The sequence below is a fragment of the Lotus japonicus genome, chromosome 4 (genome assembly GCF_012489685.1).
Source record: "Lotus japonicus ecotype B-129 chromosome 4, LjGifu_v1.2".
Taxonomy (NCBI): Eukaryota; Viridiplantae; Streptophyta; class Magnoliopsida; order Fabales; family Fabaceae; genus Lotus; species Lotus japonicus.
Genome location: NC_080044.1, coordinates 2,188,823 through 2,329,661, shown reverse-complemented (window position 1 = coordinate 2,329,661; position 140,839 = coordinate 2,188,823). Strand labels below are relative to the sequence as shown.

General features: G+C 36.8%; 15 protein-coding genes and 1 long non-coding RNA gene across 22 annotated transcripts in view; 10 read left to right on the top strand and 6 right to left on the bottom strand.

The window, feature by feature from the left end:
- The window catches only part of LOC130710730 (uncharacterized), a 14,183-nt gene extending 13,286 nt beyond the window's left edge, over positions 1-897 (top strand). The window contains exons 13-15 of the mRNA XM_057560080.1: positions 1-86; positions 230-432; positions 645-897. The exon at positions 1-86 is cut by the window's left edge and continues 2,547 nt beyond it. Coding sequence (XP_057416063.1) covers positions 1-86; positions 230-432; positions 645-897 — 542 coding nt within the window. The remainder of the gene's footprint in view (positions 87-229; positions 433-644) is intronic.
- A 28,126-nt stretch (positions 898-29,023) lies between these two features.
- LOC130714313 (uncharacterized) lies at positions 29,024-43,599 on the top strand. The gene is made up of 14 exons (XM_057564217.1): positions 29,024-29,269; positions 29,505-30,056; positions 30,278-31,510; positions 31,637-31,964; positions 32,516-32,771; positions 32,863-33,079; positions 33,224-33,576; positions 33,655-34,185; positions 35,785-36,982; positions 37,069-37,425; positions 37,693-37,930; positions 39,687-42,304; positions 42,445-42,620; positions 43,100-43,599. Exons 1-14 carry the CDS (start codon positions 29,195-29,197, stop codon positions 43,410-43,412), a joined length of 8,445 nt encoding a protein of 2,814 aa, XP_057420200.1. The 5' UTR covers positions 29,024-29,194; the 3' UTR covers positions 43,413-43,599.
- Positions 43,600-45,319: 1,720 nt separating this feature from the next.
- Positions 45,320-46,816, bottom strand: LOC130714435 (protein SLOW GREEN 1, chloroplastic). Its single transcript, XM_057564332.1, has one exon. The coding sequence runs from the start codon at positions 46,695-46,697 to the stop codon at positions 45,762-45,764; it is 936 nt and encodes a 311-aa protein (XP_057420315.1). The 5' UTR covers positions 46,698-46,816; the 3' UTR covers positions 45,320-45,761.
- A 1,495-nt stretch (positions 46,817-48,311) lies between these two features.
- On the top strand, positions 48,312-49,349 carry LOC130710725 (glutathione S-transferase T3-like). The gene has a single exon (XM_057560077.1). It carries the CDS (start codon positions 48,312-48,314, stop codon positions 49,347-49,349), a length of 1,038 nt encoding a protein of 345 aa, XP_057416060.1.
- A 426-nt stretch (positions 49,350-49,775) lies between these two features.
- On the top strand, positions 49,776-50,994 carry LOC130710722 (uncharacterized). Its single transcript, XM_057560074.1, has 3 exons — positions 49,776-50,214; positions 50,505-50,578; positions 50,962-50,994. The coding sequence occupies exons 1-3, from the start codon at positions 49,776-49,778 to the stop codon at positions 50,992-50,994; spliced, it is 546 nt and encodes a 181-aa protein (XP_057416057.1).
- A 3,491-nt stretch (positions 50,995-54,485) lies between these two features.
- LOC130710977 (long chain base biosynthesis protein 2a) lies at positions 54,486-63,565 on the top strand. 2 transcript variants are annotated; one of them, XM_057560389.1, is made up of 12 exons: positions 54,486-54,818; positions 54,926-54,991; positions 55,315-55,403; positions 56,291-56,436; positions 56,537-56,661; positions 56,742-56,835; positions 57,047-57,210; positions 58,230-58,391; positions 61,889-62,015; positions 62,206-62,372; positions 62,488-62,595; positions 62,903-63,565. In XM_057560389.1, exons 1-12 carry the CDS (start codon positions 54,693-54,695, stop codon positions 62,996-62,998), a joined length of 1,470 nt encoding a protein of 489 aa, XP_057416372.1. In that variant the 5' UTR covers positions 54,486-54,692; the 3' UTR covers positions 62,999-63,565. The 2 variants fall into 2 exon arrangements, with proteins under 2 accessions (XP_057416372.1, XP_057416371.1); XM_057560388.1 differs by lacking the exon at positions 54,486-54,818 and having other exon boundaries at positions 54,887-54,991.
- A 3,493-nt stretch (positions 63,566-67,058) lies between these two features.
- Positions 67,059-67,661, bottom strand: LOC130710721 (uncharacterized). Its single transcript, XM_057560073.1, has one exon. It carries the CDS (start codon positions 67,659-67,661, stop codon positions 67,059-67,061), a length of 603 nt encoding a protein of 200 aa, XP_057416056.1.
- A 5,325-nt stretch (positions 67,662-72,986) lies between these two features.
- On the top strand, positions 72,987-81,064 carry LOC130710128 (V-type proton ATPase subunit F). Its single transcript, XM_057559279.1, has 5 exons — positions 72,987-73,268; positions 73,766-73,835; positions 73,994-74,075; positions 80,047-80,129; positions 80,671-81,064. The coding sequence occupies exons 2-5, from the start codon at positions 73,773-73,775 to the stop codon at positions 80,833-80,835; spliced, it is 393 nt and encodes a 130-aa protein (XP_057415262.1). The 5' UTR covers positions 72,987-73,268; positions 73,766-73,772; the 3' UTR covers positions 80,836-81,064.
- A 1,258-nt stretch (positions 81,065-82,322) lies between these two features.
- Positions 82,323-88,096, top strand: LOC130710127 (uncharacterized protein At2g02148). 2 transcript variants are annotated; one of them, XM_057559278.1, is made up of 8 exons: positions 82,325-82,638; positions 82,720-82,834; positions 83,333-83,677; positions 84,134-84,296; positions 85,672-85,801; positions 86,289-86,345; positions 86,737-86,982; positions 87,390-88,096. In XM_057559278.1, exons 1-8 carry the CDS (start codon positions 82,492-82,494, stop codon positions 87,489-87,491), a joined length of 1,305 nt encoding a protein of 434 aa, XP_057415261.1. In that variant the 5' UTR covers positions 82,325-82,491; the 3' UTR covers positions 87,492-88,096. The 2 variants fall into 2 exon arrangements, with proteins under 2 accessions (XP_057415260.1, XP_057415261.1); XM_057559277.1 differs by having other exon boundaries at positions 82,323-82,834.
- Positions 88,097-89,716: 1,620 nt separating this feature from the next.
- On the bottom strand, positions 89,717-95,179 carry LOC130711811 (putative pentatricopeptide repeat-containing protein At2g02150). Of its 2 annotated transcripts, XM_057561563.1 has the most exons (4): positions 92,381-95,179; positions 92,131-92,282; positions 91,133-91,230; positions 89,717-90,894 (listed from the first exon to the last, which is right to left on the bottom strand). In XM_057561563.1, the coding sequence occupies exon 1, from the start codon at positions 94,941-94,943 to the stop codon at positions 92,697-92,699; it is 2,247 nt and encodes a 748-aa protein (XP_057417546.1). In that variant the 5' UTR covers positions 94,944-95,179; the 3' UTR covers positions 89,717-90,894; positions 91,133-91,230; positions 92,131-92,282; positions 92,381-92,696. The 2 variants fall into 2 exon arrangements, with proteins under 2 accessions (XP_057417546.1, XP_057417545.1); XM_057561562.1 differs by having other exon boundaries at positions 89,717-91,230.
- A 1,759-nt stretch (positions 95,180-96,938) lies between these two features.
- Positions 96,939-102,447, top strand: LOC130714221 (uncharacterized). Of its 3 annotated transcripts, none has more exons than XM_057564117.1 (6): positions 96,939-97,260; positions 97,513-97,642; positions 98,149-98,724; positions 99,998-100,493; positions 100,581-100,670; positions 102,045-102,184. In XM_057564117.1, exons 1-6 carry the CDS (start codon positions 97,231-97,233, stop codon positions 102,046-102,048), a joined length of 1,326 nt encoding a protein of 441 aa, XP_057420100.1. In that variant the 5' UTR covers positions 96,939-97,230; the 3' UTR covers positions 102,049-102,184. The 3 variants fall into 3 exon arrangements, with proteins under 3 accessions (XP_057420100.1, XP_057420098.1, XP_057420099.1); XM_057564115.1 differs by having other exon boundaries at positions 96,941-97,260; positions 100,581-100,662; positions 102,045-102,447; XM_057564116.1 differs by lacking the exon at positions 96,939-97,260 and adding an exon at positions 97,280-97,401 and having other exon boundaries at positions 100,581-100,662; positions 102,045-102,447.
- Positions 102,448-104,200: 1,753 nt separating this feature from the next.
- LOC130711065 (zinc finger CCCH domain-containing protein 17) lies at positions 104,201-107,770 on the top strand. The gene is made up of 3 exons (XM_057560519.1): positions 104,201-104,575; positions 105,368-105,478; positions 105,607-107,770. The coding sequence occupies exons 1-3, from the start codon at positions 104,447-104,449 to the stop codon at positions 107,464-107,466; spliced, it is 2,100 nt and encodes a 699-aa protein (XP_057416502.1). The 5' UTR covers positions 104,201-104,446; the 3' UTR covers positions 107,467-107,770.
- A 7,757-nt stretch (positions 107,771-115,527) lies between these two features.
- LOC130710633 (uncharacterized) lies at positions 115,528-122,920 on the top strand. The gene is made up of 4 exons (XR_009010400.1): positions 115,528-115,542; positions 115,865-115,961; positions 117,823-117,958; positions 121,414-122,920. It is a non-coding gene; the product is annotated as an uncharacterized LOC130710633 (long non-coding RNA).
- On the bottom strand, positions 118,312-123,746 carry LOC130710632 (tobamovirus multiplication protein 3). The gene is made up of 11 exons (XM_057559961.1): positions 123,326-123,746; positions 123,144-123,234; positions 122,989-123,041; positions 122,796-122,888; positions 122,634-122,705; positions 120,515-120,587; positions 120,357-120,402; positions 119,777-119,840; positions 119,632-119,685; positions 119,472-119,549; positions 118,312-118,807 (listed from the first exon to the last, which is right to left on the bottom strand). The coding sequence occupies exons 1-11, from the start codon at positions 123,500-123,502 to the stop codon at positions 118,715-118,717; spliced, it is 894 nt and encodes a 297-aa protein (XP_057415944.1). The 5' UTR covers positions 123,503-123,746; the 3' UTR covers positions 118,312-118,714.
- A 2,632-nt stretch (positions 123,747-126,378) lies between these two features.
- LOC130711982 (SWR1 complex subunit 2) lies at positions 126,379-132,085 on the bottom strand. 2 transcript variants are annotated; one of them, XM_057561793.1, is made up of 8 exons: positions 131,513-132,085; positions 131,340-131,415; positions 131,135-131,254; positions 130,958-131,026; positions 129,495-129,537; positions 128,155-128,220; positions 127,051-127,251; positions 126,379-126,983 (listed from the first exon to the last, which is right to left on the bottom strand). In XM_057561793.1, the coding sequence occupies exons 1-7, from the start codon at positions 132,050-132,052 to the stop codon at positions 127,062-127,064; spliced, it is 1,104 nt and encodes a 367-aa protein (XP_057417776.1). In that variant the 5' UTR covers positions 132,053-132,085; the 3' UTR covers positions 126,379-126,983; positions 127,051-127,061. The 2 variants fall into 2 exon arrangements, with proteins under 2 accessions (XP_057417776.1, XP_057417777.1); XM_057561794.1 differs by having other exon boundaries at positions 126,379-126,964.
- A 666-nt stretch (positions 132,086-132,751) lies between these two features.
- On the bottom strand, positions 132,752-135,686 carry LOC130713481 (glutamate decarboxylase 1-like). Its single transcript, XM_057563246.1, has 7 exons — positions 135,601-135,686; positions 135,242-135,446; positions 134,902-135,102; positions 134,518-134,732; positions 134,063-134,316; positions 133,900-133,952; positions 132,752-133,367 (listed from the first exon to the last, which is right to left on the bottom strand). The coding sequence occupies exons 1-7, from the start codon at positions 135,684-135,686 to the stop codon at positions 132,894-132,896; spliced, it is 1,488 nt and encodes a 495-aa protein (XP_057419229.1). The 3' UTR covers positions 132,752-132,893.
- Positions 135,687-140,839: the final 5,153 nt, after the last annotated feature.

Below are 140,839 nucleotides of genomic sequence, written 5' to 3'. Positions count from 1 at the left end.
TGGAAGACTTACTTTTATCAATTGATAAAACCTTTTTTTATAGCAAGTCTCCTGATTCCATAAAGATACAGGCCCTATTGATAAAGGTATGCCAAATGCTTTCTTCATATTAAATACAAAGTTAAATTAGTCTTCTATCAAGGTTTTGTTCAGATTCCAATATTTATTTATTATTTATCAAAATTGTTCTTTATTTTGCGTCCTTATTTTTTTTTCATTTTTTCTTCAGAAATGGTTGGATTCATTCCCTCTTCAGGATTTGTTGGATACATGTATTCAAATTTTGAGTTCAATATGTGGAGTAGCAGAGGAGGTGCCCTTGCTTGAAGGTATCCTTGTTACCCTTGAAGACAAAAAAGAAATGCCGGAGGTGATGAACTTACTTGAAGCAATGAAACTACTTTCTACTGCATTGGATGCGAGAAATATCAGGTAAGTTTTATAGTCATATGTTTTCTTATCAATAGAGCAAGTATAATAGTTAGAATAGTTTTTCCATTCCTGTTATATGTAACAGTTTGTAATTAACGTTAATAGTTAGTTTAGCTAATATCTAAATCCAGTTACTTTCTGTCCAAGCCGCAATTTCTTATTTATGTAGTCACATAATTATTTTCTTTTTGTTTCTTCTCCGGTGATTCAAGTGTTGAGAACCAGATCTTAGTTGCAGTAGTCTCTCGGACTATTGTTATTAAACGACAAAATGTCGGGCACATTTTGAAGAAGTTGTTGTGGAAGAATGCCAATGTTGAGGATGAGCCATCACAAGCCAACACTGCAGCAGGGAATGATAACCAAGGCGCTACCAGCTCAGGACATGGAAACAACAGGGAAAACACCAAAGTGAACAAAAACAAATCCAAGAAAAACAAGGGAAGGAAAAAGGGAAAGAAGTGAATGTGTACATTGTACTTATTAAATTCTTTCCTGTCAGTGTTTTTTGTATGTGCAAATGTTGTTGTAATTTTGTGTTTACACTTCATGCTGTCTGGTTCGGTCTGCCTGCCTGATTTTGAATGATGATTCCTTTTGGATATTCAGGGGAGTTTGTACTTCTATTGAGGGTCAAGGTGTTTTTAATTGAATACATGCTTACAGTTTTGTTTTCTTATGTTGCAATTAGAATAAATTTCATGCTAAGCAAATGTCATTTGACACTTATAGTTCATCTATTTTTGCTTTTGCAGCATGATTTACTAGTTATTATTTAACACATACCAAAATGTTGGACGAGTTTCCTAGTATACATAATCGTGTCGTTGAATGATTTTTATTTATTATAAGAGAAAATCATCGGGAAAAAGTTACAATTCAATTTCCAGGGCTCTTTTGGTGGTATGATCGGGTATGGTTATGATATATAGGATATTATGAGAGTCTTATAAGTATAAGATAAAGAGCAAGATATGTAGACTAAGTACAACAAATGTGTTTGAGGTGGAATGTATTAATAATAATATTAGGGACAAAGTTAGGATTTTCACCCCGGGATCAAAGATCAAATAGAGCATTTATATGTGCATGTTTAAAAATACTATGGAAAATTATTGTGAAGTCAAATTATAGTGGACAAAAGTAAGTCCACCACGCTTTTGACTCTTTGTGATTTTTATGTGCACCGAAACATTTAATATGACTTAAAAGAAAAATTATATATTTTTTCACACAAATACAAGAGTATGTTTGGTTACCAATCACATTTTTCATTAAGAAAGTTTTTTTTTGAGAGCAAAATGAGATTATTCATTAATAATCAAAGGAAGGTACAACCAAATGGGAATGGAAAAAGCAAAAACACAAAGCCACCCAAAGACCAAAAACAAACACCCAATAGAGGAAGCGCAAAGACCTAATAAATAGAAGAAAAAATTTCTTTAAGTTCCCCTGCCAACCCTTGAATGACATCTTCATCACTCCCCGGAAAAGTCACGCTTGCGAACTTTGCCAAAATGTGTATGTTTGAAATGTACCTTTATAATTTTTATCTTGTTTGACAAAACAAATGCGCACGTAGTTAAGTATGTTATGAGTGTAAAACGAAATTAAAGAAAAAGTTAAGAACATGATAGTTTTTCTCCAAATGCATTCATCCGCAACAATGAGGCTTATAAGCTAATTTCAACAGCTTCTCTAAGGATTGCATTTGCATTCTCAGCGAGACCTCATGATTAATCATGCAAACAGTTTGTCATTGCCCTAAGACCAGTACCTTTGGTGAGGAGGAGGCAGTGTTGTCTGTGTTATATACTTTCGGCCTATATGACAACACTAATATTTACAATTTAGCATCGGTTATGGCCACCAGTAAGTTGCATCGGTTTAAATTAATAATTTTTTGAATCATATAAATTTACTTTTTAATATTGTAAATTATTATGTAACTAAAATGTTACATATGTAAACTAGAGATATGTGTAAGATCAAGATTTGATCAGTGGTTGCATCTCTATATTTTGATGATTACACTTAAGGTTTTTGAGGATGAACAATTGTGGTACTCTAATGTTTGTCTTTTATAGTTGTGACAAACAGGTTCTGATTCTGACCCAAGTCAATTCAATCAGAAGACGAAGACCCAAGAGTAACCAAAAGAGAGTTATAAAGCTTACCATGTTCGTTCTGAACAGTGGCAAATCCTTCAGAAGTTCTGAAGATAGAAGCTCTCAAGAGGTACTGAAGAACCGGAGTCAGAAGTTCTGAAGACCAGACGTTCAGAAGGAACGGTTCTGAAGCAGAAGACTCAAGTTCTGAAGACCTGCAAGAAGTTGGCTATGAAGACCAAGCTATTCTAGCTCTGACGTTCAGAAGTTCTGAGGAACTTGTTCAGAAGCAGAAGTTGCAAGGTCAGAGGATCCAAGCTTCCGTCTGACTCTGATCAGAAGCTTCACCAACGTTCATCTGAAGCACTCCAGATCATAAGTCAGCTAGTGAAAGGACAAGTCGCTGTCACAGTACACATCGTACTGTCATAGCCTGTCCGCCACCTACCTCGTTCAGCCTAGCAGTCTGATATTACAAGATTGCCACTCCAACGGACAAAACCCTAGCAACGGCTACATCATATGCCTTGGAGTATATAAAGGCTGAAGTTAGAAGAAAGAAGCTAAGAAACTTTGCTGATATTTTTGAATCCATTCTAACCGATCTCTTAGCAATATTTCTTCATTGTTCTTAAACCAATGAGTTTACCATTAGCTTTTCAGAAACACTTCTTGTAAACCCAAAAACCTTTTACAAACACTTTGTAAAGTTCCTTAAGAGACCAAGGTTGGTCGAATCTTAAGTAGACTGAATCAAGGTTGATTCAGTGTTTAGCTAGTCTTGAGAGGATCAGTAGATCAACTTCTTGAGAGTATACTAGTGAGAAAATCAGTGTATTGTTAGTCACTTAGCAGGTTGCAAGTGCAGTTGTAACACTCATTGATTTTAGTGGATTGCCTTCATCAGAAGAAGGAAGAAATCACCTTCACGGGTGAACTGGATTAACTTGAGCTTTTATCTCAAGTGAACCAGGATAAAATACTTGTGTGGTTTACTTCATATTCTTTAGCACCTAGTTCTTATCCTTGAGTTGATAAAAAGTTCAAAAAGGGATCATTTGTTTAAAAACTCTATTCAAACCCCCCCTTTATAGTGTTTTTCGCACCTTCAATATGTTTGTCACTCTAATTTTTTTAATAGTTTGTCATATTTTGATCTCTTTAGTTCTATTCTTTTCGATAGAATCAATGTATATTGTTCTCACAACCTTATATCTCATTACGTTCCATTTTAAAGACATAACAAACATTAAAAAAAAACTCTTTGTGGTCATCCAATATGTGTACCAAGAGTTTAATTTTTATACATGGACACTGTAAATAATTTTTACATTGTTAGTCAATCAGATTATAAATTATAAAGATATGCTACATTATTATTAAATTTTTAATTAAATCAAATGACTACTTTTGCCACTTTTCACAATGAGTCAACCTTTTTCTCGTGTACCAAATGGCCCAAACGCAACCAATGATTCAAAATATTACACATGAAACCCCACAGGGTAATAAGCAATATACTGGTATAGGCATGTTTGGTGGACAGGATAAGCAGACAAGATATGATAAGAGTAATCATATCCTGCTGTAATATGTTGTTTGTTGCGCCAACATGATAAGATAACACTATTATGTCTCTTATCATATAATGTTTATCATGTGTAAAAGTTATTATGAGGGTGGAGCTATGATAGAAATTATCCTGACAGGATAGGATATCAGCATTGTATTTGTTTGTTACCATCTCCCAAAATTAATTTCAATAATTATATTTTATATAATTTATAAAAAATTAAGTAATAAATATAAATTTTTGAGTTTAATAAAATATTAATTTTATTGCTTATCAATTCCTAGTCATAATTGTTATGTTAAAATTATTTAGTTACTAATAAATTTAATTAATAATAAATTGATTTATAAATGGTGAAAATATTGGATTTAATCATATAAAATAATTAAATTTTCATTATGAGTTTATCACCTACTACTACTTAGTTAACATCATTTTTTTGTTATTTATATTATAATAATAATACACAAAAAAATTCTTCACTAGAAATAAAATAAGCTACTAACACATATATAAATATTAATTTTTTAATAGTAAATATAGACTAATTTATATTATCATATGATATTATTTAATATTATTTCTCTACTTATATAATTATAATTAATAATTTTAAATATAAATTATTTTTGAAAGAATGATGTCTTTTAATAACTTTTTAAAAAATTTGATTAATTTTTATCATTGATGACTAAGTTAAAAGTTAAAATTCATTGCTTACATATACAATAATCTTAATTAAAATAGACTCTCTTTGAAAAATTAAAATAGCCAAATTAATAAAAGTTAATTTAATTTTAGTTAATATTAAAACATAAGCTCATTTATAAAAATATAAAAAAATTAAGTTTAATAAAATTATTACTTTAAAAAATTATTTAGAAAATTAAACTTTAAAAAATATTATGTAATTTTTATTTCAAAGGAAAAAAATTGATACACTTTTCATTGTTTCTATCATATCCTATCAATATCATGTCCACGTCAAACACATGATAGGATAAAAGTCTATCATGTTCTTATCATATCATATCGTTATCCAATCATTTATCATATCCTGCTCTAATCATATCATGACCATCAACGGGCAAACGGGCCCATCAGTTAAAAAGGCCCAAAATACAATCTAGAAACATCTATCCACTTGATATTCTGAGTAAAAGATAAGAACACTCGATCTATATAAGGACCTTTAAGAGTACTACAGGGTCAATATAACACAACACGTGAAGAAATTCTCCATTCCCCAAATACTAAACCCTAACTCCCATCACTCTCAACCAAATACCAGCTAGGTTGAAACTTGAGCACACTGAAACTCATTCTGCTACAACATACTCAAATCTTTGTCAAGATCTTTTGATCTCCCTCATTCTCATGGTTCCATTAGCGAAGGCCGAACTCTAAAGGTGATTCAGCTAAAAGCTGGATAACAACCTTTGCCTCCGGGAAAATAAGGAGGCTCATGCTCAAATCCAGTCTTCCAATAGGGGGTTCCGCCCAAATCACGCGATGAATGGAGTTACAAAGCTCTGTAATTTTCTCTTATCTTAAATTGATTTCCTCCTTTACTCACTCTCACATACATCAATTTATGCTAGGATTTTCGATAAAACTCAAAAATCCAATCCTTGACTCGAGGCGCCGCTTTAAAGATACTAATTTCACTCACTCCATCTATTTTTTCAGATCTGATATCGACCTGCTAAGCTTCACTCGGATTAGGTATTTACCATTTGTTTCTTCTTAATTAAACCAATTTCAATTCTTCGTTACATCTAGTTCCCCAATTTCATTTTTTCATTCATTAATTGCATTATTTTTTCTTTGCTTAGGTTTTTCCCAAGTTTGTTGTGATGTCTTCTCCATTTGGATTAATAAGCCATGGTACAACTCAACATAGCTATGCAATCGTTCTTGTTTAATCACTTTCTAGGTGGCTGTTCTATCTTTCAACAACTGTGATTTTCATTATTAATACACACTTAAAGTACCATTTATATTGAAAGATAGACATTATGATAGTTTGAATATTTTATTAATAATTGTGACATCAAAGGAATAAATCACTTATGTATGATGTTAGCACATATTATATCCATGAGTTCATTGCAGGCCTTCTTTCATGCTTAATTTATAATCTATATAGTACCACAAATTGGTTCGGGAAGTGAAAGTTGGATGTCACGAATGACTTACCATCGTTGACAAAGGTATGCCAAATCCTTACCATGCGGTTCTATGGTATAATGTGAAAACTAACACTTGGAAGCTATGTTCTATTGATTTATATGTTGTGGGACTGGGAAGACTTGTTCCATTGGTTTACAATTTTACTTTCTTGCTGGTTTTATGTTCTTTTGCTAATGAGTACTTCTTATCTTCTTTTCCATTTGAATTAATAAATTCATTTTATGTTAATAAATGACCACAGTATGACACTTCTAGGCCTATAATTTTTAAACTCGTTTTATGCAATAATAAACTTATTTACGGAATCATGTAATTGTTCTTTTGCCTAATAGACATGTCTTAATGCATATTTTTAACTCATGTCGGATGCATCTTAATTCCAAATGCATTGTTCTCATATGCTTGATACATTTTACTTAATTAGTTAGCGAGTGATAGAAGAGAGATGAATTCTAAATTTTTAGCGTATGAGAACAATGCCTCAACAGAGTTGTAGAGGTCGGAAACTCTTGAAAGAATTCTCTTGTTCTCTTTGTTAGTATTTTAGCCATCAATAACATATTTTAATTCATTCTTACTCTATTTTCTAATCTCTACAAGTATCACTCTTTCTTACTTGTGGGTTCCTCAAGCCACCCAAGCTGAGACATTTTGGATGTACTATTTTATTTATGCCATGTAGGATTAATCTCTTTTATGCTTTTAGGGAAGCATTATTTTCAAAAATGTGAAAAGCCTAATTTGAATAGAGCAGGAGATTACTTCTATTTAGCGGGATGTTAAGAAATGGAAGCTCAAGTGTATGATGGAGGCCGTCTCTTCTAAGATTGTTTGACTGTTTGTGCAAAAGGAAGATTGTTTGACATTGACTTCTCTTACATTCAACAATGGAAACAAATTGAAAATGCTGACCATAGTATGGTTAAAACTCACGATCTGTACATAATAGAACAAAATTTCTTGGAAATGAGCTCGTAATTATTTTGATCATAAAGATGTCAGATCCATGATGAAATTTGTTAGAGCATTTCATTCGATGGATTTGAAGCGTGACTTCTTACGATCATAGAATTTAAGGGATCAGCTTCTTGTGTTACAAGAGGAATCAGGAAAGTTTCCGGAGGCAGTAAACATTGCTTTGATCATGGGTGATGTTCAATGTAAGGCTGATCTTCTTGGAAACGCAGGTAGGTTCAAGGAAGTTTTTTATCGTTTGCTTTACTGCGTACTTGTGAATTCTATTTGTTCTTTAGGAAGCCAAGGGGGCCCTTAAAGCAGTTTGCACATAAGTTTGAGCTTTTGCGAAGAGCATTGTCACTTGCCAAGTAAGTTTCATGAAGCTTTTATGAGCTTGCATATGTGGAAACTGAAATATTATTAAATGATCATAGTTACATTTTTGAATTAGTTATTCATTTGAAATCATCTCGCAGACATAGGAGTATCATGGGTGAAATATTATGTTTATGACAACTTTTCGATTCTCATTTTTCATTTGAACTCCTCTAAATATGTCTGGAAAGACAGTGTGATAAATGATATTGTTGAACAAATGATTTTGGAGTATCAACTTTCGGTAGAGACATTGTTTTATTTTTGGACATGTTGGAAGGATAACATTTATCATGTATTAGAATGTCTTCCAAGTTTCAAATTGCAGGACATTGACCAGCTTAGCAGTTGTGGAAAATTTGCATTGAATTATATGGGTGTTCGGAAGTGTAACACCTCAATTTCTCAAGTGAGGAGTAACATTAGTAACCTAACAAAGTCTATGGACTATTTCGTAATCCTAAGAAAACACAATAATTTTTTTCTTTTCAAAACAACTAAACACAGTTTAATACATAACATAGTCTTAATTAAACAACTCGTTCCCGACATATAATAATAGTGTCTTACAATAGCATAAGCAAGTTTTCAAAATAAATACGCACACTTAAACAGTGGCGAAAACATGGTTTTAGTAACAGAGTTTTTAGATAACAAAGAAGACTCAGGCATAAACTACTAAGAGGAAAACTATACAGCTTCTTCCATCCTTACTCCGCCGGTTACTATCCCTCCTCCATCACAGCATGGCTAAGCATCGCCAGAAGGCTCTTCATTGCCTAATAGCGTTAAGCGCCCAAATAACAAGTCGCAAATAGAAAGGGTTAACTCCATGCAACTACCACATATAAAGGAGAAAATCATGCTATTCAAATTTAATTACCTAACATGGTAAATAAACTAGCAACTTAAGTCAATCCAGATATCAACAAAACCAGCAATATAACTAAACTCATATATCAACAACTTAACATAATAATAACCCCAACAATATAACATCAAATAAGATATCAATAAACCAATAACTAAAATCCAACAACATAGGGTCAGGTGTTAGTTCCCTATAATGCAACTATATGCTGCTACCAAAATAGATCGATCAATAACGTCTCACAAGACGGGACAATCACGCGGGACCACACCCACCTCATCGCCACTTAGCGCCACTACGGACGGGACAATCGCGTGGGACCACACCCACCTCATCGCCACTTTAGAACATCTCGAAAGATGGGACAATCCCACGGGACCACACCCACCTCATTGCCACTTTATAACGCCTCGAAAGACGGGACAATCACGCGGGACCACACCCACCTCATTGTCACTTAAGGACCAAAGCCTATATGCCAAGTCAGTCAACAACAATGCTTAGCAAATGATCAATTCAGAGTAACCACATGTTATTCCTATTATCAACGAACATAAATCAACTCAATTGCATACCAACTCAGTTCAATGACAGAAACCAGTAAACGGCCGAAGCCTCTCAGAAAACGGAGACACACGTCTTAATAAGTTCACTCAGCCGAAGCCTCCAGAAAAACATTTGGCACAAGCCTCAGAAACAGTCAACATAAGCAAGCATACAATATTTCAATCAACGCCAATCAAATTAAACATCTTCATCTCAAGCGCATGCAGTGCAATAAAAGCATGCAAGACTCAAGGACACTTCTATACTGAGTTACCCTTACCTTAGCCACTTTCTTTCCTAAGTTGCGACAATTCGATCCAATCACATCATCGCTTCTCGTACCGGCTAGCTTTCCTTCCATTCTTTAGCTCCGACACGAACGCGTTATCGTATTACGTATCCTTAGAAAATTACTCGCTTTAAAAAATGCTAAGCTCTAAGATTCCAGCTTCCGCTCCAAAGCTCAAGAATTTTTTTACTAAACACTACTCGCTCAAATAGCTAATGCTATTGTCAAATTTTTGTGTGAGAATCAATTGCTTCTAAGTTTCTTTTTTTTTTTCTACTATTCATGTTGTTGCTATTTATAGAAGTCCGAACACAATGCTTAAGGGTGAAGAATCAGGCAATAGCTTGAGGTGGACATGCAAGAGGTTGAACGTGGAGCACAAATAGAAGTTGAACACATGCAAGAAAGGAGGAGCTGTAAAGCTATGCTAGCAAAGTTTTACTTCAATCAACACGTACGTTTGCCTCATCCTTGTCATGCTTGCCACCTTTACACCTCCAGCTTGAATTCATTCTTCAATTTTTTATTTCATTTGTTTCATAACTCACCACTTCTCTTTTCTACTACCAAGTCTTTTCGCTGCAACAATTTGGTGAAATTATACATCTGATATATTTTATTTAAAGTACACTAAAATTAGACGAAGAGAACTTAGTGATTAAGACATATTGAATTCTCTAAGTCTAGATTGATTTTGGTAGTGTAGGATTTAACTCGTAGAGTTAAGAGAAAATATTAGAAAGATAAATCATTATCCTAAAAATTATTAGGGACTCTATGATATAAATTAAAATCACTTTGAGCAAGTTTAAGTGATCAAGTGTAGAAGTGTTAACATTTAAATATACATTTATATATTCGCCAAATCACAAACTTCCCTTTCTTCAATTTTGTTACTTTCTTCTTCTTCTTTTTAAGTCTCTCACGTGTGACTCTTCACTTTTTTATTTTTCTATTAACTTTCCATTTTCTTTTATTTATTTATTTAGGAAAATAGATAATAATAACAGAGTCATAATTATATAGACACACAAAGCATAATAACTCAATCAACTTAAGTTTAACAGCGCTTATTGCTATTAAACCGATAAATAACTAGTTAATTAAACGCTTAATTATCCGGGTCTTATATTACTACCCCCCAAAAAGAAAGTTTCGCCCTCGAAACTTAAGCCTCAACGAAGAGTTCCGGATACAACTCATTGATTATCTCTTCTAGCTCCCAAGTAACATCGTTCATGACTTGATTCCAAATTACATTTCACCAAATTGGACTTGCTTGTTCCTTAGTTTTTTTGATCCTACGTTCATCGATCCTTATTGGTGTCACTTCGAAAGACAGGTTGTCTCTAAGCTGTATATCGTCTTTCTTGATAATATGAGAGGGATCAGGGATGTACTTCCTCAATTGTGACACATGTAGCACGTCATGAATCTTGGATAGAAAAGGTGACAATGCGATACGATAAGCCACATTACCGTCTCGCTCGATGATCTGGTATGGCCCAATGAACTTTGGTGTCAACTTCCTCGACTTTATCGCTCTTCCCACTCCGGCACATCAAGTGACTGTAACATGCCCACAGGTGTTTGGTGTTCCATTTTTCCCTTCTGACACGTCAGACATGCCGCCACAAACTTTGTTATATTCTTTCTCATGCCTGACCATCATAAATTCAGCTTTAGATCTTGGTACATCTTCGTCGATCCGGGATGGATACTCAATTTGCTTTTGTGACCTTCATCTAGGATCATCCTTCTCAGCTCCATGTCACATGACACACAAATACGTCCTTTGCAACGCAGAATGTCATCGGTTCCTACCTCGAAATCCGGCGCTCTTCCCAAACGGATCATGCTTCGTTTCTCGATCAAATCCTCATCCAACAGTTGTTTCTCCTTGATCTCGTTCAACAAATCACTGGTTATTGTCAACATACCAAAACTTAGTCTTCCAGGCGTCACCTTTACGCCGAGACTGAAATCGCGAAAAGTCTCAATCATTTCCAACTCCTTAATCATTAGGGATGACACATGAATCGTCTGGCGTCTTAAGGCATCCGCCACCACGAAATGATCTAAAAATGAATGGAAGATCCTATCTATGTAATCTATGAATGCAACAGGTGCATTCGTAACACCAAGAAGCATCACCAAGTACTCGTAGTGTCTATAGAGCGTCCTAAAAGCGGTATTTTGGATGTCCTCGTCCTTGACTCTAATCTGGTGGTATCCCGATCTCAAGTCAATCTTCGAGAAAACAACAACACCTCTTAATTGATCCATTAAGTCGTGAATCCTTAGCAAGGGATATCGATTCTTTATCGTGACCCTGTTCAACTGTCGATAATCCGCGCAGAGTCGCGATCGTCCGTCTTTCTTCTTTACCAACAGTACGGGCGCTCCCCAAGGGATATCGATTCTTTATCGTGACCCTGTTCAACTGTCGATAATCCGCGCAGAGTCGCGATCGTCCGTCTTTCTTCTTTACCAACAGTACGGGCGCTCCCCATGGAGATACACTAGGTCGAATAAACCCCTTCCTGGTTAAATCCTCGAGTTGACTCTTCAGCTCAGTCAATTCAGTCGATGCCATACGATAAGGTGTAATCGATATAGGTCCAGTGCCTGGGACCACATCGATGGTGAATTCTACGTCTCTGACTGGGGGTATTCCAGGTACATCATCGGGAAATACATCTTGGAAGTCTCGCACGGCCTCTATTGCTTGCACTCCATTTGCCTTAATATCGACCACAGTGGTAGTCAAAAGGGATCTCAAAGCTCATTTTTTCAAAGAAAGCTTTGAAAAGTACGAGTTCAAGAACTCGACGAGTCCAGTATCGGGGAAGATAACTACCTTATTGGTGCAATCAAGAAGAACATGGTGGTGGGACAGCCAATCCATGCTTATGATTACATCCAATCCCTTTAGTGGTAAGCAGATCAAGTTTTCTACAAACTTCTTATCTAGGTATGTCCAAGGACACTCTAAACATGCATTCTTAGCTACTAGACACTTAGAAGCAGGGATATATACTATCAGGTCAAACGGTAACTTTGACACATCTAGCTTTAACCTTGTCGCACAAGCTAAGTCTATGAAAGAATGTGTAGCACCAGAATCAAATAGCACGATAAAAGAATCACCCGCAATCTCGCAGGTACTGCGGATCAGACCACCGTCTTTATCAGCTTCAGTTCCACTGATCGAGCAGACCCTTCCACAATCAATAGGCCTCCCTGCCCCGGCAACATTCGCAGCCATCTCAACCGTAGGAACCCTGCATTCTACAGCAGTGTGACCTGGCTTGTTGCAGTTCCAACAAACCCTAAGACTCTCAGAACAGTGGTTGGCATAATGCCTCTTTTTGTTGCACCTGAAGCAAGTCACATTCTCCAAATTCGTTGATATAGTTCCTGGTGCAATTGCATTCCCGCCTGAGGGATAAAAGGACCCAGAAGCTACATATATATATATATATATATATATATATACCTTTATACATACATAAACTATATAAAGGTATATAGTTCCACTGATCGAGCAGACCCTTCCACAATCAATAGGCCTCCCTGCTCCGGCAACATTCGTAGCCATCTCAACCGTAGGAACCCTGCATTCTACAGCAGTGTGACCTGGCTTGTTGCAGTTCCAACAAACCCTAAGACTCTCAGAACAGTGGTTGGCATAATGCCTCTTTTTGTTGCACCTGAAGCAAGTCACATTCTCCAAATTCGTTGATATAGTTCCTGGTGCAATTGCATTCCCGCCTGAGGGATAAAAGGACCCAGAAGCTACATATATATATATATATATATATATATATATATACCTTTATACATACATAAACTATATAACCAATACTAACTAGCCTAAGGTTATTCACTCACGAACAACCTTCAAACACAATCAATATTAGAGCTATCAAGCTCACCCTTCCTCCAATTGACACCCCATCAATCAGTCTCAGAGTTCAAACATCTTAAGCAAACAAGTCTACCCAAAAGCTCTGGTTTTCTCAACCAAGGCTCTGATACCACAATTGTAACGCCCCAATTTCTCAAGTGAGGAGTCACATTAGTAACCTAACAAAGTCTAGGGACTATTTCGTAATTGTAAGACCCAAGTTTTTAAGCTTATGCCAAGTGAATAAAATTCTTATTGCGATTAGGGTTGATGTATCGTGAAGGGAAACCTAAACAAGAGTTTACTAAATGAAATAAATTTGTGAAGGAGAAAGTTCAGGAAAAGTATAAGGATTTCATCAAAATCGATAAAAGGTATAGCACGATCGATATACGCTTAAACCTAGGGCAGAAACCCTAGTAAATAGCTAGTTTACACTTAAAGTCACGATGGAAATTAATTCCAAAAATCTTCAGAGAAATGTTAGAACTTCTCTTATTCCTTATACGACAATCGTTTCGAGGCGAAACCCTAGGATCTACGAACGTTCGATTCCAATCCTCGGAAGTTTGCCGAAACTAGAACCCTGATAGTTCAAGAACCCTAGAATCAACCGACGATGAAGACTTTTTCTATTCGGAGCTTCAAATGAAGATTCCACACGCGTGCATCCATTTCTCTTGATGATTTCAATCTTTCTTCAGAAGGAAGTTTTCTCTTCCGACATTCACTACAAAAAGTAACTTATCGGGTAAAACAGTTTTACACCGACTTTGCATTAGTCACCTAAAATATAAGGAAACCTCTTTTGAGTTTTGGAATTATGTCGCCAAAACCTAACTTAGAATTCACGGAGAATGAAGCCGGAAAAATCAGAATCGCGAAACTTTCATTTTCCCGCGTTTTTCCAACCTCTATATATAGCCAAGAAATGAGAAAAAATCACAAAACTTACCCATTTCTTCCCACCAAGGCCGTGAGCTTCACAAGAGGAGGAGGACAAGAGATTTTCTTCATTTCTTGCTTGATCGTTGATTCAACAGTTGCTACTTCAAGGTATCGAGGTATAGTCGCTAATCCTTACCTCTGATCGTCTTTTCCATAGTTTTTCTCTATGTCTTTCTGTGCTCCTAGTTTTGAGGTTTTTGCAAAACTATCCAGATAACCTCATTTTTCTATCTAAAAATCTTCCCTACGTGCCCAAGAGCATGTTTAGCTAATAATACTGCGCCGATTCTCGAAAAACTACCGTTGAGTTTCAATTCTGCTTAAAATACCCATTGTGGGGCAAAGCTTCGTCCTTTGGGCTGAAAACTATCGCCTTAGCTTAGTGCTAGTAGGATTAGTTGTCATAAACGTCGTTGGTGACGTCTCCATCCAATTTGCTTTTCGAAATTTCAGTTTTGAAATTCTGAGCTAAAAATATTGACCAAAATACCCCTGCGACAGTTTTCGATCCGATAATTTTTCCGAGTTTAGAATACCCTTAGTTACGACTAATAATAACCTAGGAACCAAGTTTGAGCGAAGAAAAATCGACATACACAATTACCATGTGTGGCCGTGAGCTACCCTAGGGGAGGGGGAAAATTCCTTTTTCGAAAACTTGTCCTTTCGCGCTAGATTATCGTAACTCGGAGTATATACTACTTCGTGTAACCTTAGTGAGTATTGATTACTGAGTTCTGATAGTTTTTGATGGAATTCTGTGGTTTTACTCTAAAGGTTCTTTTGAAGAATTTCCTGAAGATCAAGGAGCTCATTGTGAAGGAACTTTCGAGGAGAATCCTGGAGAATCTACAGGTGAGGGCTACTCACTGAATCCTTAGTTAATGCTTAGGGTCGACGCATTCAACATTGATTTACTGTTTATGCACTTGTTTGTGTTTGACTGGAAAAATGTTTTCTGAGGCTTCGGCTGACAATGTAGATGATTCATCTACTGACTGTTTTTGAGATTGAATTACATGGTACGTGCTAAGTGGGGTAATCTAGGATGTGTGATGTATGCTTTATATGCTGAGTGCTACGTGGTAATTCTAGGATGTGTTGATATATGACATGTTTGTTGACTGTGCTGATGTAACTATGTCTTTTCACTTATATCTGTGGTACTGAGGAGTGAGAATAGCGGGCAGGTCATACCGATTTTATTTTGAGATTTTGGGGAAAGTTTGATAGGACGAACGAAGATTCGGGCCTTGTTATGGTTTTAGTGGATCGAGACATTCTCTGGGATTTAAATGGGATTATGGGATCTTTGAAAACTCGTAGGAAATACGATAAGACTAAAAGGAAGCTATTTTTACAAGGAAAACTCATAAGATATTAAACAACCTCTAAACCTTTAAATAATGATAACACTCTCGGATGCAAGCTTTGGAATTGAATATCAGTTTTGGAAAAAGAGAATTGTCGTCGAGTCCAAGTTTTAGGAAAACTGTAAGTTCTGAGTATGTTGATACTCCTTCGCTCTTTGAGCAGTTTGTTTAGCCATCCAAGGGATGAGCCGAGAAGCTTCACTGAGGCGTGAGACCTTGTGAATGCGTGATACTTCATTGAGGCGTGAGACCTTGTGAAAAGCTTGGATCTTCACTGAGGCGTGAGACCTCGTGAACAGCATGAAACTTCACTGAAGCGTGAGACTTCGTGCAAGTGTGTAAATTCACTGAGGCGTGAGACCTCGTGAAAGCATAAAACTTCACTGGAGCATGAGACTTCGTGATTGTATAAGACTTCACTGAAGCGTGAGACTTCATGAAGCATTGATGACTCGAAGAGTTATCGTGAGTGATTGCACTCATTTTACGATTAATTGTATTTTGTCGCAGAATCGACTTTTACCTTAGGGTATGCTTTTAGAGACAATAAGTTAGCAAGAACACGTGGTGACGTGTCGAGTGAGGTCGGAGACGTTGTTTGGCTAATCACTTTGCATTCATGCACACATTTTGAGGTATTAACACGAGACGGACTTCGGACCTCGGTGGATTCCAAAATGGTCATAAGACCCGGATTTCCGCGTAAGAGCGCTATTAGGCGACTCTTAGTAGCAGACCGAAATGGCAGGCCTTCGGGTTTTATGCTGATCTGGCTACCTTTGTGTGGTGTAAGAGGCACGCGGGCCGAAATGGTCCCACCGTGGCTGGTGCTAGGGATGATCCGTTGATGTCCATCCGTTTCCGGAATGCATATTGGTTAACTGGGTTAACCGGCATCTGCGTTTCATGCAACATGCATATTGACTTAGTTGCTGAGTGTGGTTGATAATTGTTAATCCTTTTTGATGCATGCTAATTTTTATTATCGTCTTTTACATTTATTATGGAATATACAACCCTAGGATGCTATCCCTAGCTATAAGCCTAAGTGGTTATTCTCTTATATGTATCTATCGGTGCTATTACTTACATAATTCTTTGGAGTTGACCCTCGCGTCTTCTGTGTGTGCTTTGGCGGACTACGCCTATTGTCAGATGTCTTTAGCGGATTGGTTCACGATGGTCCACCCTTCGGGGAGGGCTAGATATGAGATGATAGATCAGGATGACCCCGGCGTCTGGGTGGTTGACCCCGCTAGCCATCGTGCGACGTACTCGGGGAGGATCATGGAGGATCGTGTGGACAGTGGAGGACACTTGTGGAGGGAGTGCTGAGGAGGTGCACTATCAGTTTCAACTTGCCGCCCGGAGTGCATTGCGGACCAGGAGTAGGAGCACCACCACCACCGTCGTCTTCGGATGATGAGGACCCCTCAGAGGAGGAGCCTGTGGGAGTGACTTCTTCAGAGTCCAGTTCACCCACCGTTGCTATCATTGATGATCATGGTTCGGGCCCTAAGCCCGAGAGGCCAGCACCGGAGCGCATTGCGGTTGCGAGAGGAGGACGGGTAGTGTACGTAGACTTGGTCGTTCTGGATTCAGATTCAGACGACGATCATGCTAGCATGTAGGTTTTAGTGCTGGTGTGAGCTCCTCGAGATATGATTAGTGTAGGAGTAGAGTCTTAGCTCTGACCATTATTTGTTTCTTTGGGGACAGGGTAGTTTCCCACCTATAGCTTTTTGTGTGGTTTCTCTACGGGGATCACAGAGAGTTGGTTGGGCTAGGAGGTCTTGTTTTAGGCCGATTGGACTAACTCATTCTCGTTTTTTGAGGTTTGTGTTGCGGACACTTCACCTTTACTTTGGTCTGTACATATTGCCTACGAGCGTTACACTTTTCTACTTTCCGTCACTGGAGGTTACTCGTGACGAAGTTGCTACTTACAGCGGGGGCTGTAATTTATATTGTATATTAGTTCTGTTGTCTTTCGCATTTGAGTTTTATTTATTTCAGTCTTGTTTATATTATCGACGGAAAAAAAATATTCACGTTTTCCGCATTAAGTTTATTTTTGGTTACTAAAGTGACGCCACCGAAATCGGGGTGTTACAGTAATCCTAAGAAAACACAATAATTTTTTTCTTTTCAAAACAACTAAACACAGTTTAATACATAACATAGTCTTAATTAAACAACCCGTTCCCGACATATAATAATAGTGTCTTACAATAGCATAAGCAAGTTTCCAAAATAAATACGCACACTTAAACAGTGGCGAAAACAGGGTTTTAGTAACAGAGTTTTCAGATAACAAAGAAGACTCAAGCATAAACTACTAAGAGGAAAACTATACAACTTCTTCCATCCTTGCTCCGCCGGTTACTATCCCTCCTCCATCTCAGCATGGCTAAGCATCGCCAGAAGGCTCTTCATCGCCAATAGCGTTAAGCGCCCAAATAACAAGTAGCAAATAGAAAGGGTTAACTCCATGCAACTACCACATATAAAGGAGAAAATCATGCTATTCAAATTTAATTACCTAGCATGGTAAATAAACTAGCAACTTAAGTTAATCCAGATATCAACAAAACCAGCAATATAACTAAACTCATATATCAACAACTTAACATAGATTAGCTCAGATAATAATAACCTCAACAATATAACATCAAATCAGATATCAATAAACCAATAACTAAAATCCAACAACATAGGGTCAGGTGTTAGTTCCCTATAATGCAACTATATGCTGCTACCAAAATGGATCGATCAATAACGTCTCACAAGACGGGACAATCACGCGGGACCACACCCACCTCATCGCCACTTAGCGCCACTACGGACGGGACAATCGCGTGGGACCACACATGTAACACCCCGATTTCGGTGGCGTCACTTTAGTAACCAAAAAGAAAATAAAGGCGGAAAAACGTGAATATTTTTTTTTCGATATTTGTTTTAAATAAACAAAAGACTTGTCGAATTTAAAGACGTATCGACGAAAGATAAACAAGACTATATACAGATATATATATACATCCCCACAGTAAACAGCATGCCACGTCACGAGTAACCTCCAGTGACGGAAAGTAGTGCCTGTCGGCAATATGTACAGAAAAAGCTAAAGGTCGGGGACCTACCCTGCCCCAAAATGAGAAAAACTGAAGATCAGAGTCACGACGCTACTCCTACCCTAATCCTGACTAGAGGAGTACAACACACAACTCCCAACTACGCATCACCATGGTCATCGTCTGAATCTGAATCCAAGACGATCAGGCTAATGACTGCATCGGTCCTCACAGCGGGTCCTACGGGTACTGTACCTGATCCCAAAACAACAGCAGCCGCGACGGTGGGTGAGCTAGAATCAGATGAAGCCCCTCCTACAGGCAACTCCTCCGAAGGGTCCTCCTCGTCCTCAGGCGACGATGGTGGTGGTACTACAACTCCAGGACCACAGTGCACGCCCGGTGGTAGGTTGAAACTAACGGTGTGACGTCTCAAGACTCCATGCGTCAGGTTTCCCATTCGGTCGACGTGGTCCTCCATTATTCGCCTCGTATAAATAGCTCGGTGACCGGCGGGGTCGACCACCCAAGAGCCCGGGGTGTCCGTATCCAACAACTCAAACCTGGTCCCCCCCGAAGGGACGACCATCTCGAACCAATCGGCCATGGACATCTGACAAAAAGGGCATACATAGCCCCCCCATACACAGGTAGCACGCGCAAGGGTCAACTCAAAGAATTACATAATAGTACATCCAATAGGCAAAGTTTAAGTAGTAGCCACATAGGCTTAGTTATGAATGACAACATTATAAATTGCATATCCTGCCAAATAAGAATAAATAACATTTGCTGGCAATTAACATACCTCAAACAGCGTTAACAGGTAACAAATACAATCAGCAACTAAATCAGCATGAATGGTGCATGAAATGCAAATGCAAAGGAACAAGATGCAATCCGGAGGGATGGGCACCAACGAGTCAGCCCTAACACCAGCCACGGTGGGACCATTTCTGCTCGGGCGTCTCTTATACCAAACAAAATGTAGTTAGATCAGCAGTAAACCCGCAGGCCTTCCATTTCCGTCTGCTACTAAGAATCACCGCAGTGTTCTTATGTGGAAATCCGGGTCTTATGACCATTTTAGAATCCACCGAGGTCCGGCATCCCACCGTGTATTAACCTCAAAATGAGTGCATGAATGCAACGTGATTAGCCAAACAACGTCTCCGACCTCACTCGTCACGTCTGTAAGATCAAGGTTTGATCAGTGGTTGCATCTCTATATTTTGATGATTACAATTAAGGTTTGTGATGATGAACAATTGTGGTACCCTAACGTTTGTCTCTTTGAGTTGTGACAAACAGGTTCTGAATCTGACCCAAGCCTATTCATTCAGAAGAAGAAGAACCAAAGAGAGCTCTAAAGATTATCATGTTCGTTCAGAACAGTGGCAAATCCTTCATAAGTTCTGAAGATAGAAGCTCTCAAGAGGTACTGAAGAACCGGAGTCAGAAGTTCTGAAGACCAGATGTTCCAGCGGAACGGCCCAGAAGTAGAAGACTCAAGTTCTGAAGACCTGAAAGAAGTTGGCATCTGAAGACCAAAGCTATTCTAGCCCTGATGTTCAGAAGTTCTGAGGAACTGATTCAGAAGCAGAAGTTGCAAGGTCAGAGGATCCAAGCTTCCGTCTGACTATGATCAGAAGCTTCACCAACGTTCATCTGAAGCACTCCGGATCTCAAGTCAGCTGGTGAAAGGACAGGTCGCTGTCATAGTACAAAATCGTACAAGCCTCAGTCTATCCGCCACCTACCTCGTGCAGCCTAGCAGTCTGATATTACAAGATTGCCACTCCGACGGACAAAACCCTAGCAACGGCTACATCATATGCCTTGGAGTATTTAAAGGCTGAAGATAGAAGAAAGAAGCTAAGAAACTTTGCTGAAATCATTCAACTTATACGAACCAATCTCTTAGCATTATTTCTTCACTGTTCTTAAACATCTGAGTTTACTATTAGCTTTTTAGAAGCATTTCTTGTAAACCCGAAACCTTTTACATTACTTTGTAAAGTGCCTTAAGAGACCAAGGCTGGTCGGATCTTGAGAGGACTGAATCAAGGTTGATTCAGTGTTTAGCTAGTCTTAAGAGGATCGGTAGATCAGCTTCTTAAGAGGATACTAGTGAGAAAATCAGTGTATTGTTAGTCACTTAGCAGGTAGCAAAGTGCAGTTGTAACACTCATTGATTTTAGTGAATTGCCTTCATCAGAAGAAGGAGGAAATCACCTTCACGGGTGGACTGGATTAGCTTGAGCTTTTATCTCAAGTGAACCAGGATAAAATACTTGCGTGCTTCACTTCTTATCCCTCAGCACCCAGTTTTTATCTTTGAGTTTTGAAAAAGTGCAAAAAGTATATCCTTTATTGAAAAACTCTATTCAACCCCCCCCCCCCTTTCTAGTGTTTTTCGCACCTTCAACGTCGTCATGTGTTCTAGCTAACTTATTGTCTCTAAAAAGAATACCCTAAGGTAAAGTCGATTCTGCGACAAAAGACAATTAATTATAAAAAGTATCTCATGATGATTTCTCGAATCATCCGACTCATCTCCATCCGATGGTCAAAACTGCTCAGCGAGCAAAAAGTACCAATGTACTTGGAAACTACCCGTTTCCCGGCTTATCTTTCAGATAGCCCAACAACAAATCAGCTCATCGAGCGAAAGAGTATCAACATACTCGGAAACTTATTAATTTTCCCGGCTTATCTTTTAGATAGCCCAAACAACAAAACTGCTCATCTAGCAAAAGAGTATCAACGTACTCGGAAACTCATTAGTTTCCCCAAAACTTGGATTCGACGACACTTCTCTTTTTTTCCAAAACTAATGTTCAAACCCTAAGCTTTTATCTGAGATTTTTATCATTATTTAAAGGTTCAGAGGTTGTTTAGTGTCTTATGAATTTTCCTTGTAAAATAGTTTCCATTTAGTTTTGTCTCTAATCTTATGAGTTTAAAAGATCCCATAATCCCAAGTAATTCCCAGAGAAGGTCTCGATCCATCAAAACAACAACAAGGCCCGAATCTCAGTTCGTCCCGTCAAACTTTCTCAAAACCTCACGATAAATTCTGGCATAACTGCCCGTTATCCTCACTCTGACGAACAACAGATATATGTGTATTTGCATAATCAAAGCAACACAATCCAACAGTCATGACACATATATCAACACATTGAAGGATAACCACGTAGCACTTAGCATATAAGGCAAATATCACACATCCTAGATTAACCATTTAGCACATAGCATGTGAATCAATATCAACACATTCTAGATTAACCACTTAGCACATAGCATGTGATTCAATCTCAAAAACAATTCAAGCAATAAATGATTATCAATTGTCAGTCGTAGCCTCAGAAAACGTTTTTCCCAGTCAAACACAATCAAGTGCATAAACAGTAAATCAAGTCGAATTCGTCGACACCTAAATCATTATCTAGTATTCAGTGAGTAGCCCTCACCTGTAGGTTTTCCAGCTTGTTCCTCGAACTTTCCTTCACAATCTTCCCTCCAACTCCACAAAATTCCTCAAACGAACCTTAGAGCAAATTCACAGAAATCAATCACAATGAGTCTGAAAATCAGCAAACAATACGTACTAGGGTTGCACGAAGCATTATAAACTCCGAAGTACGACAATCTAACGCGTTAAGACAAGTTTTCAAAAACGAAATTTTCCTCCCCCTAATGAGGAGCTCTCGGCCACACATCATAATTGTGTGCGCCGATTTTTCTTCGATCAAACTTGGTTCCTAGGTTATCATTAGTCGTAACTAAGACGGATCTAAGCTCAGAAAAATTTTCGGATCGAAAACTGTCGCAGGGGTATTTTGGTCATTATTTTCAGCTCAGAATTTCAAAACTGGATTTTCGAAAAACAAATTGGATGGGGACGTCACCAACGATGTTTATGACGACTAATCCTACTAGCACTAAGCTAAGTCGTGAATTTTCAGCTTAAAGGATGAGACTTTGTCCAGAAATGGGTTTTTCCAACAGAAATGAATTCCGGCGGCATTTCGGCGACATTCGGCAAAATGTAATCCGCTAGAAGTACTCTTGGGCACGTAGGGAATATGTTTAGACACTAAAATCAAGTTATTTTGACAGTTTTACCAAAAGCTCAAAACTTTGAGCACAGAAAGACATAGAGAAAGACGACAGAATTGACGATCAGAAGTGAGGGATAGTATCTATACCTCGAAGTCTTCGATTAGCAACGAACGGTGCAGAAATCGGGCAAGAAACGGCAAAAATCACTTCCTCCCTCCTTCTCCTTCAAGCTCGCGGGTTTGGGGTTCAAATGGGGTGAGTTTTTGAAAAATTTTCATTTTCTAGCTATTTATAGGTTTTGGAAAATGCGGAAAAATGAAAATTTCGCGATTCCGATTTTTCCGGCGTATTCCTCGGAGAATTCTAAGATAAGTTCTGGCGACAGAATTCCAGAACTCAAAACACGTTTCTTGGAATTAAATCAAACGATCCAAAGTCGATGTAAATCGATTTTACCCGAAAAGTTACTTTTTGCAGTTGATGTCGGATGAGAAAACTTCGTTCTGAAGAAAGATTAGAAATATCGAGAGAAATAGGCGTACGCGTGTGGAATCTTCATTTGAAGCTCCGAATAGAAAAAGTCTTCATCGTCCGTTGATTTTAGGTTTCTCGAACTATCAGTGATTCGATTTCGGCAAACTTCCAAGTATTGGAATTTGACGTTCGTACATTCCAGGGTTTCGTATCGAAACGCTTGTTTATAGACGAATAAGAGAAGTTCTAACATTTCTCTGAAGATTTTTTTTGGAATTAGTTTCCATCGTGTCTTAAAGAGTAAATTAGCTATTTACTAGCGTTCTTGACCTAGGTTTAAGCGAATATTAATCGTGTTATAACTTTTATCGACTTTGATACACTCCTTAGCTTTTTCCTGAACTTTCTCCTTCACAGATTTATTCCATTCGATAAACACTTGTTCAGGTTTTCCTTCACGTTACATCAAATTAATCGTGAAAAGGAATTTTATTCGGTTTATTCTAAACTTAAAAACTTGGGTCTCACAACACCCACCTCATCGCCACTTTAGAACATCTCGAAAGATGGGACAATCCCGCGGGACCACACCCACCTCATTGCCACTTTATAACGCCTCGAAAGACGGGACAATCACGCGGGACCACACCCACCTCATTGCCACTTAAGGACCAAAGCCTATATGCCAAGTCAGTCAACAACAATGCCTAGCAAATGATCAATTCAGAGTAACCACATGTTATTCCTATTATCAACGAACATAAATCAACTCAATTGCATACCAACTCAGTTCAATGACAGAAACCAGTAAACGGTCGAAGCCTCTCAGAAAACGGAGACACACGTCTCAATAAGTTCACTCAGCCGAAGCCTCCAGAAAAACATTTGGCACAAGCCTCAGAAACACTCAACATAAGCAAGCATACAATATTTCAATCAACGCCAATCAAATTAAACATCTTCATCTCAAGCGCATGCAGTGCAATAAAAGCATGCAAGACTCAAGGACACTTCTATATTGAGTTACCCTTACCTTAGCCACTTTCTTTCCTAAGTTGCGACAATTCGATCCAATCACATCATCGCTTCTCGTACCGGCTAGCTTTCCTTCCATTCTTTAGCTCCGACACGAACGCGTTATCGTATTACGTATCCTTAGAAAATTACTCGCTTTAAAAAATGCTAAGCTCTAAGATTCCAGCTTCCGCTCCAAAGCTCAAGAATTTTTTTACTAAACACTACTCGCTCAAATAGCTAATGCTATTGTCAAATTTTTGTGTGAGAATCAATTGCTTCTAAGTTTCTTTTTTTTTTTCTACTATTCATGTTGTTGCTATTTATAGAAGTCCGAACACAATGCTTAAGGGTGAAGAATCAGGCAATAGCTTGAGGTGGACATGCAAGAGGTTGAACGTGGAGCACAAATAGAAGTTGAACACATGCAAGAAAGGAGGAGCTGTAAAGCTATGCTAGCAAAGTTTTACTTCAATCAACACGTACGTTTGCCTCATCCTTGTCATGCTTGCCACCTTTACACCTCCAGCTTGAATTCATTCTTCAATTTTTTATTTCATTTGTTTCATAACTCACCACTTCTCTTTTCTACTACCTAGTCTTTTCGCTGCAACAATTTGGTGAAATTATACATCTGATATATTTTATTTAAAGTCCACTAAAATTAGACGAAGAGAACTTAGTGATTAAGACATATTGAATTCACTAAGTCTAGATTGATTTTGGTAGTGTAGGATTTAACTCGTAGAGTTAAGAGAAAAATATTAGAAAGATGAATCATTATCCTAAAAATTATTAGGGACTCTATGATATAAATTAAAATCACTTTGAGCAAGTTTAAGTGATCAAGTGTAGAAGTGTTAACACTTAAGTACACATTTATATATTCGCCAAATCACAAACTTCCCTTTCTTCAATTTTGTTACTTTCTTCTTCTTCTTTTTAAGTCTCTCACGTGTGACTCTTCACTTTTTTATTTTTCTATTAACTTTCCATTTTCTTTTATTTATTTATTTAGGAAAATAGATAATAATAACAGAGTCATAATTATATAGACACACAAAGCATAATAACCCAATCAATTTAAGTTTAACAGCGCTTATTGCTATTAAACTGATAAATAACTAATTAATTAAACGCTTAATTATTCGGGTCTTATAGGAAGCTAACATGTAATCCAAATGAGATTTATTCTTTGCTTGTTCATGGTGCTAACGGTGTGATAAAATTGGGTGATAGGTATCCGAAGAAGAATGGAAGGTTAGTTTATGTTGATATATATTCTTTAGTTTCTTCTCTTCATAGCTATTGGAGTTCACCATTGCTTTCTGCTGGCATCGCAGTTTAGTGCAACTTTGATACACTTTACAAGTTTTTAGTTAATAAAGATCTTTCTTATTTTTGTCAGTTTCAGTCTTTATTGCATATCTATAAAGTCTCGCAATTTCTTCTTGGACCCAAATGTTTTAGCCATAACCATGGTAACTTGAAGACATCAGAGAAATTTCGCAGGCTTCCAATTGACTGTTTACATGACCTTTCTAAGGACAACTTAGATTTGTAAGGGAACAATGTAGTGAAGTAAACAGTCAATTGGAAGCCTGCGAAATTTCTCTAATGTCTTCAAGTTACCATGGGTATGGCTAAAACATTTGGATCCAAGAAGAAATTTCGAGACTTCATAGATATGCAATAAAGACTGAAACTGACAAAAATCAGAAAGGCCTTTTATAACTGAATACTTGTATAGCGCATCATGGTTGCGCAAAACTGCGATGCCAACAGAAAGCAGTTGTGAACTCCAATAGCTCTGAAGATAAGAAACTAAAGAATGTATATCAATAGTAACCAACCTTCCATTCTTCTTCAGAAACCTTTCACCCAATTTTATCACCCAGTTAGCATCAGGAACGAGCAAAGAATAAATCTCATTTCGATTACATGTTATCTTTCGAACACCCATGTAATTCAATGCAAATTTTCCATAACTGCTAAGCTGATGAATGTCCTGGGATTTGAAACTTGGAAGACATTCCAATATATGAACAATGTTATCCTTCCAACATGTCCAACAATAAAACAATGTCTCCACGGAAAGTTGATTCTTTAAAACCATTCCTTTAACAGCATCCTTAGTCACACTGTCTTTCCAAATATATTTAGAGGAGTTCAAATGAAAATGAGCATCCAAAAGTTGCCACAAACATAATATTTCACCTCTGACACACTTATGTCTGCGAGATGATTTCAAATGAATGGCTATTTCAAAAATGTTACCATGCTCATTTAATAATATTTCTGCTTCCTCGGATGCATGCTCATAAAAGCTGCATGACTCTTCCTTTGCAAATGACAATGCTCTTCTCAAAAGCTCAACCTTATGTGCAAACGTCTTTAAGGGCCACCCTTGGCGTCCTGAAGACCAAAGAGACTTCACAAGTACGTAATAAAGCAGAAGATCAAAAGCTTCTTTGAATCTACCAGCTTTTCCAAGAAGATCAGCCTCACATATAATATCACTCATCATTATAGCAATGTTTACTGCCTCCGAAAAGTTTCATGATTCCTCTTCTAACACAAGAAGCTGATCCAGTAAATTCAATGATCGTAAGAAGTCACGCTTTAAATCCATCGAATGAAAAGCTCAAATAAATTTCATCATGAATCTGACATCTATATGATCAAAATAATTACGAGCATAACTTTCCAGGAAATTTTGTTCTATTATGTACAGATCATGTGTCTTAACCAAACTATGGTCAACATTTTCATTCTGTTTCCAGTGTTAAATGTAAGAGAAGCTAGTGTCAAACAATCTTCCTTTTGCACAAACAGTCAAACAATCTGAGAAGAAACTGCCCCTAGCATATACTTGAGCTGCGATTTCATAACATCCAGCTAAACAGAAGCAATCACCTGCTCTTTTCAAATTAGGCTCTTGAAATTTTTGCAAATAAAGCGTCCCTGAAAGCATAAACTAGATTAATCTTACATAGCAAAAATATAAGAGTGCATTAAAAATGTGTCATATTGGGTGGCTTGAGGAACCCACAAGTAAGAAAGAGAAAAAATTGTAGAGATTAGAAATTGGAGTAAGAATGATTTGAAATATGTTATTGATAGCCAAAATACTAACAAAGAGAATAAGGGGATTCTTTCAAGAGCTTTCAACCTCTACAACTCCATTGAGACTTTGTTCTCATATGCTAAAAGTTCAGAATGCCCCTCGCTAACTAGTTAAGTAAGATGTATCAAGCATATGAGAACAACGTATTTAGAATTAAGATTTATCAAACATGAGGTAAGAATATGCAGTAAGATATGTCTACTAGGAAAAAGAGCAATTACATGACTCTGTAAACAAGTTTATTATAGCACAAATGAAGTTTGAGAATTATAGGCTTAGAAGTGTGATGTTGTGGTCATTTTTTAACATAAAAGGAATTTATTAATACAAATGAAAAAGAGGATAAGAAGTACTAATTAGCAAAAAAACACAAAACAAGCAAGAAAGTAAAATTGTAAATCAATGGAGCAAACCTTTCCAATCCCACAACATATAAATCAATAGAACATAACTTCCAAGTGTTGGTTTTCACATAATATCATAGAACCACATGGTAAGGATTTGACATACCTTTGTCAACAAGGGTCGATATCTTTATGAAATCAGGATAATCACTATTAAAAATGTTTTATCAATTAATAAAAGTAAGTCTTCCAAGCTATCCCAGTAGAATTCAAAATTTGTATGCATGTTAACGTCTTTACTACCGCCATCTAATATCTGATTTGAAATAGAAGCACAACTTTTATTTGGAAGACTAGCACAAATTATTGAAGGAAACTCCTTAGAAGTTAAGTCAGAAGATCCCCTACCAATACTGTCAACTCTATCTGGAAACAAGCTCTTCAATATAAGCTCTTTTTGTCAGCATACAATGAAATCTACAAACCCAACATTTAGACAAAGAATCCCTGAAGAATTGTTGCATGACTTGACAATAACTAAGGGATTGTCTATCACTTTGAATGCATCAGCAAAGACTTTCAAACCCAGGTGTTTCCTTCCTTTCTTAAGAACATCCCAAATTTCAGTGGAAATTGAGAAAAGATATGGCTAATTCCTAACATATTGCGAATTGACTCTATATACGTCTTAGAGCTGATGTGAAGCAAACACATTGAGACATATAATCTGCGGATAAATGATGGTAAGTAATTCGTCACATCTAAGTTTTACTTCCTAATCCAATTTATGGTACTATATAGATGATAAATTAAGCATGAAAGGAGGTCCGCAAAGAAATTTTGTGGGTGTTAAAAAAAAGTATTTGCTTCAGAATTTGTGTGCTCCACAAAGTATTCTTAATTTTGGGGTTTTTTAATTAATTTAGGAAATTATTTGGGAAATAGGTTTTTTAAATAATTTATTTTCCTGATATGTTAATTTTTTATTTTTTTTAAATTCCACGTAGGATTCATGAATCCACTCAGCATGTCACTTCATCACTCGCTGAAGCTCTGGGCTCCGACGAGGACTTACTCCAGACGTTTTATAAAGAAGAGGACCTTTTCCACAAATTTTTTCGGTGAGGGACTTAATTCAGACGGCGATATAAAGACATAGACTAATTTGAGAGACTAATTTAAGGATTAAGAAAAAAAAAAAATGATATGAATTGTTCCATACTCTATTTTGATTAAAATGGTACCGGTCCAAAACAAAGTTCATAGGAAAGTTGAAATAGAAGATGAAAAGACAAGCACTTTAATGAGTGTGACATTGGCTTCGGGTTCGAGGCGTGTAAACGAAGGAAATGAAACGACCTCAGTCCTCATCTTTTCTCTCTATTTTAGATGAAAAAAATCCATTCAGTCTTTACCTTTACCAAAATGGCACAACTCTTTCTACTTCACTTGTTCTAAATTTTTAATCAAGCATTCACTCATCACTTCACTAGTGAAAGCTAGATCCTTGGAAACACTATGAGTGACTTAAGAGAGATCATACTTTCTTGGTCTCTTCAAGACATTTTCAACGAAGATCTTTACAAAGACAAGGTATGTAGTTTTTTTTTTTTTTTTTTTTTTTTAAATTGCTCTCGTAATTCCGACACGAGTGTAGTGAATGCTAAAGGTTTCCCCTAGTTTGCCGCTTCTAGGAATGAAACTCTCGACCTAGGGTTCAAACAGTCATTTTTTACCACTGCGACATTTCGCAAGTTAGAAAGTGTAGCTTGAACTAACTGTACATTTGCTTCACTAACCATTTCAAAATACTGTTTGTATTTTGCAGGTGAAATTTATTGATCGATCATTCAAGTCTGTTGATCATTATTTCGGCTCCTATGTGTATCCATTGCTGGAAGAAACTCGAGCACAACTGTGTTCGAGTATGGAAATCTTACAAAGTTCGCCTTTTGCTAAAGTAATTTCCCTTAAGGTGGCACCTAGTAGGAATGAGATGCTTTGCAATGTTAGAACTGACAGCTGGAGAAACAGGTTTTCTGGTCATGGAAAAGAGATGTACAAAACATTGATTGGGGATGTTTTTATTTTGGCCGATTTTATGCCCGAAGCGGTCAACGATTTACAAAGGGTGGGAAAGATGTGGACTTTTGTAGTGTCAGCTGGGGTTGTAGAGGAGGAGATGAAGGATGATAATGCTGAACTTATGTCTTCTTTCAAGATTCTTCCATCTAAAGATATTGACCTGGATGAAGTTGAGCAAAAGTCTAGCTTTATAATATTTTTGACAAATATAACCCCCAATAGAAGAATATGGAAAGCCCTTCACATGCAGCGAAATTCAAAGTTAATCAAGAAAATTTCATGTGCTGGTGATGTGGTAATAGTTAATTTTATGTTATGCCTTTATATCGAGTGTTTCAAGGTTAATATCCTGTGATAAAATTATAAGCTACTTGAGATCAAACATTGATAGTGCTAACCTATATTAAAGCATAACAATGTAATAATGTCCAGTTTTTTATTGGTATTGTTTTGATATTCAGTGCTGATTCTCTTGTATCGCCTTTTCTATAACTGATGGGCATATGCTGAGTGCAGGTTGAGGAAAGTTGTGATTACTGCCATCTGCAGACTGATGCTTTGAGGGATGACCCAACATATCAAAGGTTATCATCTGATTTAAATGAGTCCCAGTACAAGGCAATTTCTGCTTGCCTTTCTTCTGCTCAATGCAATCATCAGTCCACTGTGGATCTTATTTGGGGTCCCCCGGGAACCGGCAAAACCAAAACTCTGGGCACACTGCTTTTTGCCCTACTGAAGATGAACTATAGGACTCTTGTTTGTGCCCCAACTAATGTTGCCATTAAAGAAGTCGCATCACGTGTCTTAAGCATTGTGAGATCATCCGTTGATGGAAATTCTGATGATTTGTTCTTTCCATTAGGAGACCTTCTTTTATTTGGGAATCATGAGCGGCTCAAAGTTGGGGAGGATATTGAAGACATTTATTTGGACCATCGTGTCAAGCAGCTTTCAATGTGCTTTAGACCTCCAACTGGCTGGAGATATTGTTTTGGTTCGATGATTGATCTTCTTGAAAATTGTGTTTCCCATTATCATATATTCATTGAGAATGAGTTGATAAAGAAACAAGAGCAAACTGATGATAGTGATACTAATGTGACAAAAGACGATAACCCATCAGATTGTAGTGAGAGCATGTGCAAATCTTTTCTTGAGTTTATGAGAGAAAGGTTTCTTGAATTAGCATCACCACTCAGAACCTGTATTTCTATCTTATGTACCCATATAGCCAAAAGTTATATTAGGGAACATAATTTTGAAGGTATGGTCTGCCTTATTCAGTCCCTAGATTGCTTTGAAACTTTGTTGCTCCAAACTAATGTTGTTTGCGAAGTTTTGGAAGAACTATTTTCTCCTCCCCAAAGCCAGCATAGTTCTTTTGAGTCTTCTGAGGGTGCTGAGTACTTATTGAACAAGAAGAGAACTGAATGTCTGTCTTTTTTAATAACCCTGAAGCGTTCACTTGGTGATCTTAACTGGCCAGAGTTTATGCCATCAAAGTTGCACTTATTTGAAGAATCAATAAGAGTGTTCTGTTTTCAAACATCCTCTTTAATATTTGCCACTGCTTCTAGTTCCTTCAAGTTGCACTTTGTTTCCATGGAACCACTGAATGTTTTGGTGGTTGATGAAGCTGCCCAGTTGAAGGAATGTGAATCAATCATACCTTTACTACTTCGTGACATAGACCATGCCATTCTGGTTGGAGATGAACGCCAGCTACCAGCTATGGTGGAAAGTAATGTATGTATTCTAAAATTGTTTATTTTGCTACTTAATATTCTGGGTCCCAACATCATTATTTACTGAAACTTTGATAAGTTCTCTATTTACAGCTAATGCTAAAGACTTACCCTTTTTCTGTATTAGGTTTCATTTGAAGTTGGTTTTGGAAGAAGCTTATTTGAAAGGCTAAACTCATTGTCCTATCCAAATCACTTTCTCAATATACAATACCGGATGCATCCAGCAATAAGTTCCTTTCCAAATTCACACTTCTATTTAAACCAAATTCTTGATGCTCCAAATGTTATTAGAAAGAACTATAGGAAGAAATATCTCCCAGCACCAATGTTTGGTCCATATTCCTTTATTAACATAGTTGGTGGCAGAGAAGAGTTTGATGATGCTGGACGAAGTCGGAAAAATATGGTTGAAGTGGCAGTTGCCATGAAAATAATTAGGAAGTGTTTCAAAGGTTTGTGTTTGTTTATATGTAAATGATTTCTCTGTGGTACTCTATCATGTTATTGGATTTTCTTTTTTCTTTGAAAAGGAGTATAGAAAATAATTTATTTTAGAACTACTTGGTTGTGATTAGCTTAATTTTCCACTCGGTAACATTTCCAGTATTGATCTTTAGTAGTATTAACAATCATGTATCATGTTATTACATGTTTTTTTTCCTTGAAGAGTATACTAATCATCAGGGAAAATAATTTTTCATTTTAAAGCTACGTGGTGGTAAGTGGCGTAATGTTTGTCACTGGGAAGCAATCTATGTATTAGTGGTATTAAAGGTCCTGTGTTTATAAGTTATTACGTGATTTAGTGAAAAATACAATACTTTTGTGATTTTATATTGTTTCCATTACTACAAATGTGCAAAAGGTTAACTGACCAAAATGTGCATGATAAAGGGTCAAGTATACTGAATACTATGAATGCTTTTATATAATACTTTGTTAATATGCACTGTGCACATATTTTCAAGTAGTGATATTCTGCCTTCTTTTGCCTGGTCTGCAGTGTGGGTTGACTCAAAAGAGAAGCTCGGTATAGGTGTAGTTTCTCCGTATGCTGCCCAAGTTGCCGCTATTCAGGATGTACTTGGACAAAAGTATGATAGGTATGATGGATTTGATGTAAAGGTGAAAACGATTGATGGCTTTCAGGGTGGAGAACAGGACATTATTATTTTATCGACTGTGAGAACTAATGGCAGCGCGTCACTTAAGTTCATCTCCAGTCACCAGAGGACTAATGTTGCTCTTACAAGAGCTAGGTAGAACTTACTGTTCTTCCAAGTTTTTAGTTCTTTTTGTGCCAAAGAAAAGTCTGCGTTGCGTTAATGCTTGTGCTTTGATATTCAACAGGCACAGCTTGTGGATTTTGGGAAATGAAAGGACCCTAGTAAGTCAAGAAAATGTCTGGAAAGATTTGGTCCTTGATGCAAAAAAACGTCAATGTTTCTTTAATGCTGATGAAGACAATGATTTGGCAAAAGGCATTTGGGACGCCAAGAAAGAGTTGGATCAACTTGATGATTTGCTTAATACAGATAGTGTCCTTTTCAGAAATTCCGTGTGGAAGGTACTTGGATTATCAATTGTGTAATCTTACTTGTTCATGTTCTTGATATCCTCATCATGTACTTGACCTTTAGTTCATGTTCTTGATATCCTCATCATGTACTTGACCTTTGGTTTACATTCTCACCTTCCACATTTTTTTTAGGTTCTTTTCAGTGACAACTTCCTTAAATCATTTAAAAAGCTGAGGTCAGAGAAGAAAAAGAAGTCAGTCATTGGCCTGCTACTTAAACTTTCTAGTGGTTGGAGACCAAAAAGGATCAAAGTGGATTTACTTTGTGGACCTTCATCACAGATATTAAAACAATTCAAAGTTGAAGGTCTCTTTATTGTTTGTTCAAAGGACATAGTAAAAGAAGCAAGGTACACTCAAGTCTTGAGGATATGGGATATCCTGCCTCCAGAGGATATCCCTAAAATAGTGAAGCGTCTTGACAACATCTTTGCAAGCTACAGTGACGATTATATAAGACGCTGCAGTGAGCAATTTTTTGAGGGGTAAGTTCTTTGAGTTGTATTCTATAGCACCAGAGCTGTTTTAGGTAACTGATAAAATGTGTTTTACTTCTTTTCTAGGAAAATTGAGTCCCCCATGAGTTGGGAAGGATCAATAGATGTCCTCAAATTTAAGAATATTGATAATCATGGAGATGAAGCTGAGACGAGTGGTTGTGATGAAAGAATTTATGTTGAGAATTCAAAGGTTGAGGAGAGCTTGTTATTGATGAAATTCTACTCCTTATCACCAGTTGTCGTCAGCCACTTGCTTTCTGATCGTAACAGCAATGAGTTGGATCTTCCATTTGAAGTATCAGATGAAGAACGTGAGATAATTCTCTTTTCTAAAAGTACATTTGTATTGGGCCGCTCTGGTACTGGAAAAACAACTGTTTTGACCATGAAGTTATTTCAAAAGGAGAACTTGCACCATATGGCTCTTGAAGCAACCTATGGAATTAAGAGTGGTGCATTTCCTTGTTTGAATCATGATAAAGAGCATGAAGAAATCTCTAATGAGAATGACAGGCCTGTCTTACGCCAATTATTTGTAACAGTGAGCCCTAAACTATGTCAAGCGGTCAAACATCATGTTGTTAGATTGAAAAGGTGTGGAACCTCTACTGAAAACTATCTTCTTTTCTATCCTTCTTTATTTCTTCAATATAAATAACATGAAAATACTGTTTGAATTGGCTAATTTTGGAATAGTCTGTTTTGTAGTCTATCTGACCATTATTTGTATGTCTCTATATGTTAACTTTTGAAATGCTTTGAATTTATTAAAATTGAATGATTTAATTATCATTGAATATTATACATACCTTCAAAGTAGAAAATAACTTATTGGAAGCTTTTTGAGTTATATTTCTGTGTCCTTTTTTACATGTTGGTCGTGGAATATGTTTTCATCAGGAAAGAGAATTGTGGTGAAACCTGGAGTTCTGTAAATTTGAAGGGTCTGACTATAGATGTAAAATTTTAATGAAGAGTATTTCGTGAACAGAATTTTTTTTCTTTCTATTTTTTTTTTTTGAACAGAATTAGTTGGCTTTCGTTAGTATGAATAGCTTCCCAGATTCTTTTGTTTTCCGAGTGGATGGAAGGTGGAATAGAAGAGCAAAGGTTTTATATGAGTTTTTTTTTTTTTTCAAGTATTATAATTTCTTAATCTAATACATGACCCCCGACAAATTGAATAAGACATTAAATATGGTCATAAGAAAAAAAAAATCGACTAGGTATTAGTTATATTGGAAGGCAAAGTGTCAAAAGTTGTGATATAACTTATAGTTAAATGAACAATATTTAAGCATCTACTTTCTCTACCGTTGATGATATTAAGTGAAGAATCATTTGTGGTTTTAAGTTCAATATTCCGTTCACATTGAGTTCATTGATCTTGAAACATGGACAGCGCATAAACTCCTTTTTCCCTGTACTAATATTTTGCTTTTATAGAGATTTCTGATGGCAAGAGTTGAACTCTTGATCACTTGACCAAAAGACATTGATTTAATGACATGTTAAGCACAAATTTTCCGATCATTTTAGAATTGTTTATAATTATATCACAAATTAACTTTGTAGTGGTATTTGGTTGTTAAAAGCTATCTTTACCTCCTAATTACTTTAACAAAGGCGAAAAGCTTAATCTGGAAAACATAATTTTATTTATGTAGCTATTACATATCTCGTTTATTTTACTTGTAAGTTTTGTTTCTTCTTATCACTGCTTTGGTCAGTCTACTTTCACGGTTTGTTATCTAGCATAGTGATAGTATTTTACTGTTTTTTCTTATTGTATCAATTATATAGTGTTTTATTCTTATCTAATTTGTTGATCAATATTGTTTAGCAACAAATTATGTGTCTAAATTCACTATTGTGAATTCAAAAAATATTAATTGATGAATTTGACTATTATTGTTTTATATCAACCCAATATTTATGACTCAGCTTAAACTTTGGCGTATAAATTGCAGTGTCCAAAGTGATCTGCATGGTAATTTTTCTATTAGATTATAATATTCATGTTGTTTCAGTTTTAGAAATTATGTATTGGTGTTGAAGTTATTCTATTTTGAGTCCTTAATTCTAGTAATTATTATAGTATAACGCATGCAATCCCGTTGAAATAATTTGATTCCCATTATTTTTACTTATTTGATTGATATATGATATTAATATGTCATGTTTTGCATGCAGATCCATATGTGGTAGCAATATCTCCACTAAAAGTAGTCCTATTGAGGAAGATGTTGTTGATGTTGATACATCAATTCAGTTTAAGAATATACCAGATTCTTTTACTAATCTTCCAGCCAACTCATACCCACTTGTGATAACATTTCAGAAGTTTCTGATGATGCTTGATGGGACTGTGGGGAATTCATATTTTGAAAGATTTAGTGACATATTTTCTTATAGTCAAAACATGGGTGTAAAATCTGTTGCTTTAGAAACCTTTATAAGGAAGAAGCAGGTGACTTATGACAGGTTTGATTCATTATATTGGCCTCATTTCAATTGCCAATATACTAAGACTCTAGATCCATCTCGAGTCTTCACTGAAATCATATCTCATATAAAAGGGGGTATGCAAGCAATGGAGCATGGTGAGGGTAGGCTAAGTCGGGAGAATTATCTTTCCTTATCTGAAAATCGAGCATCAAGTTTGAGCAAACAGAAAAGAGAGGTGATATATGATATTTATCAAAGTTATGAAAAAATGAAGATGGACAGAGGGGATTTTGATTTGGCTGATATTGTAGCTGATCTTCATCTTAGACTTAGAATTAAAGGATATGATGGCGATGAGATGCACTTTGTGTATATTGATGAGGTGCAAGACCTAACCATGAGTCAAATTGCTTTGTTTAAATATGTTTGCCCAAATGTGGAAGAGGGTTTTGTTTTTTGTGGGGATACAGCACAAACAATAGCAAGGGGAATTGATTTTAGGTTCCAGGATATAAAATCTCTCTTTTACAAGAAGTTTGTTATGGAATCCAAGAGAAGATCATATTATCAGGGAAAGGATAAAGGGCTAATTTCAGATATTTTTTTATTGAATCAAAACTTTCGGACTCATGCTGGAGTTTTGAAATTGTCCCAGAGCATCATTGAGCTTCTTTTTCGGTTTTTTCCTCATTCTATTGATGCTCTGAAGCCTGAGACCAGCTTGATTTATGGGGAAGCTCCAGTTGTTCTTGAATGTGGAAATAGTAAAAATGCAATAGTAACTATTTTTGGCAATAGTGGGCAAGGTGGGAAAATTGTTGGCTTTGGAGCAGAGCAAGTAATTTTGGTACGAGATGATTCAGCTCGGAAGGAAATTTTAGACTATGTAGGGAAACAAGCTCTTGTTCTAACCATCTTAGAGTGCAAAGGTCTTGAGTTTCAGGTTGTAAAAACGATCATGATATCTAATTCAAGTTTTGTTTTTTATGATCCGTCTTTTATGTGATCGTAATCTTTGTTCTTTCTCAGGATGTGTTGCTGTACAACTTTTTTGGCTCTTCTTCATCTTTGAAAATCCGGTGGAGGGTGATTTATGAGTATATGAATGAACAAAATATGCTGGAACCTGCAGAATCAAAGTCTTATCCAAGTTTCATTGATTCCAAAGACAATATTTTGTGTTCTGAACTGAAGCAACTTTATGTTTCTATAACTCGTACAAGACAAAGATTGTGGATATGTGAGAAGACAGAGGAGTTCTCTATTCCTATGTTTCACTATTGGAAAAAGAAGGGTCTTGTACAATTCAAAGAACTGGATGATTCTCTTGCTCAGGCAATGAAAGTTGCAAGCAGTCCAGAAGAATGGAAGTCACGTGGCAAAAAGGTTACTTTCGTAATCAACTATTATTTTCATTTTTCTTTCAAGTACTGAATTAAATTACTTTGTCCTACACTTTTTTTGTTAGCTCAATTCCTAGTTCAATAATAATTTACTTGGTTCTTATTATATAGTTTGATTTGCAACTTACAAATTACAATATTTGTGTACCTTGATTATAGTATGCTTATGCTATATTATCAATGGGTCCCTTCTATCTATCTACTTTTTCCCTTTTAACAATATGATATGATTTTGACCGTTCCTTTGCAGCTATATTATCAAAATAACTTTGAGATGGCAACAATGTGTTTTGAAAGAGCCGGAGACCCTTATTGGGAGAAAAAATCTAAAGCTGCTGGTCTTAGGGCAACTGCAAACCGTTTGCATGATATTAATCCTGAGGATGCAAATGCAATCCTTAGAGAAGCTGCTGAAATTTTTGAAGCCATTGGAATGACGGATTCTGCTGCCCAGTGTTTTTCTGATTTAGGAAACTATGAAAGAGCTGGTATGAACTTGACCTTTGGTACCTAAGTGCTAAATTTTGTGCTATTTCTTTATAAAATAATTCAGTAGCATCAGAGTTTTATATATTTGTCTATTAGGTGTTGAGAAATCATTTTACAACACAAACTGCAAGTTTATCTTGAATGGTTATATCATGTGTTCATTGGCCGAGGTTACCCAGGTTGTAGATTGGAATTTTCTCAACCACAGTAAATTAGGAAAAATGTTCATTTCTCTAATGAATTTTAAAATTTGATCTAGTAAATACCAAATCCTTACCATGTGGTTCTATGGTATAATGTGAAACACCAACACTTTCTGCGGAGAAGTTGTGTTCCGTTAATTTATATTTTGTGGGATAGGAAATGTTTGTTCCATTGGTTTTCGATTTTATTTTCTTGCTTGTTTTCTGTTTTGCTCTTTTGCTGATGATTATTTCTTATCCTCTTTTTTATTTGTCTTTATAAATTTCTTTTATGTTAAGAAGTTGACCTAGTACCACACTTCTAGGCCCATATTGTTCTAAGCATCATTGTGTGCTATAATAAACTTGTTTACGTAGTCATGTAACTGTTCTTTTGTCTCGTAAACTTATCCTAATCCATACTTTTTACCTCATGCTGCATATGGCTAACCCATTTTTGTGTACGTTGCCGGTAGGTTTGTCCCTTCTTTTTTTCACTTGCACAGAGGAAACGACTCCCCTTGCTATTGTTTGAGATTCATCCCCACAAAACATTTGAAAGCAATGTTGAATAAGGGAAACTGAATAATACTCCCCATCCCAGGTTTTGATTAATCTGGAGTTTGATATGAATAGGGGTAAACTTGGAATGTTTCAATAACTATTCGAAAAACCAGTATATTAACATCTTTCCTTAATTTGTGTGATTTGGTTGAAAGGATTTTTTAAATAGGAATCGAGGGAGTAATAATTGTTCCTTGTTCATAAGATTTCGTATCTATTTATTGGAATTCTACTAATGCTAGGTGCCTGTCTATTTCTTTCACCACTACTTTAGTATTGTGTCCATGTTTGGTAAATGATTAAGCGTGAACTGTAGTCTGCAAAGTTTATCTTTCAAAGTTACATTTATCAGCACTTTAGTCTTCCAAAATTATGGGTACGGGTTTTGCCAGAAAAGATATAAGATGTCACTTCATTTGTCTATCCAAAGTTTTGCTTTGCAATTTGTTGCTCAAGGATTTAAAATGTTACTTTATTCATCTTAAGTCTTAACCAAGGACTGATAGGAACCCAAATATTAGTAGTCTTAGTATTGCTAAGGTATTTGTTCGGAAGGGTAGAAGGGGGAATAAAATTGATTCCCACTAGTGATAACTGCCAAGCTGATGTGGCAGTATCTTCAGGGTGCTAGGAGTGTGAAAGAGAGAGAATGCTGAGAGAGATTGGGGATTATATAAGCATGTTTTGGGTGAGAGAGAGGTTAGGCTTGAATTGGGTTTAGGCTTGGGACTTGGGAGAGAATAGAGGCACTCTCTAATTTGCCTCTGCTATCTTTTCGTTTATTCTTCTTCTATCTGTAACTACTGCTACACTGATTCTTGGTGATTTCACCAGAATCTCAGTAAATAATACCAGTTACTTCAGTCTATTTCTTCCATTTTTCTGGGTCCTAACAAGGACCAAAGTGGTGAACAAAGCTTGCACATTTTTTTATGCACTCTTATATCTAGGCTAAATGTTGATATTGTGAACTTCTACACTGTAAGATTAATCTCGTTTCTGCTAACAGGGAAACTTTATTTGCAAAAATGTGAAGACCCTGATTTGAAAAGAGCAGGGGATTGCTTCTGTTTAGCTGGATGTTATGAAATCGCAGCTGAAGTGTATGCTAGAGGCAGTTTCTTCTCAGATTGTTTGACTGTTTGTGCAAAAGGAAGATTGTTTGACATTGGCTTCTCTTACATTCAACACTGGAAGCAAAATGAAAATGTTGACCATAGTTTGGTTAAAACTCATGATCTGTACATAATAGAACAAAATTTCCTGGAAAGTTGTGCTCGTAATTATTTTGGTCATAATGATGTCAGATCCATGATGAAATTTGTTAGAGCTTTTCATTCAATGGATTTGAAGCGTGACTTCTTACAATCATTGGATTTACTGGATCAGCTTCTTGTGGTAGAAGAGGAGTCAGGAAACTTTTCGGAGGCAGTTAACATTGCTATGATGATGGGTGAGGTTCTACGTGAGGCTGATCTTCTTGGAAAAGCTGGTAGATTCAAGGAAGCTTTTGATCTTTTGCTTTACTATGTACTTGCGAATTCTCTTTGGTCTTCAGGAAGCCAAGGGTGGCCCTTAAAGCAATTTGCACAGAAGGTTGAGCTTTTGGAAAGAGCATTGTCATTTGCAAAGGAAGAGTCAGGCAGCTTTTACGAGCTTGCATCTACGGAAGTTGAAATATTATCAAATGATCATAGTCAGATTTCTGGAATAATGATTCATTTGCAATCTTCCCGCATACATGAGAGTATCAGAGGTGAAATATTATGTTTGTGGCAACTTTTGAATTCTCATTTTCATCTGAACTCCTCTAAATTTGTTTGGCGGGACTATGTGATTAATGATGCTGTTGAAGAAATGATTTTGGAGAATCAACTTTCTGTGGAGACATTGTTTTATTGTTGGACATGTTGGAAGGATAACATTGTTCATATATTGGAATGTCTTCCTAGTTTCAAATCGCAGGACATTGACCAGCATAGCAGTTATGGAAAATTTGCATTGAATTATATGGGTGTTCGGAAGCTAACATGTAATCTAAATGAGATTTACTCTTTGCTTGTTCCTGATGCTAATTGGGTGATAAAATTGGGCGATAGGTTTCTGAAGAAGAATGGAAGGCTGGTTTCTGTTGATATTCATTCTTTAGTTTCTTCTCTTCAGAGCTATTGGAGTTCAGAACTGCTTTCTGTTGGCATCACAGTTTTGCGCAACCTTGAGGCACTATACAAGTTTTCAGTTAGTAAAGATCTTTCTGATTTTTGTCAGTTCCAGTCTTTATTGCACATCTATGAAGTCTCGAAGTTTCTTCTTGGATCCAAATGTTTTAGCCACACCCATGGTAACTTGAAGACATTGGAGAAATTTCGCAGACTCCCAATTGACTGTTTACTTCGCTTCATTGTTCCCCTAGACTGGAAGAAATCACTGACAAGAGACTTTGTCTTTCTAAGGACAACTGAGGCTTGTAAGAATTTGGTGAAAGAGGCCATCTATGAGAACATTAGGCTGAAAGATAGGCTAACGTATGGTCAAATTGGAAAGATGGCTGTTATGATTCTTGGTACAGCTAATCTGATTAATGAACTGTATGTGGAAATTATGACCATATTTGAACATAACTTACCCTGGAAAGAATTCTTTCAGTGTTTGCAGTTGAGTTCAGCTCAAGATATTTCAAAAAGAAATTATTCATTTGCAGAGCGGAATTGTGCGATTAGTCTTTATGAAGCTTTGGAGTATACTTACCATCTGAATTGGATAAAGGAAATTGATTATATATCTCCTAGTTGTTTTATGTATTTGGTTGAACGGCTTCTGCTCTTGGCATCATGCAGGAAGGGGTTAAACATGTTTGCTACTAAGTCATCTTTCATTGAATGGCTTAATTACCAAGATGAAAATTCTCTTGCAAATTTGAGTTTAACTCCGGGTATGATATATGTGCATGATTTTATTGCGCATGTCGTCCTTGAGTTAATTTGTAATAATCAAAATGGTACCGTAAATTGGATCAGGAAGTCGAACTTAGATGTGAAGAGTTACTTACCATTGTTTTTCCTGAGATTGGTTGTATTAATGTGTTTGCTTCACCTCAACTTTGGGAGTTATATAGAACCACTTCGCAATTTGTTGGGAAAAAGTCATGTAACCTCTAAACTGCCGTTGGAATTTTGTGATGTTCTTAAGAAAGGAAGGAATCACCTGGGTTTGAAAGTCTTTGCTGAGGCATTTAAAGTGATAGACAATCCCTTGGTTATTGTCAAGTTAGGGAATAATTCTTCTGAAATTGTGTGTCCAGATGCTGTGTTTGTAGATTTAATGGTATGCCCGCAAAGAGAGCTTATATTGCAGATGTTGTTTCCAAATAGAGTCGACAGCACGGGTGGGGAAAATGCAGCAGTTATTGTTGAATCTTCTGACTCACTGTCTAAGGAGTTTCCTTCAACAAACTGTTCCGGTCTTCCAAATAAAGGTTGTGCTTCTGTTTCTAATCAGATAACGGACGGTGGGATTAAAGATGAAATTAACATATCTAAGAAAGTTGTCGACTGCTTCTGGGGTCGTCTGGAAAACCTACTGGATGCAATTGATATGTTACGTGTTGATGGGGTTAAAATGGAAAAGGTATGAAAATGTTTTCTGCATTATTTAAATAGTGTTAAAATAGGCTTCTAACGAGAGTTTAGTCCGGTGTCCAAGATTTGCATTTTTTTAATCAACATTGTTCTTTATTTTGTGTCCTTAATTTTTCATTCTCTCTACAGGCTCTTATTCGTCCATTATATCTTAAGGAATTGGTGGATCATTTCATTAAAATTTTGACTTCAATGTGTGGAAGCTTGCCAGAAATCCCTGTTTACCTTGAAAACAAAAATGAAATGGGGGAGGTAGTGAGCTTGCTTGATGTAACTAAGCAACTTTGTTCAGCATTAAATGTAAGGTAAGTTTTATAGTCGTAAATTTTTCTCATTGATAGAGTAAGTAAAATAGTTAGAATAGTTTTTGTTTTTCTGTTATGTTACAGTTTGTAATTAATGTTAGTTGTTAGATAGCTAATAAGTAACTACAGTTACTTTTCTCTATTGTAAGTCTTATATAAAGTTCACTGAATGTTTGAAAACTCGTTTAAGTTTCAAAATCACGGTGGCAGAAGCAAAAGATAAGGCTAGTTGCTTCTGCCCACCCTAATTTTAAGTTTTTACCGTCCACCACATTTTTGGCCTCACCGTGATTTTTGAAGAGATGGTTTTTCAGTATTATCATCAATAACAGAAGCATCTTTCTCTGCCTCGTTTTCTTCTACTCGTACAATTTTATGGGATGCTCTGTCGAAACAGCATTTCTGATTCTGCAGTCACAGAATTGCTTTGTTATTTTTTTTATTCGGTCATGAAACTCTCTTTTTTGTTTCTTCTTCAGTGATTCAATGTTTGAGATAGACATTGTACTTGAACTCTCGATGAAAATCCTCGCAAGACGACAAAGAGTTGAGCCCATTTTGAATGAGCTGTTGTTGCGGAAGAATGCGAATGTTGAGGATGAGCCTTCTCAAGCCAGCACTGCAGCAGGGAATGATGAGCTATTGCAAAATGTCTTGGAGGGATCAAAAGATAGCATGTCCAAGAATTCCCAAGGTGCTAGCAGCTCAGGACATGGAAACAACATGGAAAACAACAAAGGGAGGAAAAACAAATCCAAGAAAAACAAGGGAAGGAAAAAGGGTAAGAAGTGAATGTCTACGTAGTGCTTCTTAAAAACCTGTCATGTTTTTTGTATGTGCAGGTGTTGTTGTAACTTTGGGTTTAAATTTCATAATGTCTGGTTTGGTCTGTTTTGCCTGGTTGTGAGCTCTATTCTCTCCGGTAAATGTACACTTTAAGGATTTATTAGTTTGAAAATGATGATTCCTTTTTGCAAAACATTGGAGTTTCAAATTGAAGATCATGCTTAAAATACTTTATGATAATTAGATAACTTTCTTAAAAAAATATATAATACGAAATTTGTAGTAAGGGTGTGTTTGTTTTTCCGTTCAGCTGGTTGAGGCGTCCAAAAGTATTTTCGGATCTTATGTAACTTTGTGTCATAATGTTTGGCAAATTAAAAACCACATTCACACAACCCGCTTTTAGTCCCAAACCGACTTTTATCTCAACTCACCAAATTGTCACTTTTACATTTATCTAACATACTTTTAACCTCAAAACTTTATTTTAAAATAAAAATACCCAAACATAAATCACATTACAACTAACTCTTGCAAACTGAAATCCAAACAGACACTTAGTTCCCTTATTCATAAGATAGAAAAATGTTAGAATTAGATTAAAAAAATATATCATATAAAGGTTTTGTTAAAATAAATTATCCAGTTGTGTCAAAATACTCAAATCAGTCTCAATAGATGCATCCGACTAGAAGTTGCTTTCCAAACAAGCTTATATTCAAACCAAGTTCTTGATGCTTCAAATGGCAAAGAAAGTTTGATGACTTTGGAAGGATGGAACATGTGAATTTCTCACGTCTAAGTTGGATGGAAAATATGACGATAATGACTAAAAATAAATCCTGAAATTTTAGGATGATGTTAAAAAAAATTCCGAGGATGAAAAATAAAAATGATAGTATTTTGCACGGATAAAAAGTTTTTTTAAGCCTTACATTTTTACTTTTTTTATTCCCGCAGGTAAACAGTAACTAACCTGATATAACAAGTAAAAATGGTCATTCATGGGTGAAAGATCTAATGGACAGTTTCACCCTAGAAGCCACCTATATTGCTTAAGCAATTTTGATGTATGAGCCAAAGCCGGATATAAAAGGTGCAACCAAACAATAACTATATTCAACTATTTATTCCAGTTTCAATATTAAAATTTTGGTCATGTCCTATACTTTATATAATAAAATTTCAAAAATCATTACACTAATTACAGGCCAAAGCAAGGACTATTTCCCATAATACAAGGAAATGCCCTGCACTGCCCCACCCCATTCAGCAACTGATGCCCTTGCTGCATCTGAGGACAATGTTAACAAGATTCCCATATCACACTTTGCACCCTTCTCACATCAACCAAATGGAAATTTTCCTGCAATTGAGAACCCCAAGATGCATTCTAGTGGTTTTTTCCTCCAATATCACCTATATATGTTAATAATGTATAAGACACATTTCAACATTTTTTTGGGTTTAGGATTGGAACAATACTATGACCACCCACCCATTTGACAGAATGATACACCACTATTATCTTTTTTCACCCTCTTGTTAATTGTCATCAATGCTAGTACAGCAAGAAAGTAAGCCTATACTACATGGGAACTACCCCTACAAATGTTGATGAAATAACATCAGAAGAGAATGAACAATTCTTTCGATAGGAGACAAGAGCCTTCAGCCCTTCACTACACCTACTATGTGTGATATATATTCTTGGCTCTGCTAGCCGTTCAAAAATAAGAATTAGAATAATTGCCAGTAATCCTCTATTGGATTGCCTTGTATTCTAAAAGGGGAGGGAAAGAAATCATTGGGTATCGTGACAGTGCAATTAATTAGAAATAATGAACAAATAATCCATGGAGAAAGAATCAAACATAATTATGGAGATTGCAGTGAACAATTTGGGACTAGAATGCTTTAAAGACACTAGAATGTCATCATCCCTTATCACTATTAGAATGGATTGATAAATATCTGAAAACATTGGTGGAAAGACAAGGCTCCCACAATAGCAGTTTGGTATATGATGTATTAGAGCAATACCAGTAAGAAATTACATCTTATAAGTTATTTCAATGATGGATGAAAAGTGAAAGCACAAGCAACAATAGCCAGTGCCAAGTTTTCACTAAAGTGTAGTAGTGGAGTTCAATAGAACACTCCATTCACATCCTTATTTCTCTAACCTCTATCATTTTCACTAATCATACAACTATCACCCACCCATTATTAAAGAGTGCCAAAGTAAAAGAATTCAACTCAGGTAGAATCACCTTTGTGTTTGCATCCATGATCCATCCATCAATCCTTATTTTATTCCAATTGCCAAAAAGACCTCAAATTAACCTTCACCTATCATTGATCTGTACCAAAAACTTTGATCCTAGACAATGGGCTCCTCAAGTAACCATCAACCTCAAACTTCTTGGGTGACAACTCTCTGTACTTAGCGAACTGCACCTTCGCTTCATCATTCTTATCAAGCAAACTATAAATCATTCCCCTGCAAAAATAAGGTCTAAAATCACCAGGGTCCTCTTTTGTAAGCTGCTCATACATCTCCAAAGCATCATCCACATTCTTCTGCAGAAACTTAATCTGAGCCATTATCAACCTCACATCCCTCGCTTCCTTCGCCTTCTTATCCTCCTCCGCAACCCTCAGAGCTTCCTCCAGCCTCTCAATCACCAACTCCCCTTCCCCACACCGGTCCATCAGCAAGGCATTCTCGAAAAGCGCCTCGAACGACAGCGGATTCGCCGCCAAAATCTCCTCGTAGAACCTGCGCCCGCTCTCGGCGTCGCCGGTTTCGGTGGCTACCCTCGCGGCGAGAAACTTCCAGTCGTTGACTTCGGGCTGCGCGGAGATTAACCGTTTGAGAATCTTCAGCGCTTCCTCGTCCTCGCCTTGCTCGAGCTTCTGCTGCAGGAGGGACTTGAGCGCGGCGACGGCCTCCTCGTTCGTTTCGAGAAGCTCCGATAGAGGCGACTGTGGCAAAGACGACGCCGTTTCGATGTCGGTATTGGTTTCTTCGAGGACTTCGGAGAGGGTTGCGGGGGGTTCGGCTCTGGCGGGGTGGGCGGGGAATTGGAGTGCGACGGCGGTGAAGACGGCGGCGCCGGCGAGGGTTTTGAGGTGGTGGAGGAGGGGGGAGTGAGAGTGGGTACGGAGGGTGAGGCGGCGGTGGTGGGGGCGGAGGGGGAGGGTGAGGGTGGGGGGAGAGGGTGTGGTTGTGGAGGTGGGATTGAAGGTGAGGAATGGTGGTGATGCGGTGGCTAAGGTGGAAGTCATGGTGGTGGGAATGAATTAGGGTTTGATTGTAGAGAGAGTGGGTGGGGAAAACAAGAACAATGGTGGAGTGAGAAGATGAGAAATGAAAGAAAGAGGGGTTTGTTTGTTGAGAGGGTTTATGAGAAAGGAAGAGTCAAGAGACACATATGTGGGATTTGGGTTTAGCACCCCACCCATTAGAGCAACTCCAACGCTGGTTTCTTAACCAGGTTGGAGGTGCTAAGAAACCAAGGGTCAGTTTCTTACCCATTGGAGCAGGGTTCCTTACGGTTCCTTAGCTAAGGAAAAGTGGGCAAGCAACTCTGCTTTATCAGTTTCTTAATTAAAATATCATACTTTCTGTCACATTCACTTCCAACAGATTTCAGAGGGAAGAAATAGTAGAAACAGATTGCATGAACTACCTACAATTTTATTCAAACAATAAAAATAGAAAATATTTACAAAGCTTCAGAAGATTAAATTTTTACAAAGAAAAATGAAAAAAAAAAATTACAGAAGCTGAAGGGTGTAGGAAAGCTTGATCCAGTTGTTTTTCTCCGATCTGGTGGCGGTGGCGGAGGGTGGCGGAGGGTGGAAGGCCTGCATGTCTCCGATCCAGTGCTTGAGGGGCGATTTGGGTCCAGATTGAAGCTTTGGTGGCGGCTGGGGTAAGTTTTGGTTGCGGTGGTGGGTGTTTGGTGGCGATGAGGAGGCGGTGAGGCGGGTTTGGTGGCGGTGAAGGTTGTTTGGTGGTAGGTCAGTGGCGGTGAGGTGGTTTTGGTTGTGGTTGTGGGTGTTTGGTGGCGGAGAGGTGGGTTTTGTTTGAGGTTGTGGGTGTTTGGTGGCGGTGAGGAGGCGGTGAGGAGGGTTTGGTGGCGGTGAGGTGGCGGGTCGAAGGCGGTGAGGAGTTGGTCGTGAGGAAGAAGAGAAGAGGAAGAAGAAAAGAAGAGAAGAGGAAGAAGAAAGGGGAAACGGCTAGGGTTAATGAGGGAGGGAGTGATAAGGGAGTATTTATAGTGGATGACCGGGTTAGCCGGTCATCCAACCGTTTGGGACCGGTCCAGACCGGTTTTGACCGGCTAGACCCGGTTTTCTGCCCGTTTGGGCTTTTTTTTTGAATTTACCGGTTTGACCGGTTTTCTTACCGTTTTTCATCAATCTTTGGCTTTCCAGCTTATATATAGTGCAGTAGACCATTTGAAACACCAACCTTTACTCCCACAATTTCTCTCTTGTCAAAAAATTCTCAAATTTCTCAAAATGAATAATTCTTTTGAGCAATATTATCCACTCCTTCAAAATGAAACTCCTCCTACAAGTGAAGGTTTGCATCCTTCGCCTATGTTTCCACCAGAAAACCAACCTCCACAGATGATTCACCCGCAAAGTCAACAACCTATGCCGGTGTACCAACAACAAAACCAACCTCCGCAGATGATTCACCCTCAAAGCCAACCTATGCCGGTGTACCAACAACAAAACCAACATCCGCAGATGTATCAACCACAAAGCCAACCTCCGCAGATGTGTCACCCTCAGAACCAACCTCGTCACACCGGTGGTAATTTTCAAAATCCTTCATATCAAATGTTTCCACAATCGTTCCACCATCAAAGCCAACCTCCATGTCAAATGGGACCATATTCACCACAAATGCCTTATCCAAACAATCCACAATATTGTGTGTATCCACCACAATACCAATTTCAAAACCAAGCACCTCCTACTGGTAGCAGCAGTTCAAAAGTCTCAGATACACAATGTGAGGCTATGCCTGATGAGCCTGAATTTTCTACTCAACGGGGTCTAGATGATATTGAGCTTGAAGAAACCGGAAAGAAACGCAACAAATGGAGTGGTAAAGATAATATACTTCTTCTTCAATCATGGCTCAACGTTTCTACCGACCCGGTCGTGGGAAATGATCAAAAGTCAACATTGTTTTGGGATAGGATCCAAGCCCAATATGAGGAGTTCCATGACCCTGCCTATCCTTCGAGGTCAGCAAACTCCTTGAAGTCTCATTTTTCTAAATTGAATGCTGATATTCAAATATTTGTCGGTTGCCACAACAAGGCTACTAGTCATTGGAAAAGTGGACACTCAGATAAGGACATCATGGCTACGGCGCATTCCATATATCACGTAGATACGGGTAAAGATTTCAAACATGAGAATGCTTGGCGGTTGGTGAAAGATGAACCAAAGTGGAAGGGAACATTTATGACAACCAGTTCAACGAGACAGAAGAAGTCAGGAGATGGGGCGTATGCAACATCGTCTGACCCGAGTGCATCAATTGAGGGCGACGAATATGAGGCCACACAACCAGCAACCCGCCCAAAGGGAAAGAAGAATATCAAAAGGAAAGCCAAAGTAGGAGACACTGCTTCAAGTGAGCCGTTATATGTTCCTAATTCTGATATGGTAGCCATCGGGAATGCTAAAATAGACTTACTGGCGAGTTTCAAGGAGCTGAAGACCCAAGAACTGGAGATGAAGAAGGAAAAAACCAAAATTAAAAAGGAAAAAACCCAAATTATGAAGGCGAAGTTGCTTAAGGAATACAGGGATATCCTTATGCAGGACACATCTAACATGAACGAGGTGCAGTTAGCAGCGCATCAGCGCCTATGTCAATACGCCATGAATGAACTAGGAATGTCTTAGTTCTTGATGTGTTTCTTAATGTGTACCAATGTTGTGATTTTAGCATTTTTTCTTATGTGTACCGCATTAGTGTTGTAATTTTAGCATTTCTACTTATGTGTACTTCATCAGTGTTGTAATTTTAGCATTTCTAATTATGTGCACTGCATCAATGTTGTAATTTCAATATTCGAGTTTTTCTTACTGTGTACTTCATCAATGTTGTAATTTCAAGAAAATAGACGTTGGAGAATATAGCCGTTGGAGAATATAGCCGTTGGGGAATATAGTCGTTGGGGAATATAGCCGTTGGAGAATATAGCCTTGTTGTTTCTCTTATTTATACATGTCATATTTCACTCATCTTAACATTCCAAAGTTCTTTTGTTCTCTCATATCGTCTTCCTCCTATAAAATTACACCGATAGTTTCTCATTGTGTCATAGAATGGATCCAAACAATATGGCCGAATGGGACATTTACGACGTTGTCATTGACGAACTTATCAATGACACGACTATAGAAGATATGATGCAGGAGGAGATGGAGTTTTATCAACAACATGCGAACACTGTTAGGCCCAAGAGAACAAGAAAAGTGATAGAGAGAGATCGTGAAGCTGGGCACGAGCGGTTGTGGATGGACTACTTCTCTGAAAATCCTGCATACCCGGAGGAGCTTTTCCGGCGAAGGTTTCGAATGCGAAAGGATGTGTTCCTCAGAGCTGTAGACGTCGTTGGGTCTCATAACCCGTATTTTTTACAGTCTGTTGATGCAGTTGGAAGACAAAGTTTGACACCGTTACAAAAGTGCACTGCCGCTATTCGTATGTTGGCGTACGGATCACCTGCTGACAGTGTTGACGAGTACGTTCGAATTGGTGAAAGTACTGCAATTGAGTGCCTAAAGAATTTTGTAGAAGGTGTGTGTGCAGTATTCGGTGAAACATATTTGAGGCGCCCGAACCATGAAGACATTACCCACCTACTTCAATGGGGGAGTCTCGTGGATTTCCAGGTATGTTGGGTTATATTGATTGTATGCATTGGGAATGGAAAAATTGTCCAGTTGCGTGGAAAGGTCAATACACTCGAGGTGATCATGGAAAGCCCACAATCATGCTTGAAGCAGTGGCATCTCAAGACTTGTGGATTTGGCAATTTTTTGGCATTGCAGGTTCTAACAATGACATTAATGTGCTAAACCAATCTCCTGTGTTTAATGATGTTTTGAGTGGAAATGCTCCCATGGTGAACTTTAGCGTGAATGGAACAATGTATCACATGGGATACTATCTAGCAGACGACATCTATCCCCCGTGGTCTACATTTGTGAAGACCATCTCAATGCCACAAGGAGAAAAAAGGCAAAAGTTTGCCAAAAGACAAGAAGCAGCAAGAAAGGACGTTGAAAGTGCATTCGGCGTTCTCCAATCTCGGTTTGCAATAGTTCGTGGTCCATCACGCTTTTGGCATCCGAATGACATGAAGTCAATAATGTATGCTTGCATCATATTGCATAACATGATTGTTGAAGATGAGCGCAACACGTACCAAGGTAATTTTGTTTATGAACAGGTCAATAATGACATATTGAATGCTGAAGTATTAAGTGGTCCTATTCCTGCTTTTAGAAATATCTTGGAAAGAAAAGCACATCAAATTGAAAGGTCAATCCATCACCAACTTCAAGCAGACTTGGTGGAGCATATTTGGCAGCTTCCCGAAAACGAGAATAATGAAAATTAATCTTCAAGTGTTATTATGTATTTCATTTAAAATGTATTGTTCTTTATTTTTCATTGTCATGTATTTTCTTTCGTCTTTATTTCTATCATTCAATAAAATTGTTTTTGCTATAAAAAACACAATGTACTTTTTTATTTTATTTTAAGTTAATATGTCGATATTTAAATTTAGTTGTTTTAAATATTAAGTAAATTTAAATTAAATTCGTATAAATATTAATTAAATTATTTTTTAATTGATTTAGTATTAAATTGGCTAAAAAGCATTTTTTGCCCCTGATGTTTCAAGTTTGTGCAAATTCTACCCCTACTCTATTTTTGTCGACGTTTCTACCCCTCATGTTTTCAAACAGTGCACCGTCCACCCCTCCGTCAGTCAGGCTTTCTCAGGATAGGTTCCTGAGTAGATTGGAGAGATGAAGAGGAGTATATGAAATTGATGATGATCAAGGAAATGATATAAATTAAATTTGCTTGATGTATATATCAATTATGTATGTAACTGAACTGGTTAAATGCATGTTTTGCTACTTACAGGTCTTGAGTTTGAATCTCCCATGCCATCTTTTTCCAATTTCATTTGTAATTTCCACGTGGCAGGTCAAAAAAATATATTAAAAAAAGCTAAATCAGCTCATTCCGTTAGTTTTTTAACGTCTGACTGACGGAGAGGTAGACAGTGCACTTTTTGAAAACATGAGGGGTAGAAACATCGACAAAAATAAAGTAGGGGCAGAATTTGCACAAACGTAAAACATCAGGGGCCAAAAGTGCTTTTTAGCCTATTAAATTTTAAATCTAAATTGTGTGAAAATAAATATTATTAATTTATGTTGTATGGTGGGACACGGGTGAGACCCTTCAAATGGTAATTTAAGAAACCATGGGTTGGAGCAAAATCTGGTCCAGTTCCTTAGGAGTTTCTTAAGTCTGATGTGGCAGTACGGGCCCACAAGAATAGTGCAGAATAGTGCTGAATAGTGTGTTAAGAAACCAGATAAGGAATCAAGGGTTGGAGTTGCTCTTAGGCTCCCCACCCCACTTTATTGAAAACGAGATTTAAATTTCCGTTTTTAATACAAATAAAACGGAACTTAAAAAACCGTTGTGTATTTTAGCATATGTGACACATTTTCAACCATTCATTATATATAAAAAAAACGGAATATTAAATTCCGTTTTAAAAACGAAAATTTAAATCCCGTTTTCAATAAAAGTGGGGTGGGAAGCCTCATGGATGGGGTGTTAAACCCAAATCCCCACATATGTGGGTGGGTCATTGGGTAGGTGGCTGTTTTGGAGGTTTTATTTAATTTAATTTTTCCAATTTTCAGTAAAAAAAAAAGTGTAGTCAATAGTCAATACATATAATAATAACTTTATGGTTCAATTTTCTTTTTTGTTTAAAAACACTAACCAACAAAAGCAAGCAAGGAATTTGAAACAAAGTAAGCAACATGAATTTCTCTTGAAAGTTAGGAAAAGAATATCAATGTCTTAAAAATGTTAGTGAACCGTTCCTTACTTTTACCACAACTAAGCATTTGATAGATCTTTCAAAATTCAGAGCAATATCATAATGAAGCAGTGTTTTATCATGTACCTCAAGTCCTCGTATATTAATACAGGAACTCGATAGAGCTTTAGGAGGAGGGGGTGATTGCGGCCCCAAAACAACCCTTAAGTAGATCATGATGAAATTTATAAGGGCGGTATAGATCAAGAAGGTAGACACAAAATATAGCATGTCATATATCATAAGTAATAAATAATTATAGGTATATAGTGTGCCTATCCTTTTCTTGTTAAGAATGAAGAAGAACGCCAATTTACCAATCTTGATCAGCAATCACGAACAAAAATATTGTGGAGTGAGAGCCAAAGAATTCTTAATTCTTAATGTGAGAGTAAATTACACCATTTTTTGGTAAACGTATAGAGTGTCAAAGTGTTTAATGTAACAACACTTTTATAAATAATCAGATGATGGTAGAGACCTCTCAATGGACTATAAGTGAATGACCTAACTCATCACAAGTCATTTATAAGAAAAACTCAATTGCAATTTTCATCAAGTGAATAAGCGTTATAATTAATATTAATTTCCATTAATAAATATATTAACAACACAAAAATTACACATTCTAAGTAACTGATTAATATTAATCCATAAAATATCCAACAAATCATATTCTCTTCATTTCAAAATGTTAGTTGTTTCAATTTTTCAAATTTTCACAAAAATATTGTTTGTTTTAGAAATTCAAGATTACTTACTCAACTCTCTTTAATCTACACACTCATTGAGTCTTATATCTCTTACTTATCACCTCTTATCTTCACTATCAATTTTTTAACTAGTAACTATCTTTCTCTCTTAAATATAATAAATTTTAAATAAGAAACTATTAAAAAAACTAACCGTCATGGAAAACATCCCCCAGAAAACTCCAGAACCTAACTCAAGAACAAACCCACATTAGGGACCAAAAAGCTATACTAAACTCAGGTTATAAGGAACAGCCTATAAGAAAATATACAAAGAAACCCCACCACAGCCAAAAACCAGCCCAGAAAAAATGACCCGCTAATACAATCTAGAGGAGAAAAAAAGACCCTGTGGGCCTCCAAAAAAACCTAGTAAAGGGTAGAAAATAAAACACGTCCCTGTTCTTCAAAGGTTGACGTATAACGTCAGCTAATTGGATCTCCATGCCATTCTGCGGCCAACACGATAACAGCACCAATGCAACTTGTAATTGTCTCGCTTCCAAGTCTACAACACAAGAATTAAAACCAAAGCGTTGAAAAATATCCCCTTCCTAAACTTGTTAGACTCCAACTTTGTGACCAATACAACATAAAGAAAACCAATGTTCAAATCACATTAGCTCTCTTATACCCCTACTAATAACTAATTTGAAGTACTTTTCTTTCTTAATTTTAGAGAATAATAAAAATTAGCCTCATTTTGTTGGTGTAATCTTCATGTTTGTTCCTTTTTTGTTGGTTGATAACATGTGTTAATCTGTTCAGAATACGGTGGCGATCCTTCCAACAAATGATTTTTTCAAGATTCGATCTTCCGACATCATTCTTATCGGACGTTAGGTTATCTACTAGACAAAACATGTGTTTGCTCCTTACTTCCTTACTTGAGACTTGAGAGTTCTATTCTCAATATTTTTTTAGTAATATACTCCTTTTTATTTAAAAAAAAACACATAACCGCCATTGATTTGATTGAGAAATTGTGACATGTATGATGTATGTATATTGATTATGGCAATTCATTATTATTGAAAGTGTTATATTTTGAGTGCATCTTTGTTGACCAGTGAATGAAATGATTAACATTGAATCCAGCGTGGACTTTTCCATTTTTCTATTGTACGGTCCCATTTCATTCCATTTCCATCTCATATCTCATCATACACATTCCAACTCTCTCTTTCTCTCTCTCTTCTCCCCTCGACGAGTCCGCGAACGAGACTCGGGTTCGGATCTCTGATCGCTGCTTCCTGGCGGTTCCCAAATCTCAGAATCCAGATCCTTCTCTCGCCGCCGGCGCTTCCGAATCCCCATTCCACCACTGAAACCTACCGGAACAACACAAGATGATAGCTATTCCATATTTGACTGCATTAACCACCTACTTCAGCTACGGTTTGCTCTTCGCCTTCGGTCAATTCAGGGATTTCTTCCGCAAAATCTTCGACTGGTGCAGCTCCAACAATCTTCAGGCACGCGCCTTTTCTCAATCTCTTTCTTTCTTTCTTGAATTTCTCAATTTCTGCATATATATATATATTGTTTCTCAATTTGCGCCTTGTTTGTTTCTTACTACCAGGGTTACGCTCCGATCTGCTTAGGTCTCGAAGATTTTTACATTCGCCGATTGTACCTTCGGATTCAGGTACGTTCAATCAAATTTCAACCGCGCTTCACTTTCGGTTTTTTCTCCCGTTTTGGATGTGGATTTGTGTTGTGATTTGTTACGATATATTAGGGGTGCCTATATAAATAGGCTTAGGCCTTGTAGAATAGTTATGTTGTGATTGATATCCTGTAATGGAACCCTTCTTCCCCCTGTTTCTCTATTCTTTCTCTGATTCTATCTTCTTCTTTCCCTATCTCTAATTCTATCCCTAACATGATTTCTGTGTGACAAACCAACAAAAGCAAGTGTGCGTGCTCATTTCTGTGTAAATTTTGAAGTGGTTATTACTTTTTTGGCAGGACTGTTTTGGAAGACCGATAGCTAGTGCTCCTGATGCTTGGTTTGATGTAGTTGAACGCTACTCCAATGATAATAACAAGACACTAAAGTATGATTCTCTTTAATTCTCAGGCTTATGATTATGGCTTTATTTTTATTTTTAATTTTTTGATGGGAGGGATGCATATTTTTTGAAGATATAGTTAATAGTTGGAGAGTCAAGATAAGAAATAATTGAAAAATTTGAGCTGTGGAATTAGCCTTTGGAAATGCTTGCCTAAGTAGAAGTGAATGAATGGCATGGAATGCAATGCAAGTTTAGCAAAAGGCGAACGATTCTTAATGTAGAGGTGGAAATTGGTGAACATAGATACAACTCTCATATTTTAAGTATATTTGGGTCCGTTTCCAAACAGGCAGGGTGAAATAGATGAATATTTGCGTGTGATCTACGACAGACAAGTAACACTCGAGTTCAGAGGGAAAGTGTACCAATCAACTATTAGACTGTCAATGTTATTTGGGGCTGAATGTTGGGTGTTAAAGAGTAAACAAAGAAGAAAAGTGTCGCTTAGATGAGAATGTTGCAATGGGTAAGTGGTTAAATAAAACAAGATAGGATTAAGAATACTATTATTAGATAGAAAACCAAAGCAGCTGACATTATAAAAATTATGGCAGAGTCTCATCTTAGGTGGGTTAAGCATGCTTAGAAGACCTGCTGAACATCACTTAGGAGGGTTGGCTAGAGTCTAGAGCAAGGATATCCCATACCAGTAGATAGATATAGAAGGATATCGATGAAAGTTACTGGTCACATCATTAATAGAGATTTTGAGTTTAACAGTTTATCTTTGAATTTAACACATGAAAGGGCATTATGGCATCATTTTGTCCATATAGCCTACTTGACCTTGGGGGGAAATGGCCTGGTTTTTGTTACTGTGGAAGCTTTAGCATCAAAAGTTTATCTAACAGCAATTTCTCCCTATGCAGACGAACTGATAAATTAAGTAGATGCCTTAACTTGGGATCATACAACTATCTTGGTTTTGCTGCGTCTGATGAATATTGCACGCCTCGAGTAATTGATTCGTTGAAGAAGTATTCTCCAAGCACTTGCAGTGCCCGGGTGGATGGGGGTAGGTATTATTAGTTTGTTTTAGCCATTAAAATGAAGTTCAGTTTGCTTATTGGTGCATGTATCTTATCAAGTTTCCTCAATCATGGCTTCTTCAATAGGCACAACTGATCTTCACAATGAATTGGAGGAGTGCGTTGCTAGTTTTGTTAGAAAGCCAGCTGCGTTGGTTTTTGGAATGGGCTATGTGACAAATTCTGCAATTCTTCCTGTCCTGATGGGGAAGGTTGGTAAAATTTAGTGTTTTTACTCTTATGAGAGATGCTGATATTTGCATGATTATTCATTTCTGTAGTACTTTAACAGGGAAGTTTGATTATTAGTGATTCATTGAACCACAACTCAATTGTTAACGGCGCACGAGGATCTGGAGCAACTATTCGTGTTTTCCAACACAATAGTGAGTACCTTTGCCGTTTACCAAAATAAGTTTTGTGAGTTAGTAATTTCCAAATGCTGTTATGAGAGTGTAACAAAACTGACATTGGATTGTTTATATGTATTTGGGTCATACTGGATTGCATTTTTTCGGTTTGCCTCTGCTAATATGATGTTGCTCTCATAGGCCACGTTATTATTTATTCACTTTGTCCCTGGCTATATATCTGCAGTGCCATCACATCTAGAAGAAGTATTACGAGAACAAATTGCTGAGGGACAGCCAAGGACGCATAGGCCATGGAAGAAGATAATGGTTATTGTGGAGGGGATATATAGCATGGAAGGAGAGCTTTGTAAACTTCCAGAGATCATAGCTATATGCAAAAAATACAAGGTTGGTTATTTCGGTAGCTCTAATACAATGTACAAATTGTTATTCTTACATACATTTTCCCGCAAGCATTTTTCTTTTCATTCTTTTTTTTTTGGGTGTGCGTGAGTATTTAATTTGAGTTTAAAATCCATAGCTTGTGAAAGTAATGTAGGGATGACATGGCATTTCCTGTAAAAGAAAATTTTGATTGGACTATTGTAAATGGTTTTACATCCTGGTAAATAGTGAGTTCCATTTAAATTAAAGCTAATGACTCATTGGCACAGTTAAAGAAAATCATTTCCCTCTAAAAGGATGTTTGTATTTAATGAATAGTTTCAGATGGTCTCATTCTCATATGACAACTTTTGATGGTTCTATTATTTTTTCTTCAAAAGTCTAGTTGAGAGAAGGGGAAAGAGAGGGCCAAATTATTGTGGGGTTTCCTTCATTTAATAATCCCATTCCCTTCTGAGCTGACATTAGGGATTGATTTGGATAAAGTTTTTAGGGTAAAGTATGTTTTTAGTCCCGATAAAATTGTCAATATTTGGTCTTAGTTTGATTTTTGAAAACTCCATTTTTGTCCCTTATTTTCTAAAAAACTCTATCTTTAGCTTTTGACCTTAAGAAAATGGTGAAGCACACCATACAAAAGGTGGTATCAAATTATCAATGCCAAACAACGTTTGGGGCACCACATTCATCCATTACAGTTGTATCAGGTCGCACTAAAACAAAAAGTAATAGTAAAAAAAGCATAGGTCGAGAACTAAAGTTAGACTATGCCATAAAATCGAAGACCAAAATGAGGCGTTATAAAAATCAGGGAGTAGAATCAAATAGTGACAATGCACAAATAAATACTTAACTCAAGTTTTGATGATGAAGTTTTATTTTCCATTTTAATTTGGTTTATTGGTACTTTTTCTATTATGGCACCGCATGGATGAGCTATGTAGCCAACCTCGTCTAGTTTGAAAAGGCTTAATTTTTGTTATTGTATCGTTAGTTTTTGCATTCTTCCATTGCTTTCATAGGCCTATACATATTTGGACGAAGCACACAGCATTGGAGCCGTGGGCAAGACAGGAAGAGGTGTTTGTGAGCTCTTGGGTGTTGATACTGCTGATATTGACATTATGATGGGAACATTCACGAAATCATTTGGATCATGTGGAGGTTATATTGCAGGATCTCAGGTATGCACATGTAAATATTAGACTCCAAATTTAGTGATTATATTAGGGTATAAATATTAGAAGTTTAGTTTTATTTTATTTTTATATTTTAGATTAAGCTTATTTTTTATTTTAGGAGTTATGTTTTTATTTTTGTTGGTCTATCTTCTTCTTTTCTTAGGGTTTAAGTTCATTGTTATTACGATTAGTTTATTATAAATAAGAGTTACCCTCCTTAGGTTAGAGTCATTATTTGAGTATTGAGTATTTTAAAAGGGTTTCACCCTTGTAAAAGGATTTTCCCTTTTTAAGAAGGTTTTCCTTCTTGGGTTCTTATTTTCAGAATTAAGAGAAGTATTTTAATTCAGAAAATGACACCTATGTCCCTGTTTGGCTGTTAGGGATCCCCAACCCTAACAGATTAACTGAGACTGTAAGTTACTAAAATCAGCCAGAATGGGTGTTAATTTGTCTTAGTGACAATCAGCCACTCTACATTTTTCTTTCTGTATAAAATCAAGGGTTAAACATCATATTAGTCCCTGTCTTTGTGTCGCCGTCTGATCTAGGTCCCTCGCCGGAAAAATTATTGTAAATGGTCCTCATGTTTGAAATATTTTTGGAGCGGATCCTCGCCGGAGGTCGGAGCTCCGGTGAATGCTTAAATGACATGCTGACTGGGATCAAAATGCTTATGTGGATTTTTAAACAAAAAAAATAAAAAATAAATTACACATCATAAAATTTAAAAAATTAAAAAAACCCAAATTACCCCAAATTAATTAATTAAAATTAAACTTATTAAGTAAAAAATTAAAAACCCCAATTCTCCTAATACCTATTTTAATTCTGTCAAAACATCATCTTTCATTCTTCTTCATACTTGCTATTTTGAAACATGGAACAAAAGGACAAAAAAATTCTTTCTAATTGCCGATAGGCTAAACCCCATTCAATTTGTGCTGGTGAATGAAATCCCAAATTAAAACTTGTTATTGATTCATCTATTTCATGGTCCTTGGTGAATCTAATTCAGTTATAGCAATTCCCTGCACTGACACAATCAAAGCCATCAAATTTGTCTTCTGCACTTTCCCAGCATCCAAACAAGATATGCAGAACCTGTGCAGATGGGGAAAATCGCAAACCATGGGTGCGAACGGGTACCTTGGTGAGTCCAAACGAATCAAAATGAGAGAGCCCTCAACCTCTCCTCTTCCACTTCGCACGACAGAGCCCTCAACCTCTTTCTCGGCCTTCGATTCACATTTCACAGCAACACCAAGCGGTTGTTTGGTCTGGGTTCTTCTGGGTTTTGCTTCCATGCTTTTCATCTTCTCCTTCTCTCATAAACTCAGATCCAAACTTAGATTGGGGGGATTTCGGTTGGGGGTTGGGGTTTTGGTTTGGTTCCGATTGCAGGTGGGGTTGGGGTGGTTCCGATTGCAGGTGGGTGGGGGTTGGGGTTGAGGGGGTGTGGGTGCGGGTGAGGTTTGAGGGTGAGGGTGAGGGTGAGGGTGAGGGTGAGGGTGAGGTTGCAGGTGGGTGAGGGTGAGGGTGAGGGTGAGGGTGGGTGAGGCCGTGAGTGAGGTTGCAGGTGGATGGTAGAAGATGATGATGATATTCTGGAAAATGATTCTGAGTTAGGGGATGGAGAAGAACTTAGATATGAACCCTAAATTGGTAGGGATAATTGAGAATTTGGGGTTAATTTGTGGAATTGAAATTAATCTGGGAAGGAAATGAATTTGTTAATTAATTATGTTTAATTTTAGTTAATTAGATTAATAAAACTGACATGTAATTTTTTTTTTTAATTTTTTTTATAATCCACGTCACCTCATTAAACCCAGTCAGCATGCTATTTAAGCACTCGCCGGAGCTCTGACATCCGGCGAGGATCCGCTCCAAAAATATTTCAAACATGAGGACCATTCACAATAATTTTTCCGGCGAGGGACCTAGATCAGACGGCGACACAAAGACAGGGACTAATATGATGTTTAACCCTAAAATCAATAATAGGTTACAAAATGCGTTGTGATGAAGAGAAAAATGAAAGGACCTGTAGAATACAAGGAATGGGAGTGAACTTGGAAGTGTTTCTGAATGGTAGGTGGACCTAAAGAGATAGGAAACGGAGAACTGTGCAAGAAGTACTCCAGTATTGCTGAAGTATCTGCATTGTATTTGCATCTGATGTACGAATACTTGTAAATTACATTTGTGCTATTGCTTTTTTACTGTGTGGACCGGACACCCACACCTCCTAAACGTATTGCTACTTGGAAATTTTCCTCACCATTTACCTTCAAAAGAGAAATGTTTTCAATTTTACAATCTTACCGAACTCGAAGTCATTGCATGGAATAATAAACATTTGTCTTAACAGAATGAACTATTATATTTATGATGGCAATTGCTGGCGATAGGCGAGGCAGAGTATCGTACTGGGCTTGGGAAGGAAAATGAACACGGGAGAGGGAGAGTACATGAGACTTGGGGTTGGGATATAAATATAAGAATTAATATTCATTATATTAAATGTAACTTAAACTGCTGCATGGCCTGAACCTATAACTTTTATTTATAAAAAAAATTGTAACTTATTTGTAAACAATTATCACATTGGCATATTGTATTGTATCCATGATATGGGATTCTTGTACCTAGCAAGATCCTTGCAACATTTCCTTGCAAAAGGAATGTATGGCCTGGTGTTAGAAAGGAAAGCGCAACAGAAGTACATCCCCGAGGAATACCTTGAGCCCTGAGATTACTCTGTTCTCTCTACACAATTCGCTGTGTCTCTCCCCTGCTCTATATCCTTATATATCCATTTATCCCTTTCTAGGTCTTCCCCCCACTCCAGGACTGCAAGCTGTCCAGTTTGTTATGCAGGAATTCCTCCTTACTATTTACTAATTACCTAAGCATTTGGCATTTCATCCTTTGCTGAAATAACCTCGTCCCCCTACTATTTTGTCTTTCTTACATCTTAAACTGTGTTTACCGGGCCTTCCTTTCTTAACATATAGCTTCTTAATTGGAGGCCTATTAGTTTCATACAGTTGAAATCATGTAATATTGCTGTATTATTGTGCTCGTGGAGTTGCTTTTTGTTTCACTTGTTTGGTTTTCATTTGCATTTATTAATTTCCATTTTCTGTTCTCATTTTTAATTACATAAATGTCATATTGTTTTTACTTTTCACTGTTTTATATTTTCAAAGTTTTGTACCGGAAACAGTGAAAACTAAAGTTTTCATTATTTCATACACAAAACTTTGAAATAAAAAAGTAAAATGAAACACTAGGTGGTATTTTTGTAATTAAAATTCAAAACAGGAAATAAAAACAAAATGTTTTTTTTTTAAACCAATTAGGTCCAAAATTGTTTAAATTTGTGTTTCATATTGGTTTCTACCAGTTTGTATCAGCCATCCTGGAAATATCATATCTAACAACTAGGACAATTTGAACTGTTTCTGATGTTGAATTTCTGGATTTCCTGTCAGGAGCTTATCCAATACTTGAAGTACACTTGCCCTGCTCATCTTTATGCAACTTCTGTTTCACCCCCTGCTGCACAACAGATAATATCATCCATAAAAGTAATCCTTGGAGAGGATGGTTCCAATAGAGGTTTGGCTGGTTACATAATTTGCACTGACACAAAACAACATTTATATTATTTTGTTTAGTTTGCATTGAAGCAAATTGTTTCCGTTAGTATGGTTCCAATAGATGTTTGGCTGGTTACATCATTTGCACTGACGCAAAACAGCATTTATATCATTTTGTTTTTGTATTGAAGTAAATTGTTTTCATACAGGTGCCCAGAAACTCGCAAAAATTCGAGAAAATAGCAATTTTTTCAGGTCAGAACTGCAGAAGATGGGATTTGAGGTTCTTGGAGATAACGATTCTCCTGTAATGCCAATCATGCTTTACAACCCAGCTAAAATTCCTGCCTTCTCAAGGGAGTGCCTCAGGCAGAATGTAAGAGCATCAACATCATACTATTTATGCTCCTTGTTGGTGCTCTACATCGTGGATGCTAATAAAAATTTCAGTTAATGTTCGCAAGTTTTTGAATGGTTCTGTGTTGTTTCAGGTTGCTGTTGTAACAGTGGCATTTCCTGCAACTCCATTGCTACTGGCTAGGGCACGCATATGTATATCAGCTTCTCATTCAAGGGAAGACCTTGTGACTGCGTTGCAGGTGTGTAGTTTGAATTTCATTCAATGGGTTAACTTTTCCAAAAAATGCATAATTAAATGGTTGTAAAGGCGTCAGTTTTGTGTAGAAGGGTAGCTGTGAAGTTTGTGTTACATAATTTGAGTGTGTTATCCGTTGTTAAGTAAATTATTATCAAAATTGTTAACTCCCCCTCTCCCCTTGTATCAGTTGCCAAGGAGCCCATATATGTCTTATCGCTTTATTTGTTCCTTCTTGCAGTTTCTGTTAAAATTGCTACTTCCATGTATGTTATATGTCCTAAATTGCAGTGACTGTTCTCCTTTCTTAGGTTATTAGCAGGGTGGGTGATCTAGTTGGGATAAAATACTTTCCTGCTGAACCATCGAAGCAGCAACAAGAGGGTAAAACAGTGAAGTATGATTGAGAGAGAGACTTGTCTATAAGAAGAAAGAGGATCAAAGAGTAATGAAGACAAGGCTATAGTAGTAATAAGGCATTTTGTTTCCATGATGGATTGGTTTCGGACGAACTGGCATGTATAAATTTGTTGCCGTCTTCATAAGTCAGGACTTCGCTTGGAGCAACAACTGCATATAATCTTTGTTTTGAGATACAGATACTGTCTCAAGGAGGGAAGTCTATTACTTATTTCGCGCAGTCATTAGATAATGTGTATAGTTGCAGGTTGGTTTATCCATTTGAAATTGAGCATTGCTTGAAATTTTAATCAAATTGTAAAACTGAGGTTGAGTATTTTCTGTTGGGTTTTACTCTTTAAATTTACCAGGTCCCTTAGGGAGGTGTATTGGTGGAATAGCTACCCTGTACTACAAGATACTGTCTTCTTTAAGCTCAGGACATGGTAGGTTTGAGGAAAAATGAGTCTAAAACCAATTAAGGAACTTTGATTTGGATTGATTCAGATGTAGTAAATTATTTTGGTAATTGATCACTAATTAAGTAATTATAGTTGATTTGGATTTGAGCAGAATGAGTTTGAACAAATTATAAATTGAGTTTTGGGTTTCAGAAATATGTTTGCAATGTGAGTTGTATCAAACTTGTCAAGTTGTGTTGGAATGTTTATACTTCTAAAAAAATTATATCCTAAAAAAAAATGGATTGAAGATATATGTTGAGTTGGTTCTTGTTAGAAACTATTCTTGTGGGCTGTGGCCCTTGTCCAATAGCTTAAGTTTTTTAAGATTTATTGGTTTTTTTGGCTGTTTCTATGATTACATTTAACTCGACTTTAATTTAGTCCTACCGTTAACTTGGTCATCTAATTGAACCGGTTTTTCCACAAGCTACTGTGGAGGCGATGGGAGAGCTTAATCACCTAGGGTTTATCCACAGGCGATGAGAGAGCTACTCTTCCCCCTTTGTTACCCTTTGCTCGGTAGTGGGAAATTTTACATAAAATCAAGGGTGAATCATTAACTTAGTCCCTGTGTTTGTACGAGAATTCAAGTTTAGTCTCTCCCTATAAAAATGTTTGGTCAATATCCTCACGATCGCAACCAGTTTGATTTTGGTCATAGCCGGAGGACGGAGTTCCGACAAGAGTACTAAATGGCATGTCAGAGCTGATGTGGTTTTATCCATGTCTTCTTAATTAAAAATTAAATTAAAAATTAAATGTAGATAATAATTAATGTTTAAAATAATAAAAAAAATTAAAAAGTAACTCTTAACTTATCAATTCAAATTAAATTTGTAATTTAAAATTATGAATCACAAAAATTATTTATTCATTATCTTGAATCCCATCTTCATCTGTTTTCCTCTTGAAAAAAAAAATACCATCTTCATCTTCATCCTCAAGTTGATGAAGCAGGATGAAAATGATAACGTTAAAGATCTTTAGTAACTCTTATTTTTATATTTTACTTTTAAATTTTATAGTTATAGCATTACTTAATAGTTAATACCCGCATAACCTAGTTTATGATCGAGACAAATGGGGTAGTATGGACACCTATAAGTAATAGTTTATAGTATTACCTATTATTGTTGTTGTATAGTATTACTTAATAATGTGACAATTAATGTATTAATAATTATTTATTTTAAAATATTTTCTTCTTATTTAGTTCAAATATCTGAATGACACATTTACAATAAAGTATACATTACTCTTCTAAGTTAAATTTTATGCAAGAGGTATGCATATTGTTTATTTTATAACCAAGGGTTAAATATGAATTTCATTTGTGTAGTATGAGTGAGTTTTGAAAGTCGTCCCTCATCACTGTAACTTATAAAAAAGCACCCTTATCAGGATTGGTCCTTGCTGGAGTGGTGACAAAGACCACCGTGCTTATTTGTCACACTATGCTTAAGTGTCATGGCCACATGTTAAATAAAGGTGGCGTGGATTTTTACTTTATTTTTTTTATAAAACTTATTAATTATTAAAAACTCTTCATCTTCAGCCATCTCCATCTTCATCCTACTTTCTCCCCCGCCCCCAAAATTATATTACAATAATAATTACATATCAAACACTTAATCATCATCTTCATAAACTTAATCTCAAATGCATGTTCACATATGAAAAACATAGAAACAAAACCCATTACCCAACACCAAAACAACACAGTCCACTAATCCATTCCCTTTCTCCTATATGGGGACCCTAGAAGTAGATCCGGTTCGAGCTTGTGAGTCGCGACCTAGTGTAAGGTGTGGTGGACGAAGACCCTCGTGGTGTAGGCATTGTTTCTGGAGCTATAGGGCCAGACATAGGAATGGAAGATAAAAGACTTCGATCATGATGGTTCGGATTCTGATCGAGCATACAAATTGAAGGCAAAGATGGGAAGAGCATGGTGGACATGTGTGATATTATAACATCCTGATCTGACGACTACTCTCACGATAACAACATAAGTCTTTCCAACATGTTTTGTCCTCACTAACGAGCTTTCCGGAAAAACTTCCTAGAAGGTCAATCATCCCAATATTACTACAAGGCACACTTAACCTTGGAGTTTTTATGAGTTGAGCTCCCGAAAAGAAGATGCATCTTGTTGTCATGAGTAGTATCAATCAAATCTTTTATGTCCTCCTCAATTGTATAGTCCTATTCCTATACAACCTCGGAATACCTCTTGTTTGGGTGCAGGATCAGTTTAGCCATTTGACTCTCCACCTAGAAGCCTGCCAGGAGCCGCTCCTTCTTTGTGTCTCATTGCACCGGCAATCACTCTCTGCCCTCATCGGCTCTGGGTGTCACAAGCCCACCAGCTTCCGCTTAGTTTGTCCCTGAGCCACATCGTATTGGGATAGGTTGGCTCTAATACCATTTGTAACATCCCGATCTGACGACTAGCCTCACGGTAACAACACGAGTCTTTCTAGCACATTTTTTCCTCACTCATGTGCTTCCCGGTAAAACTTCCTAGAAGGTCACTCATCCCACTTTTACTGCAAGGCAAAAACAATTACGAAGATGAGGAAGATGAAAATGATGTTGAAGAGATTTTTTGTTTACTTATTTTAGTTAAGAATTATAATTTAATTTATATATTTTCTACATGTAAAATAAAATTTAGTTAAAAAGTCTACGTCACTTTCATTTAAATGTGTCCATGACACATAAGTAGAGCGGTGACGAATAAGCATGATGGTCAGCACCATCACTCCGACAAGAATCAATTCTGACAATTTCCCTAAGTTTGGGGGCGTTTTTCAGAAGCTACGCCTGCGAGAGACGATTTTCAAAACTCGCTCAAAGTACAAGGATGAAAACCATATTTAACCATATAATCAATTATAAATAAGGGGAGCTCATACATTATCGTATCGTATTCATTCAATATTTTAAATACTTTCGTTGTATTCCTTTTTAACCTTAATAATTATTAAATACTACTTCAATATCTTAGCATAAAAACATTTTGTATCAATTAATTTCCAATTATTTAAGTTATTCTCAATATCGTGTTGGGATCTTGTCCACTCTCTAGTTTTTTCTCCTATATAAAGAGAAAACTTGCCGGTAAATTTCACAACTTTCATCATCAAATTAACCATTATTTGATTCCAGTTTTTATTTTACTTTTGAAAGTAGTTTCTATGGAAAACTTACTACTCATCATAGGCCTCTTGGCCATGGTTGTTTTGATATCATCATCACATGCTGCTAGAGACTTGGTTGATCATCCCTCAATCTCTACCAAAAGTGAGTTTGCATTTTGTTTTCAATTCTCATGGAGATTTGCCTCTAGTATTTTCATATACTAGTCTTAATCATGCACTCATCTTGCCTTTGTATAACAAAATTGCATAATTATTCGTCCTCCACCATAAACACTTATATGTAGAGATAATCATTCATTAAATTAAATTTTCATGTCAATTTGATCACAAACAACAATTAATTTTTTCATATTTCATATGTTTGCAGTTGTTAAAAAGCAAAATGAAATAGTTGAAGCACCCTTACCAGGAGTTCCTGAATTGCCCGCACCTGGAGTGCCTCAAGCACCCTTACCTGGAGTTCCTGGATTTCCTATACCCGAAGTGCCTGGAGTACCCGTACCTGAAACTCCTACGGTTCCCTTACCTGGAATTCCTGGATTTCCCTTTCCTTTTCCATTCCCCTTTCCTAAAATTCCCGGATTTCCCTTCCCATGTCCTTTCCCTTTACCTAAGATTCCTGGATTTCCCTTTCCCTCACCTGGACCTTCTGGACCTCCTGGATTTCCCTTCCCCTTTCCCTTTCCCTTCACTTTACCTAAAATTCCTGGATTTCCCTTCCCCTTCCCGTTACCTAAAATTCCCGGATTTCCCTTCCCTTTCCCCTTACCTAAAATTCCTGAATTTCCCTTCCCCTTCCCCTTCCCCTTCCCCTTACCCTTACCTAAAATTCCTGGATTTCCCTTCCCCTTCCCTTTACCTAAAATTCCCGAATTTCCCTTCCCCTTCCCCTTCCCCTTACCTAAAATTCCTGAATTTCCCTTTCCCTTCCCATTCCCCTTCCCCTTACCTAAAATTCCTGGATTTCCCTTCCCCTTCCCCTTCCCTTTACCTAAAATTCCCGGATTTCCTTTCCCAATCCCTGGAGCTCCTGGGTTGTCCATCCCTGAAGTGCATGAGGTAGCCGGTGGCGTCACTAGAGTACCTGAAGTTGGTGTGGCTAGCATCGAAGGCAGTACTAGACCTAATGCAAAGGATCACCTTGAAATCCACAACTAGAGTTATTTTTCTAGAAATAAATGTGAATCATGTCATCATTCGGAAAAAAAAAAGTGTTTCCACCTTATAAGATTGTATTACATAATAAATTTGACTTTATTTGTAAGAATTGTATTTCTCATAAAGTAATGATTATTATTATCATCATCACCATGACCATTGCAATAATAATAATAATAATAATTATTATTATAATTACTATTATTATTACTATTACTATTACTATTATTACAAGAAAACCTGTTTGTAGCCACAAACTTTATAATCGGTATGGCACAAGTTATTTTAATTGAATCCTATTTTTCGATTATTGCAATGTAATGATGGTTTTATTTGTTCGCCACCATTAAAGTTATGTTTTTTAAGGCCAAATTAAATAAATAAATAACGATAGAACAAGGGGTGCTAACCATTAAGGGTGAGAAAAGTGTTCTTATATGAGAAAATAAGAATAAATCATGACTGTTAGGTTTAATCATGAATTAATGTGACATTCAAAAAAAGTCTGATTTAGTGACGTGTCATTCTCAGGATGATTTAGTGACGTGTCATTCTCACGTTAATTCTTAGTGACGTGTCATTCTCACGTTAATTCTCATAAAAAAAATTCCACGTGTCATTCTCAAGTTAGCTCTCATAAAAAAATACATTATTAAATTTTATATTTGATTAGGATTTAGGTTGTTTATTTCTTGATTTTATCTTAATTTATTTTTGATTTATTTTTAGAGTATTAACTAATTTTTATGGTATTTTTATTGAATTTTTGGATTTTTAATTAATTTAGGATTTTATGAGTTTTTATTGTGATTTGCTAGATTTTGATAGTTTTTATCTATATTTATTTAGTACCTTTTTAAATTTTAGATTTCATTAGGATTTAGGTTGTTTATTTCATGATTTTATATTAATTTATCTTATTATTTATTTTTAGAGTATTAATTAATTTTTATGGTATTTTTATTGAATTTTCAGATTTTTAATTAATTCAGGATTTTATGAGTTTTTATTGTGATTTGCTAGATTTTGATAGTTTTTATCTATCTTTATTTATTACATTTTTTAATTTTAAATTTGATTACGATTTAGGTTGTTTATTTCTTGATTTTATCTTAATTTAAAAATAATTATAGTATCTATTTAAATAGAGATAATATCTATTTAAATAGAGATATTTTTAGATATATTTAGTTTCTTTTTATCTCTTTGTTAGATTAATATTAAACTAAATCTTAACAGATATTCAACAGAGTCCTTCTATGTCTTTGGCTTCTCTGCATTTTTAGGACTTTTGGGTTAAATAACATGTGTGATTTTTTCTCATTGATTTGTAGGTTGAAGAAAATATTCGTAATGACGTGGTTAATCCCATGGCAGAGCGGTGTGATGATCACCTTTGAGACTCACGATATTGCTCAGGTTAGTGCTATGATCTATGAGGAAAAAACTTATGTATGGATTCTCATATTTAAGAACAATGAATGTTATGAGAAAGGAGATTCCATGACATTAAAGTGGTTCCCTTCTTTGAAAGATGCAACTTTTGATTTGTGTCGTGCGTTAATAATTTTGAGGTAACTAAAGTAATCTTCAAAGATTTTGCTATAATCTAATCTTTAGGGGTTCAGAATTGGAGGTGGAAAGCGTGCTAGAATTGGTACAAATCAGATATTGGAATTGGATAACAACTAGAGTGCATGAATTTCATTCATCATTTTTTGAGTGGGTTTTGAAATCCTTTTCAATGTCTGAAATCTCCTTAATTGGTGAGTTGGGATGGGGGCAATGGATCTTTTTAACTGTGAGGGTCTTCGTGTGGCCTGAATGGGTCAGTTTAATTCGTTTTGGGTCTTCTAAAGGTTGGGTACTGCAATGCAATCCTTTCTTTGGTGCTTGATAACCTACTCAAATTTCCCTTTCTTTGTTTCTATCTATGACATGATATATAATTCCTGCTGCATTATTACCTTTATATTCAGTTCTGAACCGTGCAAAATTTGGGTTAGCACCCCTTATATGCTACTCTAAATGCAATGAATGGCTTATAAAAAAAACACTTATCTATTTTTTTTGTGAATTTAATTCAAGAATTCACCATACATTCACACATTACAGTCTTAGCTGTTAATTGATATTCTACAGCTTCTAATTCTATATATTGATAATTGAGTTTATTGAAATTGCGAGAATTTATGGATAAATTTACCCTCACTGATGTGCTATATACAAAGGTAACACTATTTTACTCAGTGTAATCTTTTGCTAATATAATATGAGGAGCCCATTTGAGTGGTTGATAAATGGAGAGAGTGACTACTTGTGTTTAGTTTGTGCTTTTCACTTTAGAATTCATGTATTTAATTTTTGTACAAAGAGCTGTTATTTTGTTTATATTGATAGCATATGTTCCGGGAATTCATAATCATGAAGTGGAGACACACGCATTTGATGTAGTTTGGGGAATTCATCGTCCAAATAAATAATACTCGATCTGACTTGGGACTCATTGCTGCAGAATATATTGATTTATGGCATTTAAAATTTATTTTTTTGGGACACATTGGAGTAAACTAATAAACAAACATATCTACTAATCCAATTTGATTCTTTGTTTTGATGTTTTGTTTCTTAAGCTCTCGACCTTTAAACATTGAATACTATCTGATTCTCATCTTTTGTTTGTACGATACACAAGGATGGTTATCTGATTTTTAGCCGCTCCTTAAAAAAAAATAGATGTGGTGATGCTGAAAACTTAAATTGTTTGCCAATACTATCCAGCATAATTGCATTTGCTTCTCCAATTTATCTCAAATTTCATTTTTTTTACCATGAAAAGATAACTACTGCAGTAGCGAAATTAATGTTCACAACTTGGGGTGCGGGCAAGAATATTTCTATTCTCTGTTGCTTAGAATATCTCTTCTTTTGAACCAAAAAAGAAGAATGTCTCTTCTTTTTGTAAATTAAAATCAATAATTAATATATTTTGGTCCACTTTTATTAGCATTTCAGACTCTTTTATTTCATATGTTGTTTAATATATTTTTAATAATCAAGATATTGATAGACGTATCAAATACGAAATACATATTCCCCGGGCAAAGCGCGGGTAAAAAAACACTAGTTATTATGTAACAAAAAAAAATTGGCTTAATTCCGGTTTGGGTCCCTGATGTTTCAGAAATGTGCGGTCTACACCCCCCGTGTTTAAAATGTGCGGTCACGGTCCCTCATATTTCTAAAACGTGCTAACGGTACCCTTCCGTTAACTTTCGTCAGTTGACCAAACGGCAGTGGGTTCATTAATCTGACGTGGACTTTATTTTTAATTAAAAATTTCTTTTTCCCCAAAATCTTCCCCCCAAATCAACAAACCCCAAAACCTAATTTCACCCTTTAATTTTAACCCTATAACCGGACATGATGCTGTAATTAAAAAATAAAAATTAATCAGTCTCTCTTTTAAAATATTAATTATGGTAAAAAAAAAAACACATCCTTTTCATCATCTTTATCTTCTGGAAACCTAACAAAAAAATAGAAACAAAGCAATCTCTGTCCATAGATCTGGGGTTTGTGGTTGAAGGAGGTGATGGCTGTAATTGATTTGGGAGGCGGCGATCGCAGACTTGGAGTTGAGGAAGAGAGACGCTCGCTGTTGTAGTTGATTTGGGAGGTAGCGGTTGTTTTGGTTAAGGAAGGAGACGAGTGAGGTGGTGGCGGTGGTTTTCACTGTCGCTAAGTTGTTGAAGATGATTTGGGGGCAAAAGTGAGTTTCAATACAGATCTGGGGTTGGGGTTCCTGGGCTTGCTGGGTTTGAAGAGGAAAGAAGGGGGTTTAGCTTCAGATCGGAACAAAAGAGCAGGGCGAAGTTTGGCTGCGTCTGAGCTCCATCGCTGCTGTGGAGACCGAGCTTCGCACCTCCATCGTCTCTGGTGGGGTTTCACAAAGTTCTGACTGAAAACTCTTAAAAGAGGCCCTGGGCTTGAGCTTCCATTCCACCTTGATGTACGGTTGAATAGTGCATCTACTTGCTTTCTCTACTGGTAACAGCTATGTTTCGGCTAGGGTGTTCTTGTTGCAGCTATGTCTGAAATGATTAATTGGTATTTTGATTAAGTTGGTAAATTTGCTCTCATTTTATTAGTAATGTAAGGTTGAATTGTGATTGACTATTCAAAATAAAGCCAATTAATTACCCATTTTGGTGTTGTTCTGGTAGCTGGCATACACCTTGTGGAATGTCTCAGGCCAAAAGATGATGTTTTTTATTCTATTAATGTTGAAGATGATGAATTGATGATAATACGATGTTGAATATGATAATTCCTAAAAAAAATGATAATAATGAATAAATGGTAATTAATATTTAAAAAAAAGACTCTGATTAATTTTTTATTTTTTGTATTCATAATTCTATTTTCTTTATTTTTAGTTCAGTTATGGGGTTAAAATTAAAGAGTGAAATTAGGTTTTGGGGTTTGTTGAATTGGGGGAAAATTTTGGGGAAAAGAAATTTTTAATTAAAAAGAAAGTCCACGTCAAATTAATGAACTCACTGCCGTTTGGTCAACTGACGGAAGTTAACGGAAGGATACCGTTAGCACGTTTTAGAAATATGTGGGACCTTGACCGCACATTTTAAATACAGAGGGTGTAGATCGCACATTTCTAAAACATCAGGGACCCAAACTGGAATTAAGCCAAAAAAATATTATTAGCCTTTAAGAGTGCTCTTATTTATATTGTCTCTCTACCTTCACTTCCACCGTTGTCGCTGCCACAATCACCACCACCACCCCTACCATCATCGCCACCACCACGTCCACCATCACCACCCCCGTGACACCCACCTTCCACCGCCACTACCACCACCACCACTCACGCCATTCGCTTTGTAAATAATTTTAATCTTTTATTTCTAATGTCATTCCACAATGAATTCTTGATTTTTTTAAAAAAGTTAAATATGTTTTGGGTCTCTAACTTACACTAGAATCTAAAATGATTCTTGTAATTGTTTTTTAATTTTTTTTTTGTCCCTGTTATATTTTGTTTGATTTAAAATGGTCTTTATGATCTCATAAATTATTTTTGAGATATTTTTCTCAGTCACGAGCTTGCGCGACAATCATAGGCAAATATAAATGATGAGTGTAACTTTTAAATAAGTTTTAGTCTTGTAAAATTCTTTTTAATCATTTTTGTTCTTCTCTTTTTCCTCTTCCTCTTCCTCTTCCTCTCCCATTCCCAGACAAAAATTAAATCAAACAAATTATGCCAGGGACAAAATAACTGAAAAATTTACAGGGACCATTTTAAATTCAGATGTATAAATCAGGGACCTGAAATATATTTAACCCAAAGTCTTATTAATGATTTACACCCAAATCGAGCAGAACAGTAGTAGTTGCTCTGCTCCAAATTCAACCGGACTCCGCCGTACGCCTCTCAATTCCTCCGTCGCCGGCGGCCTTCTTCTGATCTGGTGCGTTCTATCTGTCGTTTCCCCTGAATCGTGAAATTTTACATCTAGTTCTTTCGATGCTGATACTTTGTTACTTCAAAATTGCGACCAGATTGTTTGAATAAGCGTTCAATTTCTCAATTTATAGATCTATTGTTCTTGCTGCTTTCTTGTGTTAATTGACAAGTTAGGGTTCTTAATTTCAATCAATTGTGACCATGTCCTATTTAGAAGTACTCTGATTACTTTTCCGATGTATAAAAAAGAAGTACTCTGATTGAGTTAGAATTTTAGTTTCAAATTAGGGTCAGTTTGGAGTAAAATTTGGTTTTGCATAAGAAAAAATACAAGTTTTGTTGGGGTTTTCACCCCCAATTTTAAAGGGGTGCCAAATTGATTCATAGTGATAAATGGGTGATATGAGTTCTATTGTTTAGTACTATTCACTGCCTAGGACCTGTGGCGAGTTAACGGTCTCTGACTTTGATTGTTTCCCTTTGCTTGTGTGTCATCTTCAGATATATAATGGCCAACAGAGTTCAAATTCCTACCAACAAATCGTCACTTATCGCCATGATTGCAGATGAGGTAAGAGCGTAGTGATGTTGTAATTGAAGTACTTACTGTTACTGACTGTAGAACAACAGATATTTGCGTGTTTCTCGTGCATTGCCCTTTAGATTTTCAACTCGCGTTTATAATGACAACATTCAAAAGGCTTATGACAACTACTTTATTTAATACAGGATACTATAGTTGGCTTTCTGCTGGCTGGTGTGGGAAATGTTGACATACGTCGGAAGACGAATTACCTTATTGTGGATTCAAGTATGTCATTGAACTATATTTCACTTACTTTTTTCTGCGCGTGGTTTGTATTAAACTATACAATGTTTTTATTTATTCTTAAATTGTGTATATTGTTGGAAACCCAACAATCTGGATTCAACAATGAACAGAAAGAACTCAAAATAACCAAGAAATGCAGTTGATTGTTTATTGAAAGTAAATGGAAAAATACAGAGAGGGAGTAGTAATCCCAGATTCTGACCAGAGCTCAGCTCCTATAGGAAGCTCATTGCTTCCTATTCATTCTAATTCCTCGAATGATCAAAAGATACCCTCAACCTCTCACTCTATTCCTTAATATCTAGACGGTTACAACCAACTCTACTGTGGGGTCCTTAATTCTGATTGACCTTCCTACCCTTTCTGGAATATACCTTCCACACCTTAGGCCCAGCTGAACCATGTAGTGCTAATGGGCCTTCCACTGGATCGCAGGTCCTAACAACACCCCCTCCTAAAACAGCAACCTTGTCCTCAAGGTTGAATGCAGGAAACTGACTGCTGATTGTGAGTGTGTCTTCCCAAGTAGCCTCTTCTTCAAGCTTTCCTTTCCAATGCACCAACACTTGGTGAACCTCAGCGCCCTGCTGTTGCACTGTACGCGTTGCCAGAATGTTGTCAGGTTCAATCAGATCAGAACTTTCTCCTTCCAATTGCGTAGGAAGTTCTTCCTCCTCTGTGTACTCCCCTACCGCTTTCTTAAGCAAAGAGACGTGGAATACTGGATGAACTCGGGAACCTTCTGGCAATTTCAACTTGTAAGCCACTGCTCCTATGCGTTCTATCACCGGATACGGCCCATAATATCGAGCAGCCAATTTCGCGTGAACTCGAGTCACCACCGATTGTTGCCGATGGGCTCTTAACTTAACGAAGACCCACTCCCCAATGGCAAACGAGCGGTCCACACGCTTAGCATCCACCTGCGACTTCATACGAGTTTGGGCTCGCAAGAGCTGAGTTTTAAGTTGCCGGAGAGCTTCGTCTCGATCAACCAGCTCCTGTTGGACAGCGGCGACGCGCGTTTCTCCCAATCCCCATCGCGCGAGAGCGGGAGGCTTGCGGCCATAAACAACTTCAAATGGGGTGAGCTGGGTCGCGGAATGGTACGTGGTGTTGAACCAGTACTCCGCCCAGTGTATCCACATAGCCCAGGTCTTAGGTTGATCAGCGGAAAAACACCGAAGGTAGGTTTCAAGGCAACGGTTGGTCACCTCCGTTTGCCCATTCGATTCCGGATGATACGCTGAACTGAGCTTCAGTTGTGTCCCTTGGAGCTTGAAAAGCTCTTTCCAGAAGTGACTCATAAATATGGGGTCGCGATGGCTTACGATTGTTGACGGAATTCCATGTAAGCGTATAACTTCCTTGGTGAAAATTTCTGCAATGCTACGAGCTGTATAAGGGTGTTTCAGAGGAATGAAATGGCTGTATTTTGACAAGCGGTCGACGACGACAAGAATCGCCTCATAGCCCCTCGATTTTGGAAGTCCTGTGACAAAATCGATTGAGATGTCTTCCCAAATCCGCTCAGGAATCGGAAGAGGTTGCAGAAGGCCCCCTGGAGAAGTAGCAAGATACTTTTGTCGTTGGCAAATGTCACAACGTCGAACAAATTCCTGAATAACATTCTTCATTCCCACCCAGTACAAGTTGGCCGCTAACCTGCGATATGTTCGCAAAAAACCCGAATGCCCTCCCTGGGGAGAGTTATGGAACTCGTGGAGCATTTTTGGGATCATTTGAGAGTGCTTGGACAGGACCAAGCGGTCTTTGTAGAACAGAACACCCTGTTGGAGCCTGAACTCGGGGTGCGACATTAGGTCCTCTTGCTTCTCTTTAATTACTTGCTGTAAGTGTGGGTCAGCAAGGATCTCTTCTTGGACCTGACGTTGTTCATCCCAACTTGGGTAAGACAGCAGGGTCTGCAACTCCATTCCTTCTTGGATTCGTGAAAGAGCATCCGCTCCCCTGTTCAATTTTCCTGGCTTGTAGCGAATCTCGAAGTCATACCCAAGCAATTTAGCAGTCCAATTCTGTTGATCTCCTGTGGCCACTCGCTGCTGTAGTAGTTCCTTGAGACTCTTCTGGTCGGTAGTAACCACGAATCTCCTACCTAGAAGATAAGGCCGCCAATGTTGTATGGCCAACGCGATTGCCATCAGCTCCTTCTCATACGCTGATTTAGCCAAATTTCTCACCCCAAGTGCCTTGCTATAATATGCTATGGGATTCTTTCCCTGCATCAGGATTGCTCCTAATCCCGTGCCCGACGCGTCGCATTCGATTAAGAATTCCTTCTCAAAGTTAGGAAGTGTCAACACCGGAGCTGTGGTGAGTTTCTCCTTAAGAGTGTCAAATGCTAGCTGTGCATCAGAGTTCCAGCAGAAGGCATCTTTCTTTGTCAGGTCAGTGAGTGGTTTTGCTACCTTTCCGTAATCCCGAATGAATTTCCGGTAATAACCGGTCAATCCCAAGAACCCTCTCACTCCTTTCACAGTTTTTGGGGTTGGCCACTCACGCACGCTCACTATTTTGCTGGGATCAACCTCTACCCCTTGTGCTGAGATCAAATGCCCCAAGTACTCCACCTTGTCACGAGCGAATTGGCACTTCTTCTTATTTGCGGTCAGCTGATGTGTGCGCAAGGTTTCCAGCACTGTGCTCAAATGTTCCATGTGAGTAGTCCAATCCTTGCTATATACGAGTATGTCGTCGAAGAAAACAAGGACATACTTGCGGAGCATGGGCCTGAAAACTTCGTTCATCAGACTTTGGAAAGTTGACGGGGCGTTCATCAAGCCAAATGGCATGACGAGGAATTCGTAATGCCCTTCATGAGTGCGGAAAGCGGTCTTGTGTACATCCTCTGCTTTTACTCGCACTTGGTGATATCCAGATTTTAAATCAAGCTTTGAGAAGAAGCTTGCCCCATGTAACTCGTCTAACAATTCCTCAATAACTGGTATTGGGAATTTGTCAGGTACTGTCACCTTGTTCAAGGCCCTGTAGTCAACGCACATTCTCCATGTTTGATCCTTCTTCTTGACAAGAATGACAGGGCTGGAATATGCACTGGTGCTGTTGCGTATGATCCCAGATTCTAACATCTCCTTCACTTGCTTCTCGATTTCATTCTTGTGCAGGTATGGATATCGGTATGGTCGCACACTAATTGGTCCATGTCCTTCCCTGATATTGATACAATGCTCTTTCCCTCTACTGGGTGGTAAACCAACCCGTTCAGTGAATATGTCAGCGTACCGTTCCAAGACACACTTCAACTCTGTGTGTAAGGCTACTGGCAGAATTGGCTCTTCTGGTTGTTCAATTCTGCAATTCCCCACTGTCCGCAATTCCCCTTGTTCAGTTCTAGGGACTCTCCTGACAATGCTTTGAAGGGCTACTGGAGCTTCTTGCCCTGCTTCGATTCCTAGTAGCGTGACCCACTGTGTTCCATCCCAGAACTTCATTGAGCGTTTGCTCCAATTGATTAAGGTATCTCCTAGAGTCTTCAACCACTCAATCCCCAGCACGAGATCCGGTCCTCCTAACTCGAAGAGATATGGAGTGCATTTGAGTGAGTATGACCCGAGCTCCAACTTCACCAATTTGCTCCTGCCCTGGGTGTGTGTTCGATATCCATCCCCGAGCTTGATCGACATCTTGGGAGTGTCTTCGGTTTCCCATCCCATCCTCTGAACTAATTTTTGCTCGATGAAGTTGTGTGTGGCCCCACTGTCCACTAGTACTAGCACCGGAACCCCATGAATCTTTCCTTGGAGCTTCATGGTTTGAGGATTGGCATCGGGCTCGTGAGAGAGGTTGAACAAGCCCATTATGCTCAGCTCTCCTTCCAGATCCCCTTCTTGTTCTTCCATCTCCATTGCCAAAAGCTTGCTATCTTCTGCATCATCGTCGCCGTCTTCAACAATAAGCACGCGGAGCTGCTTATCGGGGCACTGATGCATGGGATGGTAAGGCCCACCGCATTTGAAACATTTCCCTTTTTGCTTACGGTCCAGCAGTTCTTGGTAAGTGAGGTGAGAAAAACCACGATCCCTTGGCCCAACACGACGCGTTTCACCTTGGGCCTGCTGTTCAACCCTTGGCCCATTTTGTCCAGTTTTTGTTACTGCGGCCCCATTGTCTTTTGCCCCACGTACCCAGATCCAGTCACTCCCTCTCTGTTTACTTGACCCGTTCGCTCCGGCCTGAAAACCCGGTCCGTTCCCTCTGGATCCCCGAGAATAACCCGATCCACTATCCCCTTTCACCTCCTTCTCTACCACACGCGCAGCCATCAACAGCTTTGATCGACTCATACCCTCCATTATCGCCAAGCTTCGAACTTTTCCCCTAATTTCCTCCTTCAATCCATGAAGGAAATACCCCTGGAATTGCTTATCAGGCAAACGAGGGATCTGGGCTGTTAAATACTCGAACTCGGTGATGTATTCATCGATCGACCCACGCTGACGTAACTCTGTCAGCTGTTCGTACACATCGCCCTCCCCATGGCCACCGTACCGCTCCAGAAGTGCGTCACGAAGCTTCTCCCACGACAGTGCAGCATCGGCTTCCAGTAGTGAATTGAAGAAGTGGATGGTTGGCCCCTCCATGCTCAACTGTGATAGACTCACCTTCACCGCCGGTGATGTACCTTGCACCCGGAAATAGACCTCAGCTCGTGAGATCCAACCGGCTGGGTCCTCTCCGTTGAACATCGGCAGCTCTACCTTCTTGGCAGAGTGTCGAAATTCCAGCAATGCATCTCCCTGCAACCCACTTGATTCTCCGGCGCTGGGTATAGCTCCCATCGGTTGTGGTGTTCCTCCGTTCCTTTGATTCACGCTCTCTTCTCCGATCTGTACTGATTTTCCCATCGATTTCTCCAGCATAGCAACCAGCGTTGCAGGTAAGTCCTTGACCGCGGTGGTCACCGCCGCGAGAGACGATCGCATCTCCGCGAGCTCACCCTCCAATGCATCGACCTTGGCCTCCATCTTCTGACCGGTGTGCTTGGTCTTCTTCGGTGGCATTCACTGATTTCGGAATGGGTATCCGGCAGGTCGGACCAGTTTGTTGGAAACCCAACAATCTGGATTCAACAATGAACAGAAAGAACTCAAAATAACCAAGAAATGCAGTTGATTGTTTATTGAAAGTAAATGGAAAAATACAGAGAGGGAGTAGTAATCCCAGATTCTGACCAGAGCTCAGCTCCTATAGGAAGCTCATTGCTTCCTATTCATTCTAATTCCTCGAATGATCAAAAGATACCCTCAACCTCTCACTCTATTCCTTAATATCTAGACGGTTACAACCAACTCTACTGTGGGGTCCTTAATTCTGATTGACCTTCCTACCCTTTCTGGAATATACCTTCCACACCTTAGGCCCAGCTGATCCATGTAGTGCTAATGGGCCTTCCACTGGATCGCAGGTCCTAACATATATCATGAAATGCCTTCCTACTTGTTTAACTACTGTCTAGACTGTGGTAGATAAGATACCCAATTAAAGTATCCCTATGTTCTTTTATGTTCTTAATAAAGGCTTATTATCGTTTATTGAAGACATAATAAGAAGAGGCATGTACCTCCATCCTAAATGGGATATGTTGAAAAGTAAAGTTTTTATAAATAGTCCAAGTTCCTTATCTTAAATATATGCTAAAGGATAGAGAATACATTTCATAGTCTAGACATTGACATTCCTAAGAAACTTTGATATCTCACTTTTGTTGTGCATATGTTATTTTGCATTACCTTCTCCCCTGTTGTTACTTGGGTTACCACAAATTTACAAGATAGCATCCTTGTTTTTCTTTTACTGTTGATAGCGTCAAGTTTTGATGATATTTTCATGCTTATTTTATTTATCAGTTTGAAATCAAATTGATTTTTCATTTTAAGTTTTTGTTTTATCTCTTGTTTTTTATTTTCAGAAACAACTGTCAAACAAATCGAGGATGCATTCAAAGAATTCACAACAAGGGATGATATTGCAATTGTGCTGATTAGTCAATATGTAAGTCCTGTTCTGTGACTATTTAAAAATGGTTTAGGCTGTCATCTTCATATATATAATGGCCTACTTCCTAGGCCCATTTTCTAGTTCCTTTTGTTAGTTCCTACTTACACAGTTACCCTTACATATTATGGTTAGGCACATATTTTGTCTGGAAATCAAAGTTATTGTTTTTCTGAAGTCCCGGAGGAAATATTTTCTTATCACTGCTGAAGCTTCCAAATCTTACATATGAGATTTTGAATGAAAAGATTGCTCAATGAATAATGCTAGCCAGTCTTAGAATTTTATTGGATTGCAATGGGGGCCATACCAATACCAATTCCAATACCATTCAATCATAAATCGGCCCTGCTTTTTAGATAATCATCCTGTGGGTTCAAATGTTAACAAGTCATATGGTTTCTCACATTTGGTTCAGTTGTTAGTTGAGTCTACTGTTACACCTATGTGCTCATTCAACTTTTACTTGTGAGCTTGGGTTACGACCCTCATATCCCCCTCCCTATTCAAAGATCTTATAGTTTCTTTCTCTGTGCAGGTTGCAAACATGGTAAGGTTTTTAGTTGATAGTTATAACAAGCCTGTTCCTGCAATACTTGAAATCCCTTCGAAAGATCACCCATATGATCCTGCACATGATTCAGTTCTTTCACGAGTAAAGTATCTCTTTTCTGCCGAATCAGTGGCATCTGACAGACGCTAAATTTTCACTTTCCAGTTGCAGCTTTTTCGGGTGTTTATCGTTTTTCTCTGTACATTATGAGTAAAAAACATTCTCTAAAAATCCATGAGTTCTGTGTAGCTTAAATAATTTGTACTGTCTGGTGATAATTTAAATATCCTGTCATAGAACTTCAAGACTGGCAAATGTTTTATAGCGTAATGTCAGCCTCAGCTAAAGTATTAGCATGAAATTTGTGCTTGTTTCATTACTCACTCATTCCATCCATCTGTTTTAAGTTCTGCATGTTGTGGCATAATTATGGTATAGTGTTCTCTGTCATGCCCAATGAAGAGTTTCTCATCTCCTGCAATCCCATTCTCTAAAAGGTAATGCTAATATTCTGTTGAGTGCCGTTATAGGCACATGTTTGTTGTGCTACTTCTTTCTCTGATCGTACGCAATTGTGGCTGGACATCAAGGGAGTAAGGGGTCAAGAGAAGGGTCAGAGCAGGAAAACATCCATTGGTAAACAAGTAGATCAGATAACGGACTGTGAAGTAATTAATTATCAAGCAGCATTGGAAGACTAGGTGAAAGGAGCTTTTTATGCTTGATGCCTGGATTCGATCAAATCTGACATGAATGAATAAATGTGTACTTGGGTAAACAACTTAATTAAAAACTTATGATTGAAAGTATGAACAGATGTTCAAACAACATAATAACAACTTAATAGGGGGACCCCATTTTAAAAATTTAAAGGGAAAAGAGTTATATATAAGCAATACTCTCATATTTGAATTCAAATAGTAACTTCTTCCTTAGAAAACATAGAACATCATTACATTTTGATATTTAGGATGCAACGGCAAAAATGTGTTGGCACCAAAATATTGGCTAGTTTGTAATAGTTAGGAATCACTTCTCGCAAAGATAGGTTAGCCAACCATTACCCAAGCTTTAGCCATTATAAAATGCAACAAAGACAACTGATAGGGAAGAACTTTTCATTTAGATCGGATTTATTAACAAGTAATCAAGCCTGAATTTGGAAGAATAATATATTTGAGATATTCAACCAAATCAAGTTTTAGCATGTCGGGAATTATCAATTTCTTAATAATAGAGATAGCTATAATAGTGTGGAGTTCGTCAATACTCAAAAGACCAAGTCTTCAAATTGACTAGGATAGAGAGGCACGAATGAGATCATGATCTTGGAGTGGAGGGATATATTATAATGTGTGCAAAGTGGTTCATGTCTTGTAATTGTTGTATTTATCTAAGATTCACTATTTTTTTATTACTTGAGGAAGCTAAATTTCCAAACTACACACTATACCATTATTTTAATCACAAACTACACACCGTTCCATTATTTTAATTTTTTAATAAAGTTGCTGAGAAACAAAGCCTACACACACTATTAATTTTATTTTTTCAACAAGCCTACCCTATTAATTAATTACGCCAAAATTACATTTCACAATTTTATTTAATATTTAAAATTGTGGGGGTCAAGGGTGGCTATAGTAGCAAATTGCTGCGGGGTTGGGAGTGAGGTTTGGTGACTGCTTCGACCACCAGAAACCTCAGGTTTGGACTCTCCACTTCCCGGAACTTAAGTCTGGATAGCCGTTAACCAATCTTCAACCCCATTCTCCGCCGCAACCACCCACCGGAATTAAAAAAAAAATGAGCACTAGGGTTCCGGTGCAGCAACAACAACAACACTACAATCTCAACTCTCCCTCTTCCTTCATCGACAGCCCCCTCCATGTCCTCAACGCCGTCGACGCCAGAACCACCGCCACCACCACCATCCATGACCACGACGCCGTCGTGAGTTCCCCCCACCCACCACTTTCCCCCAATTTTCATATTCATTTTGATTCATTTCAAGTTTTGACTTTTTTTTCCCAGGATTGTATGAATGATTCCTGTTTGCCGCTTCACGATGTCAAGGTCGATGACGATCGCTCTAGTCTCGAGACCAACGACTCTTCCAGGGGTATCTATGATAGCTTAACCGTTGAGGGTAAGCTTCTGATTTCTGAATTTAGGTCCCGTTTGGGAAAACAGCTTAATTAAGTGCTTATGGTCATAAGCGCTTATTCATAAGCAATTTTAAAAAATTTATTGAAATAAATTGAAAATAAGCTATATACAAGTGCGGAGGGGAGCTATGATAATGTGGTGGTTACTCGCACTTGAGGGGGAGATTGTTGAGAATTCAAGTGCGGAGTTGGAGTCCCACATTGGTTAAGTTTGGGTGAGGAGAATAGTTTATAAGAGATGTGACCCATAGACCTAATGCCTTAAGGTTTTGGGTTAAGATGTGGTGTCCAAGATCTTCTTGGTGTCTCCCCTCGGACTTGGCTCATGGGTCCTCGCCGTGACTCTCCCCAACATATACAAGCATGAGCTCTATGATAGGATAAGCTCAAATAAGCTCTTCCAAACTGGGCCTTAGTTTTGGTTGAACATTCTAGAATAATGCGGTGAAATGAACTGAGTTTTTGGTTGAATTTTCTAGATGTTTCGCCGATTGAGTCAGCGAGGGCGAGGTTTCTACAAATTGTGGTGGATCATTTCATTGATGACCGTGTGATTGAGGTGCCTGAATCGGAGGGTGATTACGTGGTTGGTGGTGGTGGTCAGGACAAGATGAGCAAGAGGAGGGTGAGGGAGGTTCAGTATGAAGGGGACCCGAGTTTCGCGCTGCCTTTGATGTATGTGGCGAATTTGTATGAGAGTTTAGTTAATGATGTTAATATTAGGCTTGCATCTTTGAATGGTATTCGCGAGAAGTCGATCGGGGTTGCCCTGGAAGCTGCTGGTGGATTGTATAGAAGACTGGCTAAGAAATTTCCTAAAAAAGGTGTTGCATTTTTATTCCCTTGTACCCCTTTATGTATTCAGAATTAATTAGGCATGATCTCTATGTTTTTAAGTGGTTAAGTTTTGGAAAAGGGGTTTTTTCTATTCCATATTTCTTGAGAAATGGAAATTTTGCTTGGACCGTGCATGCAACTTGGCATTTGGCGCAGGAAGGATTTTTCTTTCTATGACATTTAGGCTATGATGTATGTATTGTAAAATTGAATGTGAGTTTGGATAAATAACTTAGTTAAGTCAACAAGCACTTATCACAAAAGTTCTTATTCATAAGCTCTTTTGAAAAAACTTACTGAAATAAGCTCAAAAAATGTTTTAGGTAGGTCATAAGCTATTTGCATAAGTTTAACCAAACATCTGCTTAAGTGATTAGGTGCAAATAAGCTTTTTGTTACTCACCCTTTATGTTTTAACTTTTAACTGAGTTGCTTCTTAACAGGACCTTGTACATATAAGAGGAGAGAATTGGCAACTTCCATGGAAACAAGGACGAGGTTTCCAGAACTAGTTATACAAGAAGAGAAGCGTGTTCGCTTTGTGGTAGTTAATGGATTAAAAATTGTTGAAAAGCCAAATTCCGTGCCAATTGATGACGCTGAATGGTATGTTGAATGTTAGGGTGTTTATTTTTTTGCCTATTATTTTAGTTGTGCTCCAATTTTTTGGTTGGAAGGTAATAGAGTTGGATAGGAAATTAATATGTCTCTCCCTTATCTGAAGATCTGCTTTTGGTTCATTCTGACATTTATATGATTTTCCCTCACTCTAATTCTTGTGTATGAAAAACAACCGCACAGGACCATGGAAATGAACCTAGGCTAAGTGCAAATGGTTTCATCCTGTTGCAAATTTTGTTTTGTCTACTTTTTTGGCTCTTCAGTTAATTTATAATTTGATCCATTTCTATTTGCAATACGTCGAAAAACAAGAAAGTGAGCTATTGTGGGGAGAGGATAAGGATGGATGCCCCTTCTGAATGAGGGGGGAGGGGGGAGAACAGTGGGCTGAAGTGACTCATAAATCCAGTAAAACAGCTCAATCTCTTTGCATATTAAAATCAAATCCCCCCGAGAGGAGCCAATAGGGAAAACGTATCACATTATGAAAATTTTTATGAAATATTTTCCTCTTTGTTCCTTTGAAAATCGCTTGAAAATGTATTCTGACTGTGGCAAGGGTTAACGAATACCCTCAGTATTCACCAAGAAGCTCAAACATTATTCTAAGATAGTAAACAGTTTGCCACCTTTCAATGTAAAAATAAGAAGGGTATTGTTTTTGAACCTGAACGTAATAACACACATGTGAAAGAGGTGTTTGAGGTCCACAAATCTACAGCAAGTCATTTTTACTTATCCTATAAAGTATCAATGAATGACTTGACCTTAGTGGGAGTTGCATGATTTGCAGTAATTGATGGGTTGGCATCTATGTATTTGGTGTAAACCATACATGATCTAAAATCTGAGTTCCATGGTGCTGTAATAAAATAGAGCCTTGTAGGAAATTGTCATAGTCGTTTGGCTACCAAAGCAGATATTAACAATTTAGAATTTGGGCATAATTTTCTCTTCTATCCATATCAAATTAGTGTTTCTGACTAGTTTATGGAGATTAAAAATCGCCACTCGTATTCTATTTGCTTTTTTTTTTGCTAGATCAGAATCTTAGTGTCCTGAGAAATAGTACTTAACTACTTTTATTTATTTGTAGTTTTTGCCTAATCAGAATTTTATTATGTCAATTATTGAGCTTGATACAGTTCACTCAGATGCCTAACATGTCCGTGCCATTTTAAGAAAGATTTTTGATCCATTGATGATTTATGTTGTATTATCATTGGTCTTTTTATTACTGTACTCTCAAGCTACTGATGAGCCTAATAAAAATTGGCTATGATGAGATAGAGATTGAGCATTTATTTGAGCATTGCAAGGTCAGTATGCTTGGTCTCACTTCCTTTGTTCTTGGTTTTAGGTTTAAGAGATTGACAGGTCGGAATGAAGTAGCTATCTCAGATGCTGATTACAAATTTTACTCTCCAAGACACAAGTATAGACGTGGGACATCAATTTCACTTGCCAATATCCCTGATATCCCTGTAACGGTAAGCATGATGTGCCTCTTTTTGGCACATGGAGTGCTTCATTTAAGATGTAGTGTCACTGCAGTTTTGTGCACTATGTAAAAGTTTAGTTAACATGTTCTGACTATGGATATAATGTGCTTTGGCATCTGCATCCTGCATGATAATGATTGATATGTCATTGTATTATGTATATGTATACTTAATGGGATAATAAGACTAGAAAAATTGTTAGCAACACTCACTTTAACACTCTTATTGATTGCTTGAAATTCATGCGGGTTCCACTTAATTGGAAGTGGGGCCTATATATTTAGTGGACCCCACATAATTTCAACCAACCAATAAGAGAGTATTGGAGACGGAGTGTTAGAGTGAGTGTTGCTAGCAGCCTAGCACTCCTCAATAAGACTAGTTGTTACAGGGTGCATAAATTTTAATTGCTGCACTTCTTTGCATCCGAAATCTACTGAGTGTTTACGTATTGACTTTTGACTTGTTTTTACAGAATTATCCTGGAGCAGACAATTCTACATCATTAGCTACTACGCAAGGATTTCGCTCAGTAAGTGCTGTATAAGTTAATATGTACTATGTATTTTTCCGATGCGATGGTCAGTGTGTTTTTTTTTATTCACTTTAGTACAATTGTTTTGGGTGTGGACTGCATGATGATTCCATTAACTTTAAGTTGCTCAAAGATAAACTTGTTGCTTGTGGTGATCGGTGTCGTTGTTTGCTTATAAATTGAGAATAAACTATAACTAAGCACATAATGTTAGCTGCTGCTTTTTTTTTGTCGGTACTTTTGGGAAATGGGGTTGTACCTTATTTTCTTGCCCATTTATGCTATTGTTGCTTTGGTTGTGCTTCGGGTGCATATTGAGACCTTTTTTACTCTTACATTTAATAATATCTTAAAAACATGAGCATGATGTGGGAACTTTTTTTTCCAGCCGCAAACCCCATGCAAACATCACTTGCAATCGTTGCCACATCAACCTCAGTTTCACCCAGTTCTCCAGAACAATCAAACTATGCACCAAAGTCAGCATGCAGGGCCCTATTCGCATAACCATCAAGATGCCCCCCCTTCACACCTATCTGAAATTTCTCATGCTCACCAGCCAACAATATCTCCACACATGTCTTGCTTACAACAACTCACAGGTGGCCATGTTGGAGGACGCATGCACATGCTGGTGAGTTTATTTGAAAGATTATGTTCTAATGTGGTTGATGAAACTTCTTATGCCAAATGAGGATAGTGTTTTTACTATTTAATTTCCATAACTGCATCTCTAAAAGCATGAGCCGTTTCTGTCATTTCTCTAATTGCTGGGCTGCTATATAGTCCTAGCTCTAAAATCTATCCCTTTCATGTTAATACTTGTTTAGAATTTCTCAACAGGAGTGCACTCTTGTATACTACTAAGGGCTTAACAAATCTGCCTTAACTATACGTTATAGTTGATGTGGGGCGTGATAAGGCCAACAGATTAAATATTTCCATAAAGCTATATGAGACACTTGCAAATTTAGTGATTTTAGTTTGATGTTTCATAACACTATTTTTATGCTGAAGTGTATCATGTTGGTTATAATACAGCCAGCAACTCCTGCGAAGTTTTGTGATGAATGTGGCGCTCCATATTTAAGGGAAACATCTAAATTCTGCTCCGAATGTGGTTCAAAGAGATTAGGTATATGACAGGGTTGGACAAGTTTAACTAGTCCATCTCCATATCGCGTTTTGCCCCATCATTCTTTGATCACAGGCAGTGTTGTTGATGGCGGATGGCAGACTATGGTGAGAGGTAAAATCCCACTATATTTGACAAATAATGATAGCGGATGGCAGATATTAGCCATGGCAGAAAACCAAAACTCCGCCATAGAGGCACCGATCTTTGATAACACTGATCATAGGTGCATTCAAAGTTTTAGTAATATCACTAGTTTTGGGTAGTGTTTTTAAGTTTTGAGAAATTTATTTAGCCTAATACGTAGAAATGAGTGCAGTTTTCCCTAGAAAAGTGTGTGGCCTGTGTAAATATTTTGTAGATAATATCTATTCAGTTTGCTCTTGTGAGTGAACCAGAATACAGAACTTCATGAAGTTGAAAGCCTATTTTACTAATTAACTAATGGGGCGTGGTAAAATCCACATATTGGGATAAGGTTTTACCACATGGTGGGATCAGGCTTTTATTGTTGTTGTTGGTGGTGTGGTAAAATCTTGATCTATGTATTTCTGGATAGATTGTAGATTGAAATGTAAGATTTTGTACAAACAAGTAGCTTGAGTTTCATCCAGATTTTGTTTGGTTTTTTTTTATTTCAAGTGTTTATTGTTGTTCCAAAAAACAAAAGATTTCAAGTTGTTTTTGATAAATCAAACTTTATGCAATTTGGAGAGATGAAGGCTCTGTGGCCATAAAATCAGCAGCATGATTGTCACTCCTCTTACCAGAAGACAAATTTAAAGAAGAAAAATCAAGAGTTAAAGCTACAATCTTTGAGGTCCCAAAATCATTCATGTTTGTCTTGCCCCACCATTACATACTCAGCTATCAATATTTGTCCAAAAAAGAACTATCATTTTAAGTGTTGTTATCCTTGTCTTGCCACTACATGGTTGCTTGCTACTATACTACCTCCGTGATAACATCACTTCCTTTGTTAATGTGTTTTTGGAACCTTTGGATACTAGTTAAATATGAGAACGAACATTCATCTCAGTTCACAATAAGTATCCTGTTCATTTTTTTATCTTCATGTAAATGCTAACGTCCGTTTGTACCGATCTCAACTCTAACTCTATCTCCAGCATTAACTTCCTATCATGGCTATTGCTATCTCCTCCACCACTCCTGTCACTGCTCCAGCCACCTCTTCTGTCACATATTACTATCATTATTTCAGTTAATTATACCACCTGCTGTCTATTGCCATCAAATTGTATGAAAATTATATATAGGCATGATAACGATTGTGACTAGATAAATCAAGCTATGTTTGTCACTTTGTCCTGTTAATCAAGCTATTATTCTTGCCATTTCTCTTTCAACCGATGCTGGGATATATTTTTTGAAGAGAAATGGCAAGAAATCATTTTCTTTTTGAAACGGCAAGAAATCACCTTTAAAGTTTCCAAAATTCCTTCTACAATCTCGTACCTGAGACAGTCTTTTTTTTTTCCTTCAAGAGCCTATGATTAAAAATGAATAGGATCCTCTCCAGCGTTGCTTTTAACTTTTGCTGTTCAATTCAACTTAAATCAACTTACATACCCAAAAAAAAAAGTTGAATTGGCTCACAAGCCATAATCTAATGAATAATAGTCTCTTCACATAATAATTCTTTGTTAATGGGTGATATAATAGGAAATGCAGAGAGATAGACAAAAAAATTGAAAATAATATGTAAGAGAAAGTAAGTATGAGTGAATCATTACTCAATCTAATTGGCAGTGACACATCTACCATTTTGGCCCCACATCATCTAATCTAATTCCCTTTAGTCCTTGATGTTTGTTTTTTTTATTCCACTTAAGTTCTAGTGCAATTGTCACATATAGACAACTATAATAGACAAGTAACTTGGACCACAAATGTTGTTTGATATTTGTACTTCTCCTGTATGATTCGGTCCCACCACCAAGGTTAAGGATTGAGGTGAACAACCATCACACTGCACTTCGTCGTTGTTCAGTCCGCTATTTTGTAACATGGAGAACTAAAATGTGACAAATTCAAAAAATAAACGGACCATGATGAGTTGTTTTAAAAATTGAACATTGACCAAATACTTACGAAAATATGGTGACATAAAAATCAGATATCAAAATTAAATATTGGGCATTATAGAGACTAAAAAGATACTACTTCACCCTAAACCAAAATCATACACTAGATTATTTCTCATAAATACACATGAAGTTGAATTCTTGATCGCACTTAGCATGACAAGAAAATAGTTAATTTATCTTCCATCCCCATTCCTTTAAAGTCATCCTAACAAGTAACAAACAAATTATAAAATTGATTGTTCTCTGATATGCATATGCTTCTACATATCCACACTTAAATACATTCTGCATATATTTCCTATTTAAACACCAAGTAATAATCTTCATCCTCAGGGAAACTAAACAATGCATGCAAGGGGAGAAAAATGGAGCCAACAAACTAATATGTACAATTTGCTCTTAAAAGTTGCATGGCTTTCTCAACCTTTATGCTGTTTCCACAAAACAAACAACCTCATCTAAACTCGGTACAAATCACAAGCATTTCCTTCTCTCACTACCCTCTTCCACTTTTTCACTAGATTGCACCACTAACAATAATTTCCTGTGGTCCAATTTTCTTTGGATTCCATCACTCACATCATGTGAGCTCTGAAGTCTGAACATGGAAGTGTTTATCAAAGGGAAAATTGTTGGTAGAAATTGAATACAGAATTTCTGTCTGCTAGGAAAATCTAATCTACTCAATGTGCACCCCCATTCCTTGCACGTCCATTGTAGCATTTAAAATGAATCCATATCTGTTAGCATGGGCTCGAGATTCATGATAGTTTTGTCATGCATGATACTGACATACTGACATACATACCAAGTATGATGGGAGTGAAAACACTGCATGCCAATAAGTCCAATAATTTGCAGTTTTTTTGGAGTCATTGTTTTGGCACGTTCTCCAGTTCAGTTATTCTTTCTTTGTGACGTAAAAGACTAGTCAAAACAACTGAGAATGCGGGTGATGTTTTAACAAACAGTAAGATACTTGTGAGTACAGCAGTCATCATCTGTGAAGCTTGTGAGATGTTCCACCTTGAATTGAAATAAACTCTTTTGCAATGTTGTTAATGTCAGATTGCGGACCATGGCGGAGAGCCCAAAAACACGCCATATTTGGCAAATAATGATGGCAGATGGTGGATTATGGCGAGATATCAGTCATGGCGGAGAGCAAAAACCGGCCATGAGATTCCGCCATGGCAGATATATGATAACACTGCTCTTCTGTCCCAAATCTTTCTGATATCTAGAAAAACACGACTCATGGTCTTTAGAGGATGACCTCAGTCCCCATTTGCTGTCTCATTCACTGTCTCACCAATAAAAATCGTCATGTAGGCATGAGTATGACAATTATAACCTTATATGTGTGGTTTATAAATTACATGGCATAATTTAATAGGTGGAAACGGGAAGAGGACACCAAATAGGACAGAGGATTTCAGTTCATCTTTAGACTGCATGTGTCTGTGTTAGATACAAAATTTGGACGAGAGCCACCACAAATTTCTACCTATGAACCTTTGGACCCCACATAATGGCCTTACCTTTATCCATGCCATCTAGCTGGAGCTTGGATGAGGCGAAACACGCGAGACCATTGTAAGGTGCATACAGCTCCTCAGCTTCTAAGCAAGTTAGCAACCTGGTAATAAAGTACCATAGATAATCAGCCTCTTGGCATAAACAAGCAGTTGGTTTACATTTCGCATCAGCATGAGATGATTACACATTGCAGAAGAAGTTAAAAAATGTTATGCAGTACAGTACATGTGAAGATGAAATCTTTCACACCAACCCACCCCTTATCAACTTGAAAGAAACAGAAGGTTCCGAATGGAATAATTTGGAACTCCAAAAGTTCTAGAAGGCCTAAGACAGAATAGGGAAGACAGTATAACAAGGAGCGAGAATTGCAGAATTAAAACCTGCGATCTGTGACAATCAAAAGTAGATTTTGTGAACTTAACCTTAATATTCTGATGGCTCATTTCAGGAATTAACTCAGATTGAAAAGGCATAAACTGAATTTTAACAGAAAGAGAATCAAGTGGAATGGGTTGTCCAGTGTTGAGCAGGAATATGGAAAAAAAGAACTCTTAGACAGACTTACCTAACAAACTAGTAACAGAATAACTCACATCAAACTCTTATCTCTTTGTATGGTGAAATTATTTTTTCAGACTCTTGGGGATAGGGAGTAATCCCTTTCATGATATAAGACAGAAGTAGCCACTAACACCACAATATATATTCAGAAGAGATGACAATGCTGACGAATGTCAAAATAAAAATTGCTTTGGAACATTATGAACAAATTGTAGAAAGTTAAATAGCAAGTGATTACATTGTGAAATTGATATAAAGAAGAAAAGAGATGCTTCTCCAACAAAACCAGGAAACATTTCACAAGAAATGCCATTTACTCATAAAGCATAAAGAAAGTTGCTGTACAAGAACTATAACAGACTTAAAATCACAACTGTGGTTGAATGTGTTCACATTATTATAACTAATTAATACAATGCCAAAAAAATATCATAACCTTGTACGCCTAAGTGGTAACAAGGTCATCCACCACGGCTGAACAACTCTGCATCTTCCGTAACAAGGATTTGCAGTGATGTGAGAATAAGCTCCTGATTGGGAAGCAGTATGCTTGTTCAATTATGTAACGAGATTAAAGAAGCAAATGCTCTGTAACAAAAGGAATAAGACAAGTTGCATCAAATACATAATTTCTAAAGAAAAGGAAATCTAATTGTATACAAGAACAGTATTCGACTATTCGGTACCTATAATCATGAGCTTTCTAGTTAGAATATTAACAATCAGTCACTAGAAGCATCAAAAAACTTTCTCAAACCAGGAAAGTGGCATGTTATGGCTGTCTTGATGATCACATGAGAGCATGAATACTGAAATGCTAGTCCCAGAACTGCGGATTAACATCATGTGAAAACAAGTGTTTTGAGAATGGGAACGCACCATTTAGGATAGTCAGTTCAGTTGCCATTATATAATGATGCATCAAATTCATTTCAATGAAGTTTTTTGAACTTCAGAAAAAAATGAAATAATGTAGATTGTGGGCCACTAAAATAAACCCTCTCAAGTGCGTACAGAGGGAATTGTTATGTCCATTGTCCCAGAAACAAGGCCCCTCCTCATCATATCATTATGAAGTTCCTGAGCTTCGCTGATGTCTCCAAGCTCATAATATTTTCTCAGAAGACAAATACAGAGAACCTGATCAGGAATGATGCCCTTCCCAAGCATCTCATCCAGAAATGACTTTGCCTGTTGTACTTGACCACAGTGTGAAAAACCCCAAATCAATGAAGTATAAGCTTTCAGGTCAAGCTCCATACCCATTTCAACCATTCTATTTCGCAAACTCAAAGCTTGTTCAGGATTTCCGTGCTTCAGGTTCCCATCAATCAAAGCAGTATAAACTAATTTATCTGGACTGATTCCCCTATCCAGCATCTCATTGAACAGCTTATCAGCTGCTTCAACACAATCATTTTTATAAAAGCCATCAATCAGAGCCGTAAAAATCATAATGTTAGGTTGCAAACCAATTTTAGTCATGTGGTCAAAATAACTAAAAGCCTGTTGAACTAGACCTTTTCTGCATAAACCATCAATTAGTACACCATAAGTTACAACTGTTGTCTCAATACCCTTTTCCTGCATCTCTTGTAATAGATTAACAGCCTCCACGGTTTTCCCAACCTTAAAATATGCACCCATAAGGGTTGTGTATATATAGCTATTTGCAGTCAGACCACAATCCACCATCTCATGTATTACAGCCTCAGATTCTTCTATTCTATTTTGGCTACAAAGACCCCAAATTTTGGTTCCATACAGCAACAGATCTGGTTTCAAGTTTTTCTTATTCATTTCCTCTATAATATTCATGGCACTCTCCACCATCTTAGCCTTGATATATCCATGAATAAGAGAAGTATAAATTTGCACATTAGGAGCCACCTCGACTTCTGACAATGCCCTAAATAATTCTTCTGCTTCTTTCATTCTACCATCTTCACAAAGACCATCCAATAATGCAGTATAGGTGACAATGTTTAATTTTAATCCAGCCCGCAACATATCACTAGCCAGTTCCAATGCTTCATTCAGATCGCCTATTTTACAATTTGCATCAATCAGAGATGTATATGTAAACTCATTGGGTTGAAGACCTACACGTATCATATCAACAAAAAATTTAAGTGCTTCAAGCATCATGCCTGCCTTGCAAAAGGCATCAATCAGTGTACTATAAGTTACAACATTTGGTCTCAGCCCTCTTTCCTTCATCTCACGCATATACTGAAAAGCTTGAGGAATTCTTTCAAATTTACAGAAGCAATTAATTAGTGAATTGAATGTTATAACATCTGGCTCACATCCTGCATTTTTCATTTCCTCAAAAACAATAACCGCTTCGGTCAATAATCCTAGCTTCCCATACCCATCAATGAGAGAATTATAAGTAACTACATCTGGCATCACACCTGTCTGTTTCATCTGTTCAAACAATCTCTTAGCAGTTCCTAAGTCCCCTTCTTTGGCCAAATAGCCTATCACTATATTATATGTAAAAACTGAGGGCGAAAGGCCAGCCCGAACCATGTCCTTGAAAAAACTCAACGACAAATTCCCTTTGCCCGATTCTGAAAGCCTGTGAAGAAGCTCATTACAGGACCTCACTTTTGGCAAAACCCTGAACTTCTTCATCTTCCAAAAGCACTGACTAGCTTCCTCAAGCATCCCCAGCTCCACCAAAACACCAAACAAACAATCAAACACACCAGGCCCTGCCTGACAAACATTCCTGTTCAACCACAACATATCAAACCAATCACAACCCGGAAATTCCCTCCTAGACAAAATCCACTCCTTAATGACATTCTTTGCATCAACATAAAACATCCCACAAAACAAAATGTGAGCAAGGATACAATAAGACTCCGAGGAGTGGCGAAACCCGACTCGTTCCCCTGCCATTTTGAAGAACTTCAAGGCTGATTTTGGGTCCTCTTTCAGCTTCACCAAAACCTTAGACACCCAAATAGGTGCAAGCACTGAATCAAACATGTGGTGTGCATCATCATTTTGCAAGAAACTACGCACTGTCTCAGAGACAATGTCGTCAAAAGAAGGTTTTGAGGCAAAAGGGTATCTGATAACACACATGAAGCTTGTGACCCAAATCATGGGGGATGCAAAAATCGAATCTTTATAGGGGGAAGATGGAAGGGTGAGGAAATGGGGAAATGGGTATCGACGAGATGAGGAGTAGAAGAAGCTTACTCGGCTACCGATGTTGCGCAGAGAATGCAACATGTTTGAGCAAAACAACTTCAATTGGATATTGATTCTTCTTCATATTGAGGGTTGTGGTGGGGAATGGTGATGGCGGAGAATCAAGTGTTCCACCAACATTGCTTCTGTTCCTGTAGCCGATCAATGGAGCTGAAGAAGAAGAAGAAGAATGAATAACAGCCAGTGCATGTTGTTAGGGTTACCACCATTATCATACTCAATTATACCCTTTTCAATTTTATTTTTTAACTAAGCTACTTCTTTATCCCGGTTCTAAAAAATCATTGTTTAATATTGTGACATAAAGAGTAATTTTTTTGTTAATGGATTGAGAAAAGAAAAAACAACACAAACAGAAACAACAGAAAGAAAAAAACTAGTTGTTTCCCAACAATGAGAGAATCTCCTTAGGGGGAGTGCTCCAAGTTCACAACTCTTATCTTTCTCTGAGCCCTATTCTAGCTACCCATAAGCCTATTGTGGACATGCTAGAAAGTAAACTCCTAATTTTGCGGTACAAGAATTCTAGCTTCAGCAAGGTACGTTGTACACGAGTGAAGATGGAGAAAGTCATTGCAAGAGAGCCCATTCATGATTCACCACATCAAGGCAATCCAATTCACACACAAGCTTATGAGCACCAAGACACTAAGCCGAAGAGAGACCCCGGATAGCAGTCAGAAGCCTAGCCAAGTACACATCCCACGTACCTTCAAAACTAGAAAACCCAAAAACCCAAGCTCCATTATGGTCACGTATGAGACCCTCGCACCCCATGCTAGCTCTGCTCCTATAATAGCTGCCATCAGTATTCAGCTTTAACCAACCAACCAAGTGCGAGCTCCAACCTAAACGAACCTGTACCTTGAAATATCACCCTAATGGAAGCATGGATTGATGTATCCTTCAGAATGTTGCTCTAGATAAAATTCAAACTATAAGCCTCATTACCCAACAACATATTGTTCTTCCAATCGACATATCCACCATAAGTTGTGGAAGAAAACTTCAACTTTAGAGTTATCAGTCATAGCAGCAAGCCAATCTCAAGTATTCAGCATAAAAAACTAAGAAAAAAGATTGCTACCAAATATGATCCATACCTTTTTGGAGCAGAGAAAATCCCTCAAACAGTGAAGAATATTCTCTAAGAGGTGTGAGTAACGCGTACAAGCAGGGTTGACCACGAGGCTACAATGGAAGCGATGGACATTCGAAAGCAAAGCTCCATGAAGTGCTAGCTAAAGCAGAAATTTATACTTCTCGGTGACTATGAGTTTTCATATACGACTCCACATTGAATGATTAACAAAACTTCAAGTAAACTGATTCAACCAAGCATAAACACATACATTAAAAGTAACAACCACTCAGTGTCAAGTCCCACCTATAAGCATCCTCACAACTCTTACCATTTGGCCCAGACACACCATCTACCGTGTTCTGAACCACTTGGGAAATGACAGTCCGAAGTCTTTTCCAATTTCACCCATTGTCCAAGACGTCCTTCATCTGGAGCTCAGAATCACTAAAATACTCTTATTTAGTTTTACTAGTATTGTGTGCAACTAATAAATTATATCTTTGATAGAACAAAAAAATGTAGTGATAAAGAAGAGTTATGTATAAGTGCAGTACATAATTGATTCTCACAATTATAAATGCGATAAAATTGGGTGAAAAAAAAGTATGAATAACATTAAAATTAATTCCTAAATTGAAATGCGGTATGCAATGCATTATATAAGATTGAGATAAAATTCCTACGTGTATTTTTAGAAGCTAAACGGTGGGGGATGGAAACATGATTAGGGTTATCCAAGTTAAACTCCTCTCTAATCATCATTTCCCCATCACTAACTTGACTAAAATTTAATGAGTTTTGCCTCGCAAATGACAAATAATAATTACATATATACACAAGTAACAAAAGGGATTACATTATTGATTATAGGAGTGTGGAAGAAGTGGACCACAAATGACAAAAGCATCTGATGGGAGGTTAAAACAGGTACTACAACAGGTGACAGGCAGGTCCATTGCTGCATCATCATGTCCACCCTTTCAATCTCTCTCTCACTCTCTCTCCTCTTTGATAGTTGAAACAGGACAGAGAAGGCTGTCACCTGTGTAACTCAAAGCTTCAACCCCAACCATTAACCAAATACTAGTACTTGCTTTCTTACAAGCAGCACAGAGGAAAACACACACACTTACTCACACATACCCAAAAAATAAGAGTACTACTACATCTGCATTATGTAAAGATTGCATTTTTACTCCAACAAGGACAACCCATTTGTCAAATATGGATTATGAAAGGATTCAAAAGCCTCAGGTTCTTCTATCTTTCTCATTCACTTCATCTTCTCTCTCTCTTTTTTTGTTGGGCTTGATTTGCAATTTTCAATATTTTATATATTTCACTCTTACCAGTGTTCTGCACTACTTGACTTGGAAACTGAGTATCACTATCAAAGTTGTTAACTTTCCTCGAGTTTGCTGCAAAGTGCAAACACAGCTTTCAAATCTGTTCCTTTTTGAGGTTCCTTGATTTGCCTTTTGGTCTTATGTGAACTTGGGTTTGCAGGGTAATGGGGGATTTTCACCTGGAAAGTTGAGGAGCATGCTACTGGGTGTGGAGAAGAAGAGGAAAGAAGAGGAGGAGGTTGATTCCACTTTCACCCCTGGATCTCAAAATCCAGACATGGATGAATCTGGTATGCTCTTTTGTGTGATTGTTCTGGTTTCCTTGAGAATATAATGCTGCACAGAAGGTTGAGAAATTGTAAATCTAGGATGTTGAGTTTCTCAAAATGTAAGATTTGTCCTAGTGTGATCATTTCACTCCATCACCATTGTTGCTTTGTTTGTTTCTGATGGTGTTTTCATTTAGTTTTCTCCTCACTGGAAAATTGGCTGTATACTATGATTTAAATAACATGCAAATGGGAGAAGAAGATCAAGAAAAGGGAATGAGATATCCTTTGATACATATAGCCCGTTTGGATACGGACCTGTTGGAACTTATTTGAGCTTTATCTACTAGAAAAAAAACACTAAATAAGGTCCAATAAGTGCTCTTTGGTTTGGACCAAACAGGTTCATAGTGTACTTGGTATCTCAAATATGGTGAACAGAGGTTGAAGGGGTTGCAAATTGAACGGCTGGCGTTTCCTATTTTGACTTCAGTAAATTTACATCTATTTGAACTTATTTGTTACAGGTGGTAGCAGTTCTGATCATTGTAAAGATGTAGATGTTGTGAGTGTCCTTCCTGATTATTCAACTTCTACAGCTCGCACTTGGAGCATAGAGACAGCCGGTGGTGATCGCATTGGGAAGGTTAATGCAGGAATAACTTCTAAGAATAGAATCCTTGAAGACCCTTCTTTAGATTATGATAGTGGGCAGGACAATATGAGCATGTCCTCATCGGTGTTTGAATTTCAAAAGGCTGAGCGTGCTCCCCCAAGAGTGCCCGCGGGGCCATTCTCAAAGCCAGCGCCATCTAAATGGGATGATGCCCAGAAATGGATAGCGAGTCCAACATCAAACAGGCCAAAGACAGCACAGAGCCAGGGGCAAGGCGGGCATGGGGGACCGCGTAAAGTTGGTAGTCTTGGTTATGGAAGCCGGCAGTCTTCCATGAAGGTTGTTGTTGAAGTTCCAGATCAAAGAGAAATTGCTTTAGATGAGCCGGATACAAAGCAAATGGATACAGATCAAACTAAGATGGACAGTGAAGGACATAAGTTTGCGAGTTATGAGGTTGACCCCTATGCAGTTGCAAATTCTTATGGTAAACTTTTGATCTTGTTTTAGACTTCTTTACTGGTGCTATCAGTTATCACATAAACATTTTTGTCTATTCAAAATATACGATTTTTTTGTTGTTGTGGCTAGTTTTGTGAAAAATTGATGCAGGCTCTGTAATCCAGAGGACAAACGAAAAGATCTTAGTTAGAATTGTGTTAGATAATGTTAATTTAGTTTAGCTATTAATGCATTTTCACGCCCAGAGGTAACTGTAGCTTTATTTTTGTGGGGGGTTTTCTAATATTATTTTGAGGGCATTTAGGTTTCACGCCTAGCCGTACAACACTTCTCTATTGCCTACAATCCCTCATTCAGTGGCAAAAAAAGTCAATGTGTCTTCAGTTCCGTAACTTATACCCCTAATTTCCTCAAGAAATTTTAGTTTTAAGAATTTGAATCCTATGCCTTAAGCTGTCTCATGTCACCAGTGAATTTTGACAATATTCTCTTATTACATTCTGCATTGGCACAAGATACAATACAATATTCTGCTACGAAAATGGTTACTATCATACAGTAAAATTGAATTATACTTTTTACATGGCACTGCAACAATATTTTACAATAAAAGATGTAGACAAATTGAGCATATAGATTGTAAAATAATCCTCTTCCAATGTTGACTGGCTGGATATATACTTATTCTACCCCACAATTGTTGATATTGTGAAACAGGCAAATTTGTAGGATCAAGCTTCCTATTTCCTAGATTAACTTTGAGATTCGTTTTCATGCAATGGTTAAATAAGGGCTTTGATGGTGTCTGTCTTCGACCAATGGCTTCTTGAATTAAATTTCCTGTATGCATTCTTGTTGTTTAATTTAACTACGATCATGTTGATCTGCTCATAATTTTGCTAAAATTTTGTTATTTTTGAAAAATCTAAGAAACCATACTTATAAAATATCCCCACACAAGGCATTAAGACAAAGTTCCCTGAGTGGGGGTCCTTAGTTTTTTTTTTTTTTGACAACAACTTCTTTGATGTTGATTAGATTTCAAAAGTCTTCATATAACCTAGGTAAAAAATGGATGAGTTAGTTCTCCTTCACTAGAATGCTTGAGAAGTATGATATGCTTTGCAAACTCTTCTTATCTTGAAGTGGTATCCTAGAACTAGAAGTTGCTAATTCTAAGGACACAATTGCATTTGAAGCAGTTAAATAAATTGTTTTAGTTAAATTTAGTAATTCTAGTACATATAGCTGACTCTTCTTTTGTCTTCTATTTCCTTTCTGCTTTCTGATATTTGCAGTCAGTCTCAGCCAGCACAATTCATCCGTTGCCATCCAGAGTGCAACGACATTTGTTCCTCCCCCATCAACTGCTCGGTCTGTATCAATGAGAGATATGGGCACAGAAATGACACCTATTGCCAGCCAGGAGCCATCAAGAACAGGTACACCGGTGCGGTCAACCACGCCAATGCGCAGCCCTAATTCTTCTCAGCCTTCTACTCCCACAAGAACTTCCCCTATGTCAACTTTAACTGATCCACATATCGACAACCTGAATCTCAACAAGAGTGAATTGTCCGAAAAGGAGCTACAAATGAAAACCAGGCGAGAAATCATGGTCCTCGGGACACAACTAGGTAAAATGAATATTGCTGCCTGGGCTAGTAAAGAAGAAGAGGATAAGGATGCATCCACTTCACTGAAAGCAAAAACAGCTGATCAACCAGCTAAGAGTGTCATTGAAGCACGTGCAGCAGCATGGGAGGAGGCTGAGAAAGCCAAGTATATGGCCAGGTCATTTTCAGAATGTATAGCTTATGCTATTTTGTATTTCTACACACTGAATTTTGTCTGAAGCAGGAATATGGGTTAATTATGCAGATTTAGGCGTGAGGAGATGAAAATTCAGGCATGGGAAAATCATCAGAAAGCAAAAACAGAAGCCAAGATGAGAAAAATTGAGGTATCATGGTCTGTTATTATCACTTTTTTTTCTTTCTAACATGCCTATTTAATATAGATTTTTGGGACAATCATTTGGATGGAGGAATAAGTGCATCTAACATTTAAATCCACATGTTACCATAATTTGTAAAGTTACAGTTGACTTCATGAGGGGTTTAACTAGTTTAGCAGGAATATTTCTCATTTTTACTATTCAATTTTATCAATACTTTATTTTATCTTGCATGGACTAATTTATCAACCACTCAATGTTCTGCAAAGTAAAACACTTACTGAAGAGTATATACTTTATACAATATGGTCATGTGATTAACCTTAGAAGCTCTATTTTGTGTTTATCTAGCTTGTCTAACTGGTATGCAATGACTGGTTATAAAGTCTGAGTTCCATAGATGAGATAATTATGATTCATGATAGAGTCTGTCTAGCACTAGGAAGCTGAAGGAAGTACCAAAAAGGGCTGTCCAGATGTTGTATACTTGTATTGCTTTGAGAGACGAAAAAGGAGGCGCGCAGTGGATATTGTATTGATTAGGAGTTTGTTGTTTAAAAGATTAGGATTGTATGCTTTCTGCTGCTAATCAGGAGCAATGTTAATCATTTAGGAATAGAGTGACTTTTAGAGAAATTACACTAATACACTTCTTTTGACTCACTCTTTCTGATTGGTCCATTTTTTAAAGAAGTCAAGCACATAGCACACTTCTAAAATTTATCACTTATAAGAAAGAGTGTTGATTTTTTAGAAAATGGACCAATTATAATTAGTGTGTTGAATTTTTTTTTAAAAATGTTAGCATTCATTCCTCTTTCCTTTTAAATCGGTGGATTTGTGTTAGACATCAAATTGTTGGTTCTTGACATGGAATCTATGACCAAATGATTAGCAGTTCGAACCTCGCTGCTTTTCTGCGTAAACTTATAGCACGCTTGGATCAACTTCTCTTTCCTTAGAATCAATCCTAACATCTAGAAGATACTCACAAAAGCTTCTTCCTAAAATTGATTTTGACTTTAGAATTAATTGTAGATGGATTTCTAATAATCAAACATGTACTTGGAGTTGACCTTTGAGTTGTGTACAGTTCAAACTCCGTTCATGCAAGATAGAGTGCTTAAGTCAAGTAATCTAAGGTCAACTCCGGTGGTGTTGAAATTAAACATGTATTAGATGTACATTTAATAGGAAACTCAACATGTTGGTGTTGAAATTAAAATATGCGATGGTTGTTGGTAATTTGATATTAGATGTATAACTTTTTAGTAAAAGCAATAAATCAAAGTAATCAAAATACTAATACATTGTATTACAAAGAAAAAAAAACTCGTTTTACCTACATGATGATGACAATGATAATGAGGATACTACTTTGGTTGCAGGTAGAGGTTGAAAGAATACGGAGCAAGTCACATGATAAGCTGATGAATAAATTAGCTTCTGCAAGGCACAAGGCTGAGGAAAAGCGAGCAGCAGCAGAAGCCAATAGAAATCATCAAGCTGCAAAAACTGAAGAGCAAGCAGAATACATACGAAGAACTGGTCATGTTCCTTCCTCATATTTAACATTCTCTTGGTGCAGTTGGTGCTCTTAAGGAAATGTGGTTCTTGTCAACGTTTCATTTTTCTATAGCTATGCATGTTGAATGAATATGCATGTTGTATTTTCCCTCGGGGTGTAAAAGGATACGTTGTTCTGCAGAATAATAATTTAGTTGGAACACTTATGTGTATGTTTGGATATCGTTGGATGCAAATGAATGCCCTTCAATTGAAGTGGAAGTCCATTCATGTGGAGCTCGACCTTTTCCCACTTCTTCTCTTCTTCCTCCTCTTCTTTTTCATCCCACAACCCACAAGGACTAAATTTGATGAAGGGAATTTTTGAGGGACCAAAACCGATGTGAAAAAGTCCAGTTGGCCACCTATGTGGACTAGTTATTGATAAATAATAATGACACATAAACTTTATAACGGCAGAGTGAAACAAAACTTTCCAAGGATAAAAAAGGAGATTATTTTTTCAAGGACCATGATAGATCTAGATGTACAAGTCAGGGACCAAAAACATATTTAACCCTTTTAATTGCTTAAAAATAATAATTAAGTGTAGGCTCGCGTGCTGGTTTATTAATATGTAGTCTTCAACCCGTTTAACTAGGAGTCAATGTCTGCATCAAAATAGACCATCTATTTTAGGATTTTGGCCCGCATGGGCCTTGGGCTAAACATGTCAGTCTACAACCTACATGTGGTTTCAGGATGTGTTTCTCTTTTTGTCTATTCTCTGTTATTGTCTCTTGTGGGTCCGCATCCGTCTATATATCTTTGTATCTTTTATTCATAAGTTACAGGAGGGGCTCGGGATGCACCAGGCTGTAGGTTGAGCCTTTCAAAGGAGCTTGCTCAAGTCAGCCAATTTGATAAGAGGTTGTATCCCTCATACGAATCCTACGACTCCCTAAGGGGCTTGTACAAGTCAGCTCGGGTGTGCCGACTTGGTGGTAGGTGTTCAACCCCATAAGTCTTGAGCTTGTAGGGTACATAGGCTTGGTGCACTTTGTTTATGGGTTGGTTTGTATGAGCCAACTTAGTGGGAGGTACATAGCTTAGGTCTTACACTTATAGAGTAAATAGACTTAGAGAACTTCCAAAATGTTCCCTGCTAGAAGTTTCCTTTTTTTTACAATTTTTTATTTTATTTCATGATATATGATATATAACATCTTACTTTCTAAACAATAAAAAAAACATGAAGGGTTGTTGAGATGAGGAATCCCTCCCCTTAAATATAAACATGTTTCTTTCCTCTCTAAGTTAAGGTTATTTAAACTTTTTGTGGTGATCGCAACAAGGTTCATATATGGAGGTGGAGGGGGAAAGGTCGCTGCAACAAGGGAGGGGCGAGTCAAAAGAGAGGGAAAGAGGTAGCACATCAAAAAAGGAAGGAGGGAGGGGGGGGGGGAGAGGAAAGAAACACGGCAAAGAAAGATGGTGGAGAAGGAGGCAACATAAAAACATGGTGGTAAACGACACAAGGGAAAAGGATGTTGATAAAAATGTCGAGGGTAAGCAATTAAATGTGGTTTAATATATTTCATTTAATATTAAAATGCTATATTAACAGTTAAGACATCGCTGAAGCATGATAATTCACTTTCAAAATATCCCACGCTAAAAGTAGCATTTTTTTATAGGGGACTTTTTGTTTGTTTGTTTTTTTAATTTTTTTTAATTCACGATATGTGATATCTTACTTTCAAAGCAATAAAAAAAACAACCCAAACCCAAACTATTGACAAGAAAATGGCCTTAGCTTTAGGTCTAGACTCTAGAGGTCTAGAAACATAACATTCCCATTTGAGAGACAAGTTTGACCCAAAACAAGAAAGAAAATTATAAGCCAACAAAAAGATGCCAAGTGTCCCATTAAAATCTTGTTTAGATTTTTGTCAGAAATCACAATCTTATTATTTTGAACACAAATCAGAAGTGAGTTATAAAATCTCAAACTCAATGAAAATAAAAAAAACCAGGCTTACCCTTAAAGCCCATCATCACATTCACATTCACATTCACATACTCCCAACTCTCTTTTCATTCTCTCTCTACCCAATTTCTGTGGCGGCTCTCTCTCTCCATCTTCTTCTCAATTTCAGATTTCGATCCATTCTTCATCTTGTTCTACAGTTAGGGTTTGTTTTCTTCTTCGATTTGATTCGATTCGATCTCTGTTGGGTTGGATTGGGTGGTTCTTCCTCCTTCAACTTCAACAACAGCTGCCATGGTTGCCCAACAGCCGCAACTTCAGATTCAGCCACCGCAGCCTGCACCACCATCTGCCCAAGATGAGGCCTTGAAGAGGAACACCGATTGTGTCTACTTTCTTGCATCTCCCTTGACATGCAAAAAGGTACAACTTTTTCTATTTTCCCCCTTTTTTTAAATTAAAAACCCTCTTTTTTTCGTTGGGGATTCTTGCTTTTAGGGTTTCAGATTCTTGAATTAGTTTCGGTAATTATTCATGATTCAATTAGAACTATTGATTTTTGGTTCAGGGTGGATGAGATTTTATGTGGGCATATCTAAAAATTGGATTTTTGTGGATTGTTATGTTGAATTTTGTTGTTACCCTCTGAATTTCAATTATTCTGTTTATGGGCTGTGATTCTTGGTATCTAGTTTTGTGAAAAATTTGGGTTTAATTAGATCAATCGCATGGATCCAGCTGCAAAATTATAGGTTTAGATCAATCCTTTTAGAGAAAAAGGTTTAGGGTATTATGGAATTCTTTCTGATTGCATATGAAAGCAAGAATGAATTTGTGAGTCTTGATGATAAATTAGTTTGCACTTGTGTCCTGATATCATGAAATTCTACACACTGGAGTTGCCAGCTATGTCTTTTGGTTTTGAACAATCCTTGAACCTGTTTTCATTAAATATGTTTCAGCATCTTTTAGCTGAGTTAGCGCTTTGGTATAACTGTTCTATTTAATGCTTCTTTGTTTCTTGTGCTCGGGTGAATTTAGTACTTTACTGCATCACGTGGGAATGATTTGTTTTGCACTTTTTTTGCTCGAATGAATAGCCGATATCAAGAATGTCGGTTACCTATTCATAGAAAGCTGATGTGGCATTTTGAACTCTTAATTGGATTCCGTTGCTGGCGTAATTTTGATTTGTTTTCTTCTTCATTGGAACAGGGCAATGAATGCGAGTACCGCCATAGTGAGTACGCCCGGGTCAATCCTAGGGATTGCTATTATTGGTTGAATGGCAATTGCTTGAATCCCAAATGTTCATTTCGCCATCCGGTTAGTTTTTAATAGCACCAAGTTTTTGAAGTTTTTCTTCAATTTACGAATTATATTCTGCCATTTTTCCTTTACCTTTTGAGTTATGTGTATTACTTTTGCTAACTGCATTTTGTTTTCGCACACAGCCCCTTGATGGATTGATAGGAACCCCAACTGCAGCTGCCGCTGCTGGCGGACCATCTGTACCCCCTCCACAAATTGCGACAGCAGCTGCAACACACGCTCCTTATAATTCTGCCAAACAAGCTGTCCCTTGCATTTTCTTCCAAAAGGGGCTTTGCTTAAAAGGTGACAGATGTGCCTTCTTGCATGGACCAAATCCTACCACTAGCAGTAAAGTAGCTACTCAGGGCCCGATGGCTAGCCAAGGATTTGAGAATCCAAGTCTTAAGAAGCCTTTTGGTGGCATTGAAAAATATACACAGGAAAGGAAAAGTTCCCAAGGAAATTTTTCAAGCTCTGTTGGAGGTTTTGAGGCTAAGCCTGCCCAAAAAGCTGAAACAGCTAGGTTTCATTTGGAGAAGCATGTGCCGCCACCACCTGCAGGATTTGATAACGAGGCTTCAAGATTTAAGATAACAAGTTCTCCACCACCAATGACCAATGGGCCCACTGTAGCCCGGTCCAATCGTGTGCATCAAGCTCGTTTGCCAGATGATCACAGTTTCCATAGTGGTAAGGACAGTGATGAGTTTCTCAGAGAGTCCTCTCCTGGGTTTGATGTTCTTGTAGCTGATGAACTTAGGAATTCTGATTACTATCATGGGGAAGATGAATTTGGTAAAGGGAGAGGTCAGGATGACAGGAACTTAGACTCTTTGAATGAATATGATATAGGACATTCTGCTGATTATAGTTTGGCAGCTGATGTTGATCGAGAAAGATATCGTGTGCCCCATGCTTATGACTCATACGATCACACGCAAGAGCCATATGCTTGGGAGCAGCGTAGAAAAGCACCAGCCCACGTTGAAAGAAGGACTCAACGCAAATCTGGAAGTCCTGAGAATGTTGAGGTTTCAGATCTCCGGCACCGTTTATCCAAGCGCAGGAAGGTCAATGGCTTAAAATCTGTTGTCACTAATGATTATGCCCCTGGGAGCCATGGTGAGGAACAAAGTCACCGGTTCTTCTCTCAGAAGGATTCACAGAGCTCCATCAGTAGTCGTTTCCGGGGAAGAATAAAACTTCCAGCAAATGGTGCTGATAGTCACCTAGAGAGGGACTCAGACAGAGGAATAAATAGGGGCAGATTGTCATCTGGAAGGCTGCATGCCCCTCACCAGGGAAGGATCCAAGATAGAATAAGAGGAAGCTCCCAAGATGATGAGAGGAGAAACTTCAGGGGGAGAGAACTAATGGGGAACAGAAGTGATTTTGCTGCGCCCAAAAGTCTTTCTGAACTTAAAGTTGGCAGAAACACTGAGAGTAAAGAGCAACATTCGTTGGGGAAGAGAAAAAGTTTCATGGATCACCAACAATCTGATGATGATATTCCGTTTGAAGGTCCAAAACCTCTTAGTGAAATTCTGAAGGAGAAGAGAGGAGTTGGTGCAACCTCCCACGGTGGCAAATCATCTGATGATAAGAATAGAGAAATTGCCAGTAGCTCAGATCACACATCTGTCGAAAACACTCAAAACGGATCATTGCCCGTCAAGAGCCATTTGTTAGTTAATGAAGAAGACTCCACGACTCAGGTCACTGATGCAATTGGAAGAGACAGTGATAACGTTGATGTTACTCATGGTCAATCACCTGAGGATGGAATGATCTACGATGAAGCTGCAGAGGATCAGGAGTATGAAGGTGATGATGATCAAAGAGAAGGGGACTATGATTATGACCAAGTTGATGAGGAGGGGGAGTACGAGTATGAACAGGTTGATGAGGGTGAGAATCAAGAGCAAGAATACATGGATGATGAAGAAGGAGATGGGGATGGGGATGACTTTGCTAAGAAGATTGGCGTTGTTATTACATAATCCTGGAAAAGTGATGAACATCCAGATGAACTTGTTGTGGCGGACCACCGAAGCTTACTTATATCTTTGTGTCTCTCTGACTGAGCAGCGTTTCTGCATAAAATTTGCTTGTAGAACTGCCTATCATTATGATTGAGTTATTTTCTTGTATTAATTAGTCCTTTTTATTTTTGCTGTGTTTTCATCTGATTTAATTTGATGGATATTTTTATGTAAGCAGCAGTGGGGCATTTTGCTGTGCTCTATGCATGTTATGTAGAGTGCAAGCCTGTAACAGAAAGTTAATAATATTTACATTCACTCACTCCACAGTTTTTTCTAATACTTTGATTGATGCAGTTATATAGGGTGTTAAATACTTAAATGTAATGTAACAACCGAGTAACATAATCTTCTGTTATTTCTTCTTCTGAGTTGTCTAAATTACTCATGAGAGTAACCTTGCCCCATGCTAATGAACAAATATGTTATTAATTAATAAATAATTAAAATTTGAAATTTCTAATCTACTTATCCTAAATATTATTGGTCCTTTCTTTATATACAATTTAACTGAACTTCTCAAGTTGATGTCGAGTATTGACAACTCGTATAATGGCTATGCATCCCAAGACTCAGTCGATCAAAGATGAAACCAGTATGTTGTGAGCCCTCTCTTCAATGAATTTATGTTTCATGTGCAGAGAGAGGACCAACTTAATTGTGTTCTTAGCTTTCAATCTGGTACGTCTATCAAATATCAAAATTAACAAATTAGATTAAAACATATGGTAGTGGGCAGTTATTTCATTTTAAATTCAGGCTACTTTTTTTTTTGGCTTAAATAAGTTTTTGGTCCCTAACCTTTACAAAATGCTTGGTTTTCGTCCCTCGCCGGAGTAAAGGTGGGTTTTAGTCCCTAACCTTTGTCAAAAGGTTTGGTTTTGGTCCCTCCGGAGCTCTGGGTCAACGCCGGAGCTCCGGTGGCATGGCCACATCAGGTTAATGAGCTGACGTGGAATTTGTTTTTATTTTAAATTTAAAAACATAATTAATTTAAAAAAAAATACTTAATTTATTTAACTTTAATCCCTAATCAAATCTTTAATTTTTTAACTCTAATCCTTCTTCATCATCTTCACCATGTGCCTAAAAAAATCACCTTGATCATCTTCAACAAAACCCAGAAAATAAGAACCAGCAAACCCAAATTGGAACAACGTTTTTCATCTTCATCTCACCATTGAAGATTGCATATCCAAAATATATTAAAGTGCATAAGAAGTGCTAAAGGTAACGAATACAGATACAAGGAGAAATCAAGACCTTGCAACATCAATCCTCATCCTTTCCAGACCTTACAAAGGGGAGGAGGAATCAACTTTTATACAGACACACACAGGGCATAGTAGCAAAAAAAAACAGAGAGGCTTTCCTTTCCCTTTCCCTGCATTACTCTGAAGTCTCTACACCTGGCAACAATCCTCATCCTTTCCAGACCTGTATCACCACAAGCAGAAAAAATTGCAACTTTACCATTTATTTGGGCGCTTGAGTTTGGAATTTGGAAACCCTAATTCCCCAAATTGAAGAAGAAGCTTTTGTTTCATGGCGGTTTCTACTATAGCTTTATACGCGAGTCCACCGAGCAGTTTGTGTTCAACGCCGCATCCTTGCCCGCACACTTCCTACGACTTCGAATTGGGGTCTAGATCTTCCTCGCCGGCGTCGACAACGACGATAGTTGTCGCATGATTCGGTGGTGAAGGAGAAGGAGTTGATGGTTGAGAGAGAAAAGTGATGGGTGCTGGAAAAGGTTCGGTGAAGACAATAGTTGAGAGGAGGTGGATTCAGTGGTTGATGGAGGTCTTAGTGAGAGGAGAAGGCGGTGCTGGTGGTTCAAATTCAGGGAAACCAAACCTTTGCTCCGGAGGGACCAAAACCAAACCTTTTGACAAAGGTTAGGGACTAAAACCCACCTTTGCTCCGACGAGGGACGAAAACCAAGCATTTTGTAAAGGTTAGGGACCAAAAACTTATTTAAGCCTTTTTTTTTTTTGAAAATAAATTTAGGCTACTTAATATAAAGTTACAGTACATAACTTTCAACATTCTCCCACTTGTCCTAAATTAAATTCTCATCATTTCATAATCAATCAATAACAAATATATATGTAAATGAGACGTGAATTGTTCCCGAAGAATAACTCAAGTGGTAAGAGCTAAGTGACATATAAATTGAAGAGAGACAGGTCCTGAGATTAATCATTGGAGGGTGTAATTTATCTTTCTGATGTACCAAAAAAATGATACTTGACCTTTGACATTAAATAAAGCAATAATAAATTTCTTTTGTATTAAATACATTAAATAAAATTAAAAATTAAAAACTAAAGGAAAAACTACATCGGTACATCCACTTTACTGTTCATTATATTAAATACTAATGGCTAATCCTTTACAATTTTTCATATTTAAAATTAAATATTATTATTATTTAAATTTTCATTATTAAATACAACTTGAGGGGGATTTTAAATATTAATAATAATTGAAATTGAGTACTTTTACAATAATACAAATATTAGATAGTTCATAATAATTTTTTATATTTATTACTAATTGTAAAACTTTCTAATTTCTTATATTTTAAAATTAAAATTAAAATATTTTAGTTTTTAAAAATGAGCTAACCATCTGATTGGTTGACGGTGTAAAAAAACTTTACACCGTCGGTGCATAGAAATTAAACTTTTTGAAATAAGAAGAGACATCATGTCTATGACATACGAGACGTGACCTCACATATAAAAAGATGAAATGTAGTTGATTTTAATCAAAATATGATATATAAAATTTGTGTTGGGCTTTACACAAAAAATTAGGTCACATCTAAAAAGATGAAATGTAGTTGATTTTAATCAAAATATGATATATAAAATTTGTGTTGGGCTTTACACAAAAAATTAGTTCAGCGATGAGAGTTAGTGACTATTATTTATTATTTATGCTAATTTGCTTGTACGTGTATATACAAGCTATTCACTTCTTTAGATAAAAATATGTTGGCTATCTAAATACTACTAAGTTATACATAATTCAAAAGCACTTAATTTCAATAAAAATAAAAATATGACATAAAAAACTTGTGTTAGACTTTAGACAAAAAATTAGTTTTGGAGTATAATTAGGGACCAAATATATAAATAGAACGTAAAAAAAGTGTACAAGCGGCGATTATAACCGACATTAGTCCATTATCCCGGTAATTCAAATAATTGGTTTCGCGCGATTGGAGCCGAAAGTAGTCCATTATCAAAGTGAACCGACGCTTGTCCTTTAGGGTGCATCTAGCGGCGATTTTGCCGAAGGTTGTCTTTTACCGCGACTAGTCTGCTTTGTGGCGTCAAATTTAATGTTAGTCATTTAACCGCCACTAGTCCATTTAGCGGCGGTTGTAACCGATGCTAAACCAACAAATTGACAGACGCTAAACGAGCAAATTTTTATAGTGGCGCTTATGATGTGTTTGATAATGTTTGCATAAGAATGAAGGTTATAATTATAGAAGTGTATGCTTCTTCACTTGTTCTCCGAATAATATCTATTGGTTGCTTTATCAAACTAACATCTCATACATATGTAAAACTGGTTCTGGTTTGAATCATAAGAAAATGGCAGATGGATCTCTCCAGATTAATTTAGAACATAAATAGCTATGAATTAGCTAGAAGTTTTCTATAAAATTAATATTATTTCACTGCAAGTTAGCTACGAAATAGCTAGAAGTTCTCGCAACTATGTACATATGAATGTATAAATTTTACCCAACTCTCTCATTGTCATGTCAAAGATATATACAATGGTAAATTTTGAAGGTGCGAAAAACACTAGAAGGGGGGGGGGAGTTTGAATAGAGTTTTTAACCAAAAGTTTTCCCCTTTTTAAGTTTTGACAAACTTAAGGATAAGAACTAGGTGCTAAAGAATATGAAGTAGAGCACACAAGTATTTTATCCTGGTTCACTTGAGATAAAAGCTCAAGTTAATCCAGTCCACCCGTGAAGGTGATTTCTTCCTTCTTCTGATGAAGGCGATTCACTAAAATCAATGAATGTTACAACTGCACTTGCAACCTGCAAAGTGACTAACAGTACACTGATTTTCTCACTAGTATACTCTTAAGAAGCTGATCTATCGATCCTCTCAAGACTAGCTAAACACTGAACCAAACTTGATTCAGTCCTCTCAAGAACCGACCAACCTTGGTCTCTTAAGGAACTTTACAAAGTGTTTGTAAAAGGTTTTGGGTTTACAAGAAATGCTTCTGAAAAGCTAATGGTAAACTCAGATGTTCAAGAACAATGAAGAAATATTGCTAAGAGATAGGTTAGAATGAACTCAAGAAAATCAGCAAAGTTTCTTAGCTTCTTTCTTCTATGTTCAGCCCTTATATACTCCAAGGCATATGGTGTAGCCGTTGCTAGGGTTTTGTCCGTTGGAGTGGCAATCTTGTAATATCAGACTGCTAGGCTGAACGAGGTAGGTAGCGGACAGGCTATGACAGTACGATGTGTACTATGACAGAGACCTGTCCTTTCACCAGCTGACTTATGATCTGGAGTGCTTCAGATGGACGTTGGTGAAGCTTCTGATCAGAGTCAGACGGAAGCTTGGATCCTCTGACCTTGCAACTTCTGCTTCTGGACATGTTCCTCAGAACTTCTGAACTCCAGAGCTAGAATAACTTGGGTCTTCAGAGCCAACTTCTTGCAGGTCTTCAGAACTTGAGTCTTCTACTTCAGGACCGTTCCTTCTGGAACTTCTGGTCTTCAGAACTTCTGACTCCAGTTCTTCAGTACCTCTTGAGAGCTTCTATCTTCAGAACTTCTGAAGGATTTGCCACTGTTCTGAACGAACATAGTAAGCTTTAGAACTCTCTTTTGGTTACCCTTGGGTCTTCTTCTTCTGATGGAATCGGCTTGGGTCAGAATCAGAACCTGTTTGTCACAACTCAAAAGGACAAACGTTAGAGTACCATAATTGTTCATCCTCAAAAACCTTAATTGTAATCATCAAAATATAGAGATGAAACCACTGATCAAATCTTGATCTTACAAATTTAATTTACAATGTGGTATTCCCACTTAATTCTCATGCTTAAACTATTTTATCACAGTCAGTCACATTGGATTGACATTCTATACAAGAAAAAATTCCAGACTTCATAGGAGAATACCTAATCTGGTGGCTTAGTTAGGGAATCCACACTGCCTTCCAACCACTTCTCATATAGGTGTATCATTTGGAGACTTTTGTGCGCACCATGACAAAGAGAAATTAAGAAAATTAACGATCGTAGCTCATCTGGTGGCTTAGTTAGGGAATCCACACTGCCTTCCAACCACTTCTCATATAGGTGTATCATTTGGAGACTTTTGTGCGCACCGTAGAGCTATGATTGTCAATTTTCTTAATTTCTCTTTGTCATTTATTGTCATCCTCTCATCTGGTCTTAAAGTAATACCTCTCTTAAACTTTTTATTTGCCACATGAGGGAAATAGACTTCACTTTGATGACTGGCTTGAAAATCGAGGATCCTCCTACCACCCACTATTTCTAGTGGTACCATAGCAAAGGTCAAAATGGATACTATATTGGATTGGCTAAAGGTCCACACCTAACCGACTAACATACAATTGAACATGAGATCATCAGGAATAACAGAAATGAGTGGAGTTGCAGTCATGACGAAGAGGTTAACAATTATTTTTTGAGGCAATGACAATGAGAAATTGGGAATGGGAAGCGTTGGTGAATGAATGAATGAATGAATTGAATTTACAAGATATGAGAAAAGAAGGATACTTATAAGGAATGTGATGAGGGTTGGTTATTGGTTGGTTGGATGGGGAGTAATAAGCGGTATGGAACGAGGAAAATGGGGTACCAATGGTTACAAAGTCCAACACTCCAACCCCAAATATAACGCCAATTTTCAGCCATAAGGTGAATGAATGGTTAAGAAGGAATGGAAGAAATAAAATAAAATAAAATATTGCTCTTTATATGAAAAGTCATTCAACGATTACGCAAAAGTGCTTCAGAGTTCCAAGCTTGGACCATTGGCTTGATTCCAAAAGAATATATGGTTAATGTTAACACTAGTATCAAGATATTTATCCTCAACAATACAATAATACACTTAAAAACTACAACTATTAGAAAAGGACTCTTCAATTCTAAGGGTCCAATTTGGGATCGGTTTATGGTCCCAAATCTCTATATATATTTATGAAAGGAAAGTTTCCTTTTAGAAGACTTATGTCACATGTTCCTTCTAAGTAATCTATTTTCCCTTCAAAATAAAAAAACTTATTTTCACTATTTTTTTCTATCTCATTAATTGCAAAATTTAACAATACTTATGACCAAATACACTATAAATTAATAATTTCCAAAAAAAAGTTTATAACAATGTTATTATCAAATATTTAATTATCATCTACGAATTAATTCCATTTTACACTAACTAATGGTCATCCAACTCAAATTAACCAATAAATACGAATTATTAAATAAAATTTTGGACACATGTTTAATATATATATATATATATATATTTGATATAAGAAGATTGATATTAAAATGGGTATGATGAGTACCATTTTTTAAATACAAATATAATTAATTAATAATTAAATAAATATTAATTTTCTAAATTAATTAACTATAAAGCAGCCTTTTTTTACTACTTATGTTTTTTTAAGAAGATAAAATTCATGCTTTTGTTCTAAAAATTATTATTTATAAATTTTTTATAAGGGATTTTGAGTTACATTTAACACAAGAAACATAGAAATATGGAGGTATTCAAGTGTGGAGATTCCGGTCTAAATGAGTAGTTCAAAAAGAGACTAATCAAGAGGGATGTTAAGTAGGTGGCACACAAGATGCATTTCCTTCAATCAAGAATCATAACACGTTGCCAACGAATGTACCCAGCATGAATCATGATATTTTCTTTTTTTTTGTTAATTATGATTGTTTTTTATTATGAATGTTTTATTTGAGTTATTGTTCGAAGACCCCCATATTTACTGCATTCGATAAAAGGTATGAGCACAAAACTATTTTGTACTGCTTATTTTTTGTTCTTCTGATTTATGGCTAGGAAGCAAATTTCTATCATTGACTCGTATCTCAAACAAGGAGGGGTCACTTTACCTCAAACAAAGAAGAGTCTCAATGTAAAGGGACACAATTGGTTAGAAGTTGAAGATTTCTTTAGGCTAAAAAACATTTTTGGCTCCTGATGTTTCAAGTTTGTGCAAATTCTGCCCCTACTCTATTTTTGTCGACGTTTCTACCCCTCATATTTTCAAACAGTGCACCGTCTACCCCTCCGTCAGTCAGGCTTTCTTAGGAGAGGTTGCTGAGTGGATTGGAGAGATGAAGAGGAGTATATGAAGTTAATGATGATTAAGGAAATGATATAAATTAAATTTTCTTGATGTATATATCAATTATGTATGTAACTGAACTGGTTAAATGCATGTTTTGCTACTTACAAGTCTTGAGTTTGAATCTCCCATGCCCCCCTTTTTCAATTTCACTTGTAATTTCCACGTGGCAGGTCCAAAAAATATTAAAAAAAAGTCAAATCAGCTCATTCCGTTAGTTTTTTAACGTTTGATTGACGGAGGGGTAGACGATGCACTGTTTAAAAACATGAGGGATAGAAACATCGACATAAATATGGTAAGGGCAGAATTTGCACAAACTTGAAACATCAGGGGCCAAAAGTGATTTTTGGCCATTTCTTTATCTCTTTGCTTTGTGCCGATTTAGAACTAAGGATATGCTGGTAAGTGATACAATCTCCAAACCAACTAACCACTCATGAAACCAACACATTAGTATATCTCTGAAGTAGATGAAAAATATCCTATTTGGAAACAGCTCTGACCTTATATATAAAACAATTTACTTTGTGTTGAAATTTTCAGATAGTTGTATTAGAATGCATATGGTCGTGGTTTTCACAAAAGGCAAAAAAATCGCTGTAGTTCAAAGGCATCAAAGAATCCAATAAAGGTGAATTATTTCATTCTTCTGTCTTTTCTTACATTTTATTGCTAGTGAATTAAATTTAAGAAACTAAAGTATATAATAACATTGTTAATTTGTGGTTGTACCTTTTTTCTCTTACTTATGGATATGCAAATTAAAAATAGTGATGCCAAAGCTTTATACTTCTTATCCTAGCTTTTTAATTTAATTACTTATGGACATGTTATCTTAGTTTTGTATTGCCTATCAATTCCATTTCCTTTTGTTTAAATAAACAATTAAGGTGGGAATTTTTTTTATAATTGCATGACTTAGTTCAAATCTAAGTAGAAACCATCTTCTGTAGATATATGTTCGGAGCATTCAAAAGATCAGAAACGGGTCCACTCTTGTTATCCCTTAGGCTAAACCGAGCTTCTCTGTGTTCAGTGGAGTCCTAAAAGGTATGACTATGAAGCATGCAGCCATGTCCTTGTTCCTATATGTTCTAATGAAAGCTCTTCTCTTCTTATGTAACAATATGCTTGTGAAGTCATTAAAACAACTATAGTATTATCAATGTTCCCTTGCACTTTATTTCCCAAGTTTATTTGCATCCTGACAATATGTTGGTTATGCGTATTATTTTTTTAGTGTTTGCACTTCGGATCCAATTCAGATTTTCTTAGACTATAGATTTTAGTCTCGGCTGTATGAAGGCATCTAGTGCCATGCAACTTAATCTTCTTTTGGGTGGTGGAGTGCTCTACTTTGTAGGACATTTTTCACTGCAGCAGTAGTTGCTATTATTTTAAGATCTGCAGTTCAGTTGTGTTGCACAGGAACATGCATGTGGCCTGTGGCTATTTGCCTATAACTGATTAATATGCCTCACTCACTATAACTGATTTAAGCATGAAGTGAATCAGCCAGGAATCCATGGACAGATCAATGGTCCTGAGTATATCACAATGTCCTATTAAGGCAGAAGGTGGTTTTTTCATTACAGGAAGGAACCTTATGGTGGCATGCTCAAAGTGATTGGACAAAGAAACTGTTCATGGAGATATCACTAGAGGGCAGGGACCTTATGGTAGCATGCCTAACATTTATTTTTTGCTTGCTTGTCCATGTTAATAATTCTAATCAAGGATCATTAATGCTTTTGGTGTTCTGGTTTAGGTCTTCATGATGTTTTACTTGAACTAAGGTATTTTTTTTAATGTCACCTTTAAATTGCATGATGAAAGGCTTATGATGTGTTTGACAATGTTTGCATAAGAATGAAGGTTGTAATTATTTTATTCCACATTCAGAATGTTACTTCAAATCAAGAGGTTATGATTAAATATGGATCTCTCAACACGACCTACACTTATTGCTCTTATTTATTGCAAAAGATTTATTCCTGATTTTAGTGCTTATTCGTTGTAATTAATGGTCATTGATTGAGTTACTCAAGCAAGATAATTGAGATGAGAAAATTTATTTCTTTCACCTTTGTGTGTTTAGTTTGAAGAGACGAATTCACTGCTTGCGTTTGTATAGCCTAAAGAAGCTAGAAAGAATACTTGTATTTTCTGTGAGAAAATGGTGAAAATTCATTCCTTATGTGTTTGAGGACCGAACGTACTGCGGCTAGGAAGACTTGTTATTATACTAGCTACTTATTATTTTAGTTCTCGTAGGTGTAAACCTGTTCTGAAGCAACGATGTGTTTGCTTGTGACCCATGCGGAAGCATTAGCTCAAGTGGTAAGAGCTATGAGACATAAGAGTTGAGAGAGAATGAAGGGTGAACTATGATGAAGAAACTAATTTACTAACATTACTAACAACTAACATTTGCCTATTAAAAAAATCACACGTCACAATTTGTGGATTGTGTGGTAATAGTTGGTGCCGAATGGTGCCGCTTCTTGTATCCAATCCTAATTCTAATTGAGAAATCATCATGATCAAGAGACACCTTCGAAGGAAATCGGATGGCTTCAAGAAGCAGATAAATACTTAGTATTTTATCTAGTGAGAGATTTCTATAAAATGCTTAGTGGTACAATGATTTTTTGGTCCGATTTTTATTCTCTCAAATGAGAGAAGTTTTGCACGCTAAAATTTTCAACTACTTTTCTACTATGTTATAGTTAGATTTCTATAATATTTTCAATATGCGTTTTCGAGGATCATTAACCAAAGGTATGTGCTTGAAGTTACTTAGTTTTAACGTGTTTTGGCCAATAATCCACTTACCATTCTTTAGTGAACGAAGTCAAACCAAACATTCAAATACTGACTGTCAGATATTTGATACTAATACTGGTTGCAGATTTGATGATAGGATAAAGTTGCAAATTCACAACAATGCAGATCCCTCATCAAGCTAGAGCCTCAACTCAAGGTCCATCAACAAAAAACGCAGATTAATGCCATCATCAAACTCCAGCAAACACAAATCACCCCAGGTATGAATTCTCTGATCTTTCTGTTTCTACCTAGAGCATGTTCTGCATTTTGAATGTTTTGTTTCCTGTAGTATGTTATAATTGATAATTGATGTTGAGTATAACATGGTTCGTCAAGAGGTAGCAATTAAACTAAGGAATGTTCATTATGCATAGCCACCGTTAAATTTTAAGGGATAACAAGAAACATGGCTTCAAAATTTCATTACGCTTCGTCACGGTTAAATTTTGACCGACATCAGTGAAATATATCTAAATAAACAGAAATTCAAGCCCCTGTAGAAAGAAAATTAAGTGTTTCACAGAAGAAATGGAAGTAGGGGTACAATTGAATGAATTATCGGGAACCTGACTGAAAGATCAAATAAACAGTACATTTCACCAACTTGTAGCAGTTACAGGACTTAAAAGCTATTATACAATATATATCAGTGTCCCCTTCTCCCAAGAAGGTTTGCTATTTGTGTTGAATTGCTGAACCTGAAAAAACAACAACATATTCCCAGAGACAACGCAAATATCACATATAATACAGCCCAACACGTTTGACAATCCATAAAATGTCACGTTACAAAATCTACAAACCTTAAGGGAGAACTTTTAAAACGTAAGACATTAGCTTTGTCATTCAACATAGAAAAGACTTGACTTTCTCTGTCCTCTAGAATTTATACTTGGAGTGCAAAAACATCCAAGAAAACAGAGAACAACTAATGATGCCTTCTGACTAAGTTTTCTCCACATGTTAATATTCTTTCAGCGAATCGGGTGATATTGTGTGATACCCCGCTTGGGGGGTAACTTCCTCAAAATGAAAAGGACCAAAGAAGAAGGCAATATTTCCACCAACTGCAGCAAAAAGGTGAGAAGGGTAAGAGGAATTGTAGTTGAGAGACTTAAGACAAATAGAACAAACACTTTCCCGAATCCCAATGGCTCTTGAAACCAAATGTGAAGTATTTATAATGAGTAAAGTAAATTCTAGAAGTGTGGGAAGAATTACAATAATTAATCCTACGAAGTAAGAAGAGCAATCAAATTCCTTTTAAATGGACATCAGAAAATCAATTGCGATTTTCTGAGAAAAAATTCCATCTGTTGTTGTAAAGCTGCTAAAGATATATCTCTTAACCATATGAATTAGAGGATTTTGAAAGAGACTTATTATCTGATTCCAACTCCTTTGCCACTTAGGTTTCAGGTGAAAACAATCATACTGAGAATCAAAACTAGCCCCAAATCACACGCCAGAAAGAAAAGATGAATTTAGGTAGGTTAATCAAACCAATGCATATAAATAATTGGAGTCAGACAAACTTAAGGTGAGGGGAGAGGGGGGGGGGGGGGGTCCAGGGAATCTCAGACCTTTCAACACTAAGTTCAACACAAGATTAACCATATGAGCCCAAAATAAACCAAGATACAGAAATGATCTTTGAAAAAAAACAATGGGCAACAGCAAGGGGCATGGCGAGAAAAGTGCATAATAAAGGAATATAATAGACAAACTCACCAGGTAATATATGAAGTTTAGAATGGGATGGTCCAAGACATCGAGGTCAGCAGCTTTATCAAATGCATCGAAGCACATCTGTCAAAGTGAAATGTGATCAAACTCACTTTAAAACCAAGCAACAAGGATCACTGAGGTTTATCAAGAAATGGGGACTAACCATAACACATCTGATAAGGAAGCATGAAAAACATATGGTGGTCACATAGCCAACCTGCAATAAAAAGAGCAGAAAGAGATTAACTAGGAGCAAAAGGAACGGAAGGAGGGAGGGAAAGACCATAAAGATATACAAAATTGAATACCTCTTGCAGCTTCTTACGTCGACCTTTGGACTCGACAGGAAAGCGTTGAAGCATCAAGAATAATCTGTCATAATCCATGATCAGAAAGGACAAAGGAGTACAAAAATGGGTAGGACAACAATAGGATACAAGATGTCCATATATTAAGCAAGAACATAACTAACATTTAAATGTTAAAACTTAAATCTAAAAGTAAAGTATAAAAAGTGCCTTCAGTTGTCACATATGACAATTACAATGAATTATTTTATTGCATGAAGAGTGTACATCCACATTAAAAGGTTATGGAGTTCCATTTCAGCCGCTATTAAAAATTATGACAGTCAAGTTTCATAGAAGAAAGAGAAATGAAAACAGACAGACCAGTCAACAAAATAAATTATGTATGGTGCCCAGGTTTTTGCACTATTTGGATTTGACGAGGTTAAGAAAGGCAGCATAGATTTGAAGAACTCACATAAAAACCTCTTCAGACAAGGCCTAATTCCTTGCTTAGAGTTATTCTCTAACCTAGATGCATTAATTCATTTCATCATTCAAATTACCTCAAAAACAGTTGAAAATTGAAACAGACAATTACCTCCCACCATAGAGAAGAAAGCCAAGGGCTGCAAACAAAGAGACCCCTGCATACACACATAGAAAAACCTGGTTAACATATGATTAATAAAATCTGCTAGCTAGCATCCCCTCAAAAAATTAAAAAAAGGGAAACATAAGGGTCTATAACAGATAAACCTGCAAAGAACATCTTAGACAAGATGACCAGCACACTGATGGGTTTCCACCATAATATCAACCACAAAACAATCTGAAAGAAAATATACAAAAAGAAAGAAGAATTTATCATAAAATAATAAATGAGAAATAAACAAATTCAAAACCAGTCAACATAAAAGAAGTAGCTATTTAAAACTTTTCATAATATATTAGTGACAGAACTGATGCCATTAAAAAATTAATATATTAAATAATGAAGGTCAATGACTCAATAGTTAAACTTGAGTTTGAGGTAGCATTGGATGAAAGACAGAAGCACATGTTCAATATCTTTTAATCAATACAGTAAGAGAGTACTGAGAATATTTAGATTATGTTAGAATGTTTTGCATGGTTGTATCCTTACTAAGGTTGCTAGTTTATGTATAGTGAGTGGATTTGGTCTTGTACAGTTGTACGTGTAATTTAGTAGCCCTAATACTAGATTAAGTTAGTAGGATACAATGTTGTCAAATATCAGCCATGGCCCGAATCTTATGGCGGAATTCTAGCAAGCCTCCATGGCCGATATTCCACCATACGCCATCAGTATTTGTCAAATATGGCCTGTTTTTGGCTTTCCACCATAATCCATCATCCGCCACTAAAAACAATGGTAGTATTAGTATATGAGTATTAGGCTAAGATAATGGAACATGTTACATTCATCAGTTAGTATCTCAGTTCACCACCTTTCTCTTCTTCTGTAACCCTAACTAAATAATTATTTGACATGATATCAAATACCATCCATCTTCAATGTATTTCCTTTCTCCAGCATTGAGGTCCATAGAATTCTTTTATATTCCCCTTTTTTGTTTCTTCTGAGCACTCTTTAGTAACTTCTATGTATTTTGACCCAAAAAACACCTTGACAGATCATTCATGTTTGAAGGCCATTTAAAGTTTAAGGCTGTCAGCAGGGGTTGTTTCAGTGATCGGCCGCTCATGGTTGAGTGGCATCAGGAGGAGGGATGGTCGCAAAATGGAGATCAACTGCAGATTACTGTTGGTGGTTGGTGACTAATTCCAACACAGACAAGTGCAAACAATGGTCAGGCAGTAGCCTCAGTGACCAAAGGTCCAGCGACTTCACCAGCATGGTTGTCTTAGTCTTTTGGTGTGATCTGGTACCTCTTTTTTGTTTATTCCTTTTGGTGTGTTTCACTTATTTGCATGAATTTCAGGTTTGGGCTTGTGGTTTCCAGTCAGAGGTTCTACATTATTTTTCTAATTCTGCTTTTTCCCTCCTCTTCGGGCACATGAATTGAAGGCTTTGAACTAACATTCATGGTGATTCTATTATTTTTGGACCAACTTATGTTGGAGGGTCATGTTCTTATGCTCCACAGACTTCCTCTTGAATCTAGAGGTGGATCGCAGATTCACAAATCACAATGGTTTTCTCAACTGGTAGATTCAGGATTGACTTGTGGTCATTGCAGTGAGTTTTCTTTCTTCCCTTATTGGAAGGCAATTCGGCAGTTCTTCACCTCTGCTCAATTTGGTCTTGCTTCTCTTTCTTTATCCCAGCAGCCTTGCCATCATATCCACCAGTGCAAGTGAATCTTCCATAGAGAAGCTGTTACCTAACAGATATTTTTAACATGGATCTGAAGCAACTAGAATTATTCATGTGAATCAAAGACGAACCACCTATTTCTGTTAACAACTTGTAATATAATAGATCTGAGAGTGAGACTAAGCACAAGCATTGAATGCTAACAGTTCTCTGAGGTTGGGGAGAAACTTGTGGAAAAATGGAGGGGTTCAACTTTAGTAAGATCCGACAAAGCAATGACATGGTGGATCTTGGAGCTCCTATCAGAAATGGATACAGACAGAAAAGCTGCACGATTTCTACAAGGGATGTGGATGAGGTGGGTTAACCCACGACAGCTATAGCTTGTACCCTTCTAGCTGCTTGAATGTGTTGACTGACATACTTAGCATACTTTAAATTCTAGTTTCTACGTAAGCTATGAAATACAAGATGAAAGATGGAAGGAAACAGGCTGCATGCAACATCCACAGCCTCCAAAAAGAAGTTCAACACACTATGACGACAAAAAGTAAAATCTCGGGTAGGATTTTTCACCTGAACAACATAAACCACAGCATTAATTGTGTAGAAGCTTGGTCTCAGACCATCAGTAGATACAGCGCGTGCCTGCAAAACATGTCAAGTTGGTAAGAAGCCAATCAAAATAGCAATACCCATTAAAGATATAGCATATTCAGCAGAAACCAAACAACTTGCCTGATAGTAAATCTCAGCCCAGAACAGAACCAAAAGGGCATACGTTGTAAAGAAAGCAAGACTGGGCATGTCAAGTAAGATATGTTGCACAATCTACACACAGATACACAAAGTTATTTTTATCAGATAGCAAGTTATGATTGAATTACAGGATAGCTGAATGGAGCAATCCATCCATAGTTCCATTCCATACCTCTGGCTGTAGCTTCTGCACATCGCGACGGAAGACGAAAACAAAACACCGAACTGCAAAATCAAAATCAAAACCAGCACCAAATTTGTAAGCAATTAACAACAAATTTGAAATTGGAAAAGCAAAAGGTAAAAGAAGAATTGAAGAACACAAACCCCCATTGACGAAAAAGTTGAGAAAGTGGAAGACCTTCTGCGTGGTCCAACCATATTCCGGAACTCTCAATTGTATTCGAACTAGTTGAACCTAAAATCAATGAAGAACAAAATCGATGAAAGGAAAACCCTAACGGAATTGAATCTGAAGGAAGGAAAGAGGGGAAGGAGATTGGTATTACGAGAGCGATGGCGGCTACGATTCCGTAGAGGACAGCGAGGACGTGGAAGATGCGATCCTGCCAAAGGGGAGAGTTGTTGATGTCTCGCCACCAGTTGGAGGAGGAGGAGGATTCGGTGAAGTTAAGGGCGGCCGCGGCCATAACCGCCACCTGCGCCGGCACGCCTCTGGCCACCATGGAATCGTAGAGGAGAATGAATGAATAATATTCCGGTGAGGTTTCAATCAATGAATTCTGATTTCTGAAGAATGAACGGAGAAAAACACAAGAACCAGAAATTAATCTAATCTTTTTTTTTTTATCTAAACTAATTATATCGATTTGTCACAAATATTTTTGTTTTTAATATTTTGTGCCGGCGATAGGCGACGAGAGAGAGAGAGAGAGAGAGAGAGAGAGAGAGAGAGAAGGTGTGAGGGGACAATTGAATTATGCAAACTGCAATCTTCTTTTATGAAAAAGATTAGCGCATGCTGGTATTTTTTACGTTAATTCACTTTTGGAAAGGTTTTGTTTTTTAAAGATAACAAACACAAAGATTTTATGCATAATTTGAATGAAAGTGATAACATAAAAAACATAGATAAGTCAGAAATAATTGCTTTTTAAAAAAATTATTAATTTGTGATTTTGCATTTCTTTTCCTAATGTATTCACACAAGTAAAAAATCATGTGATTAATCATTTGTGGCGATGAGATTAGGTTAGCGGGTAGATTTCTCTCAATAAATAAATCATTCATTCACGCATCGTTAAAGAATTGAACCATAAGTTGTAGTAGACATATTTTCCTTAATTTACTAAAATTTATCTTCTTCTTTCTTATGGAAGATGTGAATTTTTTTTAGTAGGTCTCGTTATGTATTTTTCTAGTTAAATAAAAAAAAGAATATAGTATAGTCATTTTCTCTTCAGCGATATTTTTTCTTTTTATTTCTCTTTTGGTACAAATTATACAGCAGCGGACATGTTGGCTCGTCAAGCGGCTAAGGGTGCCCTCCATGGCGTGTCTGGAGCCAACCACCCTCATCCTTGATCCTGTGTTTGCTGCATGCTCTAGTTTAGTTTAGTTTGCTTGCTTGTTTTCTTTCCCTCATGTAACCTAAAAAATTATACATCTCAAAGTAGCTAGCAAGGCTCTAAGAAAATTAAGATTAAATCAGGTAAATAATGAGTACATGAGAAAATCAAATGTAAATATAATATAATCATATTATCATGATATTGCATTAATTAATAATCTTTATTCTAGGATCTTGTGAAAGTGATAATGAACATATCCATTACAAGAGGTTATGTTCCCTTTTACAGGAATAATAGTGTAACCCTAATTTTAAATCTCTCTCAGGTATGTCTAAGTTAAAATGCGTCCAAAACATACATGCATTACTAACAGGGGCGAGGGATACATCATACATACATGAGTAGCCAACAAGTGCGAAGAATATATAAATTGCCAACAAGGATATTAATCGCAAACAAGGCATGAGGTTGCCAAGGCCCTCAGAAATACATAAAATCGCCAACAGTGTGTGACAAATCGTGACTCATCATTCTACTGTGTCTTCATGCCACTCATCCATAAGTCTTGATTGTCACCCTAAGTGAATCTTGGCTCAACCTCTCAATCTCTCCAATCTGCTCGTCACCATTGAAGTCCAAATGAGGGCGACCAAAAAACTGAGTCACCCCATTCTAGTTCAATAACTACATAATTAGGTTTTTGAGAAATATTCAAATTAATCATATATATATATATATATTTTGAAATGGTCATATTTAATATTTAAATCATATATCTTTAGCATGTGTATGTACTCGAAAGATCAAATTATATATTATTATATTTATTTGATGGACATTGGCAACTCATTTGCATGTGTCACGTGGTCCCTATACAAATTTTCAATTATTCATACAAAACTTACCTCGTTTAATTCACGTTGGCGCCTTTCTGGCAGTCAGCCTTTGCTCCAAACATCATCAATTATCTTTTTTTTTTTTTTTCTGAGAGAAACATCATCAATTATCATGTTTGATGCAATGTTTTAAAGGAATACTTTTTTTAACATCCACAAGTTCCATCACCTAAACTCCTAAAGAGAAAAAAAAAATTCAGATATCACATGTAATGTGATAAATAAAAACATAGAGGAAAAAGTGAGTAAAAAAATGGATGTATTATGTATTAAAATCATATTTTAAACGTTAATATACCCATTTTTTATTTTGTATTATTGGAACTATAATATTTTAATTTTTTTAGCTAACGATTAGGATTGTATTAGAAAATTATCGTTAGATTGATTAAATTAAAGTTACAATGTTTAAGGGTTTGGTCCATTGGTGTAAGATTTAGACAATTAATCAATTGAATTCTGACAAATCACAAAATATATTTTTATTTTTATTAAAATTAATTTTTTTAATAAAAGCAGGTGTTCCTCCCACGTGGCATCGTGTGATCGGTTGTTAGCATAAAACTTCGCAATTGTCCCCCCTCCCCTGTTTTGTTGTTGTTGAGCTCTTTGATCCTGCTACGTCTCATCAGGTTGCTGATCTTGCTTCTCTTCCATATCTTCTCATCATTTTTGTTGTAGAACTTGTCTCTGATGGTTGAAGAAAATAGTGGAGAAGAAGGAGCAGATGAGCGAGAGAAGAATACGAGCCTAAGAGAAGGAGCATAATGAAGGTTTTTTTTACGAAATTTTGTGAACCCTAAATTGAACCATGTGTCATCCATGTGTTTAAAAGTGAGTCTCACTGTGCCACATCAATTAAAAAGTTCAAGTTGGATAAGTGACTCAGTTTTCTCTTAAACGCATAGATATAGTTTAACGACATCGATGGAAATACATAACGGTATATATTTTAAAACAGGGAAATTAATTTTTAGGAACTACTCACTTTACACTCCAAAATATATTCCAAGCCATCAGAGATGGAAGAGAAAGATGAGTGTGAATGAATCTAAACTCTTTTATTAATTCTGAGGGATATGGAATGGAACCAACTTATTAATTACTCTAATTAATAATGCATTCGCCAAACAATGGAATGAAAACTTTCTTTGGTTTCATCATTACACAAGTAAACTACTGTTTTTTCTTCCCTTTTTTTCCATTTCATTCAATCCCATCTCGTCTCGTCTCATCTCAGTCATTTCATAGATTATCCATACAAAAGTATGATAATTTTTCCCCCTTATTCCATCCTAATCTCATCTCATTCCATTCCAATCATCGTTGAATAATATCCAAGCTTTGAAGCTTAGCCTGAAAACTAAATTCTAATCACTCTTCTCTCCTTACTACTTGTTTCAATCTATACACAGTTACACTTCAGTGCAAGGTCTGAAAACTTACAACCCCCACAAGAGATCTATTATCCCAAGCAAACTATGTAAATGACAAATTGTAAAAGGAACTTTTGGCATATCATGTATCCTTCTGCAGTGAGGACAATTTTCTTCTTCTTATTCCTTTTTTCCCCTACAAGGCAAGGTCATATTTTAAAATACATACCGAAGGTCGAAGGAGACCCAACATGCCTTTGCAAGCACTGAAACTAGCCTCATGTTACTCGCTCTCTATTAACATCCCAACCTGAGGTCCAGATCATGACGTAGCACAGCCATGACTTCTTTCATGATCAGGCACTGAAATTAAAATCTTGCATCAATGTTACAAAAGAGTGTACAATAAAACACATAAAAAAATACCAACCATCAAAGCAGCTAGTCAGAATCTTCATCGTCAGAATCAGGAATTCTTCGAAAGCGAGCGAAGGTCCGATCATATGAATGTTTGTTTTTATCTGGTGTCATTGATCTCTTCCGCTTTTTTGAAAACCCGCAACCAGAAACTGAATCATATAAGCCTCCTATGCTCATGTTCTCTCTAGAGTTAGCATTTTCATCCAGAAAGCTGCAAAAATTCCCATTAATATAGGTTAAAATCAACATGGAACTCAGCAAGATACTCAAAGCTTGTACCAAAATAAATATATAAAAGATGTTATTTGTCAGCTCATCATATAGTTAGCTAATAAACAAGAAATTTCTATAATAAAGGCAAACTCTACTTTCATAAACCAACTCACACAAAAGCTTAAGCTAGGCACATGAATGATTTTTATATTTAACACCCCCCCCCCCCTCACATCTCATGCAGAAACAGAACTACTTTGAACTTGATGCATAGACAATGTCCAAGCCCACCTTACAATGTGTTGAAAGTTAACTTGTTGAATTTTTTAAGAATGATGAGAACAAGGATCGAATTCTAAACCACATGGTCATAAGAACTCTAATAATATGTCATAAAACATCTCTCCCAAAAGGTAAAGCAATTGTGTGAAGGCACATCAGTGGTTTTTATAACTAACAGCCACCATTAGCTTTCCAACCACAGTATGTGTCATGGACTTTAACGAAAAGAAAAACAATAAATAAAGATAAGATTCCAAATCGTTGAGCATCAATTTGTCAATCATATCATTTCCTCTTAAGATAACATATACGCTCAATGGTTTGGACTTACATGCTTATGTATTCTACTTTCAGATCAACAAAAATTTGATATTACTAATTGACAATTGGTAGAACTGGTCGGCATTCTCGGGAATATTAGACCACATCATCCAAGGAAAACAGAAACAACAGATTAGCCACAAAAAAATTGTTCGCTTTTTTTGTGTGTGTGACTATAATCCTATTAAAGGAATACTATACAGAAATAATGCTTGAAAGGGGAAAATAAGACAAATACTATACAGAAATACAGTATATACATTTAGAGAAAATCACTTGGAATAAACAATAGTCATACCGTTGTCGAATTATTTTAAAAGCTTCTTTTGTAGCGTATGGCAGTCCAGTTTTTGGATCACGGTACCTACATTAGTCCAGAGAGAATTCCTTAACAATATATGAGGTATAGTGGGAATTCAACTAAGGAAAATTTTCAAGCTGATCAATGATAAATAGAGACAACCACAGCAATATTTAAAATACATGTTGATAATGATGCAATTTAAAAAAATTAAGAAAATAATCAGAAGGGACTGTAATATAATGCCGTCTTGGCAGTGGCAGGACTAAGTCGACCAGAAATTCAGAAGGGACTGTGATAAGAACCTTGGGAGAACCACACCACAAAAGCTAGCTGTTGTAGTTGGAGAGCCCAAGACCTTATAAACCCCACATTAGAATCCCATACTTCCAATGTGGGACTCAAGTCTCATACCTTGCAATGGGGTCCTAACATCCCACCACGCTCCGCAGCCCCGGCGCCCACGCGGGCTGGCTGTGCACTAGCCCCACGACTAGTCCCGGGCGAACACTGCAATGCCGGCGTCACCACCCGCGCCGCTCGTTTGCAGCTCAGAGACATGGTGGAAGGCTCTGATACCATTGATAAGAACCTTGGGAGAACCACACCACAAAAGCTAGCTTTTGTGGTGTGGTTCTCCCAAGGTTCTTATCAGACTGTAATATAATAGGTTGGTGGTCTAACCCTGGATTAATTCTGCCAACTGATATCTTATTTTGAAGTTCAATAAGGCATCTTGTTACTTCTTGAAGAGAAAACAGAAGCAATATAATCAAGGAGAGGGATAAGATATTTTCCTAAGTAGAGAAATCTAAAGAAAGAGGGGGGTGAACAGGTAATACAAAATAGCAATCTAGTTGTCCAGTGTTTCACTACATATCAGGAACAGAAGGTCCCTTAAAGAACCCATAGGCAGAAGAACATAAAAACCCTCATATTAATCGTCTAGCTTAACATTGACTTTATATGGCCCACCCGTGATTTTTGCAAGGAAAACAAAGTAAATGAAAAATAATGTTTGCATGCACTGTGAATGCCTTTTTTTTTTCCTCAATTTGCCACAAACCCACTGTTAATGCTAGACTCCTGCTTTGCAATGCATTTTGTACCATCTAACCCAACTACAGAATACGAATTCTAAAGCAAGGTTCTGTTGGTGTTTCCCTATAAATATCAAAGTTTAAATGACTTCAAAATCAGCAATTTACCATACCAAGTCGTCTAGGTAGACATATTTTGAGGAATAAATGTGTTCTAAAGTGCACACTTTGCCTCTTATCCCAACTAAGATGGAAAAAATAAAGTAGTAACCACATATTGGTGAATGAGGCTCTTACTTGGCAGGCAAACCAGTAATCACGCAAACAGGTTTTTCTGGATCTGAAAAGAAATATAAAAATCACATAAGTAAAAGAACACTTGCGAAATAGTGTACTTAGCAATGACTAGCTTGATTATCAGAACAAAAGGCTAAAATGCACATATCATTGAAGTTTTCTCTTCATGTGACACCAAGGTTGAAACAAACCAATGAGAAAAGCATAGGCAATAATTCATTATCTTTTTGTTTTAATTAATTTAATTGTGTTTATTTCAGATCATCCTTTAGTTCTTTGTTCTGGAGATTCTAAAGAAAGTAAAACCACACAAATATCTGAGTTCTAGACAATATTCTCAGATTTCCCTTATCTCTATGGAATCAGGGCACTCTTGGCATGTTGTAATTAATACAATAGCCAAACCTCTTTTCCTCCTTAGTGGAGTCACCTACATGGAATCAAGCTCGCTACTGAGTGCGATCATGTATTATATGTTCACAACGCTGGGTACCTTAAATTCTTCTTAACAGTTCTCAAGCGAGTCTAATCATGCTGCTTTGGTAGCGCCACCCATCTTCGTGGAGGTCATCTGCTCTACCACGTCCAAACATCCTCAAACAATTGCTAACTATCCACAATCCAACTTTCCCCCTGATGAATTCATTCTTAATCCTATCAATCTTAGTATTCCAACTCATCCAATGTTTCATTCTCATTTCTGCAACCTTCACCTTCAGCTCATGATTGCAGTTTACTTAACATTGTTCTGATATATACAGAATTGTGGGTCTAACTATGATTTGGTAAAGCTTTCTTTTTAAGTTTAAGGCACTTTAGGTCATAAAAACACCTAAAGCATTTTTCTACTTCTCCCATATGTTCGGATATTGTGTGTGGCATCATTATCAATCCTTCTGTCCTTTGTAAGATAGTTCCTAATTATCTAAATCACACAAATCCAGTACTTCTTCAATACTTAGTATACCATCATCACCTCTCCTATCCTAACTGAAATTAAATTCTTTATATTTTGTCTTTGAGCTCCTCAATTAAAATCCCTTGGTCTCAAAAACATCATTGTGCAACTCCAACTAAGCATTCACTGTCATGTCATTAGTCTAACCCACCAAAATAATATCATTAGTAAAAAGCATACACCAAGGCCTTCATTTTGATTCAAGAATATGTCCAGTAATATTGTCTATTACAAGAACAAAAGGTATGGGTTCGAATTCAAACCCTGGTGCAGAACAGATGTGGTAATTGATAAATAAATTGAATTTAATCAGGAAACAGTTAACTATTAATAGGCCATAGATATGTAGAGTGAAATGCAATGCTATAGCAATCTCTCTGGGAATTTAATAACAAATCTTGTAAAATTCATGCATAAGAAACAGAATATATAATATAGTATTCTTCAACCTAAAATGAACCAAATTGTCAATCTCATTTAAGCTTTTAGCATAGGAGGGACGCACATTTTACAGAAGCTGTGTTGATTTTTGAGTGAAATGATGCCCCATTAGTAAACTCCAAATACGAACAACCTGAAAAATTAACAGACAGCTAGATGTAAAATGACAACAAACAAGTACAACATCACACTATCACCAAATCAAACGCGCACATTATCTTCACACATTCAAAAACCTCACCATCTTTCGAAATGTAACGTATCTGCGGACCCTCATAGACAGTTTTATGCACAATTGCTCTCCTCTTAACTTCTTCCTCTCTTGCCAAAACGCGCTCCAGATTCCGCAAGTTCATAATCTCTGCAGAGTCAAATTCATAATTGAAGCTCAAACCAGCAAACAAACAAACAAACAAACAAAGCCATCAATTATCATGTTAATTAACCTGTTTGAGCAGCTTCCAGAAGCATCTCCTCTTGACTCATTCTCTTCTCTTCACCTTCTTTTTTCCTTTTCACTGGCTGAGCCAAAACAAAATTACAGAAATCAACCATTTTCAGACCTAATCACATAAATCAAGCTTCACTGATAGAGTAGAGTGATGGTGGTGGTGGTTACCTTCATGGTGGCTTGTAATGCTGCCTTTATGGCTTCTCTTTCGGCTTGGCGAACGATGACGGAGGTTCTGGTGGACTTCCTAATCGTTCTCTCGGCGGCGGCGGCATCGTCGTGATGCTGTTGCTGCTCGTCGGAAACAGTTTTATCGTCATCATCACCATCCTTAGGAGAAGGAGAGGTTTCCAATTTCGATAGAATCTTCGTCTTCTTCTGCTTCTGCTTCTTCTTGGTGGCAAGCGTCTTCCCTGGGATAAACAGTTTCTTCTTCTTAGGTCTCTCGACGGCGTCGTTTTCAGGTTGTTCGTCATCGAGATCAGGCTCGTCTTCGTCGAAATCGGAGTCGAATTCGTCGGCGATTTCTTGCTCCTCTTGGTAGTTGTCATCTTCGGCTTCGTCTTTGAGAGCTTCCTGGTTCCAGAACACTTCGTCTTGTTCGAGTTCGTCGTCGAGGAGTTTGGTGAGGCGTTTGCCTCTGGTGGCTCGCGATTTGCGGTCCAGAATGACCGGCGCCGCCCTCTCACCTTCGCCGGACTTCTCCATCAAAAGAAGCTCATTGAAATTGATTGATTGCAAATTATAAATATTTATTATTATAAAAAATGACAAATTATGAAATTAAGGTAAAATGTATAAAACTCATTCTTTTATCTTTCTTGTTTATTTCATAATTATATTATTGATATTATTATTACCGGAAGCCTTTCTTATTCATATGATATGATGATCAAATAGTTCATAAGATAAGATGAGCTTTTTAGCACATGATTATTAAAACGAGTAAGACAATTGATGTCTTGTAAATGAGGTAGAGAACTCTTTATAGACAATGAAGCCCAAATACAATAAAATACATGACATCGTTGTCTACATTATCATCATCATTTTAGGATGTTTACATCAGCGTTTTACATTATTCTAGTGTACTAGAAATATATCTGACCAAACATCCATTATTATGGTCCTTTAAGCATCATATGGATAAGAAATGGGGCTCCAAGGGCCACTAGTGGCATGACACTATTTGATTCATGTAAGACTCCTTATTTAGAGTTTCTTATTCTTCTTCGGCTTACAAAATGTTATTTATACATATATCTTTTACGGATATGAAAGAGACATACACATTAGTGACAGTTTTTAACGAAAATATGAGAGACTTACACATTAATTACGGTAAAAAACGGTTAAAAATGTAATAAATGAATTCAATTAAATATATTAATTGACATCAAAATCTCTAAATACAAAATAATAATGAAATAAGCTAAGTGAGTTACATAAAATTTTGAAAAATAAAATAAACCAAATCAGTAAAGGGGGAGTTCCTTATTTAGTTGCCATTTGCCAATGCCCAAAGTGAATAACCCTCCCAGCCTCCCTCCTAGGCAGCCATGATTTTCTGGCGCTTGTTGGATTCTTGAGCAATGATTTCCCTCTGTGCATCCATTAATGCACTCTTCTTCACACCAATCACATTGTCAACCAATGCATTTTCTTCCCTAATGTTGGTCATTTTGGCAGGGTAGTGAGGTTTCTGAAGCTCATGCATCACATTTTTAATGTCAAGCACAAGGCGTTCACCAAGTGTGCGTGAAAACTCGGCCCTGACCACCACACGGAGCACATTGATGTGCTGTGCGCCCGGTGGCATTGGATACGCGGGCACTACCCAACCGTGGCGGCGCAACATCTCTGATATCTTGAACTCATCATAGTGGCTTCTGTCCTTCAGAGAAAATGCCACCACAGGAACACCATTGTCCTTTGAGAGGATGTTAAAGCATCCTGTCTCCTCCAAACGTTCCTTCAGCACCATAGCATTTTCTCTGCAGTTCTCCATTATGCTCTTATACCCCTGGTGAGAAAATCAGAAGATATAACAATTTGAGATGCAGTTGAAGTTTAATTGCCAAATATTTCTTAGAAAAATGGATGTGCAGGTTCTAGCAAAATTTGATAAGGCAGAGTGTCACTTAGAGTATTGCCCAACCAAACTAGGAAAAAGATGCATAGTTACAACCATTTGGTATAGTGACTATTTTATAGTATAATGTGTTTTATTTGTTGGTATTCTCTTCCACGAGAGTCAATCTTGTTCGAGCTGTGAACACCCACATACTTATGGAGCTAGCTCTTCCACTTGGATTTTCCCATACACAACACTCGAACTCGAGACCTGGTTTAAGAGTGTGTTTGCGAGTTGAGTTTTGGAGGGGAGGGAAGGGAAGGAGGAGCCTTATAAGAAACCCTCCCCTCATAGTGTAACGTGTTTAGAAATATTGAAGATTGGTTGTTATTTATTATGAAATATTGATGTAAGGAAGTACTAGAGTTGGGGGAGAAGGATTTAAATCAAACTAAGAATTATAGTTTAACTACAAGCTCACCTCATGCCCAAGGCGAATTAGCTGATAATATTGAGCAATGATCTGACTAGAACCTGCAAGTGGAAAGTCAACTTCAGGCTTTAATTAAGATAAGGTAACTAGAAGGTATAAGCAACTAAGCAAGTGATCAGGGATCAAGATTCAAGAAAAAATTGTTTATCACCTTTAGAAAAATTCAGGGTGAATGTAGGTTGGTCTGCTCCAAGGTAATTGATGTGGAAAACAAGGTCTTCTGGCAAGTCTTCTTTGCTTCTCCATAAAACCCATCCAATTCCAGCATAAACAAGTCCATACTTGTGGCCACTAACATTGATGCTCTTCACCAATGGCAGTCTGAAATCCCATTCCAGCTCTGGATAAAGGAAAGGAGCAATAAAGCCACCACTAGCAGCATCAACATGAATAGGTGTATCCCATCTATATATAATGTGACAACAAGTAATTAAGAAAACCAGTATAAAGGAAAGTTAAGCTGAGCATAAACATTTACTTAAGTCTAATAGGATTCTAATTTGTAGGTTTTTCTTAGTGATTTGTTGCTTTGGAGATCGAATATCACCCACTCAATATGTCCTCAGTTTGAAACCAGTGCAACACGGAAAGTAGGATATTACTTACCCAGTTTGCTTGTTCTTTTCTAGCAACAGGTCATTCAAGAGCTTGACATCTTCAAATTCTCCATTGTAAGTTGAACCTAAGATTGCAGCCACACAAATTGTGTTCTCATCCACCATCTCAACGGCCTTGGCAGGGTCCATCACGTAGTACCCTTCTCTCACCTTCACTTCCCTCAACTCCACCTCAAAATACCTTGCAAACTTCTCCCAACAAACCTGTATAATGCATATTTTGCAAAACACATATCAGTAATAAAAAACATTGGCACATTGGCCTACAATCACCTAAAAGAAACATTGGCAAATTGGCCTACAAGGATACAATCACATATTTTGAGAGCATCACCTACAATCAGAGTCATTGAAAACTAGAAATGATCAATACCTGAACATTGGCACCAGTGACCAAGTTTGGCTTATCACAGGGCTTTCCCTCAGCTTTGCGCTTGTTCTGCCACCTCTTCTTGAAGGCAAGCCCTGCCAGCATTATGGCCTCGGATGATCCAACGGTTCCTGCTCCGATTGCGCTCTCATTTTCTCCAATTTCAGCATGGAACAAACGCGCAATCATGTTCACACATCGATTCTGTTGGCAAAATTACAAAACACAAGAAAATAAACATCATTTTCATATTCCAAAATATAGAGATTCAAAAATATCACGTAGTATATGACTATATGCTATAATATATTAATTTAAGATGATTAAGAGAGAAATTAAGTACATGGAGATCAGTGGTAATAGGGTACTCATCCATATCAACATAGTTCTTGTTGATGGATTCCATTATGAGCTTGTTGCACTCTTCCTCCATGGATGTGGTTACAAAGGAAGCCAGGTTCAGCTTTGGATTAGCATCAAGCTGCAGCTCATCGTGTATGTTCTGGTATGCTGATTCCTTTGGCATAGAGTTTTCTGGCATGCTGAACCTGCATCACCAAAATTCATCACTACTTCCCACAAACATAACCAAGTGTGCATTGGTGAAAATAATATGAAAGAAAAAGCTAAGAAGGGGGTGGTGATTTGTGTATATGTATCCATGTATGATGTATGCATGTAACTATGTATATAAATATGTACCTAGGAAGAGAGTCTCTGGCATAACGAGAAGCAAAGTTAGAATGAAGAAAGAGATCAGATTCAGAAGAAGGTTTTGGAAAAACCATGGTGAAGTGTATTATAATATATGTTGTTGTTCTTGAGGACAGCAAGAAATGCAAAGAGAAAAAGGTTGGTAAGGTAATGAAATGTTTGTTTTGGCCTTAACTTTTTGCTGGATGTTTGATGTGGAGGGTTGAAGACTCGAGTTGTGGTATTTATACATGGGGATTGTAGGTGAGAAGGGGAGAATCGTTCATGGGTTAAGAATTTTCTCTACATTCTTTTCTAGCCTGACTTAGAAATTTCGTTCTCATAGTTTTTTTTAATATTCTTTTTAACAATAATGATTCATAGACATTGATAGACATTGATAGAGTAAAAACACCTTCAAACACCCATTTTCCCTGCGGATTTGGCCAAATAATACACTGAACTAACCATCTAAATACACATGACTAACCATAAAGCACATAACCGTGTAAAGTTGAAATTCCTAAATTAGGGATTTGGCCAAATAATACACTGAACTAACCACCTAAATACACATGACTAACCATAAAGCACAGAACCGTATAAAGTTGAAATTCCTAAATTAGGGATTTGGCCAAATAATACACTGAACTAACCACCTAAATACACATGACTAACCATTATTTAGGTGGTTAGTCACGTGTATTTAGGTGGTTAGTTCAGTGTATTATTTGGCCAAATCAGCAGGAAAAAGGGGTGTTTGAAGGTGTTTTTACTGTATCAATGTCTATGAATCATTATTGTATTCTTTTATTTCTGTAGAAGAATGTAACAAGAATATTGTGTTCTTACATTTTATTTCTTGGGCAGCACACAGTTTTGTATGCAGCAGAAAATTCCCACACATTTTGTCAAATTTTCCTACCAGTTTTTGCACAAAATAGTATATGTTAAAACCTTCAATTTTTTTAGGATAACCAAATCAATTTTTTATGTATAAACTAGAAGAGAAATATTAATGGCTAAATGAATAAAGCCTGTCCGGTTGATAATGGATGACCATTTTGCTACCTCTTTGACTTTTAATTTGTTTCAATTGGTCAAAAACAAGTTCTTCTACTATTCCTATTGACATGCCCCAGTTCGAGAATGATCAAAACAGGGACTGCAAGAGAGGAGGCAAAGAGAGATGGAAATTGGAATAAACCATGTCCCTTCTTTTTAACACCTGATTCATCATTTAATATTGTTAGATCTTGAAATATATAAATACTAGCGTTTTTACCCCGTGGGTGGCACGGTGAATATTAATCTCATTATTTAGGCATATATTAATAAATTAGAATATAAAAAAATGAGCATTCAACCAAACAAAATCACAATAAGTGTCACAAAACTTACAAAATTTGACAACAACCTCATATATATATTTAATCCTAAATATATGTTCCCGAGAGTTAGCAAAATTGGTAAGAGAAAGACGACATAAGAGTTGGAGGGAAATGAAGAGTTAGTAAAAATTATTGGATTTTACATGAAGTTTTTTATGTAATACCATTACTTATATTCTTAAATTTTTTAAAAATACTTAAGTAATATGAAAAATCATTTTTATATTAGTTTTCATTTGAAAAATACGTAGTTTTTTGTAATTACAACATAATACCTTTGTCTATTTTCATTTTAGCCAACTGCAGAATAAGAAACCACTGGACCGTCATGTCCTTCGGCAACATACTGTAAAAATTGTTGAGCGAAATCTTCCCATAGTGTATACCGCAAGATTTCACTTCTGCTGGAATTTAATCGCTAGAGTAAATAGGTAGTTATTAAATTTGAAAAATAAAAAAAGTTTAAATTAAATTACTTACTCTAAGGACATGCAAATCAACAATAATATAGATGACTATAGTATCTCTATATTATTTTTACATTTTTTAAAATAATAAAAGCATTTACTAAAATTGAATATCTACTCATTAATCTATGAGATCATGACTTTTTTAATTTATTTTTCCAAAAAGTTTTTTTTTTGAAATTACAAAAAAAATGTAAACGTAACCCCATTAATTTTTTTGATGTATAGGTTGAATATTGATTTCATTTTTTTCTAAAGAAACGTGTTTTTAAAATTTAAAACTGATTTGAATATAATGATAAATAATTTAAACGTGATTTAGGGGGAAAAAAACTTACAATTTTAAATGCATATAAATAAATACAAAAGCATGATTTAATCAATAATTTAATAAGTTTAACGTCATAAGTTTCTTTCAACAAAAAAAACGTGATAAATTATGTCTGAAAGTTGGCCTTAATTACTAATATTTAATACTAAATTTAAATTTTAAATTTAAAACTCAAAACTCTATTGTACTTTTACAATTTTCAAAATAATAAAAGCATTAACTAAAATTGAATACCTACTCATTAATTTATGAGATCATGACTTTTTTTAATTTATTTTAAAAAAAAAAGTAAACGTAACCCACTAATTTGTTTCTTTCTCGATTGAATATGATTTCAATTTTACTAAAAAAATGTGTTTTAAACATTTAAAACTGATTTGAATATGATGGAAAACAATTTAAACATGATTTAGGGAAAAAAAATTCAATTTTAAATGCATGTAAAATAAATGCAAAAGCATAATTGAATTAATAATTTATTCAGGTCAACGTCATGAGTTTCTTTAAACAAAAAAAAACATCATAATTCTTAATGAAAGTTTACATTAATTACTAATATTTAATGCCAAATTTAAATTTTAAATTTTAAAATCAAATCTCTATATTATTTTGACATTTTTAAAAATAACAAAAATGTTGACTAAAATTGAATATCTACTCCTTAATCTATGAGATCATGACTTTTTTTAATTCATATTTTAAAAAAGTAAACGTAACCCGATTAATTTTTTTTTTGTCTGAATTTAACATGATGACAACATAGAAACTGATATATTCCAAACTGATATCATAATCAATAATGCCCAATACAAATGAAGTAATAACCATCTAAAGAGAATAAAAATCATAAGAAATTTTCACATCGAACCTGAATCAAAAACTCCCCACTCAAGCACAACACTCCATGAACATTACTTTTTTTTATCCAATCAAATTTGATGCTTAATGAAAGTAACATACCCATTGATAAAATAAAGGGGCACCTTGAATGTCGAAAATGTTATTGTGAACATTTTCCTTGACCATGACTTCTTGAACTGCAGAACATAATCCAAATGTTTTCAAGTCAGAAAAATACAGCAAGAAAAAATAAAAATGTAATGGTCGTGATAACCATCAAAACAAAAAATTTACAGCAAAATCTATGAGAAAGTAATGGGGGGAAAACCTCACATGGTTTTTTCACACTTGAAGAATCTTCCATATAAACTCGCAGCTCCAATTACACTTTGCAATAAGAGTATCATGGGTCACAGATCAATGTAAAGCAAAACAGTACAATGCTATCATCATTGTACATTGAACTTAAATTCAATTTATAAAAAAGATAGATAAGTGTGAACAGATTAGATTGCAGTTTAGAGTTCTAAAGTTCATGTAGGTTAAAAGATTGCAATATTTATAAATTAAAATAAGAGATAAAGATGTATCAAACTGAATAGCATTTCTCAGTCGAGGGAAGCACAGCAATATTCCATCATATCTGGAATTATGGAGGAGAGATGCAACTTAAGGGAGTATATATAGTTGAGTTGGAATTAGGGTTAATGATGAGAAAAGATGAAAAGAATATTCCATTCAAATTTAACTTTTTTTTTACACTTGAAAATGCTTTAATTCAACAGCCTTAATTAGAATAAATGTTAATTTGACTTTTTCATTCAAATTTGATTCGGATATTTTTTTTATTCCAATTTCTAAACCGAATTTATTTGAATTTTTCAAAATAAATATAAAGGCCCGTTTTTTTTCATCAATGCCATATTTTTACATAGAATGCCCGTTTTACATAAATATCAAGGCCCGTTTTTTTTTTTTCCATTCAAACATGCTCAAATTCAACATCATTAAATAGAATCAATGCTAATTTTACCTTTTCATTCAAATTTGAATTATTATTTTAGAGAATTAAAAAATATTTAATCAAATAAATAAAATCAAATCCCTCGCAATTAATATCGGTATAAATAAAAGTCAAGCATTAAATGAAATCAATTTTAATTTAATTTTTTCATTCAAATTTGAATTTTTATTATTTCGAAATTCATCCACAATTTCCGTTTTATTATTTCAACTCTTAATGGCAGAATCAGTGTAACACAATTGTAAGTTTTTATTCAAAATATTCATCCACAAATGAATATTCATTTATGAATCAATTTATGTATTTTCATTTTTAATGAGTAAAATCAAATAAATAAAATCAATAACTCATAATTAATGTCCATATTAAATTTTGTCTGAATAGGAAATAAAAAGAATAAAACGGAAATTGAATATAGCCCATAAATTATTAACATAAGCCAGCTTACATGGGATTTTGTTTTCTGAATTTAAAAAAGTCAAATTATAATTTTTAATGCTTGTTAATTCAGATTTTGAGTGACAATAAACCTTGCCAAGAGTGGAATGATCTCGAAGTTAAAGCAATCAAGACCGTTTTAAATTGCAATAACTAATAATTATGAATTCTTAAAGTCAAGCATATATATTCGAATCAAGGTGAGTCAATTTATTATTGCAATCATGGCTACTAAAAGTCACCGTATTAATATTGCAATAACTTCCAATCAAAATTATTGCATTAAAACCGATTTCGAATGGGCCTCATTACCACATGCTATTAAAAATGGGCTTCGAAAATTTTGGTCCAAATTAATAAGAGGGAGACACTTGTCATGAAATGAGGGGGGTGGGTGAGAGACAATCTTGGAACGCCACCTCAGCTTTTGTTCTGGATAATGATTCTCTTTTATAAAGTACTAGTGTTCTTTACCCGTGCGTTGCACGGCGATTAAATTTATTGTAAAGATGAATGAGTAGTAATATGTTTTAACTTAATTTAGCCTCTTTTCAGTAAGTATAAAAGATATAGAACTGAACATATGTTACAAACATGTAGATGAATGGACCACAGTAAATATATTAATTTGATGAGTTTGTAGATACCTCACAGTGTCAACACTTGAATAGTAATAAAAGTCAAGTTTTTAAATAATGCATTACATTGAAATTGAAATAAGATAAACATAACAATGACAGCAACATGAACCCTTATT

What these genes read in the sequence shown, in the direction of transcription:
- LOC130714313 (XM_057564217.1), top strand. Translation starts at nt 29,195, where the DNA reads ATGAGTGACTTAAGAGAGATCATACTTTCTTGGTCTCTTCAAGACATT. An exon ending in GGAAGTCACGTGGCAAAAAG is followed by an intron (nt 37,426 to 37,692) that starts GTTACTTTCGTA and finishes GTTCCTTTGCAG; the next exon opens with CTATATTATCAAAATAACTT. An exon ending in TGTTCAGCATTAAATGTAAG is followed by an intron (nt 42,621 to 43,099) that starts GTAAGTTTTATA and finishes TTTCTTCTTCAG; the next exon opens with TGATTCAATGTTTGAGATAG.
- LOC130714435 (XM_057564332.1), bottom strand. Translation starts at nt 46,697, where the DNA reads ATGACTTCCACCTTAGCCACCGCATCACCACCATTCCTCACCTTCAAT.
- LOC130710725 (XM_057560077.1), top strand. Translation starts at nt 48,312, where the DNA reads ATGGGACCATATTCACCACAAATGCCTTATCCAAACAATCCACAATAT.
- LOC130710722 (XM_057560074.1), top strand. Translation starts at nt 49,776, where the DNA reads ATGGATCCAAACAATATGGCCGAATGGGACATTTACGACGTTGTCATT. An exon ending in GTACGTTCGAATTGGTGAAA is followed by an intron (nt 50,215 to 50,504) that starts GTACTGCAATTG and finishes TTGGCATTGCAG; the next exon opens with GTTCTAACAATGACATTAAT. An exon ending in TGAGTGGAAATGCTCCCATG is followed by an intron (nt 50,579 to 50,961) that starts GTGAACTTTAGC and finishes TCCTGCTTTTAG; the next exon opens with AAATATCTTGGAAAGAAAAG.
- LOC130710977 (XM_057560389.1), top strand. Translation starts at nt 54,693, where the DNA reads ATGATAGCTATTCCATATTTGACTGCATTAACCACCTACTTCAGCTAC. An exon ending in GCAGCTCCAACAATCTTCAG is followed by an intron (nt 54,819 to 54,925) that starts GCACGCGCCTTT and finishes TCTTACTACCAG; the next exon opens with GGTTACGCTCCGATCTGCTT. An exon ending in ACCTTGTGACTGCGTTGCAG is followed by an intron (nt 62,596 to 62,902) that starts GTGTGTAGTTTG and finishes CTCCTTTCTTAG; the next exon opens with GTTATTAGCAGGGTGGGTGA.
- LOC130710721 (XM_057560073.1), bottom strand. Translation starts at nt 67,661, where the DNA reads ATGGACAACCCAGGAGCTCCAGGGATTGGGAAAGGAAATCCGGGAATT.
- LOC130710128 (XM_057559279.1), top strand. Translation starts at nt 73,773, where the DNA reads ATGGCCAACAGAGTTCAAATTCCTACCAACAAATCGTCACTTATCGCC. An exon ending in TCGCCATGATTGCAGATGAG is followed by an intron (nt 73,836 to 73,993) that starts GTAAGAGCGTAG and finishes TATTTAATACAG; the next exon opens with GATACTATAGTTGGCTTTCT. An exon ending in TTGTGCTGATTAGTCAATAT is followed by an intron (nt 80,130 to 80,670) that starts GTAAGTCCTGTT and finishes TTCTCTGTGCAG; the next exon opens with GTTGCAAACATGGTAAGGTT.
- LOC130710127 (XM_057559277.1), top strand. Translation starts at nt 82,492, where the DNA reads ATGAGCACTAGGGTTCCGGTGCAGCAACAACAACAACACTACAATCTC. An exon ending in TAAGAAATTTCCTAAAAAAG is followed by an intron (nt 83,678 to 84,133) that starts GTGTTGCATTTT and finishes GCTTCTTAACAG; the next exon opens with GACCTTGTACATATAAGAGG. An exon ending in TCCCTGATATCCCTGTAACG is followed by an intron (nt 85,802 to 86,288) that starts GTAAGCATGATG and finishes TTGTTTTTACAG; the next exon opens with AATTATCCTGGAGCAGACAA.
- LOC130711811 (XM_057561562.1), bottom strand. Translation starts at nt 94,943, where the DNA reads ATGTTGCATTCTCTGCGCAACATCGGTAGCCGAGTAAGCTTCTTCTAC.
- LOC130714221 (XM_057564115.1), top strand. Translation starts at nt 97,231, where the DNA reads ATGGATTATGAAAGGATTCAAAAGCCTCAG. An exon ending in AAAGCCAAGTATATGGCCAG is followed by an intron (nt 100,494 to 100,580) that starts GTCATTTTCAGA and finishes TTAATTATGCAG; the next exon opens with ATTTAGGCGTGAGGAGATGA. An exon ending in CCAAGATGAGAAAAATTGAG is followed by an intron (nt 100,663 to 102,044) that starts GTATCATGGTCT and finishes CTTTGGTTGCAG; the next exon opens with GTAGAGGTTGAAAGAATACG.
- LOC130711065 (XM_057560519.1), top strand. Translation starts at nt 104,447, where the DNA reads ATGGTTGCCCAACAGCCGCAACTTCAGATTCAGCCACCGCAGCCTGCA. An exon ending in CTCCCTTGACATGCAAAAAG is followed by an intron (nt 104,576 to 105,367) that starts GTACAACTTTTT and finishes TCATTGGAACAG; the next exon opens with GGCAATGAATGCGAGTACCG. An exon ending in AATGTTCATTTCGCCATCCG is followed by an intron (nt 105,479 to 105,606) that starts GTTAGTTTTTAA and finishes TTTCGCACACAG; the next exon opens with CCCCTTGATGGATTGATAGG.
- LOC130710632 (XM_057559961.1), bottom strand. Translation starts at nt 123,502, where the DNA reads ATGGTGGCCAGAGGCGTGCCGGCGCAGGTGGCGGTTATGGCCGCGGCC. An exon ending in TGCAGAAGCTACAGCCAGAG is followed by an intron (nt 122,889 to 122,988) that starts GTATGGAATGGA and finishes ATCTGTGTGTAG; the next exon opens with ATTGTGCAACATATCTTACT. An exon ending in GACGTAAGAAGCTGCAAGAG is followed by an intron (nt 119,686 to 119,776) that starts GTATTCAATTTT and finishes TTTTTATTGCAG; the next exon opens with GTTGGCTATGTGACCACCAT.
- LOC130711982 (XM_057561793.1), bottom strand. Translation starts at nt 132,052, where the DNA reads ATGGAGAAGTCCGGCGAAGGTGAGAGGGCGGCGCCGGTCATTCTGGAC. An exon ending in CATTACAAGCCACCATGAAG is followed by an intron (nt 131,416 to 131,512) that starts GTAACCACCACC and finishes GTTTTGGCTCAG; the next exon opens with CCAGTGAAAAGGAAAAAAGA. An exon ending in CAACACAGCTTCTGTAAAAT is followed by an intron (nt 129,538 to 130,957) that starts GTGCGTCCCTCC and finishes ATTTCTTTTCAG; the next exon opens with ATCCAGAAAAACCTGTTTGC.
- LOC130713481 (XM_057563246.1), bottom strand. Translation starts at nt 135,686, where the DNA reads ATGGTTTTTCCAAAACCTTCTTCTGAATCTGATCTCTTTCTTCATTCT. An exon ending in GAAAAGAACAAGCAAACTGG is followed by an intron (nt 134,317 to 134,517) that starts GTAAGTAATATC and finishes CATTATATATAG; the next exon opens with ATGGGATACACCTATTCATG. An exon ending in CACCCTGAATTTTTCTAAAG is followed by an intron (nt 133,953 to 134,062) that starts GTGATAAACAAT and finishes TTCCACTTGCAG; the next exon opens with GTTCTAGTCAGATCATTGCT.